This window comes from Trachypithecus francoisi, unplaced genomic scaffold, assembly GCF_009764315.1.
Source record: "Trachypithecus francoisi isolate TF-2019V2 unplaced genomic scaffold, Tfra_2.0 Lachesis_group6, whole genome shotgun sequence".
NCBI classification, from domain to species: Eukaryota; Metazoa; Chordata; class Mammalia; order Primates; family Cercopithecidae; genus Trachypithecus; species Trachypithecus francoisi.
This window is the reverse complement of record NW_022681471.1, coordinates 28,035,090-28,174,191: the sequence shown is the minus strand read 5'-3', so window position 1 is coordinate 28,174,191 and position 139,102 is coordinate 28,035,090. Positions and strand designations below refer to the sequence as shown.

Sequence of the window (139,102 nt, the reverse complement as noted above, 5' to 3'; positions counted from 1 at the left end):
AAGGACAAAGGCAAGCCGCCCCACCCGACAGACAACCCTCCCACGGCTCACTCAGCCTGCGCCACCACATTGCTGTCATTGCCAATGCTCAAATTGGGCCCAACCCTTTCCCACCTGGGGCCTTTGCACTGGCCATCCTTCTTTTTCAGAGGGCTCTTTCTGCAGCTTTTTGCATGGCCATGGCCTCTTCACTCACACCTCTGTGCAAATGTCACTTTCTCACAGTCCTCACCTGATTCCCTGTCAGTGAGCAAAGAATCCACTCTCCAATCCTCGTTGATGACAGCCTTGAGGGACAAACAGCATTGCTTTGGCGTCCTCCAGGCTACCAATCTGAGTCCCCACTTTGCAGAGGGTATGTGTTGCATGAGTGCGTGCATGTGTGTGAAGAGTGGGCTACATGGAAGGGAAGGGGAAGGAGGAAAATGGACAGGACTCCCTTCCTTGACCTTAGAATCCTGGATTGTACAACTAGAAGCGACCTTGATCGTGTCATCTAGCTTCTCTAGGCCCCTTCTGGCTCTCAGATTCTAGAACTGTCTAAGGAGCCTGTTTCCACCATACTGAGATGAGTAGACTGGGGCACTGAGGAGGGAAGCTTGTTCCTGACGTCACATGGCCAGTCTGTCCATGGCAGAACTGGGAGCCCAAAGCTCTTTCCAGCAACCCTCGGGCTGCATCCCTGGTTCCTGGAAAATCCCAACAGCCCTCCCACCCTCTGCTCCAGACACCGGGCTCAGGATTACTGTTGGCTTGGGGCCTGCCTGTCTCAGCACAAGTCCATCAGTGAGCTCTTGGGCGGGGGAGAGGGCAAGGCAGAAACTTGCTGGGAGCCTCTGGCTCTGCTGAGCCCCTGAGGCTGGCTCTGCTCCATGGGGGTTCCTTCAAGGTCTCCACAATGGCCGGGTGCCCTGGGACTGGACTGAGTGGGTGGCAGGAGTACCACTCCCCAGGGGCCCACTCGGGTCAGCCACCAGGCTCCCAACCAGGAAGAAGGGCAGGGAGGCTAGGCCTCCACAGGAGCTGGGAACCAAGAGGACCCCAGGCCTCACCCCTTCCTGCCTAGGTGGGTAGAGCAGAGTCCCTCCCTCCTCCGGGCTGGCTGTGCCAGAGAAACCTGGGAGACTTTCCCCCACCCCCACCCAGCTAATGGGAACCAGATGGCAGGATGTTTAGTCCGCGCCTGGGGAGCAGCGCAAACAGGGGAAATGGGTAGGGGCCAGGATTCCAGAATCCATCCCCAGGCGGTGGGAGGGGAGGAGCCAGGTTCCCATCACTGTCCAGTGTCCAGACCCCAGGTGCTAGGCTCACCTCAGGCAGGGACCTACCCTGTTTCTCAGGCGATGCCTGACCAGGAGGCAGGAGGCCTGGTCTCTGGTGTCGACACTTGGGTGAGCCCCATTCCTTCTCTGTTCCTTCTCTGTAAAATGGGGGGTCGATTGTGCTCTCTCTTGCAGGATCCTGCGGCAAGCTTCACTCAGTCTCGGCGGCATACTTCAAGTCTGCTGTGCCCCAGTGTTACCCTGTCCCAGCTTCGCAGCTGCCCCCAGGCAGAACACTGGCCCACGACCATCCTGTGTCACCCACAGGACGCACAAGGAGATGGTGGCCTCATCCCTGACTCCAGAGGCATTTGCTGACTCCCCAGATGGTCCCTGTCTCTAGTCTGTACGTGGCAGGGTCCAAATTCAGGTCAGAAACCAGAGCCCTGGACGGCGGAGGTGCCCTGGATATGGCAGAGGACCCCATGTGGCTCCTACAGGACTGTTAGCTGGAGTGGCAGCTCCTCGAGGAGCCCAGTGAAGACCCAGTTGCCAGGCCTCCTCCCCACCTTGACCGGCCCTGCACCCCTCTGGGTCTCACACACTTTGCCCCATTGCCCCAGGATGGGAGCTCCTGCCTGATGGCCCCTGCAAGCCCCTGCCCCTCCTCCACTGCTTCCCTTCTCCCCTCCACCCAAGCCTTGCCCACAATTAACTCATTTCTTAAGATCGCTTCCAAACCTAAGTCAACTCTGGACAGTGCTGTAGGAAAAGCTTCCTCAACCCTGGCCCTGAAGAGCTGAGTCCCCGCCTGCCTGCTCCCCCCAACCCTGGCCCTGAAGAGCTGAGCCGGCGGTGATCAGTCCTCTCTGCCAGCCCCCGCCTGCCTGCTCCCCCCAACCCTGGCTCCCACAGCAGAACCCGAGGATGGGGCTGCGGGGACACAGGGACTTCTGGCAGCCCTCTGAGGGTGGTGGGCTCTGGGAACTGGGGCTAGACATCCACTTATTTGCCCCTTACTCCACCACACGCCCCTTTGGCCCCACCCCGCAGTCCCCTCATCGAGCCCAGCCTATTTTCCACCTCATGCTATCCTGACCCCCAGGTGCCCCTCCGACCAAGAGAACGCGTGCAGCTTAGGCAGGCACATCAGAGACCCCAGACCGTTGGCCAAGAAGTCTGCGGGGGACCTGTGACATGGCTTCACCCACCCGGCAGTGCCTGGAACACCCATGCTCCTATGTATGGGGTCAGGACAGCCACAGAACATCCGGTCTGCCCCCTACCCCATTTTACAGAGGAGAAAGTAGAGACGTGGAGGGGAGCAGAGGACTAGTAGCCAGCCCAGCCCGGCACACCCATGCCCAAGCAGCGCTGGGTCTCGGGCGCGGGAGGTGTACCCTCGCTGCCTGTGCTGTGCCCGCAAATTCTATTTCCTCTGGAACCCAGAGGCCTCCACACTGCTGCCCACGGCAGAAGCCCATGGCCTTGGCACCCACCCCCTCTCCTTTCGCAGCCATGAATGCAGGGCCCAGCAGCCTGCGGTGGCCGACTGGCTCTGTGGTGGGCCTCTCAGGCCTGCCACGTGTGAGACAGAAGCCCCATTCATGGAGGCCACTGGGCCAGAGCCAGCGGAGAATCAATGCGGGCCTCACAGCAAAAGGGCAGGACCGCCTGGTCTGAGGAAAGGGCGATCTGTCTTTCTCTTCAGGTGGGAGCAGTGCACGTTGTAGGGAGTTGGGGACAAGGTCTGGGGAGGTGTTTGTTCGACAGAAAGGGGGCCTTTCCCAGGAAGGGCTGGGGTGGGTAGGGAAGGCTCTGAGTGCCGCAGCCAGGGCCAGAGCTCAGGGAGAAAGACCACCTTATGCTTATCTGCCATCGTCCTGCCGTGGTCGCCACCGTGCCTCTCCCAGCTCTCCTTCCCTCCATGGCGGCCAAGAGGAGTGTGCTGCTCCCCATCCTGGCACTGTGAGTGGGGTGATTCTCAGGAGGGACCCCACCAACCCCCATGGGCTTGGCCACCCTGCAGCTGCTGCTCAGCCCACCAGGGGCCCCCAACGGTGAGTAGCTGGCACCAGCAGGAAGAAGACTGCCGCAGGCTGCCCACCTCAGGCCCACTTTGGGTACTCAGGCAGGGCTGCAAAGGCCCATGGCCCAATGGCCCTGAGAGAGCACTCCCGGAGGGCGAGGGTGGTGCAGACTCTAGGGGTGAGGGAGGAAAGAGGCCTGCCTGGAGCAGGCGCTACAGTGAGGCTGAAAACGGGTCGGGCTGTGCTCGGGAGCAGTTGCTCTGGCTGCCCCAATGCCTCCTGAGACAGGAAGAATCTCGGGAGGCTGGAAGTATAGGGCTTGGGGGTGAAGTGGGGTCACTGGCAGAGAGGGGCTCGAGGGTCCAAGGCATGGGCTATGAGTGTAGCCTTTGTCTTATAGGCCAGAGGTTGTAGCCACACACTTGGTGGCCCTACCCCAGGCTTGAGGGTAGGCAGGAGGGGCCAGGTGGGTGGGTCTGGCCCACACCTCTGCAGACAGAGCAGTGCCCCCCATGGTTGGCCCTGGTTAAGGAGGAGGGGAGGCATTGGGGTTATCACCACTTCTCTAAAGTGGCTCCTCTAAAGGGGCCAGGTGGCGCCCGGGCTTGCCTAATCCCCAACAAACCCCCTGTAGCAGACACTGGGGCTTTCACCTCTAAAAGCAAACTGCGCCAAGTAGCTGCAACCCCTTCATCTCCCCAGAAGCTGTCCCCAGGAAGCACATGTGAGGCCCCTGCTCACCAACAGGTATGGGGCAAAGGGGATGCTGGGGCAATGCCCTACCCCCCATTCTTGGGACACACTGGGGAAGTGAGGGGAGGTGGGACCCAAGGTCCCCTGAGCAGCCCAAGGCTTTCTACCCAGGGCTGCTGAAGCCCCTCTGGGCCCAACCACCGGTCCAACCCCTGGGCCCAACCTACAGGCCCAACCCCCTAGCCCTAATGGGCCTCTAGCGCCCCCCGCCGTGAGGACCTGCATAAGTTCTGAGAGGCAGTCTGGGTGACTGGCCCCAAAGTCTCCTGGCCTGCTGCTGACGGTGGGGACACCCTGTTCTCTCGCCAGTGCTCCTCAGGAGGGAAGGGAAAGGCAGGGTGAGGCCTGAGTAAAGAGGAAGGGCGATGGGCTGGCTAGCAGCTGACAGCCCTTTGGGAAAGGAGACAAGGCCCCCAGCCCACAATGGCTCCTTCCGCAGGTCAGCTGCAGCCCATCCCTGGCATTGGCCGCCCAGACAAGCCTGAGGCTGGGCAGCTGGACCAGCTGCGGTCTCAGCCCACCCCGAAGCAGGGAGCTCAAGGAACCCCCACCAAGTCTCCCTCCACTTGCTGGAAAGCGCCTCCCCAGGCCAGGGCTGGCCCTGAGGAAGGAGTCACCCCCAGTGACCTCGGAGCAGGAGCAGGGTCAGAACAAGGGCCTGGTCACTGAGTGGGCTCAGCCCCAGGCCACAGCTGCTGGGAGGGCTGGGGCAGGGAAGCCCAGGCCCTTGAAGCTCAGGCCCTGGCAGGCCGGCAGGGACCCTCAAGCTCAAGAGGGAGCAGCGGTCACCGAGGAGGACCAGGGTCAGAAGGCAGGAGGCCGGGAAGACAAGGGAAGGGGCTTGAAACCCAGGAGGCCCCCCAAAGGTGAGAACTGGCAAGGACAAGCGGCCCTCAGGTGGTGCCTGAGGCCTGCTGGGACTGACAAGACCACGCATGATTTTGACCACCCAGACACTGCCCCATTCCCAGTGTTTCCAAGCCAAGTGCCCTCGAGTGCGGGGTAGGAGGGAAGCCCTCCAAAGTCACGTCCCCTCCCCAGGCTCAGAGCCCCATTTGGGCCTTTGCCTTTGGTGCTGAGGGGAGGGGTCCCAGCAGCCTGTCGCTCCAGCCCAGGCTGGCTGAGTAACTGGCAGGCCCTGGGAGCCCTGGGCAAACCCCTGTTCCTCAGTGGGCCCCTGTTGCTTGTGACCCAATGGGGGCTATCTCTCTTTCTCCAGGGACCTCCATCAACCTGGGCCAAGGATCCAGTGCCCACAGAAGGACCACAGCTAAGCTGGGATGCTGGCAGCGGCACCTCCAAGACCCTGGCCGTGGGTGGAAAAGACCAGGAAGCACACACGGGCACAGGCACAGGCACGCAAACCTGGGCACCACCCAGCAGGCCATGCCCTCTCTGCCGGCCTCGTGCCTCCTGGCCCAGGCAGTCATCGCCTGTGGCAACGTCAAGATGAAGCATGTCCCTGCCCTGACCGACCCTGGTCTGACCACACTCTACCTGGCAGGTGGGTGACCTCCTCCCTCCCCCCACACCCACCCCTATGGCAGAGGTGAGAAGGCCGACACCTGGGCTCCCACCCTGGCTCTCCTGAGCAGCCCCGTCTGGTGTGGGAGGTACAGAGTGGCAGCGGGCAGGGGGCAGAGAATATTGCTGCCCCATGTGCGCACAGAGAATGAAATTGCCAAGATCCCAGCCCACACGTTCCTGGGCTGCCCAGCCTGGAGTGGCTGGATCTCAGCAAAAACAAGCTGGACCCCCGAGGCCTGCACCCCCATGCCTTCAAGGTATGTTGCGGCCCATTCATCTGCTCCTGGGGGCCTGGGCTGGGGTTGGGGCTGGCAGGTCCCAGACGACCCAAGGCATCCATTCCCTGCAGGGTGGAGCTGCTTGGGGATAAGGCTTGAAGGAGGCATGGCAGAGAGCACCCAGCATGGTGGGCTTCCGCAATTTGGTGTGACATGTTCCGTCGCTGGGAGTGGGGGGGCAGCACAGGCCTGCAGGCCCTGTATAGGAGCAAACAGAAACCTTCCCAGACAGGCCTGGATTCAGTGGGAACTAGGAAGCCATGATGCCACCAACAGAGTGCCCTTGGTCAGGATGGGCCCAAAGCCATGCCCAGGAAGGCCTATGCCCTGACCAGCAGGCCCCCAACCCCAGCCCACCTGTTCCCCATGGCCCCCCCAGAATCTGATGCGGCTAAAGCAGCTGAACCTGAATGGGAGCTCTCTGACCACAGTCCCAGCCCTACCCGCCTCCCTGCAGGAGCTCAAACAATGACAACCTCCTGCAGGGCCTGCAACACAGCAGCTTCCGTAGTGCGGGCAAGTTCCAGGGGCAGGGACCCAGGGAGCCAGGCCTGGGCAGGTACCCCCCCAGGACAGGGGCTGGCAAGGGGTGGGTCTGCCCTCTGGGAGGTACACTCGGGAGAGTGCCCAGGTAGCCTGGCTGGAACACAGAGGAGACTGCCAGCCTGGGTAAGGGGCCCTGGCCTCTAGGGGCAGGCAGGGGTTCTGGAGCTACCGGGAGGAGCTCTGCAATGGCTCACCGCACCCCTCTGCCCGCCTGCAGGGCTCAGCCAGCTGGTGACACTGGAGGTGGAAGGGAACCAGCTGCGTGACAGGGACATCTCCCCTCTGGCCTTCCAGCCCCTCTGCAGCCTGCTCTATCTGAGGCTGGACCAGAACGGGCTGCGGACCATCCCACGCGGCCTGCTGGCCTCCCTGCAGGTGAGCTGGAGCCCCCACGATGGGAGGCAACATTGTTAACAGTCAAACAGCCCTGCCTCGGCTTCTGCTGAGGGGGCGTGGAGCAGCCAATGGGGCATCTGTGCGCTAAAACTCACGAGGCTTCAGGCCTCTCCTCAACTTGACCTAACCTTCCAGAAGTCCACAGTGGGACCTCCTGGATGGCTCTGCACCCTCTGGGGTCTCTGAGTAAGGCCCATACCCTCTTTCTGGACCATACAGTCCCCTGAAAATCCACCCCCTGCCATGGGCCTAAGAGTGGCAGAGACTGGCACCTGAGTTGCACAGACATGGCTGGGTGGAAGGGGGCAATGCTGGCAGAGAATGGGGACAGCCAGAGTTGGAGCCTGACGAGGTGGCCAACAACTGGCAGGTGGGCCCCTCACCCCGACTCCTGATCCCTGACCCTAGGAGCTGCACCTGGGCACAAACCTTATCCAGGAGGTGACAGAGGGCGCACTAAGCCACATCCACAGCCTCAGCGTGCTGGTGTTTAGCCACAACCGGCTTCAGGAGCACCAGCTGGTACCCCGAGCCTGGATCCATCTCCCGTGAGTGGTAGCCCCAGAGCTTCGCCCCAGTGGGCATTCAGAGGCAGAGAGCAAGGATGGCCCAGAGCAGCCCCGAGAAGGAGGTGGGGAAGGCGGAGAGGGCAATGCTGAGACACGGGACTCCGGAGAGAGCCAGGAGGCAGGGGCTCCAGGGGCGGACTTGTTCCTTGGGCCTGGTCTTCGGTGGGTCACTGGGGTCACCTCCCTCCCTGCTTAGGTTAGCCTGGGCCCTCAGTCACCACAGACTCTTCCAAGATATTGCTTGCAAGCTTGCAAGGCCTTCCTTCTGTCCCTCCCACTCAGCAGAATCCCCCTTGCCCTCTCGTGCCTAGGCCTGCCCTGTTGGCCCCCAGGAAGCTCACCTGGGAGGTGCCACGGGCCTGGCTGGGGGCACAGGAACGTGGGGAAGAGAAGTGCGTGCGTGTCCTGGGGCTGCCATCACTGAGCCACAAACTGGATGGCTTCAAACAACAGAAATAAACTCTGTCAGTTGCGGAGGCCAGAAGTCTGCAATTTAGATATTAAGGGACCGTGCTCCCTCCGGAGGCCCAGGATGGATCCTTCCTGCCTCTCCCAGCTTCACAGGGCTCCAGGTGTTCCTGGGCTTGTGGCTGCACGTGGCTGTCTCCCCTGTGTGTCTCCCTTTGTCTGTCTTCTCTCTTCTGTCTCTCAAAAGCACACCTGTCATGGGAGCGGGGCCACCCAGGGAACCCAGATGAGCTCAACTCGACATCCTGCCCTGCATCCTTACATCTGAAGATAAGACCACATTCACAAATTCTGGTGGACATAGGTTCTGGGGGCCACTCTTCACCTCATTCCAAGAAACGTCAAAGGCAATTCCCTGGATCTGGTCGGACAGCCAGGTGGGGATGCTGGCACACGGGCCACTCACGGCGACCAGATGCTGCAGGGCTGTGGAATTCAGGCTAGGGAGTCAGGACACAGTCCTGGGAACAGCGGGGAGGGCTGGGGGAGGCGGGTGACAGGCGAGAGGCTCAGGAGGGCCTGATGACCACCAAACCAGGGTGGGGCCGCAGTGGGGAGGGAGGCGGGGGTCGACAGACAGTCTGACCCGCCATTCCAGAGCCTCCCGCCCTGCATCCTCGCGTTCCAGGAAAAAGTTACCAGGACGTTTGGGTTTAATTATTCCTTTTTCCTCTCCCCCGCTTGCCAAGGGGGCAAAGGAAAGCAGACAGCAGCCTGGGAGGGGCTGCCCGCCACTATTCCACTCCCGCTGAGGGGCCTGGGCAGGGGGCTGGCGGGCAGTCAAGCCCCAGCTGCCTCAGCCTCGGCCTCTCCTGGACTCTGGAGCCGCCCATCTCTTCTCAGGCTGGTGGAAAGGGAGGGAACCAAGAGGCACAGGAGCAGCCCAAAAGGCTGACCCCAGCCACAGGGGCTGAGGGTGTTGCCAAGAGAAGCCTTCCCTGTTCCCTCTCTCCATATTCTTACCCATTCCAGAAGCCTCACCACCCTCTGCCCTTGCACACCTGCATGGCCACAGGGACCAGGGATTCCTGCTGATGGGGTCAGGGCCTCAAGGAGTAAGGTGTCCACCATGGAGCGACCGGGGGCTCCCAGCTGAAGGTGGCAACCTGAACTCCACTATCGGACAGCAAGACTCTGTGACCTCCCAGGGTCCCCCAGCCCGGTGGAGCCTGATTTTTTTCTCCCTACTCATCTAGCTTCTACACATCTGAGGATAAGACTGGGAGAGACAGGATGAGGGAAGGACAGAGGAGAGGGCTTCGAGGCTGAGGACTGGCAGGGGCAGAGAGTTCCCCCGCCCCACTTTTCCCCTAGGTTTTAGGCGTCACCCTCTGAGCTCTGTCAGGTGTCAGGATTAGGAGACAGGAGACCCTGAGACAACACCTGGAGGGAAGGAAGTGAGTGGGAGGACAGTCCCTCAGTTTCCACAATGACGGCAGGCATCGCTAGCCCTGCAGGGAGCAAGGAAGGCCCCCACCCAGATCCTCTAATCCCTAGGCCTTGGGGGACAGAGGAGGACATAACCCACACAGGGCCTGGCCTGACTCACACAGGAGTTGCGAGAGTCCCAGCTGTTGAGAGTTCGGGTTGCGGCTGCCATCTCGGAGTGAATCCCACGCTCGTCTTGGGAGTTTGGGGCTGCAGCCCCTGGAGCTCCCCTCTGGGAGTTGCCAGCTGTCAGCTCCCTCTGCCCCTGTGTACCCCGCCCCACAGGAAGCTAGAGACCCTTGACCTGTTCTACAACCGTCTGGTGCACGTGCCCTCCTTCCTGCCGCGGGGCCTGAGGCGCCTGATGCTGCACCACAACCACATCAAGCACATCCCTGGCTAAGCGTTCGCGCACATGAAGCCAGGCCTAGAGTTCCTGCACCTGCCCCGCAACAGGCTGCAGGCTGACGGCATCCAGTGTGTCCTTCCTGGGCCTGCGCACCTCACTGGCAGAGCTGCTCCTGGATCATAACCAGCTGCAGGCCATCCCACGCGGCCTCCTGGGCCTCAAGGGACTGCAGTGCTGGGCTTGAGTCACAACAGGATCGGGTAGGGCCCCCCTCCCCGTCCCCACACCTGCAGCCGTCCCCACCCCCGCACTCCTGCCAACACACAGAGGAAGAGGTACCCTGAGGCCAGGAGGCCCTGCCTTCCGGCTGGGCTAGGACAGGCTGGCCTTTGGGCTCCTTACCCGCAGGCCGCAGAGGCCAAGGGCAGGAGTCGGGGCTCATCCACCCTCCCCCAATCCAGCCATCCACCCGTCTTGGTTGCCATGATGGAGGCTGTGCCCAGTGGCTGGCAGGCCTGGAAAGCCAAGGGCAGCCGGCAGCCGGATGCTGGCACGGCTCCAGCCTGGAGTGACAAGGGCTGGGGCTGGGGACCTGACACTGAGCCTCGAGTTGGGAGGGGGCCAGAAGGCTGCAGTGGTCTCTGAAGCCCGCCATCACTCCTCCACAGTTCTGATTCTGTGGCTTGGTCTTACTGCTTCTCTTAGGGCAGGGGTCTCTGTCTTTTCTTGAATGATGCCTACCCCTTCTTTCCAGGGTCTTCTCTCCCCTGCTCTGCCCCACCCCTCCCTTGCAGACAAGTGCCCTTGAATTCCATCTGTGACATGCGCGTGGCCCAAGACTCCAACCTCATCTCCACACACCTGGAGAACAACCTCATTGACCAGCGCCGCATCCCACCCACTGCCTTCTCCTGCATCCGAGCCTATCACAGCGTGGTCCTCCAGCCCCAGCAGGGGGAGGAGGAGGGCTCCTAGTCCTGCCTGCTGCCTTCCTCCAGCACACACTCTGATTCTCGAGGGGGTGGAGGGGTGGGCCGAGCTGTGCTTGGCCATTGCACCCCTGAGAGAAAGGTCTAGAAGACCCAACTGCTTCCAGTGCACCCACTCCACATTGACTGGTGAGGCCCCTTCACTTAGCAAGTGGCCCAGGGGCGAAAGGTGGCACTGGTTTGTATTTGAACATAATAAATGCAGCTTGGGCAGGCTCACCAGCCAGCCTCCCTCCCTCCAGGAGCTATGCTGCATATCCTGGCTCTCCCATGTCCATGCAGTTCCTGGACCGCACTTAAGACTGTCAGCAAAGGGATTCAGAGGGCTTGGGTCCCATGGCTTCTCTGAGAGCCTCCCCACCCCCACCCTGCCTCACCAGGGTCCTGAAGTCCTTGCTTGGCCTCAGGCCATCAAGGGGCCAGTCTCCCCGCCCTTGCTTGGGGCAGCATCTGCCCCCGACCCCTCTCGTCCAAGAAGTATCCCTGTCCTGGGCCTGGACCCAAAGAGGTGGGCTTGGCTGGCAGAGCAGGAGGGTGTGGAGGTTCAGGGCACCTGCCATTGGTCCTAGGGCCACCCACACCTGCACTGAGGCCTGAGGCAGGGGCTAGTGAGCTCTGCACAGTGGCACCTCTCGGGAAGCCGCTTTGCCTCTCCCTTGACACCTCCCCCACATTCCTGGTCCCAGAACCCTCATCCCTGCCCCCAATATACACACCCACCTGTAAGATAGGTCCCCAGGGCCCCACCCCCAGCTCACAGATGAGTAACTTGCCCAGGGATGTATGTCTGGCTCCCTGTGAGACCAGGCTGTGCCCATCTGACCTGGTGCCAGGGAAGAGTGGGGAGTGAGCATGTGGTCTGTGCAAAGCCAAGGCCCGCCCTGAGCACTGGGCAGGGACCACCCCTGGCCAGTTTCCGACTGTCTGCCTGAGCAAGGCCAGCCCTCCATGCTGACCTCCCCATGTGCCAGGAGTCCCTGGGAAGTGACAACTCAGCCCTGCCGAGCCCTGAAGACAGACTGGCCAGATATGCTGGTGGAGACACTGGGTCTGTGGAGCCCTCGAAGGCCACTGAGGCCATTGCCCCATTGGCCTGCCTGAGTGAGGGGGTCCCTGGGAACCGGATGGGGTTCCTGGGGCAGCCACCACAGCTATCTAGGCCACCAAGCCCTGTGCCAGGAAGGGATAGGGACAAAGGGTCACAACCAGCAGGGAGCACGACAGCCACTGCCCTGGGGTGGGGCTCACAGAGACAGCCAGGCGACAGGCATGGAGGATGCTGCAGGAGAGGGCCCAGCAGAGACATAGTCCAGCTCCAAGGAGCGCATGGCTGTGTCCCTGTCCTCTGTCCCTCTAACTTGTGAGCCTCTGGCATGCCCCTCCGGCCCTCGCTATCCCACCCCATCACCTCAGCACCCCCATCTCGATCTGGGCACGACCTCCTATTCCCCGGCCTTCCTCCACCCTGGCAGGGCCGCCCCTCTGCTTCTCCTCTGCCTCCGGGCTGCTGGATGTGGGTGGAGCAGAGGAGGAAGGGCACAGGGTGTCCGCTTCAAGGACCTCGCCCCGCCATCAGATCTGCCTAGGACCAGGCCTGGGAACTGACTCTCGCCTTGCTCCCATTCCGTGGCTGATTCCCCTACCCCTGCCCCCACCCCTGAGTTCTCAGTGGAGAAAGCGCCAGACTGTGGCGGGGGCGGGAGAGGCCTGGGAAGCTGCGGGCTGTTTGCTTTGGACTCATCCCGGCATTCCTTCTCCTCCAGCTGGCCCCGCAGATATGGTACTTCCTGTTTGGGCTGGGTCAGAGGTCAGCAGACCTCGAGGCGCTGGCCCCACTCTCCCAGCTCTCATGACCCTTCCTCCCCGCCTGGCCACCCCCTTCCCTGCGCCTCTTGCTCAGGTCACCCTGCAGCCCCCACCTTCTCACAGTCCCAGAGGTCAGGCCCAGGAGGCACAGGAAGTGCAGGCTGGGTGAGCCCCCCGACATCTCCTGCTTGCTTCCCACCACTGCCCAACAGATGAGGCAAGTGGGGAGGAGAAGGCGAGGGGCCCCTCAGCTGCAAGAAGGCAGGGGCCAGACGGGCCACCCACAGGTGGTTAAGTCCACTTCTCAGAGCCTGGGTGGGAGCTAATCCTCCTATGACCTTCCCGACTGGTGAGGCAGGGGACTCGCGTTTGGGAAATGTACCTGCAGGCTCTTGGGGTCATCACCTGGCCAAGGGAGAAGCTGGGCTGCAGCCGACCCTACAGGCCCAGCCAGGCCTCAGCCAACCTGCACTCCGAGATGGGGCAAAGGGACTGGGCCTTTATTTCCCCCTCATGACTGGGACAAGGGTGCTGTTTTCAGCCCAGGGGATTCCCCAGAGGGCCAGGAGCTCAGGGCTGGGGGCTTCACTCCTTGGGGCTGTGGGAAGGCTGCTCAGAGTCTAGTTGCCACCGGAAGGGAATTTCTAGACAGAGCCCCAGCCCAAGAGCAAGGGCAGCCCAGCCGTGGCCCTGCACCTGCCCCTCCTTCAGCACGGGCCACCCTCCAACAACCACTCACTCCCACCTTCGCTGTGGTTACTGTGCTCCTCTTCGGGGTAGCTGCTGGCTCCATCTGAGGGTACAGCAGTGGGCGCAGCCCAATCGGTGACCCCAAAGTGCTGGGCATCTGAGGGGACATTGCAGTGACAATTGCAGTAGTGATGGCAACAGGGTAGGTGTGACTGGGGTCAGAAGGGAGGCGCTCATCGGTCCTCAGATGGCAATGGGGATGCTGAGGTGATGGGGTGGAACTGAGGTTAAGGACAGTGGGGACAGCTCACAATTCAGAGGGGTGGAGACTGGGGGCGGGGAGCCATGCCCTGCCTGGGCCTTGGCCTAGGCCTGTGTCTCCGGCCTGAGACCTGGGTGGGACCTTGCACCTCTGCACCGCCTCTGCCAGCTGCAGTCCCAGAAAACTGCCCATCAGCCTCCAAATTTTGCTCCAACTGCCCCTCACTGGCCCCCAACGGACCCGCACCTCGCCTTCTCCACATTCTGTTCTGAGCCTTCCCTCCAGTCTAACACAAGCATCTCACCTACTGTGCCACCGTCCACCCCCTACCCCCATAATAGCTGCCACCATGGCCACACGGGGAGATGCTAAGCTGTCTGGCCCTCAGGCCAAGTGCTATCCCACCTCATCTTCTGAGCATCTGGGCCAAAGATTGCTCCGAGCTGAAGTCAGGGTTCAGGACACGGCCCAGCCCCTCCCCACTCCCGCCAGAGCCTCCCGGTGCTGCTCCTGGGCTTTGGCCTCCCTGAGGGAAGACCACAGGGGTCCTAGAGTGCCCCTGGCCTCTGGCTCCCGGCTTCGGCTTCCAAGGCAACCCATGTTCCATCCTCTGGCCATGCCCCAGACTATGCCTCTCTAAAGATAGCTAGACGCAGGCCGGGCCTCCCCGGAGCCCCCATGCAGGCCCTGAAATTACAGCCCTGGTGGCCCGGAGGGGAGAGATGCTGTGTGATTATGTCCTCAGTGGAAGGTCAAAAAAAGCTCCTGGCATGGAGAGTGCCAGCTTTCACCAGCCACACCTCGGCGATCCAGCACTGGGAAGCTTCCAGATAGTGGAGGCTCCGCTCACTCAGCACCACCTCGGCTGATCCGGGACATGTTGACACAAGCCTCCTCCATGACTGCCCCGCCCTCTGAACCCAGAGGGCCCCGCTGAGCGTCCGCTTCATGTCGCTTCGAGGCTGCAGGTCATCCAGAGACCCTTCAGTGGTGGTGGGGCTGCCCACTGGTGTCTGCCTCCGAGGGTGCCGACACTGGGAATGGACGAAGCCTGCAGGCTGGGAGTGAGGCCCACTCAAGGCCATAAACTTGGGGCCGCTCTGGGCAGGGTCACTTGCTCAAGAGGTAACCTCGATGTGTGAGTGACAGGTCCCTGGATGGGAATTTGTCCTGGAGGCTGAGGCTCTGCAAGAGCTACTCCCCAGTGACTGAGAGGCGGGCTCAGGGCACTGCCTCCTCCTCTAGGAGCTCTCTGTGCCCCCCAGTCTTGTATGGTTGCATAGCACGTGTCACCTCCTTACTTCTTGAGGGTCTTGCTAATGGTCCAGGGGATGGGAGTGCTGCCCGTCTGCCTCGCCCACTGCAGCTCTCTGTCCCAGCTCTCTCGGCTCTTCCTCTGTCTCTCTGCCCCATCCCCAAGACAAGCATGGCCCTTCTGTTCACACCATCAGGTGGAAGGGCGGGGAAGTTCGTGTCCAGGCAGAAGGATTCGAGAAGCAGCCACCCACAGAGAAGAGGGCCCGCTGGACACACTTGGGGAGCAGGGCAGACCCTAGAGAATCACGAAACAAGCAGCCCACCTCTGTAAGGGGCCCCTGCATAAGAGACCGCCTCCCAGGCTCCTAGGCTCTGCCCTCTAGGACTCACACCAGCCGCCAGCATTTCATGCCCAAACGGGGCCAGAGGGCTCACAGCCTGCCCTCTGGGCACCCCCACTCCGCTTCTCTCCTGGGCCTCCCTGCTGTAGCTTTGAAGACAGGACACAAACAGCTGCGAGCCAGCTGTGGGGGACAGGCTGCAGCTGACTCCAGGTCCTCTTCCCACACTGGCCAAGGAGATGGCAGCTGGCTCAGATCCCTGCGCCCTGCCTCCCCTCCTCCCAGCCCCCTTCCTCCGTGGCCCTCTCCCTCCCTCAGACATGCCCTTGTCCCATCCTTCCGTCCCATGGCTGCCGCCCCACCTGCTACCTTCCAGCACCTGTCCTGGGCTCTGCCCTGGGCAGGCTGGGGTGGCAGCTGCCTGATGAGGGCTAGACGAGAGTTAGGCTCAGAGCAGGGAAACCACAGTATGACCTGGGGCCCCGTGCGGGGGCAACTGCCAGAGCAAGACAGCTTTCCCTGGAAGCCTGAGCAGGCTGCCCAGGGCTGCCCTCCCCACGCAGCTGAGGGGGCCGGGCTCCTTGTCGGGTGGAGAGAACTGAGCTCTCAGCTCCATCCGGCAGGAGACGGGGTCTCCCGGGCTGAGATGCAAGGCAAGGCTGGTGCCAGCAGGACCTTCCGGCCCTCTACAGCCTTTTGGGGGAAGCATGCCAGCTAGGGCCTAGGGGGCCTGTGCAGTGGCATCCCAGGGTCACATACAGGCCATGCTGGAAGGGGCCAGGTTCTACTTCCCCCACCTCCTGTGCCCTGTCTGCCGCTGGCTCCTGGGGAGCTAAGACAGCTGTGTGTCCGCCTCCTCCCCAGGAGCCCTGGGGACCTCAGGAAATGCCTGCTCTTCCTTCCTGCCTTGTGCCCCGGTGCCTGCCCTCCCCCTGCTTCCCCCTGCCTCCCCCTGCCTCCTCCCAGCCCTGAGAGGCCAGAAAGGCAGAAGGCTGCCCGCCTGCCCGCCTGCCCACTCTGCTCGCCAGCAAGGAAGCACTGTTCCTAGAGCACCTCAGCTGGGATCAAAGTTGCTTCTGTGCTGCAGAGGGAGCCCAGGCCTGAGGAGGGGGAGTGGGAGGGGGAGCAGAAGGGGGAGGCCCTAAGACCGAGGTACTGCCTGGCTGGTCTGGGAGTGGCCCCCAAATTAGAGGCCCAGGCCGAGTGACTCAGTGGGCCCTGGGCCGGTCATGCAGTTATGGTTTATTGCAGACTGCAAACCACAGACACAAGAACCTTCCAGACACAAGGACCGAATTTATATGCGTATTGCCCCCAGAGGCAGCCCCCAACTTCAGGTAAGAGCTGCAAGATGCATGCATAATGTGTCTCCCCCAAGCAGGGTGTCGCCTCATCGCCACTTCCAAGCCCCCTCCAGGAATATGCCTGGCTGAAACCTGAGGGTGAGCTCGGTGCAGGGCTGTGTCTCCCACGCCCCCCGCACGTGTGCTCTTCCTTCCACCGGCAACATCCCTCTTCCCTACTGGTCTGCCAGGTCACCTCCTCCAGGTAGCCCTCCTGAGCCTCTGGCACTGTGCATGGCCCTGCGCCCCCAAGGTATTTAGAGCTGTTTCACCCCCAATGGGTCTCCTAGAGGCTGAGGCCCTGAGTGACAGCTCCTGGGTTCTCAGTCCTCAAGCAGTGCAGGAAGGGACTGGGTACCAGCACCTTGGGCAGCAGGCATGCCTTGAGTGGATTTCTCCTTTGTTCTGAAACAGATTTACTGAGAGTGACTGTGCTTACCACACGATTTGCTCATTAAGCATGTACAAGGCAAGGGTTTTTATTTGGTCTGTTCACAGAACTGCAACCATCACTCAGTCGGTTGTAGAACATTTTCATTACCTCAAAAAGAAAACCCATACCTTTAGCTATCACCCCCTAGCACCCACTGCCACAAATCCACTTTCTGTCCCCACAGATGAGCTATTGTGGACATTTCAAATGAATGGAACCGAAGGTTCTGCGGCCTTTTGCGACTGGCTGCTGTCACTGAGCGCAATGTTTCCAAATGCTTTTCTCTCCACCCAGACTGCTGGTCAGGCTTCACTGCCTGTCCCGCTTTCTACCGACATATTTCTCCGTGAATGAGTTGGCAGTGGGGGAGGAAAAGAGGGCGGGACAAAGATGAGACCAGGCCGCTGTGAGTGAGTTGGACGCTGAGGCTGGGCAAAAGGTAAAACACACAAACCTGCCGAAAAACAAGCCACCCCCTTTGTCTGGAAGGGGCGTACGTCGTCCCAATCTCCTCATTCCAACCATGAAATCAAGAGGGAACCAGGGTTACCAGCCTGGCCCCTAGTTTCTTTTTTTTTTTTTTTTTGAGACGGAGTCTCGCTCTGCCGCCCAGGCTGGAGTACAGTGGCCGGGTCTCAGCTCACTGCAAGCTCCGCCTCCTGGGTTTACGCCATTCTCCTGCCTCAGCCTCCCAAGCAGCTGGGACTACAGGCGCCCGCCATGTCGCCCGCTAGTTTTTTTGTATTTTTAGTAGAGACGGGGTTTCACCATGTTAGCCAGGATGGTCTCGATCTCCTGACCTCGTGATCCGCCCGTCTCGGCCTCCCAAAGTGCTGGGATTACAGGCTTGAGCCACCGCGCCCGGCCGGCCCCTAGTTTCCCACGTCCCTCTTCTCCCTGGCCCAGCCTAGAAGCTTCTTGCAGGCAGGTACCACAGTTTGGTCAAGGTGCCATGTGTCCCAGGTCCTGGCCAGGCCTGAGCTGCCGCTGGTGAACAGGAAGAGGTTCTGGCCCTGCCATGTCCCCAGGTAGAGCTCTCCTGGAGCATCCTCCCTGGCCTGGACCTCCCAGACCCCAACCCCCAGCTGAGTGATGGCACTGCCAGGGGGGTGAAGACCCTCAGCCCTCGACATTGTCCTCTTTTCATTGGATGCCGCCTCCCTCTAGCCACCCCTCTCTCCCTCTCGGCCCCTTCGAGCTTTTTCTGTCAATATGCAATTTTCTCTTTGGGTCTTCTGCACTCCTGGCCCCCAGTTCTATTGGAGATCTTGGTTTCTCGCTCCATCTAAAGCCTTACCCTTGTGTCTTGGGAGCTGCTCTTGCTGAGGGAAGAAGGGGACACTATGGGACAAGGGGGCAGTGTCGTACTAAGGACCTGGGCTCTAGACACTGGAGGAGCTGGACTCATTTGGGCCCTCAGGAAGTGGCCGAGACTTGGTGGGGTAACCTGGTTATCCCCCATAAGTGACCGGCACAGGGTTGAGCCCAGAGGAAGTGGCCACCCACAGAGTGGTTCTCTGGGGGGACCTGCAGGGATTAAGCAAGAAGACTGACTCGCTGGATCCTCGTCTCTGAATCAGCTCACGGCAGGCAAGCTGGGGAGCCCCTTGCCCCGTCCTGCCACCACCAGACGGATTGGGTCCTGTTTTTAAGGGAAGAAAGCCTGGGGTGGAAGGGAGGGTACAGGGCGCCAGGAGCCTACATGAAGTCCTTCCGGAAATCCACAACAGCTACCTCTCTGATCCTGGAGAAACCACCTCCTTGCTTAGGCCCAAGCAGGTTCCCAGCAGGCTCAGGACCAAATTCCAGGGGCCACTCACGGGCCTAGCAGCCCAAGGCCGCCTCCCCCTCGTCTTTCTTCCATCTCGCTTTCCTCTACCTGGCGAGATGCCAGCCAGCACCTCAGTGTCCCCATCTGGGCAGTGGAAAGTTTGACTCTCTGGGTCTTGTTGAGTGAGGTGAGTGTGTCCGTTCCTTTGCTGTCTGCCCCAGGCGGGGGAAGGAGGATGGGGAGGTGGTGGGGGCGAGGGGCGGGGGCTCAGCTAGTCCAGCCGTCTACAAGAAAATTGCTCCCTTTGAAGCTGCCAGGGGGGCCGGGAAGCCTGCCCCCTCCTGCCCGCCGCCCTCTCCGCCCCACCAGCCCCCTCCCTTTTTTCCTCCCTCCCCGCCCTCTCCCGCGGTCCCCTCCCGTCGGCCCGCCTGCCCAGCCTTTAGCCTCCCTCCCGCCGCCTCTGTTCCCTCTCTCCACAAACTGCCCAGGAGTGAGTAGCTGCTTTCGGTCCACCGGACAGACCGGACAGACAGACGTGCGGACGGCCCACCACCCCAGCCCGCCAACTAGCCAGCCTGAGCCTGGTGCCTCCCCTCTCCAGGTAGGGCTCCTGAGCCAGGCCCACTCCCGCCCTGCACTGTCCGCACTGTCCCCTTGCTGGCCTCAAGCTGCCCCCTCAGCAACCCAGAGATGCCTCTGGCTCTGCTGCCTCCGCTATCCCAAGCCCTGGTCCTGCTGTCCCCAGTGCCCCGAGGGTGTCCACGGATTTCCCCAGTGCTCTCTGTAGGCTGCTGGTCCATGCCCCTTCATCGCCACCCTGCGGTCCCCTTGGTCCCTGTCAGGCTTCTGCCTCGTCTCACCACCTTCCAGGCACCTTTCCCTCACCCCTTCCTCTCCCTCTCCCTTCTGACCTTGCTCTGCTTCATCCAGCTCTTGTCTCTCTGCCTCCCACTTGGGGTCCGTCTTCTTGGTTGCCACCCTAGAGCGTGGCTGGGTGACTGGCACCCCAGCTTTGCCAACGGCCGTGTTTCATCATTGCAAGTCCAGGCGCATGCTCCACTCCCTCAGCCTTGCTCTGCCCAGGCGCCTCCTTGCTCTAGAGCTTGGCACCTGGCCTGGGTTGCGTCGGGTCAGGGAGGACTGCCCAGCACCCACTGAGCTCAGCACCCAGGAGCAGTACTCCGCTGCACTGCCCGAGGCCAGTCCTTAGCATGGGCTGAGAGACTTGGTTTCCCAGGCACGCCCCAGGCACCCTGCCCAGATATTCCTTACTCACCCCCAGGTTAATGCCCTGCCTGTACTTCCTCTGTGAGAAGTATGGGTCCTGGGAGCCCTGGCTGCAAGGGCCCTGACTGGGGCTGCCTGGGTGACTCAGCCCTGTCTGTTTTCCAGGACCCCCTTGGACGGGACTCAGAATGGATGGGGAAGGGAAGGAGAGAAAATCAGGCAACTGTGCCATGTTCCCCAGGGCGGACCTGGCTTGGGGTCCCAGAAGGGCCTGCCAAGGGACCCAGGAGAGGGAGTGCTCTGGAAGGCCCAGGGAGAGGAGCGCCCCGTCACTGCCCCGTGGGCTGGGCTGGGTGCCTGAGCGCCTGCTGAGCAGAGCAGGGGACCGAGGGACCTGCAGGCACAGGACACATCAGTCTCCAGTGGTCTGTCTTGGTAGGCAGGTCTCTCTTCTGCTGTCCTGGCCGCCAGACTGCTCAGGTCCCATCCTCAGGGGCTCCTGTTTCTGTGTCCTCGCCCCTCCGTGTCCTGCCAGCTCTCTGCCCTATAGCAACTAATTGGAACTGAGACAAGCTGGAGATGCTCAGCGCCCCCGCCCCTGTGCCAGAAAGGCTCCCGGGGACCAGCGCCCAGGGGTGCAGGTGAGCACCTCCTGGTGACACCCAGCTGCCTGTGCCAGCCGCACCCCAGGAGAGCTGGTATATGAGCAGGGGTGTCTTGGTACGGAGCATGCCCATGTATGGCCACTGTGGGCCAGCATAGTGAGTCTTTGAGGGCAAGCCCATGTGGGTGTATTGAAAGGAAGATGCAGGGCAGCCTCCAAGCCACCAGGGCTGGGTGGTGGGAGCAGGTTGTGAGCCAGGGAGCGCAGAGGGCTCCCATGGCAAGCTGGCCAGCTGTGGGTGGCAGCCCTGGCCTCCCTGGCCCACCTTCAAGCCCCAAGGACCCAGGTGGCAGTGGGCATTAACCCTACCACCGCATAGATGGGGAGTCTGGGAAAGGAAGGGGAGTGTTTCCAAGGCAAGAATGAGTTTCCTGTCTTTAGCAACATTCCAGAGTCACTCAAACAAAGCTATAGCATATCCCTTTCAGTGACAGCGCCAAGTCCCCAGAGGAGGGGTTTGTAATGAGTTCACACTTGACAGTTAGCACTCAGAGCCTTCAGCAAGGGCTTCGGAGTCCTTGCCACCCTGTATAGAGGTGGGATGGGGACCTCCCGCTCTGTTGTCTCCCGTGCTTCCCGGGCCCACCCCCCAGCATCTCCAGCCAGAATCCCCAGCACACATCCCACCCGCAGGCCTAGCCCCAGTCCTGGAGCCCCTGGAGCCCCACCTGCCAGGGCCCCTCCCCTGCCTTGCTCAACCCCCAAGACTCCTGATTGTTGGAAAGGTCTTCCCATGCCCACCACGACCTCCTCCCACTCATCTGTGGGCGGGAGAGCTTCGTCCCTGCCCCACGTTGCTCCCCTAGCGTCCAGGCCCACCACCAAGCCCCCGACAGGCCTGGGAACCGCACTGGTGGGTGGGGACACACCAGCCGGGGGTCTTGCTCACACCGAGGGGCTGGGGGTGATGGTGGCTTTCCCAGGGCACCCTGCCTTGGGCTGCAGGCCGCTGGGTGGGCACCGGCTCCCTCAGAAGGCAGCCCAACCTGGGATCCTGCCGCCGGGGCCTGGGGCGGTCAGTGCCTGTCCTCTTCTGCTCAGATGCTGGGCTGGGAGAGCCGCGGCCACAGCTCGGCCGCCAGATCATCCCTTCTGCAAGGGTTACAGGGACCAGTTGTGGGGGGCGTGCAGAGGGGCTGCGCTGTGGGGAGGGCGCGTGGCTCAGTCCTCCTGGCCTGTGGCCTGCCTGGCCTAAGTGGCCTCCAGGACCCATGGCCAGGCCCTTCTCCAGCCTTCCAGAAAGAACCAGCTTCCCAGGGTTCCCTGGGGAAGGCCTGGGGCCACCTCCTCTGGAGGGGTGGGGGCTATGCTTCATTCCTCTTTCCCTAGGTCCCCTCCCCGACCTGGAGCCCACAGCCAGAAGCCCCTTCTGGGACTCTAGACTCCCGGAAACCACCCCAGCTGCCTCCTCTGCCGTTTGCCTTCTTCCCCCGCCCCATGATGGCTCTGCGTCAGAATAGCCTCTGGGGCTCTGGGGTGGCTATGGAGGGGCCGCCAGCCTTGGCTCTTCCAAGGACTGCAGAATCCTCCCCCTCCCAGCTTCCCACCTGCGCGGCTCCGATCCCAGCCAGCCCGAGGGGCAGGGTCAGGTCCCGGCTCCCTGGCAGGCCTGGTGAAGGTGCTGCCCATTCCCATGGGGCTTACTTCTGAGGCTTAGGGGCCTGGGGCTCTAGCCAGCCTTCCCGCATGGAACTCTCCCGGTCCGCTGCATCTTAAGCCTGAGCTCCACTTAAACACTGGCCTGAGATGAGCTGGAAGACCAGGGACCCAACAGACTCTGTGGGCCTCTTGAACTTGCCTCTGCTGGGCATCCCAGTCCTGTTCGGTCCCTGAGGTGTTCAAATGGGCCAAGGGGAGCATAGTGGGCAGACCTGGGTGGCCACAAGATTAGAAGGCAGCCCTGTCCATGGAGACAGGGGAAGTCTGGGAAGCCAGTGTGACTTCTATCCTCTGGAAGTCTGAGTCCCTGCTTGGCCTTGACTGCCATCACATGGGTCTTGGAGGCTGCCCTCATGCAAGGATACACACACCCATGGGAGCCCAGCAACCCTAGGAGCCTGAGGCTAAGCAGGCTGTGGGCCGCCCTGGCTGGCTGAAGGAGGCTAATCCCAGCCCAGCCTGAGCCCCCGGCAGAGAGTGGGTTGCGGCAGGGAGGGGCTGCAGGAAACCCTCCTCTCCCCTCCTGGCCTTGGTGGGCCTGTACCAGGGAGGAGGGAGGCAGGGCCCCAGGGTCTGGGGAGCAGGCCAGGAGCATCTTCCCTGGGGCCCTGAAGTGCCGCGCCTGGGGAGAAGATGGCTTTTCCAGGAGACGCCCCTGCAGACAGAGGCAGAGGTGAGAGGCTGGGTGGGGGCTGCCCCGCTGGCTGCGTTGGGGCTGAGGACGGGCTTCTGGATCTGTGGGCCTTGAGAGCTGCTGATGGTGGCATCCAGAGAGAAGGGCCATGCTTCCAGGGGAGCTCCCTGCACAGCCCCGAGAGTGTGAGGCCTGCCAGCTTTGGGGCCTGTGGCACTGTCTGCAGTGGGCAAGGACACAGACGGACAGACAGACAGTGTGCGCAGTCCCAGCTCCGCTGTTTCCTCACTGTGTGGCCTTGGGCAAGAGTTTGGGGCCAACTCCCTGAGCATCAGTTTACCCTTTCATCAAGTCTTAAGAGTATCACTTCCTTCTTAGAGTCAACGGGGGATGGCAGGGGACTAAGTAAAGAAATCACATGAGTCCCCTGCTCTGCCTCTGACAGATGACAGCATCCTCCCTTTCCCTTGGAGACTCTAGCAAGAGGCCCAGAATCTCTTCAGGGAGTGGGGGGAAGGGGGCGGGCAGCAGTATTCCGCATGCAGAGGACCAGGAGCGCACGGCAGGAAGGGCTGAGTCCTGCACTCCGCCGACTGTGGGGACAGGTTGGACCTCGACATGGGCACCACAGGTTGCAAAGGGCTGGCACAGAGATGTGGGAAGTGGCTGGGCGCATCAAGGGAGAACTCCACCCTTGTCCCCACCCTGCCAGAAAACCTCTGGAAAGGATTTGAGCAGCAGATGAGCCGGGGTTTCCCAGCCGCTCCACACGTGGCTGCAAGGGGAGCAGACACCCAAGCGTGGCTGCCTGAAGGGCATGCTGGGGCAATGGCAGGGGCTTGGAATGTGGCTGGGGTGCACAAGGTCCGCCCCTCCCCACTCCAGCCCCCAGCCCCTCAGGCAGCCATTCCCACAGATGAACGCACACAGCAGGCTTTGGCAAGGCCATGGAGGTTGCACATCCCCTCTCTGGTTGATGCCCAAGTGCAGGCTGGAGCCATCAGTGGGGAGGGACTGGTGGACTGGGGCCTGGGAGAGTGGCAGGGGGCAGGCCAGGTGTCAGCCGGGGCACAAGCAACTGGCTGCTGATTGAAACTGGGCCCAAAAGGCTTTGGCAGCCAGAGGGGAGGGAGGAAGGGCACAGTCCCGGGGACCCTGCAGGGCTGCGTGCAAGATGGCACGTGTGTCAGAGTTCAGGTCGGGTTGCTCAGGGGGGCAGACGCCCAGGGCTGAGGCTGCGGAGACAGCGTCTGGCGTCTGCCACTTGGCAGCTGTGAGCCACACCGTCTGCAGGCGAGCTCCCAGGGCCCGCCAGACCTCAAGCCCTGCTCCCGCCGCCCTTGGCCTGGCCTGAATGCCTGGCACGGACCCTCCATGCTCTCAGAGGCTGCCAACGCATCTTGTTTGGCTGTGACCTCGAGCAATCCAGTGCAGAGGACTGCGCTGGCTTTCAGAGGGGCAGACAGGAGGGCCCTATTGGGGTGGTGGCGGAGGCTCCAGGAAGCCCAGCCTCCTCCTCACTCACACCTGCGGTCGCCCAACCTGGGGCTCATGCCATTGCCGCTCCTGTCCTTTGCTCTAAAGAGGTGGCATCCAGGGAGTTCAGGGCACACTTTGATGGGGCTTGAAACCCTCCCTGAAGTCCCTGAGGACACATCCAGGGAGGCCAATGCAGGGAAACTGAGGCCCAGAGGCCTCAGTTGTGGTGATGGAGAGTTGAGGACTGGAGGGACTTGCTGTGGGTCTCTCAGGATCTGACTATGGGGTATTCCTGCTTCCTGGCTGGGGGCCTCACGTGCCTTATCTCTGTGTGGATATATGTGTATGTAGGTGTGTGTGTATACATGTGTATATGTGAATGTGTATACATGTGTGTATAGATGTGTGCATGTATGTGTTTACATATGTGTATGTGTATACGGGTGTATGTGTGCATGTGTGTACGTGTGCATGTATGCATGTGTGTACGTGTGTATAAGTGTGTATATGTGCATATGTGTATGTGTGCATGTGTGTGTATAGGTGTGTGCATGAGTGTGTGTGTACGTGTGCATCTGTGTATGTGTGTTTATATATGTATACACGTGTGTATGTGAATGTGTATACATGGGTATGCATGTGTGTGTCTAGGTTTGTGCATGTATATGTGTGTGTACATGTGTGTATAGGAGTGTGCATGTGTCTGTGCATGTATGTGTGTGGATGTGTGCCTGTATGTGGATGTGTGTGGATGTGTGTACATGTGTGTTTTGTGTAGGTGTGTGCATGTGTGTGTTCACGTGTGTGTGTATACGAGTGTGTATGTGTATGTGTGCATCTGTGTGTATGTTTGTGTGTGTATGTGTATACGTGTGTGTGCATATCTGGCAGGAGGGAGGGGCTCGGTGTGAGGTGGTGGGGAGAAGGCAGGGGCCAGGCTTTGGGAGGACAGCTGAGCCTATCCATCTCCAGAACCTCCCAAACTGCCACCCCCAGTCTCGGGCATTCAGGCTGTCACAGGCCCAGAGACATGGCTGGAGCCCCTGTGGCTGAGGAGCACAGCTGAGAGCTCAGGGCCTAGAAGCGCCAAAGCTGAATTCCAAGTCAGGCTGAGTGATTTGGGGGAAATGAGAGCCTCTCTCTCGGCCTTAGCTTTTGTGTCCATAAAATGGGGATATTCATCGTGCCAGCTCCAGGGGATCCTTCCCCCCAGGCTCCCCTGGCTCCCTCTGGCTTCATGGGCCCCTTGCCGCCTCCTGTGGGCTCAGACACAGAGCCTGTCCCTTCCTCGGGAGCGGTCTCAGTTTTGTGCCAGTTCTTTGAGGGGAAATGAGGGATGTGCCGGGAAGCCTGCCCGGCCCCCACTCCTCCAGCCTGCCCACTGCTTGGGCACAGCCATGAGCCATAGAAAGCCAGCCAAACCTTGTCCTTCGCCTCTGTCACGGGGCCCGAGTGTGTGGGCCTCCCAGCCCTCAGCCTCCCTCCCTGCTCCGAGGGAACCTCTTCCCCTTGCCCCCTTTTCAGTCTCTTGGAGACCCCCCAGACATCCTACTATATCAGGCAGCCTGCCTTCAGAGTCCTCGTCGCCCCACGGCTGGTCCTGGGAACCCACCTGAGACCCCGATGACCAGTCTTGCCGTGACTGACAGCCCTGCGCCTGTTGCCCCCTCCCTTGGTGGAGGGCCCGATTCCCTAACAGGAGTGCCTGCAGGGAAGTCCCAGCTCCTGGGGAGACCCCTGGCCCCGGGGCAGGAGTCCCTGTAGAGTCCTCCTCCAGGCCAATGCGCGGTCCTGGGGCCTCCAAGCTGGCCATGGTCAGATGGTCCTCTGTCCCCTCAGCCTTCCCCAGCCCCTCCCCACAGCCTTCCCTAGGCCCAGCCAGACCACCCCAACCCCACCTGTCCAGGTGGACTGCCCACCCTGGAGCTTTCCAGGGCTCTGGTGGGGCGTTCCAGCCCTGACTCACTCTCGCTGGGAGGTAGCGGCTTTGGCAGGGGCATCGGTAGGGAGGGGCAGGGCAGTCTCCTACCTCCCCCACTCCATCTTGCTCTCCTGCTTCCATCCTGCCCTTCCTGTTCTCTCCCACTGCTGCTGCTGCTGCTCCTCCTCTTCCTCCTCCTCCTCCTCCTCCTGCCCCCGGGTGTCCAGTGGCACTGGGAGAGGGTCCCGCAGTGGCAGCAGGCATCAGAGGCCCTGCCCTGCCCTGTCCCGGAGGAAGGGAAACGCCATCCACGTAGGTGAGTGTTGAGCCTTCTCCCTACTTGGGGGCCAAGACCCTCCGGGGGGCTCCCCTAGGTCCTGCCGGACCGGCCTGGGGCTGGCAGGCCCTGGGTTGCAATTGGGGTCTCCAGGCTCAAAAGAATGAGGGAGGCTGGGTGCTGCCCCAGCAGGGGCCTCCTGGTGACCCCGGGGTCAGCATAAAGTCTAGCTCCACATGAGGGGGAAGCTGAGCTAAGCCTTGGGCTCTGACTCCTACTTTGCAGTATGGCCCAGGGCCTATGGGCTCAGGAGGGCTCTGGGGCCAGTTGCGGAAAGGCCACTCCACTGGCCTGGCAGCCGCTATAGCCACAGCCTCACCACAGGCCCCTCTGTCCACGGGTGTGGGAGGGGGCATGGGCGGCTTCCAGAGGGGATGCCAATGCAGAGGGGACGCCTGCCAGCAGATGCTCCCTGGAGCACCCGAGGAGCTGCAAGGGGGCGACAGGACAGGCCTCCATCCCAACCCTCTCCTGGGATTGATGGAACTGGAGGCACAGTGCTTGTGCTCAGACCCAACCTAGCCCCGAAGTGGCGTCAGGCCCCCGGCCGCTGGCAGCAAGGGACCCAAAGCGGCAGCCCCCATCAGCCAACCCAGCCCCCAGGTCAACTGGGGAAGCATCGGGCAGGGCGGGGCTGCTCAGAGAGTGCTGGCCTAGGGGGCAGAGCCCCCACCTCCCCACGGCCTCCTTAGACCCCTGCAACCAGCAGCTGGGCTTAGGGGGCTCACCTCGCCCTGCTGGAGCCCCAGACAGCCCCTTCCCAGCTAGTACTGGCCCTAAGTGAGGTCTCCTGGGCGTGTGACTGCTTCAGGTCTTCCAGAGGCCCTTGCTGCCCAGCTAGGCTCCCTGTCTCCAGATGCACCGAGCGCCACCCCAGGCTGGGTGGCGAGCAGGGCAGGCATGTTTATTCCCACTTAACAGATGGGGAAGTGAGGCTGGGGTGAGACTGGACCTTTGCCAGGCAGTCAGGGTGGATGGAGTGGTAGGAGAGCCCAGGGCTCCAGCCTCTTCTTGTAGGGCACATTCCCGGCTGCCTCTGGACGGGAGACCGTGTCTGATGAGGAGGAAGGAGGCAAGCAGAGTGGGTGCTGGCGGCAGGCTCGGGCAGGGCTGCTTCCCCTCCACTCCCACCTGCCGCCTCGGCCTGGGGGGCCTCAGGCAAGCCTGACCCTGCCCCTGCCACCCTGGCGGCAGCCTGCTCCCCTGGGGGGCCTCTCTGAGCTGCCGAGGCTGTGGGCAGGGAGGAAGGGGGGGAGCACATCTAGGAGCTCCGGGCTGTTTGAGCCAAGGCAGCGTGTGTGGGGGGCGGGGGGGCTGGGGCGGGTGGTCCAGAGGAGGAAGCCAAGGCCCAGGGGCTGTGTTGGGGGCGCCATGGCCTCCACCTCTCGGGTCTCCACTCAGTGCTGCCTCAGCCAACTTTGCTCATGGCCTCAAAGGACACCCCCTCTTTCTCCACCCTGCCTCCCTGCCTTGGCCTTAGAGGGTCTCTGAGAAACGTGGGCAGGGTGGAAGGGGGGCTCAGGAGGTAGGAAGCAACTCAGAGTTGCCAAACTCAACTAACTTCATCCACGCTGTGCCTGAGCCCAGAACTCAAAGGAAGGATTGGCCCGGGAGGAGGCCACAGTGGCGTCCAAAAAGTGGATCTTCAAAGCCCTTGAGGGCCAATGGCTAGGATTCCTCCTCCACCCCCTCCATGCAGCCCTCACGGATGCCCCTGCCCTAAAGCAGGCTTCTGGCAGACTCAGAGGTGTGGGGGCCTGCAGACTTGCTAATGAGGAGACATTTCATCGCCTGATTAAGCCAAGTCCTGTCCGGGATGGGGAGGGGGATAGTGGAAGGGGTGAGGGGAGTGGAGTGCAAGGGGCACCCTCCTTGCCAGCAGTATCCACTCCCTTCCTGCCTGGAGCCCTCTGCCCACACTCCGCCCTCTCTGCCTCCTGCCCCAGGGTCTGGCCGTCCCTGGTGAGGGATGGGAACGCAGTGCCACCACACACACGGAACACTAGCCCCTGGCATGGGGAAGACGGGCGGGTGCTGGTGCTGAGGATCCCTCTGCCTCTTCCCCCAGGCCCATCCGCCATGTGGCCCCTGTGGCTCCTTGCGTCTCTGCTGGCCCTGAGCCAGGCCCTGCCCTTTGAGCAGAGGGGCTTCTGGGACTTCACCCTGGACGATGGGCCGTTCATGATGAATGATGAGGAAGCTTCGGGCGCCGACACCTCGGGCATCCTGGACCCGGACTCTGTCACACCCACCTACAGCGCCATGTGTCCTTTTGGCTGCCACTGCCACCTGCGGGTGGTTCAGTGCTCCGATCTGGGTTTGTCCCTGAGTGATGGGGAGGGGCATGCAAGGAGGCACAGGTGCAGCCTGAGAGCCCCTTCTGAGGGAGGCACATGCCGGTCCTGTGGGCTGGTGGCGAGCATGATGTGAGTGTAGGAGGGGTCCAGCCGTCTGGCTGTGAGCTGTGCAGTTTGCGCCCACTTGTGGTGGCATCCCCGTGTGCCCGTCGGTGTCGCGTGCGTGTGTCCCTGGGCCTCCCTGCGGTGGGGCTAGTTGGCTGGATGGCTCCAAGTTCATGCTGCTGGTGGTCGTGGGGCCCCTAGGTCTGAAGTCTGTGCCCAAAGAGATCTCCCCTGACACCACGCTGCTGGACCTGCAGAACAACGACATCTCTGAGCTCCGCAAGGATGATTTCAAGGGTCTCCAGCCCTCTACGTAAGGAGCTGGGAGGAACCAGCAGGCCTACAGCAGGGGGCAGAGGTCCGGGTGGGTGCATGTGCATGGACATGTGGGTATGAGAGGAGCTCGGGGACCCGTGGCTTTCAGGGTAAAGCCTGGAGCCAGCCGTGATGGAAGCTCCCAGGCTTGCAGCTCACCCATGTGGGGTTGAGCAACCGCAGCTGCAGGACTGGATCACTCAGCTCAGCTCCCTTCGTGACTGAAAACGTTTCATCACATCCATTCCTCCCAGCAACAGAGGAGAACGGATTTCATTGTAGCCAGTGTATGTGTGAGGAAACTGAGGCTTGGAGCGGCAAGGCAGTGGTGGCACTGCTGAGGCTCAGGGCTGGGCCTGGGTGCTGTCTCCTGCCCTGCACTCTGCTCACAAGCACGGACTGACCTCCTCGAGGCCCAGTGGACTGGGGAGGCACAGGAAGGCAGGAGGGAGAGGCAGGTGGGGCAGGGAGTCCGCACCTTCACCTCCTCCTTCCGCCCTGCTTCAGGCCCTCGTCCTGGTGAACAACAAGATCTCCAAGATCCACGAGAAGGCCTTCAGCCCCCTACGGAAGCTGCAGAAGCTCTACATCTCCAAGAACCACCTGGTGGAGATCCCGCCCAACCTGCCCAGCTCCCTGGTGGAGCTCCGCATCCACGACAACCGCATCCGCAAGGTGCCCAAGGGCGTGTTCAGTGGGCTCCGGAACATGAACTGCATCGGTGAGCTGAAAGCCTCCCAGAACATTCCAGAGCCTTGTCTCGGGGCATGGGGAAGGGAAACCAAGGGACACCTTTAGAGGCTCGGTTCAAGAAAGAGTATGGTGAGAACGGTCAAAAGATAATCCATGAATTTCTTGGCAAATCCTCTATGCAGGCTATCACCATGGCTAAAGAGAAGACTGGGCCAGAGGGGCCGGGTGGCTTCCGGGTGGCTTCTGGGAGCCCTGTCTGCATCTCTGGCACTCCTCCCTTTCCTCTTGCTGCCCCTGGAGCTAGCAGTCCTGGGGCTAGCAGTCCTGAACAGCTAGGAGTTTACAATTAGCCCGGTAAATTAGCAGAACTGCTTTCAGGAGATGGGAGCAGCTGGCAGTTAGCAGGGCTCACCACACTAGCCTGGAAATGACAGGACCCAGGGCTGTGCAGGACCACCAGGCTCCCGGGCTAATGAGGTCTCTCACCTAGAGATGGGCGGGAACCCACTGGAGAACAGTGGCTTTGAACCTGGAGCCTTCGATGGCCTGAAGCTCAACTACCTGCGCATCTCAGAGGCCAAGCTGACTGGCATCCCCAAAGGTAGGAAGCCCACTCTTCCTGCGCACCTGCCTGCCTCAGCCCCAACGGCACAGATGGCCAGGGTGGGGGCTCTGGATAGGCCTGGTCGACTCAGGGAAAGGCTCAACAGTCCCCTCCCACCACCTGGGGCAGAGCTAGGGCCCCTGCCCTCAGCACCTGCATTCTCCCCCGTGCCCTCTTCTCCTGGCAGACCTCCCTGAGACCCTGAATGAACTCCACCTGGACCACAACAAAATCCAGGCTATCGAACTGGAGGACCTGCTCCGCTACTCCAAGCTGTACAGGTGAGGCCAGCCCGTACTGCCCGAGGGTGATGCCAGAGTCCCTCAGTGCTGTGTGGCCCCTCGCGCCCAGCCCACCATCCTTCTCTCCAGCCTTTGAGTCCCTGTCATTCTCCCACTCACAGGCTGGGCCTGGGCCACAACCAGATCCGGACGATCGAGAACGGGAGCCTGAGCTTCCTGCCAACCCTTCGGGAGCTCCACTTGGACAACAACAAGCTGGCCAGGGTGCCCTCGGGGCTCCCAGACCTCAAGCTCCTCCAGGTGAGAGCTGGGCGTGTATAGCCAGGTTCCCTAAGGCTGGGCTGGGGGAGGCGTGCATGTCCCCAAGCAGTCCCTCAGCCCCTTGGCCCTCCTTCCCGGCCAACTCTGGGCATCTGCAAAGGAGCGGTCTTGATGCTCCCAGCTGGTGCTGAGGAGGCAGGGAGCAGGGGCTCCATGGTAGATACAGAGCAAGGCAGCCCGGTAGATCTTGGACCTGAGGGTCTCCAGGAGGGTCGGACACCAGAAAGATGTGGCAGAGTCCAGGGAGTCAAGAAACTGTGGGTGTGGGGGTGTACTGATCCGTGCCAAGATAGCGACAGCCCAGGGCAGGAAGTAGGCTGAAGAGGGGGATCACGGTCTTGCCTGGGATTCTGTAGGGAGCTTCCATCCCTGGCCTGGCCCCCAACCAGATGGGTGATCTTGGTCTTGCCCAGCCCTGCTCCATCCACACGTGTTTGGAGCACCCCCATCTGCACCAGCTGTGAGCCAGCACCACGCAGGCCATGCCCATGATGGGCCGAGAGCGCCCTCTAGTGGTCATTGTCATGTTCACTAGCACTGGGCTCCCAGCCCAACTCAGCAGACGCCTTGCCTGCCCTCCTCTGCTCCTCTCCGAGACAGCAAGACAGTGACTCCAGAGAGTTGGAGGGGCTGCTAGAGGGCGAGCTCCTCTGCTGACTGCCCCATGGAGTGTGAGGGTGCTCCCCCGAGGGTCAGGCCACCTTTCCTTCACCTCACACCACCAAACACACCCCTACCCCAGCCCCACCCCCACCCCCACATGTCCTCAACCTGCCCCACCTGAGACCCTCATCCTGGTCCCTGGTCACATCCAGTGCCTTAATCCTGGCTGACACCCACACAAAGAACACGCCCATGCCTTGGTTGTTCCTCCCAACAACAGGGAGCCTCTGGTGTGGCCCTTGAAGTAGGGTGCAGAGGTAACAGCAAAATGCCTCCTGGAGGCAGCGGGCTTGGCATGGAGGGAGGGAGGCCTGCAGTGACCCGGCCCCTCTGCCTTCAGGTGGTCTATCTGCACTCCAACAACATCACCAAAGTGGGTGTCAACGACTTCTGTCCCGTGGGCTTCGGGGTGAAGCGGGCCTACTACAACGGCATCAGCCTCTTCAACAACCCCGTGCCCTACTGGGAGGTGCAGCCAGCCACCTTCGCTGCGTCACGGACCGCCTGGCCATCCAGTTTGGCAACTACAAAAAGTAGAGGCAGCTGCAGCCACCGCGGGGCCTCGGTGGGGGTCTCTGGGGAACACAGCCAGACATCCTGATGGGGAGGCAGAGCCAGGAAGCTAAGCCAGGACCCAGCTGCGTCCAACCCAGCCCCCCACCTCAGGTCCCTGACCCCAGCTCGCCAAGGGTGCAGGTGGGCTCAAGGTCTGGCCCCCATCACATGCTCCCTCCGCCTCAGAGCTGCCCCTGCTCTCCCACCACAGCCACCCAGAGGCACCCCATGAAGCTTTTTTCTCATTCACTCCCAAACCCAAGTGTCCAAGGCTCCAGTCCTAGGAGAACGGTCCCTGGGTCAGCAGCCAGGAGGTGTTCCATAAGAATGGGGACAGTGAACTCTGCCAGGGCTGTTGCACCTGTCCAGACACGCATGTTCTGCTCCTCCTCCTCATGCATTTCCAGCCTTTCAACTCTCCCCACTGTCGCGGCTCCCCTCCGCCCCCTTGCAAGTTCATGGCCTGTCCCTCCCAGACCCCTGCTCCACTGGCCCTTCGACCAGTCCTCCCTTCTGTTCTCTCTTTCCCCTTCTTTCTCCTCTCTCTCTCTCTCTCTCTTTCTCTCCGTGTGTGTCTTGTGCTTCCTCAGACCTTTCTCGCTTCTGAGCTTGGTGGCCTGTCCCCTCCATCTCTCCACACCTGGCTTTGCCTGTCCCTTTCTCTCCACACCCTCTGGACTTCTGCGTTGAGCTGGGTCTGCTTTCTGTCTGTCCGGCCTGCACCCAGCCCCTGCCCACGAAACCCCAGGGACAGCGGTCTCCCCAGCCTGCCCTGCCCAGCCCTTGCCACAAACCTGTACAGTCCCAGAGGAGGCTGGAAGTTGGAGGCCCAGCATCCTTCCAGATGACACCATCAAGGAGGGGAGCCTTAGGCCGGTCAGGCCCTGGCCCTTCTGCCCCAAAGAAACAAGAGGCCCCACATTCCGCCAGAGTCCCAGACACCGTTTTCATGGAACCCCCTCACCGCCACTGGCGGCTAGGTCTCCCCTTTCTTCTGGTTCAGTGCAAGGAGGGGCTGCTTCTGAGGTCGGTGGCTGTCTTTCCATTAAAGAAACACTGTGCAACATGGCTCCGTGCGCTGCTCCTGTGGCGGCCTGGCTTCTCCATGCCCCTCCTGGCCCTTGGGCTCCTCACCCTCAGAAGAGGGGCCCCGTCATCCTCAGGTCTGGGCTAGCCGGTTTCCCCTCCCTCCTAGACACTCATGGCCCCAGCTGTCCTGAGACAGGGCTCCAGAATCCAAACAGGCCTGAATGGCACCTGCCCTCTCAGCGTGGAGCATTTGCCAAGAGCACACAGACTGCAGGCACCAGGCTAGAGCCTGGAAATCTAAGCGGGACCCGGGCTGCCCAGCTCCATGGAGTCTAGGGTTCACAACGAGGCACCATCAACACCCAAGGGGTAACACAGGAGGGACGGGGCCCCATGGAGCCAGGGCAGGGTGCTGTGTGCACCCACTTGCTCTGGCCTGGCCTTGGCTCCCCAGCCAGCCCCCTAGCAAGTCACACTGTGCGCCAGGAAGCCGAGTTCGGGCTGTGAGGCATTGGCACCGCTCCAGAGAGAGGATCCAGGTCAGCTGCATGCTGGGGACACAGTCGTCCTGGAAAGGACAGATTGGAGGGGGACAGTCTCCAGAGCAACACCTACCACCTGTGATTTTCCTTCGGTCCTGCACGGAGAGCCTCAGAGCAGGTGGCGGAACCTGGGGCTTCCCTGGGCAGCTCCAGGCTCCCAACAGCAATAGAGTGGGCAGGGCCCGCGTGAGTCACAGCCTGGCACTGTGTGTTGGCTCCTCGCACATAACTGTGTCTTTAAGCCTGGACTGGCACTGGGGCACTGGCGTTCCCAGGTTTCTCCTTCCTGGGATAGGAGTTGCCACGCAGTGTGGTGGCCCAGTGATAGAATGTCACCATCAGCGTCATAGCACTATTCTGGGCCATGTGCTCCACGGCCTGGCAATGTCTGCTGAGTTGGGCAGGCGTGGTGCAAGGGAACTGGCCAGGGGCCAGGAGTCAAGGCTTCAGGCAAGTCCCCTCACTGGCTGGGAGGAGGAGCAGCCAGCACCACGGCCTGGCAGACATGGAAAGATGGGGCTTCCGCCCATTCATCTGTGAGTGAGTCTTGGGGCACTGGCTCTGTGTTCAGTGGGTCCAGCACATCCCCCATGAATCTCTGTCCACTCTTCCTGCCTCCCTCCCATCCCTCCTGTGCCTCGTTTCCTCTCTGTCTCCCTCTCATTTCATACACCTTCATCACACCCGTCCTCTGCATGTCCCAGCTCGGGGCTGCAGTGTGGGTGGAGGACAAGCTAGCGGGACGAGTATGATATAGGTGGTCAGTGCAGAGGAAGGCATCCTGTGGGCTGCGTGCTTAGTCCACACAGCAGGGAGTGCCCTGCAGGCAGCACACACTCTGCCTGGACGGGGTGCCAAGTCCCCCAGGCAGGAGCCCAGAGCTGGACAGGGTCACAGCCTGCAAGGGCTTCTGGGTCATGGTGGAAGGTGAGCTCCATCCTCAAAGCAGTTGGTCCTGACCACAGTGTGAAGATGAATCACGTAGCCTCACTCCACCGCCAAGTGTGGTAAAAACTGTTAAATAATCCTAGCCAAGGTGAGACTGATTTGGGCTTAAAAAAGAAAATGGCTGGGCGTGGTGGCTCACGGCTGTCATCTCAGCACTTTGGGAGGCCAAGGTAGGAAGACTGCTTGAGGCCAGGAGTCCAAGACCAGCCTGGGCAACACAGTGAGACCCCATCTCTAAAAAAACAAAAAACTAAAAAATTAGCTAGACATTGGGGCACACACCGGTGGTCCCAGCTACTCAGGGGACTGAGGAGGGAGGATCACTTGTGCTGAGAAGGTTCTCCCTGCAAACTGCCAATCTCCCACATTTATTTGCAAGTGGCTTGGAAAGTAGGACTGTGCTCAGGGCCCCAGCTGTGGCACAGAAGGCCCAGGGTGGACAACAGGTGGGCTGCAGGTTCCAGTCCATCTTTGCTTGAGTAAGATCCCCTGAACTTGGGGACAGATTGGTGTAGTGTGAGAACGGGGTTGGTTGTGATGCTCCCTGGCCTGGAGAGGGGAAGAGGGCCCTGAGGACCCCCGACTGAGGGCCAGAAGCATCCCGGAGCTGTTGGAAGGCAGCAGGCGTGGGCTTACACACGTATGCACGCACAAACACACGTGCACACGCACACAAATGCATACACAAACACGCACGCACACATGCACACTTGAACACACAAACACAAGCACACAGAAACACAAACATGCCGCACAAACACATGTGCATACAAGCACGCACAGCAATGAAGGTCACAAAGCCGCTTCCTTGGGGAGTGGCTGTGGAAGGCGCGGGGCCGCAGTGGGGCCATTTCCCAGCATTTGCTGCAGGTCAGGTGCCTTCTGGGCACAGCAGGGCCCAGCCGGAGCCTAAGCCGAATCCACTGCTAGGGTTTAGACGAGTCTGGGCTTGCCAAAGGGACAGCAAGCCAGACCTTGGCAGACTGGGCCCACAATGTGGGCAAGACCCCTGAGGGACACGACCCCTCCTTGGAGGGCTGCAGGGGCAGGTGGCAGGCCTGGGAGCCAAGTCAGAGGGGCTGCCCTGAGGAGTTGGCAGTGGCCTGGTCTCCAGGCTCTGCTCCCACAGGCTCCAGCTCTAGTCTCGGGAGGCACGGACCACAGGAGGAGGCCAAGCCCCTGCCTGCCACTCTGGACAGCCAGGGCAGGGCAACATCGCCAGCAGAGAGACCTTGTCTCCCTCAGCTTCTGGGAGGGCACAGCCTCTTTGGCGCCCTGGAGAACCCTGGGCACTGGGTGCTGAAAGGCCCTGATGCCTGCTGCACATGGGCAGCCAGGGCCCAGGCAAGAGTGCCCAGGGGACTATGCTGGACCTGCACTGGCAGGAGTCATGCCCAAAGAACCATCTGTCTCTCTTACACACACACTGACACACTCACACAGTCACACTCACACACTCTCACACAAGGGACACACAAACTCACACTCACAGACACACACACTCACTCACTCACACTCACACACTCTCAATCACACTGACACACACAAACTCACACACACACTGACGCACTCACACCCACACACACTCACACACTCTCACACACTGTCACACACAATCACACACTCACAAACTCACACACACACTGACGCACTCACACCCACACACACTCACACACTCACACACTCTCACACAATCTCACACCGACACACACAAACTCACACACACACGCACTCACACCCACACACACTCACACACTCTCACACAATCTCACACCGACACACACTCACAAACTCACACACACACGCACTCACACCCACACACACTCTCACACACTGTCACACACAATCACACACTCACAAACTCACACTCACACACACTCGCACACACACACTCACACACACACACTCTGCATTGCCAGAGCCTTCCAGAACCACCAGGCGTGGATGTACTCAAGCCAAGCAGCCCAAGAAGCCTGTGTTGTGCTGTGGGCAGGGCTCTGCCAAGCTGGAGCTCCTCAGTGGCCCAGCTGGGACTTGGATGAGTGGCCCGAGGCCACTGTCATGAATAACCACAAGCCGGGTGGCTCACCACAGAGGACATAGACCCTCTCCCAGTCCTGGAGGCCAGAAGTCCGAAATCCAGGTGTCTCAGGGCCACACTCCCCCAAGAAGCTCTAGGGAAGGCTTCTTCCTGCCTCTCCCAGCTCCGGAAGGCTCCAAGTGTCCTGGGCTTGTGGCCACCTCACTCCACTTTGCCACTGCAATCACATGGCTTCTTGTGGGGGGGTGCATGTGAGTGTATGTGTGTGCATGAGTGTGCCATATGTGTGTGCGTGCATGTGAGCATGTTTGTGTGTATGTTTGTGTGTGTGACTGTGCATGTGTGGGGAGTCTGCATGTGTGTTTATGTGTGCAATGTGTGTGTATGTGTTTCTGTGTCTGTATGTGTGTGTGTATGCATGTGTATGAGTGTGTGCATATGTGTGTGTGTGTGTGACTGTGCATGTGTATTTTGGGGGAGTGGGTGCATATGTGTGCATGTGTGTGTATGTGTGTGTATGTGCGTGTATGTGTGTCTCTGTGCATGGGTGTGGGTGGGAGCATGTGTGTGCATGTGTGAGAGTGTGTGTGTGTAATCTCCCCCTTATAAGGACACTTGTCACTGCATGCAGGGCTTGCCTGGATAACCCAGGATAACCCCACACCTCAAGATTCTTCACTTGATCACATCTGCAAAGACCCTATTTCCGAATAAGGTTGCATTCCGGTTCTGGGGGTTGGGACAAGGACACCTGCGTGGGGGCATTTTTAGCCTGCCCCTGGGCTGCAAGTGGATGTGGGCTTGGTCTCTGAGGACTTGGGGAAGGGCCTGGGACCTCAGCCAGGGAGACAGTGGGCATGAGAAGACGGGATGGGCGGCCCGGGCCCAGCCAAAGGGGCCCTCACTTCAGAGCTAGCCAAGGCATTGCTGTCCCAACAGTGGCAGGAGGGACCTGCACAAGGAGGGGGCATGGACTAGAGGCCCAGGAGAGAAGGGGCCTGGTGACCGGGTAGAGGCCAAGGAGCCAAGAGAGAAAGCAGTTGTGGGAGGGGAGCGGGGACTGAAGGGGCTGGAGGCAGGTGGAGAGAGAGAGGGGTGAGAGTGGGGATGAGGCGGCCAGGAGGGGCGGTGGGGGCAGCTGCTGAGAGTGGGGTGCTCTCTGTGGCTTTTGTTTCCCAGGCAATCATCGGCAATGTGGAAGAGTGTGGTGGGGACAGAGGCCTGGTGTGCCCTAAGGAGGCAGGTCCAGGGCATGGTGGGACAGGCTGGCTTGGGACCTGGGAGGGAGCTGGAAAGCAGAGTGGTCTGGGCCTCCCTGGGTTTGGCTCCCTAAGTACTTCCAGTGCAGAGGACAGGACTTGGTGTGTGGGAGAACTTTCTAGTAAAGCTCCCACCTCTTTACTGATGGAGGACCCAAGAGGGGCTGGCCAGTGAGCAAGGATCACCAGTGACACTGGCAGCATTTGCCTGGCACTCAGGTGTCCTCATTCCCAGGCCTGGGCCCTCCCTCCCAGCTTCAGGGCTCTGGGCTGGGAACCAACAGACACAAACCACAGAGAAAGGACCATCACCTTACCTGGCCATTAGCTGTCTAGGGGCCACAGTTTGCTGAGGACAGGGGACTTCCATGAAACTTTGTTCCTTGGCCATCTGACCTTGGCCCCAGTGGGCTCATCACAAAGGTATGCACCATGGCCAACTCTTGACTGGATTAGCCATGAGCAGTGCCCTGGGGGCCCAGGGACAGAGGCAAAGTGGTGGGGCAGGTACCCCTGCCTCAGATTTTCTCCCCCAAACTTGCTTCTTCCCCTGACCAGAGAGGGCCTGTGCAGAGTCTAGGGTCAGAGAGTAGGGAGGGGAGATGCATAAACATCCAGCCCAGACAGCAGCTGCTCCAAGCTCAGGGAGATTCCGCCATGTGGATAGCAGCCATCAGTTAAATGAACAACCTCCATCCCCAGGGGTGCTCAGTATGTTCCCTGGTCCCCGAGGGAAGACAGTGACGCAGCCCAAAGGGAGTCTTCTCTTCTTGTCAGCTCTCACAGCCACTCCTAAGCCTTTAAGTGTGGGTCTCCCCAGCCCCACACCTGCCCTCCCAGAGCTGCCCACACATGTCTGCTAAGAGGTGTTTGTCTTCAGCCAGGACCCACTCCTTGCCTAAGGGATGCTCCTGCTGGGGGCCACCAAAGGAGGCCGGCTCAGCAGACTGCCTCTGCCTTTGCTCACTCCAGAGCAGGGCCCTGGGGCCTGGGATGGAACGACATGACCCCAGGAAGCCTGCCACAGTGTGGGAGGCCAAGAAGGAACACGGCCTGAATGTGCCGGGAAAGGGAGACCACGGGCCCTCAGGAGGCACTCCTGTGCTCACAGCTCCCCTGCCCTCCTGTGGTGTCTGGGGGCATGGGGGGCAGCTGGCCTCCCGGCCGGGGGCCAAAATCCAGTTTACAACCTGCTCGGGGTGGGATCCTGACCTCTGGGCCTCCACTTCCCCATCTGGAATGTGGGGTAGTAAGAGGAGCGACTCCAAGATGGCAGGGCTCTCGCGAAATGGCCAGAACTTAGCTCATGATAACTTTCCAGCATGATTGGGGCTTGCTTTAGTCTTGATTTTTCCCATTTGGGGCAATAGGAAGTCACAGACTGTGTATGTGTGACAGGGGGATGTCCCCATGGCAGCTCTGGGCCCTGAGGAGCACATGCCCCAGGCTCAGGAAAAGCTGCCTCAGAGTTGGCGTGGAAGGGGGACTGCATGAGTGTGGAAATGAATATGTGTGAGAGTGAGTGTGGGTGCAAACCGAGTGGGGAGTGTGTGTGTGAGTGTGACTGTGAGCAACTGTGTGTGTGTGCATGTATGTGCCCGTGTGTGCTCACTGGATGAGTGTGTGAGTTGTGTAGGTGTGAGACCATGTAACTATGTGTGAATCGTTGTGTAACTGTGTGGGCCACCGAGCTGGTGTGGGTGAGGGTGTGTGAGTGAGCACATGTGACTGTGAGGATGTGTGTGCGTGAGATTGTGTGTGCATGAGTGTGTGAGTGCGTGTTTGTGTTGGTAGGTGAGCGAGCATGAGTTCGTGCATATGAGCAGGTGTATGTGTGCATGCATGTGAGTGGGTGTGAGTAAGCATGTGTGAGCGCACATGTGAGCAGGTGTCTGAGTGTGTGTGTGCGCGAACCTCAGCCCACACTGAGAGGTGCCAGGGGCTTGGCCCTGGCTCTGGGATGCCAGATCTCACTGGCTTTCCACAGAACCAGCTGCTTCCTGTGGAAGGGAGGAGCAGTCTGTGGGGTTTGTGACAGTTCCCTGGTAGCAGGGGCGGCAGAACCTTCCTGTCCTTTTGGTCCCTAGCACAATGGTGCCTCCTCAAAGAGGCCTTCCCTGAGCCGCCAGCAGCCTCTTTCATGGCTCCCCATCAATGGGGTTCCATAACCCCGACCTCAGCGGTGTGAGCACATTTGCCATCTACCGGCCACTCCCTGCTTTGTGGTCCCTGCTGTGTCCCCGGTGTTCAGCTCTGGTCTGGCACACAGCATGACCAGGGCCTTCTTTGTCCAAGGCAAGAAAGAATTCAAGGCTGCATCCAGCCTCTTGCACCTGCCTCAGGCTCCCGCCCAGAGCCTCTACCTGTGCCCCCGCGAGCATTCTCTGCTGGCTGCTCAGAATGCTGGCAAAGGCCGGACCTGGGGTCAGAGGCCTCCACTGCCCCTGGAGCTGGGAAGCCTGGGGGTCCACCGGCAGGCACGGGGGTCTCTGTCCAGGTAGGTGGGAACGCGTGCTTGTGGGCTTGGACAGGTGTCTGCACTGGGGTTTGTCTGTGTGTCTGTCTCCACTCACACCGGGGATGTATGTGCCCCTGCGTGTCTGTCTCTGGTGCCCACCTGTGTGCAGTCTCTGTGTTCTGCCTAACCGGTTCCCGTGATAAGCAACGGTGAGTATCTGTGGTAAGCGCCCTTCCTCTGGGTAGACGCATTTGGGCACCTGTACTCTCAACAGGTAGTGTGAGTTTGCAGGAGATCACCAAGGCCTTGGAGCCCACCGAGGCAAGACCCAAGGACCCCACGCTACACATCAGCCACCCGGCTCTGTGCCCCATTTTACTGTTGGGCAGTGGTCTGGAGAGGTAGTGGCAGCCTGGTGCCCCAACCGCAAGCTCAGGGTGCTCTCTCTGCACTCACAGGTGCCATGGTCCCTCAGTTTCCATCCCCACCCACCCTCACTCGGCCAGTGCCCTTTGGGGGCAATGCCAGGCCTGGAAGGGCAGGCACCCCCGCGCGTCCTGGGAACAGAAGGGCACGCACCAGGTGCGTAGCACCAGAGCCCCGAGGCCCCTGCGCCGCGCACCGCCCCCCGCGCCCGCTCCCTCCTCCCTCCCTTCTCCTCACCCAGCTCCCTCCCCCTCCCCCCTCCCTCCCTCCGCGCTCAGAGCTGCGGAGCCGAGCGCGCCGCGTCGCCCGCCGCCGGTGCAGAGCGTGGGGAGCACTCGGCCGGCCGCAGCCCTCGCCCGCCGCGGAGGGTCGCGTCCCGCGCCTCTGGCCAGGCCGCCCCGTGCCCGGGCCTTTCCGTCCTTGGAGCAGATCGTTGCCCGCCTGGCGCCCGCCCGCAGTGACAGCGCCCGCCGGAGCCGAGGCCGCGGCGGCGGCCGTGCCCATGCCCGGGTAAGTGGTGTTCGGGGCGCGCGGGCGCCGCCGGGGTGGGCGCGGGCGCGGCGCGGGCACAGACGCGGGCGGGGATGGGAGGATGACCCGGCAGGTGGTGCGGCGGCAGGTAGAGGGACCCGGGTCCCCGCCCGAGGCACCTGAGCCCCGCGCCGGGCCTGCGTGTCCTTGCGGCACCGCGGCCGCGCGTCACCCCGGGGCCCCAGGCCGGCGGGCAGCGCCCCGCACCCTGCACCCTGCGCCCCGTGTCGCGAGCGCACGCGCATCCGTGTCTGAGAAACAAGGCCTTTGGGGGCTGCGGGCCGGGGCTCAGGGTGGGCACAGCCGGGGGCGCGGGATCTGGGCCGGGAGCCCGCCGGTGCGCACGCACCTTCTCAGAGCCTCGGGCACCCCCTCCCCCCCGCGCCCCCACATTGTACCTCCTTCCCCTCTCGCGTTCCCACATCGTTCCCCGCACGCCCACGCGGCTGCCCAGCAGACCCCACCGCGGTCATGGGCAGTGCCCATGAGGAGCCGCCCGGGGCCGCACTTAGGTAACTTCTCCATCCCTCCAGGAACGGCTGTCTCCCCCTCCTCGCCTCTGTGACCTTGGCCAGCTTTTCCTGTGGCCACCTCCGTTTTCTCACGGGTGAAAGCTCTGGCTTTAAGATTCTGGAATGTGGAATGGCAGGTGCCGCGTCTCCCAGAGCCTGAGACGATGGGCTTCTCTCTCTATGACCTGGTCTCCTATCTTCTGCTGGCCCTTCTGGGGGTTGGTGGCTCAGCCAGCCGGCTGAGGAGAGGTGGGAGGCAGGGCAGGGGCATGGCGCGCCGGCAGGTCAGAACTGGAGGGAGTCTTGGAGATCCCCCGGGGTGACGGCTCCATGAGGCTTTAGGAGAGACTGTGGAAATGCTCCTTCGCTCACTCAAGGGGCAGGGAAGGGACCAGAATTCTTCAACTAGATGCTCGCCATTTCCTGGTGAGGCCATATAACTTTCAAAGATGAAGCCCCGAGGCTTCTGACCTCAAGGGAGTCCCTACCTGCTGAAGGATCAAGTCCAGCCTGTCCCCAGCTGGCCCCCATCGTGAATTCCGCTGGCACCCTAAAAGTCAGCCAACTTCCCCTGGCTGACTTGGCACCAGTCTGGCAGGCATCCCCTGCACTTCCTCCCCTCTTTTGCCCACTAGGCTCTGTGCCCTCGCCCCTGCCATCACCCCTTACCAGTCAGTGACCATCTTAAGGCAGGACTGGCTCTTCATTTGCACAGGCCTGGCACAGAGTGGGCACCTGGTTTCTGCATGGCAGATTCATGACCTTGACCTCACTGAATCTGCAGACTCACTGAACAGGAGAGGAAAGGCCTGGACTTTTGTCCCCATTTTTCAGATGGGATCATTGAGGCCCCCAAGAGGAGAAGGGACTCAGCCCTGAATTGAGGCCACTTCCTTCATGAGCAGATGGCTGGGGACTTCCTATGGACCTGGCGGGGCAGGGAGGCGGGGAGAGGTTATCATACTAATCAAGGCCAGCCCCACTTCCTGAGCTCCATCTGAGTCTCACATCAACCACACGAGTGAATGACTGTTTTCATCCCCAACCCCCACCCCCCCGCCGCCTCTTTTCACAGATTAAGAAACCAAAGCCATGTGGCTCATGAAGGGGAGCTGGGATGCCGAGGAGAGGGCTGGGGATGCCTGGGCCCCTATGGGACACAGCTGAGACCCAGCAGAGGGTCCCAGGGTGAGGTCAGCCCTCAAGTCTGCGCCATCGGAAGGGGCTGGGAACTTGTGGTCCCAGGCCATTGATCATCTCTGCTGCAGGCCCCAAGGCAGGGGAGGGCCAAGGACACAACCAGTCTCCATCAGCTCCACCTGGGCCATGCCCAGCACGGCCAGGTGGTTTGAGTGCAGGGGCACGCTCTCACACAGCAGGGGGCAACAGGCAGATGGATGTGGGGCGAGCGCGGGAGGGGGCTTGCACAGAGCCAGAAGGAGAGCCAGTCCCTTGAGGAAGGAAGCCCCTAAGGCTAAGAGCATGCCAGGGGACAGCCACAGTGCCAGGTGATGGAGATGCCCCAATCGGCCCCCAAGGGGCAAGAAGGGGCCAGAGGAGGCTCCTGTGGACGCCTAGGGCTTCAGCGACAGCAGCGCCATACCTGATGGTCTTTGTGACCTTGGCCAAGTCCCTTCTCCATTCCAGATCCAGGGAGGGTGGGGGTGGGCCTGGGAGAGCTGGGACTTCAGAGGTTGAATCATTCACTAGCGGGAGAAGCCAAGCCTGTGAGTCAGTGAGTGCTCTCCATCCCAGAACATCTGCTCCCAGCCCAGGGATGCAGCCATGGAGTGCCGGGGTCAGCTGTGGAGGACCCTCTGAGAATGTCTTGTGGAAAGGGGCGCCTTGCCTGCCCAGTAGACAGGATAAGGGTGCCCCAGAGCCCCAGGGGCTTCTGAGAGCTGAGTACCCTCTGGGCCTCTTGCAACCAGCAGAGCCAGGCAGAGCTTCCTCTGGCCTTTGCACCTCCTCCCCCACCTCACAGAGCAAGTCATCAGCACATATGAACTCCCTCCTGATTTTAAATTGATGGCTTGTGTATTTCACCAGTGGCCACTGTCTCCATCAGTGGTCAGTAGCACATCAAGTAATGTCAACAATGGTAATAGTTATAATGGCAGTCACTTTATGTCAGACACTGAGTGCTGTACAGACATTTCCTTGCCCACTTAATTGAAACAACAAATGATTGCAAGTGCTGTTATCCCCATTTTGCATTGAGGCTGAGGCCCAGAGAGGCTAGGTAACTTGCCCAAGGTCACACAGCCGGTAGGTAGCAAATCCAGGGCTCAAATGCAGTCCATCAGGCTCCGGAGTCTGGTCTGTGCTTGTAGTCATTAGTTCCTATATCTCCAGAAGTGTGTGCAGAAGTCTGCAGAATAGAGTGTGGTTTGTGTGAACTCACTGTCTCGGGTACTCCCAGCCCTGTGGGCTAAAGTCAAGGATTCTTGGGAAGACCTTGCAGCTCAGAAGCTGAGCCACCTGCACCTCTGCCCCATGTACCCATTGAGAGAAATGAACAACAGGTGGATTTATATCAATCTCCAGCAACTCAGAGACCCGTTTGCTTTGCATTCATGGCCCCTTCAGGGCACCCCGAAGCACTGGTAGTGCACGTAAATGGCAGCTGATAGATGGGGACCTGTGCCATGGCACTGAAGGCAAGCACTTCCATCTAAGCAAGTGCGAGCCTCACCAGTTCCATCTCTGAGATAGGCCGAGGCACTGGGCTCTCGCTGTGACTTTGCAGCAAGCTCCCCAGCAGCGCCCCGGGCTGGGTATGCCAGGCAGGGACCTGGAGCATGCACAGGGCTCCTCCCTTCCCCACCCTGGCTAAGCTGGCAGAAGCCAGGCCAAGCAGCGCCTAGCTGGAAAGCCCTCCCCTGCCTGGGCTCCTTCTGTTGGGTGGGTGGTGCTGGCAGTGGGCCTGGAAGCCTGCAGAGAAGGATCAGAGCCGCGCATCACCGGGACAGAGGGAAGCAGGCTCTCAAATGCAGGGGAATTCGGGCATCCTGGACTGCCCAAGGTTGGGAAGAGGACAAGTCCAAGGTCACATGGCTGAGTAGGTGGCAGAACTTGAATCAGAGCAACAGGGCAAGGATGGAAATGCCAATGGTTGGGGAATCTTGGAACTGGCAGGACTCTTTTAGAGCACAAGGAGGTTTTCGGAGTCTTGGTTCCAAATCAAAGTTGTGCAAAGCGGGTATGTCCATGTCCTTGGAGAGCACCTTATTTAAAGGGGTCCTGAGCCAGCCTCTCATGTTCTGTAGGTGGGTCTCTCAGTAAGTGAGCAACCATTTTATTCCAATGAGAAGTCCTGCCCTGAGGCCACAGGCTCTAGCACTTTCTCCAGCTGCGCTGTTCAAGCAGCGATTTTATTAGAATGCACTTCCTCAGGTGCACCAGCCACACTTCAAGGGCTCAGGAGCCACCCAAGGCTGGTGGCTACTGTCACAGACAGTGCAGAGAGAGAACAGTTCCATCACCCCCGAATGTTCTGTCACACAGAGTTGCTTTACAGGAAGTGGAAACCGAGTCCTCACACGGACCCTGAAGCCACCTCCCACACCCACTCCCTGGTGGCACAAGGCCACTAATGCAGCAGCTTTGCTCCCCAGAGAACCATCCTGAAGAGAAGCCCCAGAGAGGGCTGACTGCTCACAGATATTTGGAGAGGTGTTCTGTGATGGGCTAGGCTCCAGTCTGAGAGCTTGACAGGTAGGGACAGAAAGTGCCAGGCTGGGCTTGAGCAGGTCATTCCTCAGAATGGATGAGTGCATACCATTGTCAGAATGGCGCCAGCTATGCCAAGGGCCACATCTTATTGATGTGATGGGCGTGAGGGACACTGCCCTGGTTCATTGTGTGCCAGGCTCTGTGTTTGCTTCAGGGGTGATGACAGAAAGCAAAAAGCAAACGCAGTGCCCTTCCTGCCCTCCTGGAGCCTTTGCACTTTGCTATGTATTCACCAAAGTAAGTGCAAACCTGGCTGGGACCAGGAGGATGGACTGAGGCCACCAGGCCAGCCAGTATCTCCTAGGGCTCGGGTCCACAACCTGAGTCCCCGCCCATCCTGCCCTGACTCCGCCTCCTCAGCAGCCACACATGGCTGGTGGCTACCACCATATGGGCCAGTGCAGAGACTCTGGAAGGTTCTGTCACACAGAGCTGCTTTAGAGCAAATAGAGACCCAAGTCCTCACACAGACCTAAACACCCCCAGCCAAGCCCACTGCCCCATGGCTCCTTGGAAGGGAGTGGCCAAGCACGTACTCTCCAGGGGCTGCACAGTTACCTGGACAAACACAGACCAGGGAGGAAGGAAAGGGCCTCTGTCCCAGCAGCTCACCGTGCCATGGGGGATGCCCAGACCTCGCTTCATGCTGACTCCAGTGGCCCTAGCACACCCAGCATGGGGCAGAAACCAGATCCGGCCACCGCCTGGTCCTTATTGGGCCCTGCCATATGCCCAGCGTGCCGCATGTGTTCAGGAAACAGCAGGGAGGAGTCGTGGGTTGTTTTTATTTAAATTGATTTCTTCCTATTTAAAAACAATACTCGTAACATGCTCTCTATAGGAAACGTATAAAAAATAGAGAAGTCAAAGATGTAGTAAAGCCATCCTATCACGCAGATGCAAATCCAACACCTCCATTTGATTCATTTCACATTGCTGTCATCATACCATGGGCTCAATTGTGTAATCTGATTTTTACTTCACATAAGCATTTTCTTTATTAATATAATCCCTCCTAAATGAATGTTTTTTCAGAATGGTTATAGTTTAATTTTTTTAAGATTATAAAAGCAGTAAATGCTTATTGCAAAAATAAAGAATGATCTTGAACCGTGCAAAGAAGAAATTTGATCATTCAACAGTTATTTACCAAGCACCCAGGATGTATCAGGCGGCCTTCAGTAACTACAATTTTTAATGGCTGAATAATATTCTCCCAAGAGATTGTAATTCGCTTAATTATTTGGCTATTTTTGGAAACCCAGGCAGTCAGATTTATTTTGCTCTTATACGTGAGCTCTGCTGAGGAGTCTCTGTCCTGAGGAGAGGACCCAGACAGAGGTATCTTCTGCCAAATTGTTCTCCAAAAGGGCTTTTTCATCGCACTGGATGGTCTCGCTCACTGCAACCTTGCCAGCATTAGATATTTTAATCAAACAAGTTGTCATAAGTATCTAGGTCAAAAATGTACTTTAGTTTATATGTCTTGAATTGCTGGTGAGGGGGAACGTTTTTCCTCATAAGTTGTCTTTTCCTTGTGAATTATCTGTTCCTCCCTTCATTTTTTTTTTTTTTCCCCTGAGACAGTCTCACTCTGTTACCCAGGCTGGAGCGCAGTGGGGTGATCTCGGCTCACTGCAACCTCCACCTGCAGAGTTCGGGTCATTCTCTTGCCTCAGCCTCCTGAGTAGCTGGGATTACAGGCACCCACCACCACACCTGGCTAATTTTTGTATTTTTAATAGACACAGGGTTTTATCATGTTGGCCAAGCTGGTCTCAAACTCCTCACCTCAGGTGATCCACCAACCTCGGCCTCCCAAAGTGCTGGAATGAAAGGCGTTTATTGAAGTCTTAGTGTTTCTTCTGTGGGCTTGAATAAACTGTATGCATGAAAAAACAGTGACAATTTAACAGATTTGTTGCCAATACTTTTTAACACCTTTGTTCTCTGCCATTTTTTTTCATGCAAAGGTAAACATTTTGCTGCTCACGATTATTTGTGATTTTTTCCATTGCTTCTAGGCTTAGAAAATCCTTTTAGGAATTTGAGAGCTGTTCATTTCTGAGTTTTCCATGTGTCTTCGTGTGTGTGTGTGTGTGTGTGTGTGTGTGTGTGTGTATTGGGGTGGTGTAGCTGCATTTTTAAGATATTTAGCTCTTTAATTGAGGGATTGACAAAGCTTTTTCTGCAAAAGGCCAGATGGTAAATAGGTTTCCAGTTTGCAGGCCACATAATCTCTGTCCCGGCTACTCAACTCTGCATGGTAGCCTGCAACTAGCCACAGACAATGCAAAATGAGTGGGCGAGGCTGTGCCCCAATAAAACTTTATTCACAAGAACACTGGGCTGCCAGATTTGGCACTTAAGCTGTAATTTGCCAAACCTGTTGAATCCAAAGGAAATGTGTCTTAGGTAATAGTTTGAGGTGAGGATCTAAGGTGCATCCTTTGCAGATTGCTAACCAGTTGTCCCCACCTCTAGTAGCAAATCGGTTGTTCCCTGGCTCATTTGCATGCACTGACACTGGTCTGCAGTCAGACCTGGTGCTGGCTGCCTGTCCTGACCCATTAGCCCATCTGTGTGCTGTTGTGCCGGTGATGTGTTTTTGCCTCTTGTACCTGGTATTGTTTAATACCTGCCCTGCCAGCCCCACCTCAGCAATCCTAAAGCTTGCTTCTCCTTCCGGTGGACTTTAGAACCACTTTGTCAAGTCCCCCTTCCTCCCTCCCCGCCAAGGTAAAGCACTGGATGATACATTCTCTGGACATCCTCAGAGTTCTGAAGCCGCAGATGAGTCCGGTCCCCATGGGGTAGGGTGGTGGCTGGCCCTGTGCAGACGCTGCAGGTTTCACTCTCCACAGACGGCAGCGGGTGTGGGCAGGAGAGCGCCATCCTGAGTGAAGGCCCCCAGCTGAGGACAGCCAGACGGCCCTGGGAATGCCAGAGCCTCCTGACTGAGAAACACGAAAACAAAGCTGGCAGCACAAGAGAGCGCGGGAGATTGGGAAGCCACTGTGGGCTGGCAGAAGATGACCTCAGATGACAGGACTTTAGCCTTTCTGCTGATCTTTTGGAAATCACTGTCCTTACACTCAGAATTTCCTGCACTCTGGCATTTCAAATCAAACCCTGAACTGAGTTAAGGCACATGGAGTGGCCGGTTCGAAACTGAACCTACATTCCCACAGACTGCGGGCCAGGGGTGTGACAGTGGCACAGGGCATGACCAAGTCGGGAGGGGCCCTTTCTCTAGATTGGACCAGCCCTGTGCTGACTGCTTGGCTCCCTCAGAGAGCAGCAGGGGCAGAAGAGTGTGTCCAGCCCCAATTCCCGGGCAGAGCAATGGCTCACCAGGCACAAGGGTCCATTCCACCCCCCTCCATGTTCCTCAGCTCCATTTCTCCTGGAAGCATCCAGGACCAGACACTGCCCCATCTTGGCTTGGAGCCACAGGCCCAGGAGAGATGGGCTCAGGAGTAGCTGGTCCTGGCTCCTCTGGCTCCTGGGGTCTCCGGGTGCTCTCCTGTAGTCAGAGGGCGGCTGCCAGCTAATGATCCCATGCCTGGTGCAGGAGAAGAGGGAGGGCTGTGGACAGGCAGGGCATGTCTCCCACCTAGTCTCGTCTCTCCCTCCTGGTCTGTGGTTCATCTGCCCACAACCCTGTGACCAGCAGCTAGGCTTGGAAATCTCTGTCCTGGGGAGTGGAGCAAGAGTCCCCCCTTGTGACCATCCATGGGGCCAGAGGGTAAGAAAGGGGTGGCCTGGGGGCCACTGCTCCAGACCCCTGCCCTGGTAGCCCCTAGGGAGGCACTCGTGGCTGTGTCTGTAGGTGGGATGGGGTGGTCAGGGCTCCCAGCCCACTGCCTGGCCCTCTGTGCCCCATCCACGCAATTGTGGGAGGGGGCCTGGGATGGAGATGGGCAAGGTTGGGGTCTCCCAACCTAGGGAGGAGGGGAGGGGTGAGCACTCAGAGCAGAAATCCACCCCTCCAGGTCCTATCCCCAGCCCAGTTGTGCTCTCCCGGTGCCTTCCCAGTGGGGAGAGCAGGCATCTGTCCATGAGCACAGAGGGGGCGGGAGGAATGGTGCTGATGACAGATGACGATAAGAGGGCCAGGAACTGGAGAAGCAGCTGGTGGTGGGAGGGTGGGGGGACCTGATGGGCTGTGAGGCGCGCCGAGAGAGACTCGGAGCCCTGCGTTGGTGTTGGGTCCCGGCCTGAGAGGGGCCCTCTGCCTCTGCACCTCCCTTCAGGCACTCCTGGAGCGCTGCAGGAGCTTTGTGGTGCTTCCTCTGGGCTTTGTTGGAAAAGCTTTGGGCTCATATGCCGAGTTCCTCGGTCAGAAATAGTGTCTTAGGCAATTCAAAAATGAACCAGCAATGCTCAGTTCATGCGATTCAGACAGCAGCCAAGCCCTTGATGACCTTCAGGTCCTGCTGTCACAGCCTTGGCTGCAGCTTCTGAGGTACCCTCTCTCTGGGCACCCTAGCCACTGGCTCTTCCTCCGTCACCACATTTGGCAGCAGCATCCTGACCCCTCAGCCGGGAGAGTGGCACGGATACTTTGGTGTGCTTGTTCCTTGGGTTTTGGGTCACAGAAGGGCAGGCTTGACTCCCATCTTCAGTTGGAGCCCCTGTTTGGAGGTCTGCCTTCCAGATCCTTTTATTGGCCTCTGACCTTGACACCAATGCATCCCCCAGCCTGTCCTCCCAAGGACTTTGGCCTGCTTCCAGAAACCAGGGCGCCCCCTCTACTGCCCCTGCCAGAATGCCTAATGGGGCCCCATGGACTCGTTCCCTGGGAGGACACGTGTATGTGTCCTGGTAACTCCTTATTTAGTCACTGCCTGTCCGAGCTGGAAGGACTTAGCCCAGGGCCCACAGCCCCATGGCCTCCAGCTGCCTGTAATTTCCTTAATTACCTATTTAGGCCTTGATGGCTTCCGGTCCTCAGAGCTGGCTCCGAGATTGGAAGCGGGATGGGACGGGCACCGAGGTACCACAGCAGAGCTAGGGCGACTTGGGGCACCTCTCCTCCCATCCACATGTTCTCTGGCTATGAAGGGCTGGGAGGACAGGGTCCCAGCTTCCTACTGAACCCCAAACACAAGGTCTCCGTCCCTTTGCAGGCTAGAGTCCTCCACGCTGGCCACAGCCACAGCGTTCCTAGGTGCCCATGCTGTCCGTGCCTTCGGGGCTGCTGGGCAGGCCCGGGTTGGCAGAAGGGGCGTGGGGAGCGCATGGGGGCAGGGTAGTGGCTAGCCAGGCTCACGCTGCAATGCAGCTCGCACACCCGCTGTAATTGGATAATTAGTGTCATTATGCTTCCTGCTCCCTCACTGTCTCCTTCTGTAGCTCTTGCCTTCTCTGGCAGGAAACAAATGACTGTCCCCCAACCCTCAGTGTAGACTTCTGGCCCCAATCACAAAGGGGTTTCCAACCTCCCTGTGGGACCCAGGGACACCCAGCATTGTGAGGGCTGCCTGTGTGGGAGACAGGAGCACTGCGGGAGTCCGGGCAAGCTTGGGGAAGCATCCAGAGAGGCACATGGGCTCAGCCCCCGGCCGAACGGAATGTTCTGGCTTCACCGGTCGAGCTTGGTCCTGACCTGTGAACTCTGGGGTCCAGCTGGAGTCCAGCTGAGGACTTCAGGACAAGCCTTGGGAGGGGCGCGTGTGGCGGGAGGGGCTGACTCAGCAAAGAGCATTGCCCTGCTGGGCTTCCTGGTGACCTCATGGGCTTGAAGGAACCTCCGGGGAAAATGGGCCCAGTACACTGGAGACCAGCCTTAGGGTGTGTGGGTAGGTGAGCCCTGCCTTCTCACCAACCCAGCGAAAAGGACCGAGGACCATTTCGCAGATTAAAAAGTGAAGGCCCAGAGAGCTTGAGTGAGCAAAGCCAGCTGGCATGGCCAGGCTTCTCCAACTCCAGCACCTGCAGTCTGGAGCCCTGAGGTTTACGAGGACAGATTTCCTGTCCAGTCACTTTGTTGAACTCTTTTAATTGGTTCTAATCACTTGCTCGTTGCTTTTCTTGGGTTTTCAGGGCAGTAACTTGGCAGAGGAGCATGTAGAATCCTCTGGAGCTAGACCACTTGAGGTCATGTTGGCCTCTGCTCCTGGCTTGCCGTGTGACCTTGAGTAAGCTCTCTAACCACTCTGTGCCTGAGCCGCATGTGCCTTTTGGTGGGGATGGCCACCCCATGCTATAGAGGCTTCTGGCAGAGTGATAGTCATTCTGCCTCTCGTCTGTGGCTCTATCCTCTCCCTTCTGCCTTAGCTAGAACTTTTAGGACAATATCACCCCCAGCGAGCTCAGGGGAAGTGGGGATTTGGTAGTCTTGGAGACCTCAGGGAGGCCTCCTGGCTCTCCCAGAACCAGGCTGGATTTGAGTTAGGAGTGACGATTTACTCAGGCTATGGGCTTGGCCTATGTAACAGAGACCCAGCCTAACAGTGGCTTCAGCGCGACGCCTACTTAGCCCTCGGAATCTGAGCTCCTTTCATTGTGTCATACATGGATTCCATGGGCAAGATGGCAACAGAGAGACAGCTGCGGCAGTAGCAGCACCCACCGGCAGGAGGAGGGAAGGACAGAGGAGAGCACGTTCCTTCTCTTTAAGGACATGGCCCTTGAAGTCATCCCTCACTTTTGCTCATACCCAATTGGCCGGACACAGTCAGATGGTCATGGTTAGCTGCAAGGGAGTTGGGGAATGTATCATTAGCTGAATGACGAGATACTTAGCTGAAAATTAAAACATGACCTAGGAAGGGGGAGAGTAGCTAGCAAGTTTCTGCCACACGCCTCTGGGGATTAATTAACACCTCCTCAAGACACATTTGAGAAATGGAAGGTACCCATGTTGAGGCCAGGCTTTCCCCAGGCTGACTTTTCCCCTGGCCAGCCCTCCTGGGGCTGTACCTCTGAAGAACTGCAGCAAAAAGACGGGGCCATTTGTGAGCAAGAGGGCACCCACCTGGCTGGGCAGGGCATGGGTGGTGTTAGAAGTCACAGAGGCTGTAGGGTGGGGTAGGATGTGTGGGGAAGGTCTGCTTGGGTTTCCATATCCAGTAGGGGGGTTTCCTGGAAGTTAAAATCCATACAAGCGAACTGCTGGCTGACTGACCGGTGAAACTCCTGCAATCGCAGTGTGTGCTTGGGCAGCACAGAGGCCATTCAGGCCCAGTGTCCGCCACCCTGGATACAGGGCGAAGTGGCTGGTGGGGGCTGCTTGCGTGTTCTATTGTGGTGACATAGACTCACATCAAATGTACCACGTTCACCATTTTTTTTTTTTTTTTTTTTTTGAGACGGAGTCTTGCTCTGTCGCCCGGCTGGAGTGCAGTGGCCGGATCTCAGCTCACTGCAAGCTCCGCCTCCCGGGTTTACGCCATTCTCCTGCCTCAGCCTCCTGAGTAGCTGGGACTACAGGCGCCCGCCACCTCACCATTTTTAGTGTGCGGCCCAGGGGCACAAGCACATTCACGGTGCTGTGCAGCCACACCACCATCTAGCCGCAGAACTTGTTCATCTTCCTAAACTGAAGCTCTGGCCCCATTCAACCCCAACTCCCCACCCCCCGGCCCCTGGCACCCACCCTTCCACTGTCCATCCCCTTGATTTCACAGCTCTCCTATGAGGCACTCACAGGAGTGGAATCATATATTGTTGGCCTCTCTGTTACTGGCTCCTTCTACTGAGTCCAACGTCCTCAAGGGTCAGCCTTTTGAAGCCCACCTCAGAACGGCCTTACTTTTTAAGGCTGAGTCCTATTCTACAACCTGGATGGGCCGCATTGTGTTTACCCAGCTGCCTATCCCTGGACATTGGGTTGCATCCACCTTTTGGCTATTGTGAGTAATGTTGCTATGAACTTGAGTGGACAAATAGTTTTGTGTCCCTGCTTTCAATTCTTTGGGGCCCACCCCAGCAGTGGGGTGGATGGGTCCTATGGGAATTCTACTGCTTTCCACAGTGGCTGCACCAAATCTTCCATTCTATGGTGGTGCTTGTTTGAATGAGAGAATCTGGCCAGCCCTGGAGCCTCTGAAGGCAGGCAAATGTGTGGTCTCAAGCTTGGCTAGACACCCATATCCCCCAGGGTTGGGGTGCTTTATATCGTTCTGGTCCTCCCGCTTCTGAATGGGAAGCTCTGGACCCAAGACTCTGTATTTGTGAAGTTCCCTGAGTGGTGAGGGTTGCCCACCCAGGTCTGGCATGGGCTGCTGTAGATTAGACTAGAGCGCTGGGCCACCTAGGGGCCAAGAGTGCTGCAGAAGTGCATCCACCCAAAGGCGCAGGCTGAATCGGGCCACCTCCTGGGCTCCTGCCACCTCCAGGGTGTTTCTCTGGGTTCCAGAATCCTCCTTGGCTGGGCCCTTGTTAACAAGGACTTCCAATGCCTGTGTCTTTCTGTGGCACCCAGCGCCGGACAGGCGGTTGCTTTGGCTTTGCACGCAACTGCCAGTGGATCCCCAAGGTGGCCCCTCCAGCCTGCCCTGCAGGGCAAGCTTCAGGCAGGTGGGTGCATGCAGGCTGGGGAGGGGGCACCATGGTGACGGTTATTGTTTTGCCCAAAGCTGTTCCAGGCATGAGAACCACTTGGCATGTGCACAGATTGTACCAGGAACAGGGGGAGGAAGGAACGGAGCACTGGGGGCCAGTGGGGGGTGGGGGGGCCTGTCCCTTTAAATCTGTTTTCTCGGGTTTTATTTCCTTCTCTTTTCCCATCCTCCTCCCTCCACCAGCACAAGTGGAACCGTGAGGGCCAGGAGCTGCAGCGAAGGTGCCTCTGAAATATTAATGAGGCTGTTCCCTGCCTTAGCTCCTTTCCTCCCCCCTCCCTGCTGCATGCAGTCTCGTCCTTGGAACCCTCCTTTCCCCTCCCAGGTGGTCGCCAGGTGCATCAGCAGAGGGGAGGGGCAGGGGCGTGCAGGAAGTAGAGGGCCTGGAGCAAGGGCAGGAAGATGTGGGGAATTAGGGATAAAAGGGCCTCCCAGGTGCACACCGGCCACCAGCATCTCGACCTGCCTAGGATCATGCCAGGCCCAGGAGAGGCAGGGTGGCTGCCAGACTGGCCCCTCCTTCCATGCCCTCTCCCCACCTGCTCCCCAGCTGGTCCAGGAGCCCACCCTGGGCCCGATCAGTGAGGCCTGGGCCGCGCCTCTCGCTGTTGCCTTGGCTTGCTCTTCCTCTCTGGGTTCTGCTGGGCCTGGCCTGTGTTCTAGGAGCCTAGAGGTGGAGAGAGATGGGGACTATTGTTTTAAGGAATCCCTGTAGTGAGTCAAGTCGCTGAGTGATGGGCCATTCTGAAAGGCAGGCCCTTGCTTTGTGGGTCTGTACTGTAGGGAGCAGGTGATAGACAGTCTGCCTCCAGGAGGGCCCACGTGGAGGGCATGTGCCCAGGTAGGCCCCCAGGCCTCCATCTCCTGCCCTTTGCCCCTGAGTTCTGCTTCCTTCTTGCTTCGGGGCCACAGCATCCTAGGCCTGGCTCTGGCATCCAGATGGTCTGAACCCCCAGGGGCACATGTTCTCATCACTGAGGGTCCGGTGACTACGGAGTGACTTGGGAGCTGGGACTTCCTAGCAGTACATGCCCCACCATCCCTGTGGGGATATATGTCCACACAGACCCCAGAGACTGAAGGGGTGCTCGGCTGGGGTGCAGTGGGGCTGTTTTCAGGAAGAGAACAGGGTGAATCCCGATGTGTGCATCACCTGAGATCTGGAGGACTGTGGTGGGATCTCGCCCTCCATCCGTCCTCTCCTCCATAAAGGCAGAGCAGGTGGCCAAGTGGAGTGCAGCCTGGGCCTGCTGGGGAGGCTTTGAGAGGTGCCATCAAGTGCCCCAGCAAGGGCGGCCGTGACCCACCTCAAGTCACATGGAAGGCAGGACTGGGAGAACCAGGGCAAGAGCAGGAGCCTTCCTGAGCCTCAGTTTCCCCCTCTGTAAGGCGGGGAGAGTTCTCCTGGTCCTTGTAGTGTGTTTCCAAGGGTGCAATGAAAGAAACATGTCTGTCAAGAGCTGGTATGCAGATGTGGGCTCAAAACTCAGTGTGTGCCACGGGGTTCTGAGAGGGGCCCCATGGGAGCAGGGGTGCCCCCTACTTAGAAAGTGCCGAGCCTTCTCGAGGATGCTGGGCTGCCCAGGGTCTGGAGGAAGTCCATGGGGGATTAAGCTGGAGGTGCCGGGAGAGCCCCCAAAGCCAGAGAGGGACAACACAGGGGAAAGAGGACCCTGGGTCTCTGGTCGGGTGGGTTTGAGTCATTGGGTGGGGAGCAGGCACTCTGTTTGAGCCTACTGGGGAGGCAAGGGTGTCTGGGCCCTGCTGGAGGGAAGAGTCCAGAAGGTGGTTGAGTAATGGGCCTGGACTTGGGCCATCCCCTCCAGCAGCCCCTGGAGGCAGCAGCCAGGACCTCCCTGGCTGTCTCCCACCACGAGGCCAGCCAGTCTGTGCGGGGATGGGGCAATGCCAGAAGGTGCGAGGCCCCCTCTGTGGAGGTTCTCATTTCAATTAAGCCAGTTAAGGTCAGAAAGATGAAAGAGCACAGAAATGGTATGTTCCCTGCCCTTTTGGTGCCTACAGACCGTTCTCGGCAGCCAGCCCAGGCAGGAAACTCTGTCAGGCCTGCAGAACTGATAGGCCTAGTCACTTCAGTTCTTGGCCATTTCGGCGATGACTGCTGTCTTTATTGGGACTCAGGGAGGCCATCACCCAGGCTTATATAGAACCCAGGAAAGCAGAGTATGCCATTTGGTCTCTACAGCAGCCAACAGTCACTCTAAACGGCCTTACTTTAACTGATGGATCCTGTCTGCCCTATAGCCTACTGCATTCATGAAGACGATGAGGGTTCGCAGAGCACTCTGACCCCACCCTGTCCTCCAGGATGGAGACTCTGCCTCCCAGGACTCCAAGCTCCTCCTCTGTGGGCCAGGCCCCCATTCACTCATTCCTCCAGGCCCCCAGCCACATGCAGGACTGACCACGCGGTAGACTTCCTGCCGACTCCATACCACGTGTCTCAAAGAGATTAGGACCCAGCTCGTGGGAGACATGCTCACAGATCATTGCAATGCCAAGCAGAGTGAAATAGGAACGGGTCGTGGGATTATAGACTCAGGCGCAATCAGTTTTGGCTGGGGAACTGGCAGAGACTCCTGGAGAATGTTCCACTTGAATTGTGACTAAGAGGATTCATCGGAGGTCAGCAGGTGGAGCTGGAACAGAGGGCGTGCGGTCAGGGCTCAGAGCTGGCAGGGCTGTGCGGCTGGGGCGGGAGTGGGGCTGGGAGGTGCTCAGAAGGAATCTGGCCTTTTGCTTGATGAGGATGGGAGACTGAAACAGGGGCTCACCGGAGCGATGGTGCCTGAACCAGGAAAAGTGGTGACTCACAGCAGGGTTGTCACGAATTGCTGGACTGAAGGGAGACCTATGAGGTGGTCCACAGGACACGGAGCTTGCTTCTTGAGGGATGGGGATCCTGCGGTGGGGAGGGCCAGCAGGGCCAGCCGAGGAGAAGGAACTTGGCCCCAGGACCATGGCAGAGGGGAGGACTGCCTCCTTGCCCACTGCCCTCCCCATGAGTCACTGCGGGTCCACTCAGACACAGCCATGGCTGCACCAGTCAGGAGCAGCTGTAGGACCTGCTATGGTTCTGTCTGGGCCACTGCTGTGGCGTCAGGGGCAGGGACCGGTTGGGGAGGACAGAGCTGGCCTTGAGTATGCCCTGGTCAGAGGAGGAAGGATGAGCACGTGCCAGGGGAGGGCCACCAGGCCTCAGTGGCCGTGCCACAGGGAACCCCTGCTCTGAGGAACAAGCATTTCTGTCATGGCCGTGTGCCACCCAAGAGCCTACCACACAAGCCATGAAGCCATTCACTCTGTCACCTGCTGGGGGCGCAGAGCCTGAACCTGACAGTGGCACCAAGTTGCTACATGGTGGGATTGTTAAGGCACGAGGTGACTGGAGCTCAGGGAGTCAGGGGGAAGACGCCCTGGCAGGCGCACCGTCCTAAGCAAAGGTCCTGGGGTGGGAGGGGAGGCTGTCTCGAGAAGATGAGGAGTCCAGGTGACAGCCGAAAGCTGCCATTGCTGCCTTGAGGGGTCAGAAGCGGGACACCCAGCTGTCCTCTGGCTCTGCCACTTCCCCAAGCCAGCCTCAGTTTCCCGCGTCACAAAAGCAAGGGCAATTCATCCACACGGCACCTCCAGAACGAGCCCGCCCCACCCGGACAGCTTCGCTTGCTGTCCTGGCCCCTCTCCTCGGCTCTCGCTCCTTCCAGTCTTTTTCCCCCAGGCCTGTCCCCAGGCACCTTGCCTCACCTTTGCCCCAGCTGCAACTCCGCAGCTCTTGGCCCTTGGGCCTGCCGTTTTCCCTGTCCCAGCTAGAGAGGGACGGGGTTAGTTGAGACTTGTTGAGCACCTGTCCCAGCACATCAAGCCAGTGTCAGGCATGTAGTAGCTGCTCGGTAAATATGTGTCAGGTGACCAACTGCAAGACAGGGCAGGGAGAGGTGGGGAGAGAGGATGGCACAGTCACATGGCCATCATTTTGTCCCCACATCTCCAGAAGTGAAGGCTGCTTCATGTGCAAAGTGTCGTGAGAGGAAACACACAGGTGTGCATGCTTTTTAAACATGGGTCACTGTGGATGGATGTTTCATGAAGTATCCACCAGGCCTCTCCTGAAAATAAGGCCATGGACTTGGCCGTGTCTGCTTTGGCTGCCTGAGGGCTTTCTCCCCCTTCTTCAGGGCTCTGGGCCACTAGTTTCCAACAGATGCTTCTGAGCCAGGAGCTTCCCCAGAGACAAGGGGTCAGAGCCCTGCTGAGCCGCCAGGAGGGCTCTTGGCTGATGTCAAGGCCAGGCCATGTACACTGAGGCCATTTCAGTTCCATGAGGATGTGGCAGGCTTAGCTTGGGCTGGGAAGAAGCAGAGAGAGAGGAGCTGCAGTGGGCCCCGCCAAACACTGTAATGGCTGCAGGAGGGGCAGCCTGGGCACCAGCGGATCCTTGGATCCTTGCCCCGGGGCCAAGGAGAGGGATGACAACTTTGCAATGCTTGGCAAAGGGGGAAGGCAGTGTGGCCAGGGCCGTGGCCTGGATGCTTTCAGTGTGGGGAGACCTTAGCTCCTTCCTTTGTCACCTGGAGGGAAGAAGGGCCTGGAGGGGAGTGGGTGGCACCATGCTGTGGGCCGGGACATTGGCAGACTCGCCAGCGACCTGTGGCTGCTTTGGCTTTCTCCGGTGTGCCCGCTCCTCCTCTCCTCCTCAGCCACTCCCTTTATCCCCTCCCTCTCCTCCCTCCCTCCATCCCCCTTTCCCTCCCTCTCTTTGCCCTTCCCTCTTGACCCTCTCTCCCCTCCCCTGTCTCCCACCCTTCCTCCAGGCCTCTTCCTTTCCTCACCCCTGGCCCCCCAGGTAATCTCAGGGCCACAGAAACCGTGAGCCACTAAGGCCACACCAGAAGACCACCAGGGACTCACAGCATGCCTGCTGCACAGGGCGCATCTTAACAAGGCAAGAGCAGGGAGTGAACCGGAGTGGACAAGCCCAGGACTGGTGGTGGGGCACGGGCAAGACCAGCCACTGATCAATCCCAGCACACTGCCCTCACTTCAGCGTGGGTTCCCGAATGAATTTGGGGGGGGCAGTGAGAGCCTCTGCCTCCAGCTATAGCTAGTGTTAGTCACTGCAGGGCCCCGGCAGGGGGCATCGACACTTCCCCTTCCCCATCTGGGCAAGCCCTCCAGTTTCTGGGCACCCATGGTGGGCAAGACCCCGGAGTGACCTGGCTTGTGGGGCCTGGCAGAGCATGAGGGCCACTGGCCCAGCCTGGGAGGTGATTTTTGCACTTCGAGGGTCATGGCACAGACTGAGTGAAGATTTGCAGAAAATATTCTGGAAGATGGGATCTCAGTTGTGTCTCAACCACTCCCCTGGCTTCTTCTCGCCTCCGTCTCCCCAGGTGTCCACGCTTAGCAGCTTTCTCACCACTGCCAAACCTTGCCTGGGCACTGGGACCGTAGGTGGCCGCCTGTCCCCAGCTGTGGCTGAGCCAAGATTGCACTTGTGAGAAGGCCTGACAGGCAGCATGGGCGACATGGCCAATAGTTCCATCGAGTTCCACCCCAAGCCCCAGCAGCAGCGGGATGCCCCCCACGCTGGAGGCTTTGGGTGCACGCTGGCAGAGCTGCGTGCCCTCATGGAGCTGCGAGGGGCCGAGGCACTGCAGAAGATCGAGGAGGCCTACGGGGATGTCAGCGGGCTCTGCCGGAGGCTGAAGACCTCACCCACAGAGGGTAAGTCCCTCTCAGGCTGCGTGCCACCCAGTCCTGCTCCCAGCCTTCAGAGGAGCATCCTGAAGGTGTCATTACCCCCAGGGCTGGCCAGGGTCAAGGGCCACCTGTGCCCCTCCGCTCAGCCATTTCCCTTGAGGAGGAGATGCCCCAGGTAACCTGGGTCCTCAAGGGGGTGTGACCTGACCCCCTTGTCCCCGCACCTCCATAATCAGGAGTTCTCTGCTCTATAGGGCGAGGTTGGGGAGGAGGAGATGGGTACCTCATGGGATGCACACACAGGCAGAATGGGCCCCAAACAGAAATCCTTCCAAGGAACAGGGCAGGGTGGGGAGGAGGAAGACAGCCCCATCTCTATATTTGGAGATTCCCGTGTGCTCAACCCTGTGTTCAGTTAAGGGGGATCATAACAGAAGGAAGGGGTGCAGGGTGCAAGCCTTCGGAGTTGCGGGTGACCAGGGCCACTCCTGGGAAGAGAGAGGATGGCCTGGGATGGCACAGAGCCATTTGGCTCTGGCGGGAAGGGGTGGCTGAAGCTGAGGCACAGGAGGCCCAGAGTGCTGATCAGAGGTGGCACTGACTGGCCACAGGCTGTCCCAAAGAGGCACCAGCCCAGGGCAGTATCGGTCTCACTGCTGAGGGAGGCTCTAGAAAGCCTGGTGAGCACTGTCTAGAAAGATCTGGGGTGGAGGCCTGACTGTCCCTGTGGGAGGCAATGCTCCACCCGGCTTTGTGAGGCCTGCCCAGCCCTGGTTGCTGGGGTCTGCCATGAAGCGGGGACCCCCAGGAGCCAGGCCCAGCCCCAGATTCCAGGAGCCACAGTATTCTCTGGCCCTGCATGCCTGGCAGGGCTGCTGGGGCTATCCCAGCCTAGTGCCAGGCCTGTGCCCCAGCCAGTGCGGGCTGATTTGATCTGCTACCCGTCTGGACAACGCCTGGGCCCACCCATCTCCTCTGCTCCCAGCCGCGAGGCTCCTTGGCACCTCCAGCCTCCCACTCTGCCCTCACCCTCAACCCAGAGACTGTTCTCCTGTGGCTCTGGCCTCGGCCCCATCTGTCTGCAGGTGGCACTCAGGCTGCAGGGAGGAGTGGAGATGGAGGACGGGGGCTGCGGGCCAGGTCAGGAACTCTGGGGTCTGCCTGGGTCTCCCTAGCTTTGTTCCCTGGAGCTGATGCGCCTGTGACATCCTGCCTCGCCGCCGCACACACCCTCACGGTGCAGCTGCTGCTGGGGCCGATGTCTTTGGCTCCACTCCCAAGCATCTCTTGCCTTCCCTCCTCCTTGCCCAGCCCCCGAGGAGGCTGGGTGGAGGGCCATTTATCCACAAGGGCTCTGGCCTCTCCCAGATCAAAGGAAGCAGATGGGCCTCAGCTGTCTGCTCTTCCCCCTGTCTGCCAGGCCTTGTTAAATATTTAAAATGTCAAGGCCCCTGGAACCTGCCGGATTCTGCCATGGAGCTCAGGAGCTCTTGCGTGCCTGTGGAGGCAGGGCACGGAGAAGGGCAGTCACACAGGTGGGTGGCTTGGCCTCTGACAGGCTTCCAAGCACCTGGGTCCCCAAGGCCACAGTGCAGGGAGCCGGCCAGGCCTGGATCTGCTGCCCACAGAACGAGCAGCAGAGGACCGGCCCCTCCCCTCTTCAACCCTCAAGGTCCTCGGGCTTGAGCTGTCAGTGCCAGGAGCGGGTGACTCTCTCCCCGCATCCCCTAGCCCAGCCGTGCACCCAGACCTGGTGCTCAGACCCGCCTGCCCCTCAGTCCACCTCAGACACAAGGGTCTGAGCCATGGGGACAGCTGGCTTCGTTGTGCCCCAAGCCCCATGCCAATCCCCTGACAAGGTGGGCAGACTTGGGGCTGCCCAGGAGGCAGGCACTCCCCGTGGGGCAGGTGTTTTATGGCGCATGGTGCCTTGCGGGAAGGGAATTTTATCTTCTGGCGGCACACTCGTCAATCCACTGCCCTCCCTGCCTTGGGAGCACTCCAAGAGGATTCCAGAACCCATCCTGGAAACCGCGCTGCTGTTGTCAGGAACCTGGGTCTCAGGCTGAACTCAGAGTTGAGTTCGCCTGGGAACCTGGCCCCACCCGGTCCCCCTCTGGGCTCCACAGGCAGTACTGGAAAGGAGGGGCGGATTAGCTGGGAGCCGACACGATATGCTCCTAATCCAATTCCGATGGCATCTGGCCTCTGCTCCAGGCAGGCAGCCCATCTGTGTCCATGCCAACTGGCCAGCCCCTGTCCCCATGCCCTGGACCTAGACTGCCCTTGGGCCTGCTGGGGAAGCATGTGTTCCTCTTCCCTGTCAATGGGTGCTGTGGTGGGGCAGCCATCAGGACCCCAAACCCACAGGAAGGCTAAGGCCACAGGGCCGGGCCGAGGGCAGCTGCCTGTGTAGGCCAAGGAGAAACCAGCAAGGCTGCAGCTGCAAGGGCAGATCAAGGCCAAGGGAGAGGCTGATTAGGGTGAGGGAGCTCCTGGGGAATGGGCCAGGGGTCCCGTCTGCTCTCAGGGACAAACTAGGCATGTGAGGTGGGGCAGGCAGGAGGCAGACTTGCATGGAGGCTCCAGGCTAAGGGCAGTGGAGACCCCAGGTGTTTGGGGAGCCTCCTCTGTCCCTCTCCCTCCCCAGAAGCCCCGCGATTAGCATGTGCGTGCTCTCAAGTCACTTGGGGGGTCTTGTACTCCCTAGTACTGTCTCCACCTGGCTTAGCTCCTATAATTCCAGGAGACAGTCCCAGTCTGGAGCGAGGTGCACACCCCTCAGTTGGGTCCCTGGTCCCCAGCCCCCTCCCCACCACCCGGGAACTGAGGTCGTGAGTTACCCCCAGGCTCCCAATTGGGGCAGGCTCGGGCCTCAGCAAGAGGCCTTTGGCTCCTGGAGAAACCTGATCCAGGGGGAGAGAGGCAGGGACAGCTGCGGCTCTTCTGGGTGAGGAGGATGCCATGTGGCCATCACCTAGCTGGGGCGAATGAGCTGTGGCTTTGCAGGCAACAGCTTCTGTTCCACTGCGGCCAGGGCTACCCCTACCCCTATCCCTCCTCAGAAGCCCCAAGGTTAGCATGGGCCTGTTCTCCAGTCATCTGGGGAGTCTTGTGTGCCTTCCCAGACCCACTGTGAGTGCCCCATGGGCTGGGGCTGGGCTCTCTGGTCATCCCGTCCCTGCAGCAGATGGCAGGCGTAAGCCCAGCTGCCCAGGGCTGGGAGCTGCAAGCTGCTTTCTGTCCACTAGGTGTCAGTGTGGGTCTGGTCATGGCCGCCACAGCACCGGGCGCTGGGTGAGCCCCCGGGAGGGCTCCTCCGCATCAGCCCGGGCTGAGAATCCTGGCGCCAAGGGTGAGGCCAGAGGATGGTGTCATGCCACATGCCTACCCTGGTAGAAGGTGACTGAGTGGGTGTCTAGGCCTGGATGCCAGTCACACATGTAAGCTTCCAGTACCTTCAGGCCAAGGAAGACTGAGAAGTGAGCATCCTCAAGGATGACAAGTGACAGAATTGGATAGGGACAAGTGGCTCTGATTGTGAAGGCAAAGCCCATTTGGGGCTTCTGAGTGGCTCTGGGTGTCATTCAAGTCGCCATGTGGACAAGCTGTGAGCCCTGGCTGAGGGCTCAAAGTTGGCACTGGAGCTATATTAGAACCAAGGCGGCTGGGTCCTGAGGGCCCCGTGCTCGCCGGGTCCTGTCGGGCAGCGTAGGTTCTGTCCTGACCTGGGCCACAGGCCAGAGCTCTGACTCATGGTTACAGGCCCTCTCCACCTCCAGCCTCAGTCGCCTTGTCTGCGCCCTGCAGAGAGCAGCTGATGAGCAGCCCAGGGTGGGCAGTGTCTCCCTGACCCCTGCGAGGCCATGCAGCCCAGAAAAGGCTTGAAGACTGCCCAGTCTCCTCCCTCAGCACCGTGACTCCGGTTTGGCTTCTCCCTGCCTGTTCCCCACCGGGAACCCACTCCCATGCCTCTCTTTCCTCGCGCGACACCATTCTTCCTCTTTGGGTCTCCGGACCCAAGAACTTGCATCTCCCACTAACTCTCATGCTCCCTCCCCACTGCTTCTTCCCTGAGAAACTTCTGGAAAGTAGGCCTCCATTCCCTGTTGCCAGCAGCCGCAGGCACCCTGGAGACTCCCGATCCCTTGGCACTGGCCATGCTCATGCCCCAGTCCCTCGGGCCCTGCCCACCCTCTTTGCAGGCTGTTCCTATCCTCACATGTTGGGGTGTGTGACACTGCCAGTCTTTGGGACCGGCTGGCCCTATCTTACAGAGCTGGGGAGCAGGGTGTTGGTGACAAGTCTGCTCAGGGAATTCATAGGCTAGGAGCGAGAGAGGTGTTTCCCGACAGGCACAGAGCCTTGGCCTAGTCTTTGGCATCTGGTGCCATCCCTGCCTCCCCTGATTGGTGGCCCTCCCCATGTCTCCACTAAAGTGCCCTGGACACTTGCTCTCCTCCCCAGGGGACGGTTGGCTGTTCTCTTCTGTCCTGTCTCCTAGCAACCCTTGGCTGTACCTGGCAATACCCTGCTGGGTCCCCTCTGTGCCCCTTGTTGGGTCCTGTCCCCTGCCTTCCAGTGCCCCCTCAGGGGTAGTGTGGAGGTGGCCAGGATAGCACAGGGACCTGGGACCTGCTGGGGTCCGGGAGCCTCCTGGACTGTTTTGTCATCCGTGTGTCAGGAGGAGGATGGCTAGGGACCCCCTGTGACAGCAGCCAGAGGGCCGCATGCTCACTCCCACGTGCACACCCCCAGTGGTCTGCAGAAAGGCTCCTGTCTAGAGGGAGAGCCAGGCACTGGCCAGATGGCCCCAGAGGGCTGCTGCCACCCGAGGAGCAGTCAAGCAGGGCCATGTAGGAGGCCTGGGACACACAAGGCCGGCCCGTCCCATCCCATCCTCTCGTTCTGTGCTTCCCGGGCACCATGCAGGCCTGGCAGACAACACCAATGACCTGGAGAAGCGCAGGCAGATCTACGGGCAGAACTTCATCCCCCCCAAACAACCCAAGACCTTCCTGCAGCTGGTGTGGGAGGCCCTGCAGGACGTGACCCTCATCATCCTGGAGGTGGCTGCCATCGTCTCTCTGGGCCTCTCGTTCTATGCGCCGCCGGGAGAGGAGAGTGAAGGTAAAGCCCGGGGTCTGGGCTGGAAGGAGGGGGAGGAATGGGGCTTGAGATGAGAGAGAGTCACAGGATGGTGACGTCTCCTCCACTGCTTCCCTTTTGTCCTTGGCACAGCCTGCGGGAATGTGTCAGGAGGCACAGAAGATGAGGGTGAGGCCGAGGCTGGCTGGATAGAGGGGGCTGCCATCCTGCTGTCTGTCATCTGTGTGGTGCTGGTCACAGCCTTCAATGACTGGAGCAAGGAGAAGCAGTTTCGAGGCCTGCAGAGCCGAATTGAGCAGGAGCAGAAGTTCACAGTCATCCGGAACGGGCAGCTCCTCCAGGTCCCCGTGGCTGCGCTGGTGGTGGGGGACATTGCCCAGGTCAAGTACGGTGAGTGCCCTGGTCTTCACCTACCCTGTCAAGGAAGCTCGGCTCCTGCTTCTGGGGAGGGTAAGCCAGAGGAGACCTCCAGCACAGGTTCTCCCTGGCGGCATGGGTGCCGTCACCTGCAGGAGGCCGGAGGTGGGGGAGGTGGGGGAGCACCGGGCAGGGCAGAGTGGGAGAGTTTCAGACACAGCAGGCGCCCCAGGAATCAGCTGTCCCCACAGCCTCTGTGGAGGGCTTCCCCCCCCTACAAAGGATGCAAATGTCCTCGTTCCCCAGAAGGAGGAGGGCTCCCAAGTCCCTTTCCCAGGCAGCCCACGGCACCTAACGGGACCTCCGCTGGGGCAGCCAGGAGGAGGTGGTGAGGAGAAAGGCCTCTGCTTCCTGATGTTCTAGGTGACTTGCTGCCAGCTGACGGCGTGCTCATCCAGGCCAATGACCTCAAGATTGACGAGAGCTCCCTGACGGGCGAGTCTGACCATGTGCGCAAGTCAGCCGACAAAGATCCCATGCTGCTGTCAGGTGAGGGCCACCCTCCTGGCCAGCCTGGCACCAAGGGGCGTCAGCAGCCATGTAGCCCAGCAGGCGGCCTGGACAGGATAATGTCCACCAGGGCCTTCCAGCATAATCATCAGGTTGGGACTCTGAGGACTCCGTCCACCATGAGGCCTGATCGTGGCAGCTCCAGCCACAGGGCGAGGCAATTGGCCCTCCAGGCCCAGGAGAGTGCTTTGTGTCCTGAATGGGAAGCCCCAAGCAGAGAGGCTTGTGGGGGTCAGCACAGCACTGTGCTTCTCCCAAATCCAGCCCCTCGACAATATCCAGTGGGGGTAGTGCTCCCTTTCCAGAAGCTTTCAACGTAGCCCAGTGTTTAGCCCAGTTGGAAATGTAGTGTGAAATGGGACAGGAAGGCTGAAGGCCCTAAGTGGGCCCTGTGGGCCTCAGGGTCCCCTCCAAGCCAGGCAGGAGGCTTCAGCCTAGTTTTAAGGTGGACACAACCTCTAGCGGCCTGGACGCTGCATCCCTGCTTCCGGGAGACCCTGGGAGACAAGTTGTGGGCACTGAATATGTCTCCCACTGGGTGGTGCAAATTCCTGTCTCAGTCTCTGTGTTGCTGTTCCAGGCACTCATGTCATGGAAGGTTCTGGAAGAATGGTGGTGACCGCCGTTGGCGTGAACTCACAGACAGGCATCATCTTCACGCTACTTGGAGCTGGCGGAGAGGAGGAAGAGAAGAAAGATAAGAAAGGTAGCGCAGCAGTGCCACCAGTCCCTGGCGCTGGTGGGAGCTCCTTCGGTGCAGCCCATTCTCTCTTTGCGGGCTGGTGCCATTGGGGACTCAGGGAGAGCCAGCCCAAGTGGGTGGGAGGCTGGGCCCTCTCTTTTGATTCTCCTTGGAGACTTCTCTTCTGAGGATTTTCCCCCTGAGGGCCGGCAGGCCAAGAGCCCCTCCAGTGCTGTGGACAGGGAGCTTCCCTGAGACCACCATCCCCAAAGGCTACGGGATCCCATACCTATCTAGGCAGGAAAGGGGTCAGAGGGACAGAGGCCACGAGGTAGCCAGGGAGGTGGGGGTCAGAAGTCAGAGGAGGCTGGGACAGGTGAGGGCAGGGCGCCCACCTGTGGGTGGTGGCCCTGCCCTGGAGCTTACAAAGCTAGGCAAGCTTGAGCCAGGAAGGCCCATTCCTTGCCGTATGGCTGGAGCTGTCACCATCAGGCCCTGCAGTGGGTGGAGTCCTCAGATCCTCTAACCTGAGGACTATTCAGAGAGGCGCTGATGGACAAGATCAAATTGCTGTCACAGCCCCTTCTGACTGGGTGGCCTTGGTCTGGCCTGGGCTTGCCTTCTGGCCACTCCTGCAGCCAAACCACAGTAGGGAGCTGCACCTGCATGGGAAAGCTCTGTTTCCTGCCAGGGACCTCCAGCCAGGGCCCTGGGGCCAGTGCGCGGGGCGTGGGGACGTGGGGCAGGCAGTCAGGGCCCGGGGAAAAGTCAGCTCTGACCCCGGGAGGCAGCAAGGGAGTACCTGGATGACCCTCTGTGGCCTGGAAGCTTCCATGAGCCCTGCCTTCTGGCAGCCTGGGCCTGTGTCTCCCTGTACCGGCTCTTCTTTGTGGCACCAAGTCCTGTAGGGCTCAGTGCAGTGTCACCCTGCAGAGTGCCCTGGGGGTGCACAGGCAGATGGGCGGCCCTGGGCCTCATCTGGGCTGGGCTGGAGTCCCTAGGCCTCTGTCCTGTGAAGCCCAACTGCCCCTGCCTGGGCTGCTTTCTCATGCCTTGCACACATGGCCCTCTCCCATCGTCCACGGGAACCCACGCTCCTCTGGAGTCTCCGGCCACCCTTCCCAGGCTGCTCACCTTCTCTCTGTACCTTAAATGAGAGTGTCCTCCCTAACTGTTCCAGGCTTCTCCTTTTTTTTTTTTTTTTTTGAAATTGACAAGACCACTCAGCCCCTCCCAGGCCCCACCCGCCCCTCCTCTCTAGCACCCTCAGGCTGTGCTACTTGGGAGTAAGAGCTAGAGGGCTTCCTGGAGGAAGGGAACCCTGAGGGGGCCCTGGAGGGAGAGCAGCAGCTGACCAGTTGGGGAAAGGGTAGCAGCAAGACCAGGGGCCTCCCTGCTCACCCTCCCCGTCTCTCCCGCCCCATCCCCATTGTTTGGTGCAGCCTGCCCAGTACATGCCTAGGATACTTGCCTTCTACCCGCACCCAACCCCCTATTTCTTGTCTCTTGACCTTGACTCCTAAGCACCTTTCTCCAAGTGTGCTTCTCCTCCTCACCTTCCCCCCAGTCCTGCCTCTTCGGCAGGGCCCAGCCCTCCTCTTCCAGCAATACTCATCCCAGGCCTCCCCCTGCCTCCCTCCTCCAGAGGCCTCCCAGGGCCTGTGTGCAGGCTGGGTCTGGAGTCCATGCTTCCTTCAGGCCCCCACGGCCCCAAGGCTCTGCTGTGTCCCCTGCTGTGCTGTGCGGTCATCACACTGCCATCTTGTGTCCATGGGGGTCTCCCCTCCCTGCAAGAAGGCCCTCTATGCCCACAGGAACCCTGGGCGAAGAAGGCCTGATCAATGCCCCACCCCTGGCTGAGGGAACGGGGGGGGCTCTCCCTGCTCCCTGGGGACCCCAGATCCCAACCCCAACTGCCTGGGAGCCACCTGGCACCATCTGTGTCCCTGGATGCCCAGTGACATGAGCCATTGGATGGGTGACTGGCCACAAGCCCCTCCTGCCCTAGTCGGTTGGATTCCAGAGCTAGGGCTGGTGCAGATGGGCCCCCCAGGAAGTTCCTCTAACTGCAGCTCTCAGAAGGGGGGCTGTGCCACCACCTGAGCCCCTGGAGAGGGCCACTTGGGGCCAGCCTGGCCTTCCAGGGCTGCTGGGTGCTGGTGCTCAGGCTGGCACTCCTGTGCAGTAGCCCTGGGTTGACCAATGAATGACCTAAAAGTGCCCAGCAGAGTCCTAGAGTCTCATTCCTTTGTCCCTTTAAAACACACACTGGGGCCGGGGCAGTGGCTCACGCCTGTAATCCCAACACTTTGAGAGGTCAAGGCGGGTGAATCACTTGAGGTCAGGAGCTCGAGCCCAGCCTGGCCAACATGGTGAAACCCCGTCTCTATTAAAAATACAAAAATTAGCTGGGCGTGGTGGTGTATGCTTGTAGTCCCAGCTACTTGGGAGGCTGAGGCAGGAGGATCGCTTAAACCTGGGAGGTAGAGGTTGCAGTGCTCACACACACACACACACACACACACACACTGAGCTAACTGCTGGAGGTGACTGCAGGGAAAACCGATCCCTAGGCAAGGAGAGCTGGGTGCTGTCTGCCTGGCTTCCAGGGCTTAGGGGCCATCTAAGTGACTCCCTTGAGCTGGTTTGCAAGGAGCAGACATCCTGACCTGGGGAGGTTCCAGCTTCCAGGAGCCTCCCACGGCCAGCTATGTGTGACCCAGGGACTTTCCAAGGCTGGCTTTAGGGGTTCACTGTAGGGCTGAGCTTAAGGCCCAAGGGGGAGCCCTGGGCAGAGGTCTGGCTCAGGAATGCCAGTGTTCATGGTGACCGTGTGCTGGGAAGTGGTGACGGGGTGAGCCTGGAGAGGACGGGGCATGAAGAAGGTGCTGCGGTGGGCAGTGCTTAGGGTCACCAGCAATCAGGCCCCTCCTCCCCACCCCCTCTGCCACGCGGCCCCCAGGCTGTGCTGTGCATGTGCATGTATGTGCATGTATGTGCATGTGTGTGCTGTGCATGTGCATGTATGTGCATGTATGTGCTGTGCATGTGCATGTATGTGCCACACAGTGTCCTGAAGCCTTCGTGTCTGTCATTCCTCTTCCATTGTAGGCAAGCAGCAGGATGGGGCCATGGAGAGTAGCCAGACCAAAGGTAACGGGCGCCGCTGCTTGGGTACCACTAGCTTGGAGCCCTGGGGGTGGGGCTGGTGGAGGGCACAGTGTGGGGGGAGGGTCACCTGCCTCAGTGGCAGGAGCAGCACTTGGAGACCAGGTGAGTGGGCTGCACAGTCCCGTCCCGGTGCAGAGGAAGGAGAGAGCACACCCCTGGGGCTGCACAGGGCATCCTGGCCACGGACCCTGCTGGCAGCTCAGCCCAGCCACGTAGAGGAGACCTTAGCCCAGCATGAGTGGGCGCCCCGAGTCCACTCTGGCCAGATGAGAAAACTGAGGCCCAGAAGGGCTGACTCGCCTGAAGCTCTGGGTCCCAGTCAGTGTTTCCCAGGCCAGCTTCCTTTCAGCCAAGCCTGTGGACCTGGGAGACAGAGTGGTCCGCTGAGGGCCAGAGGCCCGGCTCTCCTCTCAGCCCCAGACGCCTGGCAGGTGCCGACACCCTGGGGCCAGCGTGCGCCTGGCTGTGAGACGCAGGAAGCAGGAGACAGGGTGGGGGGACGGGGGAGGAGGCTGGCCGTGGCCCACGGAAGAGAGGAGATATCGGCCAATGCAGCAGCCAGCTCTAGGTGCTGGGAGGCCATGGGGGACAAGGCAGGTCCTGACCCTCAGGAAGGTCACGGGCAGAGATGACCCAGGCAATGCCCAGTGTGGAACTGGGTTTGGGAGGGCAGTGGGGGACAGTCCAATGGCTGGAGCCCTGGGTCGAGGAGGTGGCAGCAGGTGGGGCACAAAGCTAGAGGGGACCAGCTGGGTGGGGCAATTGTGTCCTGACGCCACTCGGAAGAGGAGCCATGGCGAATGGCCTCAGGCTGGCAGGTGAGGAGGAGCAGGAGGAGACAGAGGTGATGGTGGTAGTGCCAAGAGCCCCAGTGGATCGGGGACCAGAGTAGTGAGGGAGAAAGACGAGTCTGCTCTCCCAGGTTGCTGCGTCGGTCCCGGGGCACAAGAGGGAGGTGGGGTGGCCAGGATTACTCTGGGCCACGGAGTGGGTGCGACCAGAGCTTGGCAGGGAGGGAGATGAGGAAGTGACAGAAGCAGAGGAGTGGGTAGAGGAGGGAGCCAGAGTGGAGGACACACTCCCACCATGTCGAGGGCGGCAAGGATGAGGAGCACAGGACCCACCAGAGAAGAAGGGAGAGGAGCCGTCTGCTCCAGGGGAGAGACAGGGAGGGTGCTGGAGGGACAGATGGAGCCTGAACAGGCTCAGGGCTGGCTGGTGGGAGGAGAGTGCATGGGGCTCCTGGGCCTCCCTAAGGGAGGTAGGAGGTGGCTCGGACACCAGTAGGCAGATGAGTCAGCTCAGGGTTCTGGAACTTCCTTGGGCCAGAGGCCTCTGCTCGCAGGTATTATTTGGGGCATTCCAGGACTGGTCATCCTGTCTGTGTGCCCAAATTCCTTGTGCTGTGTCTGTCCTCCCTTCTCCCGAGAGAACCATCTCTGTCCCACCTAGAACAGTGCTGGAGCCACCCCACCCACCCCAAGAGGGCTTGGGCTTAGGAGGCGAGAGATGGGAAGTTGATAGACTTGAAATAGGAGAGCTCCACTGAGTCCCGTCTCCTCTCTATGGTGTGGCATGTCTTACCCTACAAAAGCCCCTTGTAACCCCTTCTCCCCAGCCAGGCACTGACCTTGGCCATGGGGTTCCTCTGTGTGCAGCTAAGAAGCAGGATGGCGCAGTGGCCATGGAGATGCAGCCCCTGAAGAGCGCGGAGGGTGGGGAGATGGAGGAGCGGGAGAAGAAGAAAGCCAACGCACCCAAGAAGGAGAAGTCTGTCCTTCAGGGGAAGCTCACAAAGCTAGCGGTGCAGATCGGGAAAGCAGGTAGGGACAGCAAGAGGTGGCGGGCCCAGGCCATCGACTGGGCATGGAGGACACTGGGCTCCTGGAGATGAGCCCAGGCTGTGCAGAGCAAGTGGGAAGGAATGTGGCAGGTGAAGTGTGGGCCAGCAGCCAGGGGCACAGGCCAGGGCCGGCAGTGGCCATCGGGGTCTGGTGCAGCCCTTCCCTAGCGAGCATAATCCCAACCCTCGACGAACACCCCAGGTCACACACTGAGCCACTGCACATGAAGTGCCCCTACCCAAGGCTCAAAAAGCAGCTGGGGGCATGCAGGGCTGGTACCCCAACTTCTTGGGGGCAGTGCAGGATAGACGCTTGCTAGTCCTCCCCAGCGGTGCCTCTTTTGCCATCAGGCCACAAAGTCCACTCCCCAACCCCAGCAGGACTCCAGAAGAGGCCACGCAGAACCCCCTTGCAAACAGGCCCCAGCTCACCTGCTGAGCCAAGCCCGGGCTGTTTATCCTGAAACGCAATGCAAATCTACAAGGCCTTCACAAATGCCTCCAAGACCATGCCCATACCTCCTCTTCTCTCTTCCTGTCCCTTCCTTCCCTCACCCGCGGCAACCCCTTTCCTCTCCTCCCTCCTCTGTGGCAGGGCTGGTGATGTCTGCCATCACCGTCATCATCCTGGTCCTCTACTTTGTCATCGAGACGTTTGTTTTGGAAGGCCGGACATGGCTGGCAGAGTGCACACCAGTCTATGTGCAATACTTCGTGAAGTTCTTCATCATTGGTGTCACTGTGCTGGTCGTGGCTGTCCCAGAGGGCCTGCCGCTTGCTGTCACCATCTCCTTAGCTTACTCTGTCAAGGTAATCATAAAACTTACAGTTGATACCGTTTATAGACTAGGAAACTGGGGTAAGAAGTCACTGGGCACCTTGGCAGCAGTATAAACTGGGGGACGTTTGGGATGGCTCAAGGGAGGAGAGGAGGTGCCGAGCAGGGACCCAGGGGGCAGCTTTGCTGATCTGTCAGCTCAAGTCCCTGGGCATGAGATGCGCCAGAAAGCAGGCAGGCAGTGGAATACCCAGGGGTCAGCATCTGCACAATGTGGGCAGTAGGACGGAGGGGCCGGGAAGCAGTGGGGAGGCGGGGAATCAGCAGAGGGCCTGGGACACTGGGAGGCAGTGGGAGGAGTGGAGGGAGCCAGGAGTGGGGTGGTGGGGTGGGAGAGCTGCAGGGCTGGTGGGTAATTGAGAGGGGGCTTGGGCAGGGAAGGTCCCGGGTGCTCATCCCACCCCCACCGTTGCATGAGGTTTCTGATGCCTTATAGCCTTGCTATTGGCTCAGGGCTGACCGAGGTCCCCAGTGTTCTTAGTGCCACACGTGGAACTAACTGAGCAGAACAGAGTCGCGTGGTGTTTGTGTTGTTATCTCTCACTCCCCCACCCCAACAAGCACCTGGGCCAAATGCCCATACCCTTGCCCTTTGCAGAAAATGATGAAAGACAACAACCTGGTGCGCCACCTGGATGCCTGCGAGACCATGGGCAATGCCACAGCCATCTGCTCTGACAAGACGGGCACGCTTACCACCAACCGTATGACCGTGGTCCAGTCCTACCTAGGGGACACCCACTACAAAGAGATTCCGGCCCCCAGCGCCCTGACCCCTAAGATCCTCGACCTCCTGGTCCATGCCATTTCCATCAACAGTGCCTATACCACCAAAATACTAGTGAGCTGGGGCAGGAGCGGGCGGGCAGGGCCGGGGGTGGGAGCAGGGGAGGGACCTGGCCAGGGTGCCAGGTGAGCTGTTGCAAGGTGCTCATTAGGCCCCCCCTTGAGAACTTTTGCCCAGAGCCACAGTGGTTTCTGGGGTGCTGCTTACCCTCCTGCCCATCCCTGGCCTCACAGGTGGCTCTGGCTGTAGCTAAGGCAGACCTTCCTCTGCTCCCTGCCTGCCACACCCTAACAATATGGTGACCACAAGGGGGCAGAGCTGGGGCTCCAGAGGCAGCATGGAGGGTGGTCTCAGGCCCCCAGTGCCATGCTAGCGCTCCTCATCTTGCAGCCTCCTGAGAAGGAAGGCGCCCTCCCACGCCAGGTGGGCAATAAGACAGAGTGCGCCCTGCTGGGCTTCATCTTGGACCTGAAGCGGACTTCCAGCCCGTGCGCGAGCAGATCCCAGAAGACAAGCTTTACAAAGTATACACCTTCAACTCGGTCCGCAAGTCCATGAGCACAGTCATCCGCATGTCCGACGGTGGCTTCCGCCTCTTCAGCAAGGGGGCCTCAGAGATCCTGCTGAAAAAGTGAGTGAGCAGCAGGGAGGCGCCGGGGTATGTGCAGAGTTTCTGATGCTACTGTTGTGGTAAAAGAGGCCAGTTGAATGGCATTAAGTACACTCACAATATCATGCAACCATCACCACTAACCAGTTCCAACACCTCCATCACCCTGGAAAGAAACCCCAGACCCAGCAGCAGCCCTGCCCACTCCCCTCCCCAGCCCTGGCACCTACTCATGTGCTTCCTGTCTGGATGGATTCGCCTGTCTGGACATTTCCTATAAAGGGACTCATACAGTGTGTGGCCTTTTGTGTCTGGCTTCTTTCCTTAGTGTAAAGTTTTTCAGTTTCACCCAGGTATTGGACCTTCCTTTTTTGTTTTGTTTTGTTGCTCAAGCCATCCTTTTACCTCAGTGTTCCGAGTAGCTGAGATTACATGTGCATGCCACCACGCCCAGCTAATTTTTTTTTTTTTTTTTTTTTTTTGAGACGGAGTCTCGCTCTGCCGCCCAGGCTGGAGTGCAGTGGCCGGATCTCAGCTCACTGCAAGCTCCGCCTCCCGGGTTCACGCCATTCTCCTGCCTCAGCCTCCCGAGTAGCTGGGACTACAGGTGCCCGCCACCTCGCCCGGCTAGTTTTTTGTATTTTAGTAGAGACGGGGTTTCACCGTGTTAGCCAGGATGGTCTCGATCCCCTGACCTCGCGATCCGCCCGTCTCGGCCTCCCAAAGTGCTGGGATTACAGGCTTGAGCCACCGCGCCCGGCCCAGCTAATTTTTAAATTGTTTGTAGAGCTGGGGTCTCATCATTTGCCCAGGGTGGTCTTGAAGTCTTGGGCTCAAGCGATCCACCCATCCCATCCTCCCTAAGTGCTAGGATTACAGGAATGAGCCACTGCGCCCAGTCCGAACTTCCATTCTTTCTAAGGCTGAGTAATAGCCATTGTATGGTAAAGCACATTTTGTTGGTCCATTCATTCATTCATCCGTGTACCAGTACGTGAGTCGTTTCCACCTTTTGGCTGTCGCGAGTCATGCTGCTGTGAACATTCATGTCCAAGTTTTTGTTTGAACCCATGTTTTCAATTCTTTTGCGTGGACATCTAGGAGAGGAATGACTGGTTCGTGGTGCAGCAGCATTTCACAGTCCCACCAGTGACATAGGAGGGTTCCACCTTCTCCCCATCTTCAACAGCACTTATTTTCTGGTGTGTCAGTGCTGATGCGGGGCCATCCTTGTGGGTGTGAGGCAATATCTCCTGGTGGGTTTGATCTCTTTTGATGTGCTGAGTGGCCATTTGCCTGTCTTCCTTGGGGAAATGTCTGTCCCTGCCCTTGGCTTGGTGCTGAGTTGGGTTGTGCGTCTTTTTACTGGTGGGCTGTAGCATTCTTTATGTATTCCAGATCCTAGATCCTTATCAGCTCTGCGATTTCTACACATTCTGTCCCATTCTGTGGCCTGTCTTCACTCTCTTGATAGTGTCTTTAGATGCACAAATGTTTTAAATTGTGATGACGTCCAGTTGATCTATTTTCTTGTTGTTGCTTAGAGATGATGAAAATTTTCTTAGAGATGATGAAAATTTTCTGGAATTGGAGACTGGTGATGGTTGTGCAACTCTGTGACTATACTAAAAACCATTGAATTATCTACTTTAAATGGGGGGACTGTGTGGTGGGTGAATTATATCCCAATAAAGCTATTAGAACAAAGTAAGGGAGAACACACAGCGTCACCTCCAAGTGCTCTGGCTTCCCCACTCCCACTCAGCCTTCCCGCACTCCACACCCTTGGCCTTGGCGTCTCTGTCCCCCATGCACCTGGCTCCTCATGACTGCCATCCCAGGGCCCTCAGGGCAGGGTCCTCTGCAGAACGCCCAGGGCTCCCCAAAGGCCCAGGCCCAGCCCTCCTTCCTGCGTTCAGCGGACTGGACCACCAAGTGCACCCTGCCTGACCCACAGCGCTCTCCCGAGAACTCTGCCAGGTGCAGCGTTCACCGCCAGGGCCAGGACCACCTCCTCCCTGGAGCCATCCCTGCTGGTGTGGGGGCCTCAGCCCTCCTTCTGTGCTGCTTTTTTGGTGGGCACTGGGGGACACTGAGGCACTGAGGATAAAAGGCCCAGCCCAGCTTCACTCTGCTGGCTGTGCATACATGAGCAAGTGACTCCCCCTACTCCCATGCCTCAGCTTCCCCGGCAGCATGGAGATCACAGAATACTTATCTCTGGGGAGGGGTGTGAGGACTCTGTGGGTGAATCCACATCCGTAGGAGGCCCTCCGTCTGCACAGCTTCTGTCATGATAATTTCCTTCATCACCAGCCTCCTGTTGAGTGGCAGCACCTGGCACTCACAGCCCCACTGGCTTCTTCCACTGTGCCCACCTCTGTGGCCCTCAGCTCCTTTGCTCCCTCCTCTCCCCACCTGAATCCTCCTAGTTCTGTCCCTTTTGAGAAACTCCTGGAGTTATGAGTGCTCTACTGAGGCTGTGGCTGCCTGAATGTGGTTATAGCGATTGTCCACAGACTTCAGTTTTTGCCCATGTTCCACCCCCTTGCCCCATGAAGTCTCTGGTGGAGCTGCCATGAGCCGCATACTCCTGCCTCCCTCTCTCCTGGTCTCTCAGCCTGCAGCAGTGCATGAGTGTCCTGGTGCCTTCAAGCAACAGAAATGGATTCTCCCCCGGTTCTGGAGGCCAGAAGTCCAAATCAGGGCATGGGCAGGGCTGAAGCCCTCCAGAACATCTCAGGCAGGACACATCCTGCCTCCTCCAGCTTCTGGTGGTGGCCGCCAGTCCTTGCATTCCTCGGCTTGCAGCTGCCCCTCTCTAATCTCTGCCTGTTGTCACACAGCCTTCTCCCTGTGTGTCTGTGTTCTCACATGGGGCTCTCCTCTCTGATAAGGACCCCAGTCCTTGGCTAAGCCCCCAATCCAGTGTGACCAGAGCTGTTTCCTGTTGTTCTCTCCCCACCTCATCTCTGCCCACCCCCTGCCTAGGTGCACCAACATCTTAAACAGCAATGGCGAACTCCGAGGCTTTCGGCCTCGGGACCGGGACGACATGGTGAGGAAGATCATTGAGCCGATGGCTTGCGATGGCCTCCGTACCATCTGCATCGCCTACCGGGACTTCTCTGCAGGCCAGGAGCCCGACTGGGACAACGAGAACGAGGTCGTGGGTGACCTTACCTGCATAGCTGTCGTGGGCATTGAGGACCCCGTGCGGCCCGAGGTACCCCCTGCCTTCTCTGTGAGCTGCCCTGGTAACTGTGCCCTCTGCCCGAGCTTGTCCGGACCGGTAGGGGCAGCCTTCCTTCACACATAGTTGCTGCGGTCCCTCCGTAGTACACTTGAGCCCTGTCCTGGGTGCTCTCGCCCTGGCACCCACACAAAGGCTCTGTCTTGCCTGCTGGAAGGCCTCCCCTGCTTGGCCTATGGGCCCAACTCAGGCACCACCTTCTACCAGGTGAGAAGGTGGCAGTGGCAGAGAAACCGTTGACATTTGGGATCTGATCCACCCAGGACTGATGGACTGGAGGTGGTGCTGAAGCCTGAGGGGACACAGGTTTGGGGGACAGGGTGGGCATTTATTGGTTGAGAGTTTGGCTGGGGCTACTCAACAGTCAGGACATCCTGTGGGGAGCTCACAGCAAAGGTCCTGGCGGGAGAGGGAGCCCAGAAGCATATCTCCATACGGATGATGCCACCAGGGGAGTCCAGACGAGGGAGACCTTGAGGGCTGTGTGGCAGATGCCACAGCCTTGACTGTGGGAAGTCACTTTGTTGTTGAAAGATCCCAGACCCTGGAGAGTGTGGCGGATGGCTGGCCCCGGAGGGAGAGTGCAAGGTATGGGGTACCCCTCTGCCTCCCCAGGGCCTCTGCATGGCACCCGCCTCTGTCAGAAGCAGGGCCACTTTGATCCCGCCTATCACCCTGAGAACTTGTATTTGTAGGAGCCACCCTGGGGGTGCAGGTGCAACCCGGGAGGAGAAGCCTCTGGGCTCTCCTTTGGGAGACAGGTATTCATGTATTGGATCACGTAGCAAAGACACTTGATTCAAAGACAGTGCATCTAAACGCCAGCCATGGGGTCATGTCAACAGAGCAGCCCTGCGCCCCAAGGAGAACATGGTCACTACGCCCGGAGAGGGAGCACCTCAAACGTGCCCTGGGAGAAAATGGGTGGTAGCGGAGGACAGGGGAGAGAAGTCCAGCGAGGGCAATGGGCCACAATGGTGGGCAGTGGCGTGAGTCCCGGACCCCGCTGAACCTGGGAGAGCAGAAGGAGAGGGTGCTGGTGAGGTGAAGCAAGGCCACACTTGGGGACAGGCTTAGAGGCCTTTCCCTTCAGGAGCCATCGAGTCCCTCTGTTGGACCAGGGAGCAAATGAAGCACGGAGCAGAGGAAGGAATCTTGCCAGAGGGTCCTGGGGAATAGGGACAGCTCCTTCCCAGCTTGAGAGTGGCTGAGAGAGAGTCCAAGTGGTAGACTACAGTGCCAGGGCCAGGCTGTGGAGGCTGGGCAGACCCCACAAAGCCTGGCCAGCCTGGTGGCTGAGGCCACACAGAGGGCCCAGTGAAGTCCTGGTGGCCAACAGCAGGCAGTAGGCACAAGGGCCCCACTGACACCTGCCAGGGTGCTTGGAGATGTGGCACGGCTGCAACCAGAGGAGGGCCCGTGGGGCTGGGCCCTGGGGGACCACAGGAAGCTCGTGGTGGGGTGGTGTTGATGCTGGAGCTGGGCCAGCGGAGGGCACTGGCAACTTCTCCAGACACCTGGCTGGCTGCTGTGTGGGGTGGGGCTGGGGAGAAGGCAGGGAGCAGGGCTGAGCAGGTGAGGAAGGACAGCCTGGCCTGGCCCTTTGGGGCCATGGGGAAGAAAACGGGCTACCACACTGGGCCTGAGGAGGCAGGAGGCCTGGGTTCACAACTGCTGGTTTTCAGGCTCGTCATGGCCACTTGGTGGCAGCAGAGGGGTGGCTTCCAGACGTTTCAGGGACAGGCATTCACTGGCTCAAAGGAGAATTGTCTTCCTGTGGCTCATGATCTTGTTATCCAGCACCCCAAGATCCTCAGAGAGTAGAAAGTGTCCCCGAGGCTGGCAGCGAGGCCACTTGGTGGTATTTGCTGCAGGGACCATTGGATCACTCTGCCACAGCCTGAAGGGGGCCCCAGCTGTCTCCCTGGCAAAGATCACAGCCCCCCTGCCATGGCCTCAGGGGCTGCCAGCATGCAGGGACTCCCAGGTCAATGTCCTCCCCTGGCCTCTCCCGGCTGCCCCACCCCTGGCTCCCGCTCTTGCGTGTCTACTCCACCCACCCCAGGCTCCCTAGGCCTGGGGGCTTGGCCACACCGAGGCTTCTGCACTCACCCGACAGTGCTCACAAGCCCCACTGCCTAGGCCTGACCTCCTCATTCAGGTTCCCAAACTCTGAACCTGGCTCCTCTTCTCCTCTCCCCTTGCCCCTCTACCTCAGTGGCATCAGCTGCCTGACCCTGTCTCTCTGTCTCTGAGCCTGAAGAGCCACTCCCTGTCCCCCAACCACTGGGACAATGCCACTACCTCGCGGCCGGTCTCCTGGCTTCCTGCTCTCAACCCCGTGCAGTGCTTTCCACTCAGCACTGGGAACCTCCTTCTCTTTCTCCAGAATCTAATATGATGCAGGTGGCCCCCAACTTTTAACAATTTTTAACTTGGTGCAAAGGTGATGCGCATTCAGCAGAAACTTTACTTTGAGTCCCATACAACCATTCTGTTTTTCCCTTTCAGTGCAGTGTTCAGTGAGTTACATGAGATAATCAGCACTGTGTTCCACAGTAGGCTTTGTGTTCAATGCTTTTGCCCAACTGTAGCTAACGTAAGTGTTCTGAGCACGTGTAAGGTGAGCTGAGCTAAGCCATGATGTTTAGCAGCTTAGGTGTATTAGATGCATCTCTGACATTATGGTATTTTCAGCTTATCATGGGTTTATCGGGACCTAACCCATCGTAAACTGAGGAGCATCTGTGTTTGAAAAAGCAAATAGGCACTACACAACCAAAGCTATGTTCTGCTTCCCCTGGAGAGGAGAGAGATATGTTGTCCTGCAAAACTACACTAGGAAAAAGATAACTCCTGAGAAAAATGTCTTAGGTTTTATATTGTTTTACAATGTCATAATAGCTACAGAGGCAAGTGAGAGAGGAGTCCAGGTGCCCCCTAGCCATGGTGGACCCTTCTGGCTACCTGGGAGCCCTCGAGGTGGCTGAGGGTGCGAGGCCCCCTCCTCCTTTTCTTTAGAGCTATTCCCCTGCCAGCCTGTCTGGAACCCAGGCTGACCCTGGCTCAGCAGCCCCGTGTCTGTTTTCCAGCTGGAAAATGAGGTTGACAGAGCTGGGTGATTTCTATGGTCACCCAGGTGACCTTTCCAGACACGAATCTGATGGTGCCCCTGAACAGCGTAAGCTTCCAGTGGCTTTTCCCTGCCATGCCTCTGCCATCAGGGCCTAGATCTGTGTCATCACTGGTCCCCAGGGCCTGGCACTCCCAGGGCCTGCCACAGTGAAGGAGGCAAGCACCTGCTCATTGCGGCTTGGCTGGGGCAGGACAGCCCTGCCCCCCTCTGGGCCTCCTCTGGGCCCTGCATGGGGACCCATGGTTTGGCTTTACTGTCATCTCTGCTGGACTTTGGGCCGCCTGCAGATCTGATGGAGGAAGGGGTACTGCCTCAACCCAAAGTACGTCTTGCCTCGATGACCCCACCCACCTCTCTCGTCTCTTCTAGGTCCCTGAAGCTATCCGGAAATGCCAGCGCGCTGGCATCACAGTCCGCATGGTGACTGGAGACAACATCAACACGGCCCGGCCATCGCAGCCAAATGGGGCATCATCCAGCCCGGGGAGGACTTCCTGTGCCTGGAAGGGAAGGAGTTCAACCGGCGGATCCGCAACGAGAAAGGCGAGGTAGCACCCAGCTGTCTGCCACCCCAGACCCTCTTCTCCTCCCCCCAGCCCCCTGTGTGCCCGCCCTAGCTCTGCAGCGTCCTTGTGCTTCCCTCCCCAGATAGAACAGGAGCGGCTGGACAAGGTGTGGCCCAAGCTGAGGGTGCTGGCCCGGTCGTCTCCCACCGACAAGCACACGCTGGTCAAAGGTAGCCGAGGTCCCACACCCCTTTCTGGGGTGGCCAACTGAGGTTGTCTGCTTCCTGACACCAAAAGCCAGGTTCCCAAACAGGTCCCCAGGGCCTGCCTAGGAAGCTGGGTCCATTTGTCCCATTAGCCCAGAGCAGCAGGGCAGGGGCCCATGAGGGAACCAGGGTTCGGGGAGGGCCAGTGACTCACTCCAGGTCACACAGCGAGTCTCTAGAAGCAGTGGTCTAGAGCCAGGGACCCAGGGTCGTGTCCCCAGGCCCTAAGCAGATCCCTACCCTCCCACCCTGGCCCTGTCACTCAGTGAGACTTGCTTACTTATTTGGGGATAGGAGATGATCCAGGTGACAGGGAGCACATATGACTGGGACAGTCAGGACGGGGCAATCCTGAAGGGTTTTCACAGCCAACCTACCCCCATAGCTCCCTGGGCTACACAGGGTTGTGGTGACAGATGGCTCCAGCCTGCCCTGCCCTGATTTGTCTTGCAGGGATTATCGACAGCACCACTGGCGAGCAGCGGCAGGTGGTGGCTGTGACAGGGGATGGCACCAACGATGGGCCGGCCCTCAAGAAGGCGGATGGGGGCTTCGCCATGGTAAGCCACCTGGTGCCAGCCCAACTCACCATGGCAGATGGGGCCTGCGTCTGTCCCACGGACATTAGCTTTGTACCAGGAAGTGGGAGCCAGTGTTGGGGCAGGTTCCAGAGTGCCTGAAGGTTCTTTCTCTCACATCCTGGCCACTTGGGCCGGCGTGGGCTTGGCCAGTCAGGGGACATATGGTTAAAGGCATTTGCTGTGATGCCCAAGGTGACAGAGGGCCCCAGACATACTGTGGAGAGGAAGGGGAATGGGGGGCGGGGGCTCATCACTGATGGCATTGCCCACCCCCAGTCCTCTCTAAATGGACTGTCATCCCCAGATGAGGTGAGCAGAGTCCCCAGATGTGCTCTTCCTCTGCACTTCCTTCCTGTTGCTCACTCACTGAGTAGGGTGGCCCTGCAGACGCCACCCGCGTGGCAGGTTGCAGCCCCACAGTGGCCCCACAGCCACTGAACACAGCCGCTGAACGCAGCAACCTGGCGAGCCCCTCTCCCTGCCCTACCGAAAAGGAGTGCCACCCGGGGAACCCAGCCCAGTCCTTCCCAGCACCCGTAGCCCAGAAGGGAGCTCCAGCCCAAGCTTCAAGAGGTGGCAGCTGTCACAGGGCCAGGCTTGGGGCAGAGGAGAGGGCTGAGCAGCTTGGCACAGCTGCAGCTGCGCCTGCAATGGGCAAAGACCCACCCACCCAGGGTGTCCGCATGCAGGATTTCCCATGGCTCCTTAGCCAGCAAGCGTCTCTGGAGTGCTAAGAACAGACCACACTGCTTGGTGGCCACGTGGTGGCAGCTGGGCTTTATGTGTTTATGAGCAAAGCCCCCCTCACTGTGACATGTGACAATTAGTGTTCATAGTACTAGAATGTGTTGCATAAAAACAACAACACCACAACAACAATGCTGTTCTTGGCTTTGGGAGGCGGGGTGGGATGTTATTCAGAAGGGGAGGGCAGGGAGTCAGCCCAGGTAGGCCAGGTGATCAGGGGGGCTGGGGAAGGGGCCCCCACAAACACTCTGTGTGTGTGAGTGTGTGTCACCCCCCAGGGCATCGCAGGGACCGACGTGGCCAAGGAGGCCTCCGACATCATCCTGACAGATGACAACTTCACCAGCATCGTCAAGGCTGTCATGTGGGGCCGTAACGTCTATGACAGCATCTCCAAGTTCCTGCAGTTTCAACTGACGGTCAATGTGGTGGCCGTGATCGTGGCCTTCACAGGCGCCTGCATTACTCAGGTGGGTACTGGGGGCTGCCGTGCCCCTGCTGTAGGACACCTGGGCTGAGGCCTGAGGGCCAGATTGTGAGAGTGAGGGTTTTGTTTTCTTTGCTGCAGATTATTTTAGTTGACATCAAATTCACATGCCAAAAATTCCACCATTTTCAAGTATACAATTCAGCACTCAAATTTTGAGAACATTCACCATGCTGTGCAACCATCGGCTCTATCTAGTTCCAGAAGATTCTCATCATCTTAAAAAGAAACCCTGTGCTCTTGAGCAGTCATCTCCCCATTTCTCCCCCAAACATCCCAGCCCCCAGCAACCACTCGCGGGCTTCCTGGGTCTATGGATTTGCCTGTTCCGAATATTTAATTCCTGTGGGATCAAATCATATGTGGCCTCTTGTGTCTGGCATCTCGCTTAGCACCGCGTTTCAGGCTCACACACACAGAGGGCAGAACTTTCTGCCTTTTCATGGCTTCATAACACTCCATGGCACAGATTGCCACGTTATGTATGGCTGTCCTGATGGACACATAGCTTGTTCCCACTTTTTGGCTCCTGGAATGGTGCTGCCAGGAGCATCTGTGTATGAGTTTCTGCGTGGGCTGTGCATCCCATGGGAACCCTTTCTCATATCCCATTTTCCCCATTGGTGAGTGTCCCAGATTTTCTTCGCCCCCCCTTAGAAAAGGGGGGGCAAATAAATACCTATTTGTTGCTGACAGGGATTTAAATTGCCTGCTGATCAACTTGGTCTTTTCAAAACAAATTTTTTAATTGAGATAAAAATCACCTAACAAACTTCACCAGAACCATTTGAACCTTATGAAAGTAGCTAACTCAGAGGTTTATATTCCTCCTCAGTGTCGAGCAAGCATTGCCACTATTCCCAGAACACTCTCATCACCACCCCAAAGGACACCAAACCCCGTGAGCAGTCACTCTACTCCCCGAACCCCAGCCCCTGGCACCCACTCATCTGCTTTCTCTCTCTATGGATTTGTCAGTTCTGAAGTTTCCTATGAATGGAATCAGACAGTACGTGGCCTTGTGTGTCTGGCTTCTGTGAGGCTGATTTTTACCAACAACTCAGAGGAGCTGAGAAGGAAGGTCCAGTTCAGAGTTTCTGCCTCCTCCTGCCCCTGAGGTGCAGGAGACAAGGAGAGCACCCTCACTCTGTTCCCCCAGTGGCAGACCCCATCGTCGGCTGTTTTGTGGTCTGGGTTTTTCACCTCCTGCGAGGGATTTGGAGCACACCTGCTGCCAGGAGAGAAGGGGAGGCGGGCACATGACAGCCCAAGAAACGCCCTGCTAGCGTAAAGGCAATGTAGGGATGGAGATGTCTGTTTTCATGGGCATGAAATCCTGGTGATGTGGACCCCATGAGGAGCCCCCAGGAGCTACTGGGTTTCCACCCCCAACCTTCCCGGGCAGGCGGCCCATGGAAAGGTGACTGCCTCCTCTCCGTAGGACTCTCCTCTCAAGCCGTGCAGATGTTATGGGTGAACTTGATCATGGACACGTTTGCCTCTCTGGCCCTGGCGACAGACCACCCACGAGTCGCTGCTGCTGCGGAAGCCGTACGGCCGTGACAGCCCCTCATCTCCCGCACCATGATGAAGAACATTCTGGGCCATGCCGTGTACCAGCTCGCCATCATCTTCACCCTACTGTTTGTCGGTAGGCTGGCCAGGGGCACACGGGAGGCCTTCGGGACACTGTCGCCACCACCTCGGGCTCAGATTTCTGTCTGTGCCTCCACTTGTGTCTCCGGGCCCAGTACGGGGTGAGACGCTGCAGTTCTTGACTGGACGGCACACAGGGGAAGGAGCAGATGGGCCAGGCTAGCAACCCTGCAGCCAGGCCTGCTGGTAGCCTATAGCTCTTTCTCAGCCTCTCCTCCCAGGCCCCTGAGCAGCTGAGAAACAGTTCATGTCTTGACATCCTGCCGACAGCTGTGTAGAGTAGGCAGCCTCTACCCAGCCCCAGAGTGGCCATGGTAACCCTAGGAGCAGAACAGCCCACATTTGCCCTGTGAAGATTGCTCCTGCGGAGTGACTGGGGTGTCGCGCTGGAAGCTGTGAGGGAGGGGGGCTTGCAAGAGACAGGAAGAGAAGGAGGGCATCTGAGGATAGCCAGCATTAAGAATCCCTTCTTAACCTCTTCCTTCCTGCCCTCAGGCTCAGGGTCTGGCCCCTGCCCAGTGTGTCTCAGGACTTTGGTTGGTTGAGCCTGGGGTAGGTGTGGCTGCCTTAGGCCTTGGCTGTGAGCTGGAGTGGCCGTCCCCTGAGACAAGGGACCCATCTCGGGAGCTACACACCACAGTCTCCATCCTGTCATGCCTCTGAGTGGTGACTGTCTGAGTGGGGAATGTTGCTTTCCAGGGGAGCTCTTCTTTGACATCGACAGCGGGAGGAACGCGCCCTTGCATTCGCCACCCTCAGAGCACTACACCATCATCTTCAACACCTTCGTCATGATGCAGCTCTTCAACGAGATCAATGCCCGCAAGATCCATGGCGAGAGGAACGTGTTCGACGGCATCTTCAGCACCCCATCTTCTGCACCATCGTTTTGGGCACTTTCGGGATTCAGGTAGGAGGGGCGGCTCTACTCTTGGCATCTGCCACTGCAAAAGGTGGAGGTGGTGGGCTTCAAGGCCTCATGTCCACCCCTAGTACTGGCCTCCCCACCTCCACTCCCAGAAGGAGCCCCACCCCACCTGGCTTTCTTGTAGCCCCCTGTCCTCTCTGCATGTCGGAGCGGGCCTTCATCTTCCAAACATTGCTGGCCTTGCCCTGGGTTAGCGCACTGGTTTCCAGAAGGGTTTCGTGAGCCTTCATCAGAACTAAGTTTTCTCACAGATGCTGAAAGGAGTCCTCCCTGGCTCCCTCTAGGTCTGCCGTTCCCATTTCTAGCACTTAATTCCTTGGCAGAAGCTGCCATAGCTCCAGAAGTTTCTTTTGGAGATGCCCTCTGTGCCCAATGTTGACACACTAACCTCTGCTTCTCACAGTGCTGTGGACAGGCTGGTCAGCCCCACTGTCTAGGAGGGGCTAAGTGTTCTAAAATATAGTGTATTTGTAGAACAAATGAGGTATAGTAAGTCCACAGCCTTTGCTGTGCTTCCCTCCGGGAGGAGCAGGTGAGGCAGGGCTGGTAGGCTCAGGACTGGCTAGGTTGCATCATTGAAGCAGTTCTAGGGCATGGGGTGCTCCCTGGCTGTCTGGTACCTGGTCTTGGGTAATGAGCACAAGGGGATAGTGGCCCGGACTGTGACAGTCCAACAGAGGACAGGGCCAGTTTACGTTTGGAAAGCTCACCCCTGGGAATTGGATGCCTCCTGAGGAGGCAGGAGGCCAAGGCAAGGTGACCCCAGCAGGTTCTAGGGTCCTCCAGAATGAGGCGCATCCAGCGTGCCCACAGGGTGGGTGTCACAGCCTGTCCTGCTAAAAAGGAGCATGGTCAGTGGAGCTGGGCCCGATTCCGAGGCTGGAGTCAGTAGTTGCCTGGCACCCCGGGCGGTGGAGGCCATGTGCTGCTCTGTCATGGCACCCCCGGCCTTGTGGTCCTCTCGCAGGGAGCAGCCTGTGCACCTGGGCGAACCGACCAGGGTGGCTGGGCCTTCAAGGGGCTGGAGAACAAGGGTGCCTCAGGAGCCGCAGCTGGACCTGCCTCTCTCCCACTTGCCCTTCGCAATTGTCATTGTCCAGTTCGGCGGGAAGCCCTTCAGCTGCTCCCCCACTATCCACGGAACAGTGGCTCTGGTGCCTGTTTGTTGGTGTTGGGAGCTGGTCTGGGGACAGGTGAGTGACAGCCCTGCCCCTCATTCCAGACTGCCCTGCAGACAGCTTCTGTGACGGACCCACTTGCCCTAACCCTGCTTCAGAGTCTTGGGGCCCACACCCCAGGAAGCACACTGCTGGCTCTGGCCTGTGAGACATCAGCACCCAGGGACAGGCCACAAGGGAAGGTGTCAGCAAAATAATGCAAAGGAACATGGCTGGGATATGACAGGGCCCAGGAAAACTGCCCACAGCTCCCCTTTCTATGATAAGAGCCAAAAATTGCCCCTTCAAAATGGGTAGGTAGTTTGGGAAATCCCCACTTATTTAAATCAATCAAACGGCACCCTGATCAATATCCATGGGTGAAAGGAAAGTCCCAAGAAATTAGAAATATTTTGACCTGATGGAAAGGACAGAAAGCCCCACATCGAGTTCTGTGGGCTGCAGCTGAAGTCGCACACCGGGAAGTGCTAGGACCCCACAATTAGATCAGGAAGAAACAGCCTGGGTATTCAGGATTCGCTTATCTCTGTCTTCATCCGCTCCGACTGCCACAGCAAAATACCATAGACTGGGAGGCTTAGACAACAGACACTTACTTTCTCAAAGTCCCAGAGGCTGGACATCCGAGGCCAAGGAGCCAGCGGGGCCAGTTCCTGGTGAGGGCTTCTTCCTTGCTTGCAGACAGCCGCCTCCTCACTCTGTGCTCACATGGTAGACAGAGGGAGCAAGGTCTCTAGTGTCCTCCTCTCCTAGGAGCATTAATCCAGTAGGATCAGGGCCCCACCTTGGTGACCTCATTTAACCTTGATCACTTCCTTACTCCAAATCCCACGCTGGGCACTAGGACTTCAACACATGAACTGGAGAGCACCGTTCAGTCCATAGCATTCTGGCTTTGTTTCTTTTTTTTTTTTTTTTTTTTTTTTGGATAGGGTCTTGTTCTGTTGCCCAGGGTGGAGTGCAGTGTATGATCACAGCTCACTGTAGCCTTGAACTCCCAGGCTCAAGTGATCCTCCTACCTCAGCCTCCCAAGCAGCTGGAACCACAGGCACATGTCACCACACCAGGCTAATTTTTGTATTTTTTGTAGAGATGTGTTTTGCCATGTTGGCCGGCTAGTATTGAACTCCTGACCTCAAGTGATCTGCCCCCGCATTAGTGTCCTTGGGGACAGCCCACCCAGTTCCCGTTCCTCTGTTTCATGTTCAGAATTCTCAGAATTCTTCTTTCCCTCTGCTACTGCACCCCACCTCCCAATCACGCTTTAACCTGGTTGCTCCATGGAGTCCCTTCACTTCCCAAAACCTGGACTCTAACCACAGCCCAGAGGGATGCCAGGCCCTCTTCTTGCTCTTCAAGCTCCCAGGCCACTGGTCTTCTGGTCCCCCCGCCAGGAACGTGGTACCAGCCTGTAGCTTGGCCTCTCAGGGCTACTGGGTTGTCCTTTTCATTTTTAACCTTGTTCAGTTACAAAGATAAAATATGTTTAAGTGAAAAATGAATAGAAGGGAATCTCTGTGAACCAGTCCTCAAGTCCCCTCCTGGCCACAATTTGACAAAGACACTGGCATAGACACACAAGACAGACGAGACATCTTGTTCTAGAACTCCATGCCCATCATCCCTTTCTGTGGCTTCCCTGCGTCCTTCTATACTGTTCCCCCCACTTCCCAGTGGCCTGCAATACACAAAGCCATGCCCTCTCTTCACTCCTGCCAGGCTCCTTATCCGGTCACCCTTTCCAGCTGTCACCCTCCTTGTCACGTCCCACCCTCCCTAGCCCCCAATGCATAGGTCTTCTCTAGGCTGGTCTTCCCCCAGGAGATGCCCTCTCTAGGAGAGACTAGGCCAGAGCTCCAGCTGTCCTCTCCCAGAGGAGTTGCGCAAACAGCACCTGTGTCTCCCAGCAACAGTGTGGAGCGACATGCAGGGAGTATTGTCAACCAAGGCAGCTCACCCGGGCCCCAGTGTCCAGAGCTTTTCTTGGGGTGGTTCGCAGAGCCATGCCGTGGTCACATGGCTAACCTCCGTCTCCAGCCCTCTGGAGGTCCAGCTGTTAGTGTAGACTATGGGGCACAGTACCCAGCCCCCAGCCCCAGTGAGCCATGCTGCTGTCAGGCAGGATGTTCCAGGGGCTTAGCGATCCCTCCCAGGAGGCCTTGCTGCACAGCGCTCCACTCCGGTCACTCCCCGGACCCTTTGGCTATATGGAACTCCATGGAGGAGGGGCAGGCCCAGAGTTCCACGTACTCCTGAATAATGCATCTCAGCCCCCCGGGGGGAACACTACACCGGTTCTCCAGGGGCTGCCAGTTCCCGGGGGGCTGCTCTAGCTTTACTCCCTTTGCTTAGTCACACACAAAAAAAATGACATCCTTTGGAGGAAGGAGGCCGGCGTCTCCCTCTGGAGGGGGACCTTACGCCAGGCAGAGTTGCTCAGCCCGGCTCTCACGGCCACTTCCGTGTCGCTCTCCCAGGTCATTGCCACCATCCCACCAGTCAGCTCAAGTGCCTGAAGGAAGCTGGGCATGGGCCGGGAAGGACGAGATGACCGACGAGGAGCTGGCCGAAGGCGAGAAGAGATCGACACAGCCGAGCGGGAGCTCCGCAGGGGCCAGATCCTCTGGTTCCGGGGCCTGAACCGGATTCAGACACAGGTAAGCCCCGCCTCGCTCTCACCCTGGCACTTCCCCCCGAGAGGTAGAGGCAAGCTGGCCATCAGCAGCCCAGAGCTGGCCGTCTGCACCCAACACCCACAGGGAAACCCTCTGGTCTTGCTGCCAAGGTCACAAAAATAGCTGCCAGTGGTCCCCTTTGCCATTCTGGGGTGTGTCCGCTGATGGCTGTGGCACTGAGGTTACCTCTCCCTGACACCTCTTCAGAGCCCAGGCATCCCCCATAGTAAAGGTTTGTGTGGGTGACAATGGCTCTCTCAGAGGCACAGGCCAGCACTGTCCTCATCACTGCTGGGGCTCCCTTTACTTGGCGGGAACAGCCCCAGGTCATAGGCAAGTGACATTCTCGGGAAGACAGGCCCATTTCAAACAAACAGCCACCAGTGAGCTCAAGGTTCACTGGATGACACTGTAAATGCGATGGGGAGACTTCATTTGGGAAGTGGACTCTGGCCACCGAGTTTGGTCCTTTCTGCTCATCCAAATCACCAAGGGTTAGGGCTGGCCAAGACCAGGGGGTTAGCTGGTTCTCTCTGAAGTCAGATAGCCACCATGCCACCAGTATCAGGCGCTTGCCAGAGCTACCCTGCTCCCTTGTTCCCATCCCACTCCTCCCGGCCAACATTTTTGCCAGAATGCTCCAGACTCGCTGTGTCTCCACACCCCTCCCTGGAACTCTCTTGTGATCCCACTACAGCCTGGCCTCTGCCCACCACTCCCCAGAAACGGCGCTCGCCTAGGTCTACAAGGCTCCCTTCCGGCTCCTGGGGTCGGGCTATCCCTGCATCGTTCCTGCCTGCTGTGGGCACTGCCTGGAGACTTGCTGTCCTCACCCGCCTGGCACCCCCACCTCCTGCTCAGCCCTCGCCCCACCCTGCTGTGGCCCTTGAGTGCTGAAAATCCTGGCCCGGGAGGAAGAAAGAGCCCATGGGGACCCCACCTGCGCCCTGGCCCCTCTCCCACTGCAGCCCCTGCAGCCTCTCCTTCATGGCCTGCCCCTCCCCCAGCAGCCTCCAGAGGGCCACCCAGCATGCTTCACACTCCACCTCCTTCTGCAAGGCCTGGGCCACCGTCTCTCGGTCACAGCCATCACTCCCTGCCCCTCCAGGCCCTGTCCAGGATCCCCAGTTGCAAAGCCCCTGACATGGAGCGACTGATTCTCCTCCCTGAGGTCCTGCCAGAGTAAGGACACCACTGCACACTTGGCTGCAGAGCCAGGGCCCGCCTAAGCCACCAGCCCCAGCTCAAGCTGAAATAGGCAGGGACTGAGGCCACACCCCTTCCCAGGGTCTGTCACACATCACCAAGGGCTTGTCCCAAGGAATCATCCATGCAACTTGCACAAAGCTGTTCTCGGTGCCCTGGGTCCTGTATTCCCTCCCAGTGGTCTCAAGGGCCTAGTCTCAAGGGACCCAGCCTCAGGGCAGCCCCACTCCCCGGGCCTCAGCCTCCTTTGCTTGCCTTGGCTCAGTTCAGCCCCTCCAACGCCGCCCTCTGCAGTGGGACTGGTGGAGCCTCTCTCCATTGTCCTAAGGATGAAGTCCACGCTCCTGACCATGACCTTCAAGCCCCTGCCTCTCGGTGTCACCCCAACCTTCCTGCACCCCTGCACCCCTGGCTGCCTTTCCAATCATGCCCTCTGCCCGCCTGTGCCACTGGCACCTCCCCAACTCCCGCTGCATCCCCTGAGGCCCTCATGCTTACAAACCCTCTCCGACTCCTCTCACTCACACGGGCTCCTTGCAAAACTTTCCAAGCTACAGAGTCCCCGAAGCCACAATCATGCAAAGTTGGTCAAGGGGCACCAAAGAACTCTACATTTAAAGAGCCCCCCAGGAGTCCAAGGGGCCTCTCCAACTGAGAACTGGGAGATGAGGCTGGCATCCTAGGCACCCAACACAGCGTAGCCTGGAAGATGTCTTAGGTCTGGACTCCGAACACTGTTACCTATGGCCTGGCCTGGTCAGAACACAGAGAGCCCTGGTGATGAAGGAGAGCAGGCTTTGTCGCCAGATGTCCTGTGTCTCTCCTCCCGTTGCAGGGGCTAATGCCTCAAGCACAATGCCTGGACAGGCCATGGTGCAGCACAGATAGTCCTTCTCGATCCCTGCAATGTATTTCTGTGCTAAATCTTAAACACATCAATGTTAGAAGCAGCACTCCATCTGCCCCAGTGCCCTCCTAGAGGCCCAACTGTGCCTTCTACGAGACCATGCCTATGAGCCTCCAGCTGCCCCCACATGGGCTGTTGTGCTACAGAGCCCAGAGCCCAGAGCTGCCCAAGCCTGGAGTTGGGGGTGAGGACAGCAGGACCTTGCCCCTCGGCGGCCCACTTCACTCCTGCCGCTGCAGCCAAAGGCAACGTTAGCTTTTCCAGCAGCTGAGACAACAGCCCTGCCCTGACCTGAAGCATCAGTGGTGTCAGTGGTACCCTGACCACCTGTGTGTCTCCTGTCCTCTGTATGTGGGGGCCACTGCAGCCTGGCTAGTAGAAGCGGGTCCCATCGGTTGAGTCTTAGAGTTCCAGCTGTTTCAATTGTCGGTGCTCACAGAGACACGGGCTGGTGAGTCCCCTGCTTTACCTACGAGGAACAGGGTGCACTCCTTCCCCTCAGCACAGCCATCTGACTCTTCCATGGGTTCCTGACCCCCATGGTTTTTCGCTTTGATTTTGTCACATCATCCAACTCACCATGTTTCTCAGGAATGCTGAACCAGTCGGTTCTTTTGCCAGCTATGTAAGAGCATCTGCTCTCTTTGATTCGAAATACCTGCTTGAAAAATGGAGGTAAAGCTTGGGAGAAGCCCGTCAGGTTGTGCGTATGCCCCAAGCCAAGAAAAACATTTCCTAGGCAGCTGGCCCCAGGTTTCTGTGTTTGGGAACCACAAAAATCGCTCCCCAGATTTTGGAGGCCCACACGCTTTTCTGTTGCTAAGTGAAGGGATTTTGTAATCTGCTCGCACCATGGTTCCATGCTAACATATCAAAGCACCAGATGGACAGGGTGTCATTCCAGAATAAAAGAGTCCTTCAAACCCAGAACATGTAGCTTTTTGAAGCGCTCATGACTCGGTCTGTCTTTTTTGCATCCCATAATAACCCAAAAAGAAGCTTCATTAGCGACTGGGCCTTGCTCCTGGCTCAGCTCTTGGGCTTCCAGGTATGGGGTGGTGGCGACTGTGGTATTGTCACTGATGTGGCTCTCCCACTGGGACACCGTCTGTAGCCAGGCCAGACCAATGCAAATCCGAGGCAGGAAAGGCATCTTTCCTATCCCTCATCACTTTTGCCACAGCAAGAGTCCTCTCCTGAATCTAGACAGGAGATCCCCCTGCAAGCCACCATGACGCCATCACGTCAACCATCCTCCTTCCGTGTGCTGATATACTCAATATGCTTCCTCACGGTCGCAGCCAGTGCCACGAGGTTCCCCTTGTGACAAGCGAGTGAGTGGGATGTGCTGGGCAGAAGGGGACTGGGCAGGCTGAGAAAAAGGAGTCCTTTCCACAGCGTGTCAAGGGTTGAACTGGCGTACATCCTCATTTTGGCTGGTGCAGGGGGAGTCTGAACACTCAAGCTGCCTTTTCCACGAAGCCCTGGCCCGTGTCAAGACACCCAGATGAACCTGGTAGCCACCACATAGCACTGCAGGGCTCGGGCTGGAGCAGGTAGCTTTGGGCTCCAGATAACGCACACTGGCTTTGCTCTTCACATCATCTCCAGCAAGTGGACATGAGTCCCCATGCCAGCCAAGGGCAGGTCAGGAAATCCAAAGACACTGGGTTAAGGCCCTCCTGCAGGCCTCAGTTTCCCCAGCCTCGCTTCCCCTTCAAGTTGTAGGAAGCTGTAAGAGTGGGGACAAAGCGAAGCCATGGCTGCCAGTCGGTGGGAGAATCCCCTCCTCCGCTAGGTCCATTCTTCTGCTGAGGTTTCGAGCGGGGGGCGCCCCCCGCCCAGTCACTCGGATGAGCCACAGAAGCTGGCGGAGATGGGCAGGGGGACAGAGCATGGGGCGCAAGTCCTCCGGGTTAGAGGAAGCAGGGCGGGTTCTAATAGGAGCCTGTCATGTCCCTCAGGTGTGTTGGGGAGGAAAAAAAAGGTTGAGAACTATGAAGTACTTCCTGACAAGTGGCTTGCAAGGGGCATTTCTGACATGTTTGCAGTGTGCCCTGACTTGTGACCCCCTTCCTTCCCAATCTCATGACCACTAAGCATCTGCTCAGCAAACCCTCTCTTGGTGGGTGGCACAGAGGCTGGCCTCAGTCAGGGCCCTGTCTAAACATTGCCAGCTCCCAGTGAGCAGGGTGACCTGGTGAGGCTTTGCTGTCACCCTATGTGCCCAGTGGTGGCCCCTATCCTCGCCCAGCCCTCCCCTCCGCGATAGCCTGGACAACAGTGCAAGCCAAACTTTATCTCATTTTCTCTCCCACAGATGAGGTAGTGAGTACCTTCAAGAGAAGCGGTTCAGTTCAGGGTGCTGTGCGCCGGCGGTCTTCGGTCCTCAGCCAGCTTCATGACGTAACCAATCTTTCTACCCCTACTCACGCAATTCTCTCTGCTGCCAATCCCACCAGTGCTGCTGGGAGTGAGTCTTGACTTCCCTTTTCTCTCATAAATGGCATCTCTGGGGAAGAATAAGCCTCCCCAGCTCGGCCTTCTCTCTTTTCCAGTCTTGCATTCCGCTCACCGTGGCTTTTCTGTTCTTTCTTTACCGCCCTGTCCAGTCCTTCCCACCCAGACGGTGTCTCTCGAAAGCCATATTCTTTTATGAAACGTACTCAACCCATGGCACTTCCGGACCTCCCGTTCTTTGCTTTGTTTGGTTTTTGGGTTTATGTTTAGTGCTCCTTGTGCCATTGGTTCTCTTTTCTTGAACTTGTCTGCCTTTGCCGATGGTTCTTCATGAACTTGGGCCACTTCTGGGGGTGTCTGGTGTTAGGCTGGGGCCTTGCTCAGTGTTTAGTGGTGCAGCGTCAGGGCAGCACGCGGGCTCAAGGCCACCTTTCCGGGGCTGGAGGGGTGGTGGGTGCCTTTCCCACACTGTTTGCCACAGAAGAATGCAGCCTGCGTACCCAGGAACTGGAGCGGCGCTTCCAGCGTCCTCCTTAAAGTGGTTTCCTAAGGATGCTGCTGTCGCCTGTCCCCAGGTGGGCTCAGTGCTGGCCAATCACTACTGCACAGGTGGCGCCTGCCCTGCAGGCCTTGCCCCAAGCCACTGGGTGTTAGAGGTGTCCCTAGAACTGGCGCTCAGAGGCCGGGCATGTGGCCAGGTGTTCCTGAAGCGCCTTCACTCTTTCCAAACGAGCCTCAGGATCAGGCCTTAACCCGATCCTTAACCCACACTCTCTCCCCTCCTTCCTCCGAGAAGCTGAGAGAAACCACTTTTCTTCAAGACGTTGCCACAAAAAGTTCCCACCACGTTGGTCACAGTTTAAACAGAACCCAGGGGCTATCCTAAGGAGGTAGAAACTTCCATAATTGCTCACATCTTTTTACAAAGACAAAGGGAAAGCCACTCTATCGCTGACCCCACCGCCCTGATGGGAGAGAATGCAGGGAACCCAGTGGGTCCAGCCAGGCAGCCTGCTTTTTCCAACAAACTCAAGACAGTTTATACACCAAATAGTAAACCTTCACGCGTGGGCCCAGAGCCCTTGTCAGGATGGTTCTGTGCTACCTCTTTCCTTTCCTTCTAGCAAGCCCCCGAAGCGCTCCCCTCTGCCAACATGAACACGCCACTCCCCTGCAGATGGGAGTCCTTAACCACGCCTTTTTCCATCACAGGACTCTCCGGCTTGATTTCTTTCTTTCTTTTTTTTTTTTTTTTTTTAGGAACTGGTGGAGAGGTCCCTGGTGGGGGTCACCCCTCCTCTTGAATAAGCTGTCGTTTTGGGCCACTCTGTCCTTTAGGAAGGAGGAGGGCCATCCTGTCCCCCTTGGGAACAGAGCACTGTGCTGCTCACACACGCGCGCGCGCACCCACACACACACCAGTCACACACTCCTTCTGCAAACCACAGGCCATGCACACCTCCAGCTTGCTGCACACTCATCATGGTGCCACCACCCTGGTCACAAATATTGACCAACACTGTGGCGGTTGGGCTGAAAACAGCTGGCGCCTCCAGTGCCCTAGACGTGGGCCCAGAGGGGCCTCGCCGTCACTCCACCCAGAGAGGCCGACAGGAGGCTCTGCCAAGTCAGTTAAGGCCAAAAATGGTTCGTGGCCTCCCAGCACCTTCCTTCCTGGGAGCTGAGGGGCAACAAGGGGCATGGCTGTGCCTCAGCCTCCCTCCCTCTTGACTTCCTCCGTATGTCTCTTTGCCATCTCTCTCTGTGCTTCCTGTCTGTCTGTCCATCTGCCCATTTGTTGAGTTAAGGGGAAGGCAGCCACCACGGCCCCGCTCCACGCTTCCTCGAGCCTTCTCCACAGCTCTGGCCTCATCCCACCCCAGGACCAGCTCCTTGTCCCTCTCCAGGTCCAGCCCAGCCTCAGTGGGGCCTGCTGTCTCTTCTCCCTCTGGATTCCTCCCACTTCCTCCCTGGGGGCGGCTCTTGCTCCTCTCTTCCTTGGCTCCTAGCACTTCCTTCCTGCCTTCATTCCGTGGCCATCTGTCCCCCTCCTCCCCACCTCCGGAGCCTGGCAGTGCCGGGTAAGTAGAGTGGGAGAGACGCCACCCCTCCTGCTGTTCACGAGCTATTCCATGGGGGCCCTAAGTGGCGGATAGCCAGAAGGAGAGCAGCTGTCCCTTGCACACTATGTGCTCCAGCAGAAGGTGGGTGGCAGGGCCCTCTGAAGAGGCCCATCCCAGCTGAACATCAGCATCCCAGAAAGGACTCTGCCGTGGAGGAAGATGCTGGCTGGGGACCTGGCAACACCAAGGACGTGCCCACTTCTGGAAGCCACCTGCCAGAACCACCTCCTGCCATCATCACAGTGCAGCAGATTGGTTTAGAACTCAGAACCCAACCCCCACTCCACGCTTCAAGGACCCTAAGCAATCACCAAGCCCAGCACCCTCATCCTAGAGATCAGGGGAAGGAGGTTGTCCCCAAGGGCCAGGACCTGCCCTGGGTCCCATAAGCAGCCAGGCCTGGCAGAGTGGGGACTAGCACCAGTGCCCACCCTCTACTTGGAACTTTCTGGTGGATGAGAGATGCTCTGAAATCTGCAACAGAGCTCCCCTAGACAAGAGGGCTGCCCCGACTAGGCCTGCAGGGGCGTCAAGTCACATGGTTTCCTAAGGCAAACTCAGTTTCCCATCCTCTTTGCCTGCTCCAAGCCAGCCTGCCTTTCAGCCCACCAGGAGTCTGGGGCTTTTCTGGGCACTGGAGCTGCCTTTGTCCCAAGCCTTTACCAATGAGGACCTCAGGCCCTCCAGGGAGAAGGGCCAGGGGTTGGTACCATGACATCCCCTCACCTGTGCCCCTGGGGCCAATGCAGGAAGTAGCAAGGGGGTGACTAGGAGGGGTCTAGAGATTCGGGATCGCTGGGGCTCAGTGCTCACACACTTGAGCCCTCCCCACCCTGTCTAACCTCCCATGCCTTTGCTGCTTCTGGACTCAGGAGTCCCAACATAGGCCCCGTCCCTCCTCTGTAGCATTGTCAGACTGTGCCGGCCACAACTTCTGATCCCCAGCTCCAGGCAGCCTCCACTGCCCCTCCCTTGCCCAGTCTGGTGACTACCCCGCACCATGCCTCAACTACACACCCACACACCGAGGCCACAGAATCACTATCCCTATTGGATGTCCATATTCTGGAGAGCTGCCAGGGATAGCTGGTTCAGTTGCTCAGGTCTACCAAGGGTAGCAGGCCCAGGGGGCTACGGGTCTGCCCCTAGGAGGGACAGGAGGGTGCGCGATCATTTGGAAAGCCCCCCCAAAGCCACTCGAGAGGACTTTTATGTCTGTTTTCCACTAGGACACACAGACACACCCCAGCCACTCATCCAAAGTCTATCCTTCCGGCAGCGCCAACACCAGGCCTGTGTGAGATGCTTACTATTGGAGTCGTTCCTGAGATGCCACCTGACCTGGCCCAGCAAAGGGCAGGGGTTGGGCAGCAGGCCATGAGTCTGGTCCCATGTGGCCACTGGGGGTCCCTCAGGGCCATTTAGTTCTGGTTAATCATTAGCTGGAAACAGATCACAGCAGTTGCTTGGTTTTATTGGCTTTGGCAACATGAAAACCGTGTGGTCAAAGGGGCCGAACCGGGCCACATGAGTCCCAGGCTTTCCCTGGACACTCCTTTCCAGGGCCCAGGGCGACATGCTCACCACACTCACAGCCCCATGGTGGAAGGAGTCTTGTTTTCTGGAGTTTGCATTCTCAGAAAGATCATGTGCTTTGAGCCAAGCCTCCCTACCTGGTTTCTGGGAACAGTGTATTGGCATTTTTTTCTCAGATCTTTGACAGTCTGCACCCTGCCTCCATGCTGGAAGCAGTAGTAGCCCTCCCCCAAGAGCCCTGCCCTGCCCTAGGCTTTCCTGGAAACCTGGGCCCTACCACAGGGGAATGCCCTTCCAGGCAATTCCTAAAGTAGACACCAGAACGCAGCCTAGGGCAGCCCGGAACCCCTGGTCCAAGGCCCTCCCCATCAGGCACTCCGAGTGTGGACTCCCAAGCTGGGAGCCAGGGCCAGAGACCTCCCAAGTTTAATTGGAGGTCCCACACCTGGATTCAGCCAGTACAGAGGCAAGGGCTCAGCTGGGCCTTCCTCCTGGGTCCTCTTTAGTTCGAGCACCCAACAGGCCTGGGACTCGCCGCGCCCAGGTCAGTTTAGCTGCTCAGTGCTGATGTCAGGAGCACAGGCCTAGGCTCACACGGTCCTGGGCATGAGTGTGCACACAAGGTGGGAGGCAATTTTCATGAAACTTGCCAGCTGCAAGCAGTTCTGGCTTGCCAACACACACAGAACCATGTCTGTCATTTCCGTTCTTTGGTTCGATTCCTTGGGGAAAGAGCCAGCTGTGGAGTTTGCATTTTCATGTTTCCTAATTCAAGCATGTGACATCCCCATGGGGTAGAAAAGGGCCTTCCCCTTGCTCTTCCCCCACACAGGGAAGTGAGACCGAAGTCATCTTCTCCTCCGTGTTCAGGCTATCTGAGCTTGGCTTCTCATTGCCTGAGTTGACTGATGGTTCATATTGCCACAGGCTCTTGAGACACCTTTGTCGCTTTGAAAGCGGGGTTGTTTTGGGCCTGGAAACCCTAAAGTTCTTGGCGAGAAGTTCCCCATGGGTCTCCCTGGCTGCTGTGTTCAGAATCTGCTCTAAATGCAAAGCTCAGATGCCTGGGGAGCTGACAGGTTCCTGCCTCCAGTGGAAGGTTCTGGACCGGTGGTTGGTGCTGAGCAATGGATAGGCAGGGAGGAAATCGACCAGAAGCATCGGAGCTCTGTGAACCGTAGTGACTGAGACTGAGCAGAGAGCTTGGAGCCCCCTAGGCCAGCTGGTGCCCAGCACAGAGGCAGCAGGATAGGGCTTGTTTCTGCTTGAGGAATTAGAAAGAAGAGTGAGAAGGTATCAGGCACAGCTTCTGTCGTTGCCGTTGTCACTGCGGCTCAGGAGCCTTTGATTGTTCTCTTTTCCTTTCCTTTTTCTACTCTTCTCGATCCTTCGCTTGTCTCCCTGCTTCTGCGGCCCTTCTTCACCCTCATCCTCCTCCCCAGCCCTGCACTGCAACTCCAGCACTTGAAGGCTAAGCAGGGGCATGTCTCCCCATGTCCCCATGCACATGGTGGGCACCTCCACTCCAGCTGGCTGGCAGTGGCATCGCACATGGCACTCCATACCTGCACCCCTTCTGCTTTGGCTCAGTGTGGCCAAGGATGGGCCTTGTCAGTCTGTGGAGTCACCGGCCCTGTGTAAGGCTCAGAACTGCTCATCCACACAGGTCAGGAGCCCGGGCCAAGCCCACAGCACCCAGCGTGTCTCCTCTGGGCAGCTGGTAACAAACTGCCAGGGACAGCCTCTCTAAGGATGCGTACTTGAGCTAAGTTCAGAGGAAGGAGAAAGGCCAGCCAGGCAGCAGAAAGGGCAGGGGTCACGGCTCCGGGGAGCCCCTGCATGGGGCGTTCGGAAACAGCTCCAGCCAGCTGGGCATCGCAAAGTGGGCAAAGAGCCACGGTGATGGCCAAAGCCAGCACAGGAGACTGATGCCAGGCCGTGTAGGCCCCAGGCATTCAGCCCCGTCCACTCAGCCCCTGCTGGGTGCAGTGAGCCAGACAGACAGACCCCTGCCCCAGGGAGATACCTTCCAGTGAAAGGCGGATGGAGGGGGCACTTGAAGGAAGAAGCAGAAGTGGGCACCGTGCTGCTGGGGGAGATAAGAGTGAGGGGAGCCTTCCCGCTGTGGGGTGTGGCCAGAGCAAAGGCCCCCAGGTGGGATGTGCTGGAGGCTGAGGGGTAAAAGAGGGCAGAGTGAGAGAGACCGGGGCAGGCTCTGAGGGCCACAGCCAGTGGAGGGCTTGTAGCCGGGGAGACCAAGACACGCTCTGGTTTTTGGGCTGCCATGCTAAGGGCATGGAGGGGTGGGGACGAAGGGCAGGTTCTGGATGGCGTTTGAAGGGAGCCACGGGGCTGGGGCCAGGGGGTTGGGCCTGCTAAGTTTGAGACCCAGCTTAGACGCCTAAGTCTGGAGCCGGAGCCGAGAGGCTGTTAGCCGGCAGATGGAATGGAAGGCTGAGGGCCAGAAGAGAGTACCTAGACCCAGAGGAAAGGCCGTCGGGTGTCAGGGATGGAAGAGGAGGAGGGGCTGGAGCAGTGTCAGACAGCGCTGGGGGACTGTGAGGTGTAAAGGACTGTGGCCTCTCAGGGCCATCAGCCGTGATGGGGACACAAGGAGGTGGGGACACACAGTGTGGAGCCACGTCGCCTCACCCGGATGAGATGGGGAATCCCCCAGCCCAACCTGACCGTCCTAGGGGCATCTCTCCCTGAAGAATGCTTTCTTTTCCTTTCTTTTTAAATTCTCCTACAGTGAAATGGGCTTTTGGGGGTACAGTTCAATGAATTTCCACACAGTCAGGACGCGGGCCAGTTCCATCGTCTACTGGAAGGTTTGGAGCCAGATGGGGAACCAAGAGTCTGACTCGGCAGCCAGAGAGAGCTCCGAAACTCCACCTGGAGAAGGGACAGGAAGGATAGAGGGCTTTGCTGGTGGGGGTTGGGGTCCCAAGGGGACCCCAGGACCCCAGGCAGGACATAGCAGCAGCAATGGCGGTGGGGAGAGGCTCAGATGTGGAAGATGCTTTTGAGTTAGGGTAGTGACCACAGGACACGCGGATGTCTGGTGCATAGGGTCAGGGCGTCAAAGTGCCTCTGAGGTTTGGCCAGAGCCCTGCACTGGGAAGGCTGCTGGTGGGCAGAGTTCAGCTGGAGCACTGATAAGAGTCCTCCTTGGGCCTCCTGCAATTTGAGAGGTCCTTTAGGCATCGAAGGGGGGACACCTGGGAGGCAGCCAGGGCAGAAGTCTGGCAGTCCAGGAAAAGGTGGACGTGGTGCAGCTGGTATCTGCAGTATTACGGTGACCTGATGGTCTATAAACAGCATTGACAGCCTTGGGGGCCATGAGATTCCTTTGGGAGCAGTAGAGGGGGGCGCGCCCTGGGTTGGGAGTAGAACAGGAGGTGGTGCAGGAGCCTGAGATGAGGACAGAGTGAACCCAGGCTGCTGGAAGGAGGGCATCCTCGAGCACCCAGGTAGGAGTGCAGCCCTCTGGGATGGGCCTCTCTTAGAAATGTTTGCTGCTTTCCATTGAATCAATCTCCCGGGAATTGACTGCATCCTTCAGGTTGGGTGGGCTGAAAACACCCTACCCTAAGACCAACACCAAAACATTGTTTAATGGCCCAGGATTAGAATGCAGGGAAAATAGAGCCTGGAGAAAGCTGAGTCACTGTCAGCTGTAACAGACTCACCAGGACTCCAGCCAAGCTTAGCACCCCCGAACAGCAGAATGTTGAGGGGCAGCCCTTCCATCCTGCAGTGGTTCACTCAGTCACTTGTGCATTCCCCAAGTGTCTGCTGAGCAGCTGCTCTGGGCCAGGCTCTGGTGTTAAGCCACAAACAAGGCAGATGCCATCCGGGAGGGGCACGCTGGAGCAGCCGGTGGGACCGGAGTAGCAGTAGCAGCAGAAACCCAGCCTGGAAGGAAGGACTGGCTCCGTGGCCTGGCTGTCCTTTGTGGAGGTCTTTGGAGTTGAGCCAGGTGCTGTGAGACCTGTGCATAGGTTTGAGCAGGGGCCTGGCCTGATCACATGCCCCAGGTCTGAATGAGGCCACCAGCTCAGCGAGGAGAAGGGTGTGGCCAAGGTCACCTGGTGTACTCACCCCACACGGCCCTGGGGTCAAGGCCTGCAGCGTTCTGTCCTTTTTGTGACTTGACGGGCATGGGCAACAGCTGGAGTAGGCGATGTCCCAGGCAGCTTCCATACCACAATCCTGTACCAGAAAAGGCCTAAATAATGAGGCAACATCTGCATTGGCTACAAAAAGTGAATTCTGTTTCTTTTCATTAAAAATGTTAAAAATTCTCAATTTCTGTGTTACCCCTAATTCAGAAACCAGTCTGGAGATAAAGGCCTGAGTGAGAATAGCTGGCCATCTGCTGAATCCAGAGAAAATCCTAACCAAATTTCAGATAGGGTGCTAGAAAATTCCAATGTGGAGTTTTTTGGCTCACTTTTATTATTATTATTATTTTAAATAGGAACAGGGAGTATCACTCTGTTGCCCAGGATGGTCTCGAACACTGGTCTCAAGCGATCAGCCCACCTCAGCCTCCCAAAGTGCTGAAATTGCAGCCGTGGACCACCAAACCTGGCCCTGGCTCACTTTTTGTACTGGAGAGGTGATGAGGTTGGCATCATTTCAACTGTTCAGGAGCACTGTGCTTTGCCTAGCTGAGCCCCTGCAGGGCTGAAAGAAAGTCACTGAAAAAAGGTGATTCATTGTCTAAACTAGGGGGCGGCTAGCTTTTCCTATACAGAGCCAGAGAGGAAATATTTTTAGCTTTCCAGGCCTGGTCTCTGCTACCGTGACACAACTGTGCCCTTAAACCAGTAGAACTTTATTAACCAAAACTAGCAGAGAGCTGGGGTTAGCCCTTGAGTGAGCCCTGACACCTTGTCTAAATCCAGAAAACCAAATCCTAAATAGAACCTTGGCCCTGGGAATGCTTCAGAACTCTGAATGTGTCCACCTGCTCACATAGGGAGGGGTGGACAGGTGTTGGATGAACCCCAGGGTCTGCCTGGAAGCTCAGCGCTCTGTCTGCTGCCCCCTATAGGGACGGCAGTACAAGGTGGGCCAGCTACCATTGGTGGCTGTGCTGACGCTGGCCTGTGCAAGGCCAGGCAGAGGTCTCCCCATCAACTCCTGGCTTCTAGAAGCAGGAAGGAGCCCGGGCTGAGGGGCCAGGGAGCAAAGAGAGGCAGCAAGGACTTGAGTGCGTGAGGCAAGGTGGAGAAGCCAGAGGAGGGAAGAACTCATTCTTGGAGCAGTGCCCTGCTGGAGGGTCAGGGGGCTTCAGAGGTGCCATGAGCTCAGTTGGGGGGCAGAGGGCCACTGTGCTGGGGGAATCTGGGGCACAACGGGAGCTCTTTCCTGCAGGGAGTTCTGCTCATCTGAGGTCTGCTAACTCCAGTGAGGAGGGACTGCCAGGGAACAACACAGAGCGAAGCCCTGGGGGCGGTGGAGACACAAGTTTCGGAATGTCTGACTGGAAGATGGAGGAGGAGACAGGAGAGAGGACGGGGGAGTGAGGCCAGAGGAGCAGGGGCACCAGATTGAACCAGACCCAGTCGGACTCGGGGGCTATGAGGAGGCCACAGGGGCATCTGAGCAGAGACAGGCTTTAGTGGGTGCAAATCAAAAGTGTGGCTGTTTTCGTCTCAAATACCTCCAGCTGGGGACTGCTGGGCTCTCTGGCCTGGAGCTCTGAGTACAGGCCTGGGCCACAGCTCCTGGTTATAGCCAGATGGGCCCCAGCACTGTGGCCAGGGCGGAGAGGTATGGACAGAGAGGAGGAGGGACAGAGCCAATCCAGAGCTCTGGGGCACACAGGGACAGAAGAGAGGGCAGTGGAGGAGACGGGGCCAGAGCAGCTAGTGAGGTGGAAGAGGGCCAGGCAGGGGCAATGTCAGGAAGCCATGAGAAGTTTCCAGAAAGAGGGATGATCATCTGTGTTGAGTGCCCTGAGGAATCAAATAAGACGAAGATGCAGAAGTGGACAGCGCAGTTAGCTGCAGGGAGACTCTGGGCATGGCAGGTCCCGGCTCCAGCCATGGAAGCTGGGGGATGGAGGGAGACCCATGAGAGAAAGGCCGGCAGTGCCCATAGGCTGGGAACTTGCTTATACTAGCAGGTACTTCGGACTTTCTGGTAAGATCGAGAAGAGAGCCCACTCACCAGCATTCTCTCCTTTTCAAATCGTCTTTCTTTTCTACCAAATTGGAATTCAGATTGGGCAGAGACCCCGGAGGTCACCGAAGCCAGTCGTCCCCCCGGGAGGGAATTGGGAGGTCGCAGCCACGAGCCTAGTGCAGCACTCTGGAGTTCCAAAATACCTGCCCAGCTCAGCCTAGAGAAAGACACTGCCATCTTTTCCTGCATGCAGATCGGTTGACGAGACCAAGGCCCACACCTGAATACCCTTTCCAAAGGCAGGCAGAGCCACCCCATTCCGTAGCAGCCTCCAACAAATGGGTGAACATTTCTCATGCCATGACCCCCAGCCATTGATGTGGGTGGAACTTACCAGCACCAGCTGGCCACTGACTGTCTCCTTCCTTCTTTCCTACCTTCCTTCCACCGTTCCTTTCCTTTCCCTTCCTTTCTCCCTCCCTGCTCCCATGTCGGGCCCTGTCCCTCCATCTCCCACTCCAGATCGGGTGGTGAAAGCGTTCCGTAGCTCGCTCTATGAAGGCCTGGAGAAACCAGAATCCAAGACCTCCATTCACAACTTCATGGCCACGCCCGAGTTTCTGATCAATGACTACACCCACAACATCCCTCTCATCGACGACACGGACGTGGACGAGAACGAGGAGCGCCTCCGGGCCCCCCAGCTCCCGTCCCCCAACCAGAACAACAACGCCATAGACAGCGGCATCTACCTGACCACGCATGTCACCAAATCAGCTACCTCTTCAGTGTTTTCCTCCAGTCCCGGGAGCCCGCTCCACAGCGTGGAGACATCCCTCTAACAAGAACTTGTCTCAGCACATGCGCACACATACACTCGGACTCACACGAAGTCACATGCACACATGCACGCACACACACATAGGGACCTGCACACCTGCAAAACGGGGGAACAACTAAGGTGGCTGAAGACCTTTCTGGCAGGGCATTTGCAAGAAGCCAAATCCATTCAACAAGGGTGCAGCCTGCCACAGGCTCCTCATCCGGACTGAGGAAGACGAGGACGGGGAGGAGGAAAAGGAGGAAGAGGAGGACAAAAAGGGGGAGGAGAAGGTTCTTCGTCCAAAGAGGAAGGAGAAGAAGTAGAAAGTGTGAAGAGCTGAGTTCCCCACCTTTTTTTCTATTGATGCTTCTTTTTTAACGAACTACAGTTTTACCGCGTGTTTGCTTTTGGGCTGTGCGGTGGGCAGGGGGCTGCTTTGGGTTTATTGGGAGCTTTTGTTGCACCCATGAAGGAGCAATCAGGTCAGCATATTCATGCAAAAAAAAAAAAAAGGTTGAGTGCTCTGCAGGGCTGTGAAGGGTGCCACCTGAGGGAGCCGCCTGCAAGCAGCCTGCAGCCACAAAGCAATCCGCCCCCAGCAAAAACTAGGCACATCTGCAGTGTGCATGTGTGTGCATGTGTGCACATGTATGTATGTGTGTGGATCTGTACACATGCACATATATATGGCCAGATGCATATTTCAATAAGGAACTATTTACTGGCATGATATTTGCATTCCTCTTATCAGGCATTTTCATTTGGAAATTTCATTATTGAATGTAGCAAAGGTTTTTTTTGCTGTTGTTGTTTTTTGTTCTTTTTTGTTTTGTTTTGTTTTGTTTTCAGGGAACTACTCTGCAAGAATATCTTTCTGGTCAATCCATTTTTGTTCCTCATCTCCCTGCCCCCACCCTTCGTTCCTGCCCTCTGCCCGGTCCTATTGAGATTCCCAAGAAGGCGGAGAGGGGATGCTCCAGGTCTGGAGCATGTATAATTGGAGCATTTGCACTGAGACCCCTGCCAGAGAGGAGAAAACCCTTTCAATTGAAATTTTAATCTAAAAGGAAAAAAACAAAACATTGATGAGAAAGAGTCCTCCAGTTAGTGCAACGGGAGTTTCGTTTTCAGCTTTCTTTGGTTTCTGCTCCAATTCCACATCCTTCATCCTGGCCATGCCCCCAACTTCAAGAGCATGAAGCACTCTTGGAGTTGTGGGTCCTGCCCAGAGTCCAGGGAGCAGCGCCAGCTGAGCACAGGTCCGAGGGGGCGGGGGCAGGGCCAAGAGTTCAAAAGAAGCCGATGGAGAGAGAGGGAGCGTCAGAAGCCCAGAGGAGCTGGCGGTGGGAGAATGACGGCAGGGAGGCAGCCACAGTTCAGACCCTGTCCCCTCAGCACCTGGATGGACTCCCACTGTTTGCTTCGGCAAATGTCGAGGAGTCCTCAGTAGACCACCTCGATGTCTGCTGTGACACCAGAGATGCTATCACCAAAGCACTCTTCCCACCCTAGTCTTTGTGTCCAGAGGCCAAGCTTAAGCCATGAAGGCATGGATTTGTGGCTGAGCACCAGGTACTGAGGGGAGCCTATCCTGGCAGTGTGGGCACCTGGTGGCCAAGCCTCAGTTTCCCCCAAATGAGCAGAGGGGATAAAGAGGGGCCTGACTTTTGCCACCCTCCTGAGGAAGCCCCTAGGTCCACACAGTGATGCCATGGGGGACCCTTGCCTTCTGCACTTGCAGGTGTCACATTTTGCAGGGAGGTGGTTGGGCCTGGGGCTCAGCCGCTGGGAGACAGCTGGGACCTGAGGGACAGAGGATTGGAATGGAAGCCACCAATGTGGACTGGCACCCTCAGGAGGCTTGTCACACCTCCACTGGCATCCACACAAACCAAACAGGAGCAGGCACCATCCCCACTATTACCATTAATGCCATGTCACCCCTCAGCAGGAGTAGTTAAATCTCGGGCAAAAGAATTTTGGCTAGAAAAGAAAATCCCATTTTAAAATGCCAGCTGCAGATAACTCAAAGCCATCCCTTTTTTCTAAAGGGCACATTGAGAATGTTACCCATTTGTAAACTGTTCCCTGATGTCCTTGTTTAGACGATAATAAGAAAATGGGCAACTCCATTTGTTGAGGGTCTTTGTGTTCTTCAACGAGAAATCAAATGTGAGACATTGAAATTGCAGAAGATGAGCTGCGTGCTGCTGCAATCACCGGCTTCTTCTCACTCTGTCGTAGACACACCGATAGGACCAATGGCCAATAGCTATTAAAAGCAAACCCTCACTGCTGCTGTATAAAGTTGCCTGATGTCAATGTCAATCGTCTAGTCCCGAGGTCACCTTTGTGCTGTGGTGTGGAGTTCAGAAACGGGGCACCATGACCTGGAATGTTTTGCTCTTGTTTTTGCAATTTTCAGGCAGGGGGCCCTGTCTCACTGGGAAGCCCCTCTTTATAAAGCATTATATTACCTGGAATGGCTTGGTCAACTGTGTTCAGTTCACAAATATGTTTTACATTTTTATCTGCCTGTTACAAAGATGAACAAAAAAACTTAATGAGAAAGATCACAGATGCATAATAATTAAAGTCTGTAGTTGAATTTCTTAACTTATAGACCAAAATTTCTGTGTATAAAAAAAATGAAAGGCTCCTTACATCCTGGTCTGGGTAACGTGTGTGATTTATTATTTGGTGAATTGACGTGCGGAACAAAACAAAGGTGCCTTCACGCCGCTTTAACAGAGCTGGAGAAGCCATGGGCAGGAGGGGGTTTCCCCTGGGTGTGCAGCAGCCTGGCCGGATGTGTAAGCAGAAGAGGAACTAATGCTGGGATGTCAGGCCCGGTGGGGAGGGGCTCCAGCTGCTGCAGGAGCCATGGCTGCCTTGACTTGAAAGGGCCTGTAGTACATGACCCAGTGGCTCAGGCCCGTAATCCCAGCGCTTTGGGAAGCTGAGGCGGGAGGATCCCTTGGGCCCAGGAATTTGAGGCTCCCTGACACACATGCAAACTCCTCACTTCTTTTATTGTGGTAAAACACAGATCACAAGCACATTCACGGGGCTGTGCAGCCATCACCACCATCCAGCCGCGGAACTTGTTCATCTTCCCAAACTGAAGCTCTGGCCCCGTTCAACCCCAACTCCCCACCCCCCAGGCCCCTGGCACCCACCCTTCTACTTTCTGTCTCTATGGATTTGACCACTCTAGGCCCCTCATACCCTCATAGAAGTGGAATCCTACAGTATTTGCCCTTCTGTGACTAGCATGATGTCCTCAAGGGTCACCCATGTTGAAGCATGTGTCAGAATTCCCTTTTTAAGGGGAATCATACTCCATTGTCTGGATATGCTGCATTTTGTTTATGCAATCAGCCATCCATGGACATTTAGGTTGCTTCCACATTTCAGCTACTGTGGATCATGCTGCAGTGAACATGCGCATGCAAACTGCCCTTCCAGACCCTGCCTTCCATTCCTTTGGGCCTATACCCAGCAGTGGAATTACTGGATCCTATGGGAACTGTAGGTTGAACCTTTTGAGAAACCGCCATTTTCCACTCTCATCAGCAGTGCAGGAGGGTTCCAATCACAGACGCCTTTGCTAATCCAAAGCCACAGGAAGAAAGCCCGCCATTTCATTCATTCCCTTAATCCACATGCTGCATCCCTAAACACCTGTGCCTGTGCACGCCCATGCTCCATGGTCCCACTCTTGCTTGAGCCCGGAAGAGCCAGGAAGGCAATCCTGTGGCCAAGACTTGCCAGTGACCACCCTGGCGATGGCGCTAAGACCACACTCCCCTCACTTCATTGGATTTCTCTTTCCCTTTTCGACTTGGCAGCATCGGAAGACGCATTTTCCAGGAAGGCTGCCAAGAGAGGAGAAAAATGGCTTCAAAGTCATTCAAAGTATCAGAGTCCATGCTTCTAAAACCAGCGAAAAGACCAATTGGGCCGGGTGCAGTGGCTCACGCCTGTAATCCCAGCATTTTGGGAGGCCAAGGCGGGGGATCACTTGAGGTCAGGAGCTCGAGACCAGCCTGGCCAAAATGATGAAACCCTCTCTCTACTAAAAATACAAAAATTATCCTGGCATGGTGGTGCACGCCTGTAATCCCAGCTACTTGGAAGGCTGATGCAGGAGAATCACTTGAACCCAAGAGGTGGAGGTTGCAGTGAGCTGAGATCGCACCACTGCACTCCAGCCTGAGTGACAGAGTGAGATACTGTCTCAAAAAAGGAAAAGAAAGGAAAGGAAAAGGAAAGGAAAGGAAAAAGGAAAGGAAAGGAAAAAGGAAAGGAAAGGAAAAAAAAAGGAAAGGAAAGGAAAAAGGAAAGGAAAGGAAAAAAAAAGGAAAGGAAAGGAAAGGAAAGGAAAGGGGAAAGGGGAAACGGGAAAGGGGAAAGGGGAAGGGGAAAGGGGAAAGGGAAAATGGAAAGGGAAAATGGAAAGGGAAAAGGAAAAAGGAAAGGAAAAGAGAAAAGAAGACAAATTGAAAACAGCAGGCAGAAGAATCGCACCATGCCCTTGCTGCACTGGTGTCCAAGTGCATCCTGAACCATAAGGATGAGTAAGTCCAGATTGAGCCAAAGTCCACACCAAGACAGCTGGCCCTTCATGGAGAGACATCATGCTACCCTAAAAGAATCGCAAATTTGTGTCTGTGAATCCCCTGTCCACAAGCTTCTGCTTCAGACATGACACAGGTGCCACGGGGGAAAATTGGTCCTCAGTGAAACAGCTGAGTCCTGGGAGTAAAGGCTCGTGCAGGGGCCTGGGGGAGACCCGTGTGTGAGTGGCCCGTGGCTGCTCACAACAGAAACTTCTCTCACAGTTCTGAAGGCCAAAAGTCCAAAATCAAGGCATGCGCAGGCCATGCTCCCTCTGAAGGCTCCAGGGCAGAATCTGTTCCAGGACCTCCTCTTAGCTTTGGGCATTGCCAGCCGTCCTCGGAATTCCTTGGCTTATAGATGCTTCACTCCAACCTCTGCCTCTGTTGTAGTGTGGCTTTTCTCCCGTGTCTGTGTCTCTCCTCCTTTTTTCTTACGGCTTTTTTTTCTCACCCACAGCACAGTTCAATGCACGTGGGAGGCTGTGTTAGGCTCCAGAAGAAATATAGGCACGGAAGCTGTTTCCGGCTTGCAATTCCTTTCTGGAAGTTCAGATGAGAAAATAGATGGTGTTTACACCTTTGCTCTTAAGTGCTTACAGTGACACCTATAGAGTCCCCTGGACTTCCAGAGATGAACATGAAGCACATGACCCTATCTAGAATTGGTGGACACTAACTTTCCCCACCACAATGACTGCCTATTATTTCAAGCAACTAGTATGTTCTTATTGGTTTACATTTTAACATACCAGGCCAGGCATGGTGGCTCACACCTGTAATCCCAACACTTTAGGAGGCCAACGTTAGAGGATCACTTGAGTCCAGGAGTTTGAGACCAGCCTGGGCAACATAGCAAGGCCTCATCTCTACCAAAAGTAAAAATAAAATTTAAAAAAGAGCCAGGCATGGTGGTGCACACCTATAGTTCCAGCTACTCAGGAGGCTGAGGTGGGAGGATCGAATGAGCCCAGGAGGTCAAGGCTGTAGTGAGTCATGATTGCAAAACAAAACAAAACAAAACAAAACAAAAAAAGAAAGAAGAGGGGAGGGAGGGAGGGAGGGAAGGAGAAAAGAAGAAAGGGAGGGAGGGAGGGAAGGAAGGAAGGAGAAAAGAAAAAAGAAAAAAGAAAGGAAAAGAAAAGAGGGGGTGGATCAATTAGCCCAAGATACACGGGTGATGAAACCAGCCTTCACAGCCAAGCGGTCTAACTCCAGAACCCACTCTTTCGTTTGTTGGAATGTTAAAATATATTGAATGCTAACATGTTTTTTCTTTTCTTTTCCGGTCTCGAACTGCTGGGCTCAAGCCATCCTCCTGCCTCAGCCTCCCAAAGTGCTGGGAATACAGGCATGAGCCATTGTGCCTGGTGTAATTTTTTTTTTTTTTAATAGACAAGAGGTCTTCATATGTTGCCCAAGCTGGTCTTGAACTCCTGGGTTCAAATGATCCTCCCGCTTCCACTTCCCGAAGTGCTGGGATGACAGGCCTGAGCCACCATCCCCTGCCTATTTTTAAAATGTTTTCTTTAGTTTGATAGTAGCCATTCTAATTGGAGTAAGGTGATATCCTCAATATGGTTTTCATTTGCATTTCCCTCATTACTGACATTGAGCAATTTTTTCATATACCTGTTGGGCATTTGTATGTCTTCTTTGGAGAAATGTCTATTTGGGTCTATTGCCCATTTTTAAATTGGGTTGTTATTCTGTTGTCTAAATTCCTATATATTCTGGATATTAACCCCTTGTCAGACAGAGAGTTTGTGAATATTTTCTCCCTTTTTTTAAAAAAAAGAAGATACAGTCTCCGTCTGTTGCCCAGGCTAGAGTGCAGCGGCGTGATCTCGGCTCGCTGCAACCTCCACCTCCCAGGTTCAAGCCCTTCTCCTGCCTCAGTTTCCCAAGTAGCTGAGATTATAGGCACCCACCACCACGTCTGGCTAATTTTTGTATTTTTAGTAAAGACGGGGTTTTGCCATGTTGGCCAGGCTGGTCTACGACCTCCCGACCTCAGGTGATCGCCCGCCTTGGCCTCCCAAAACGCTGAGATTACAGGCATGAGCCACCACACCCAGCCATCAGGGCCATTTTTACCATAATTCCTCTGAGCCCTGGCCACCTTCTCTTCCCCTGAGCACTTTTCACTTCCATGCTACACATTGTGTTTCCCATCTCTCCCTCCACATAAGCAAGGAGTTTCAGCAGGTTGCCAGAGCATAGGCAAGGACTGGGCACACGGTAGCTGCTTCATAAATGTGGTTCTTTGACTGATTAGTCTTAAAAAGCTTACACCAGGTAAAGCAGGAGCCCACATTTAGGAGAAGTTAATCATCAAAACCCACAGGGGAGTCCTACAAAAGGAAGGGCAGGTCAGCCGGGGCAAGCCTGCCCACCAGGGAGGCCTGTGACATCTGCTCTGATACTGCACCTGAGGACACTGAACATAGTCGCTCTGTAAAGTCAAGCAAGACTCTGCCCTGACCTGCATCACCCCTGCCCCCACACCTGCAGGAGCTGGAGCCCAGCCTCCTGTGTAAACCTACCAGTCCCTTGCCCTATGCCACGTGCTGAACGTATGTCTAGCCTGTAAGGGGACCCAGAGAGCATCTCCTGGACTACTTCTTACCCACTGGCTTTTGAGCAGGGAGTCTATGAAAAACGCATTACTTTTAGTTACTTTTGATCAGGTCTCACTTTTCTGAATACAAGCGATCCTCCGTAAGCCCAGGCCTGCCGCCTGGTGGCTGTGTGTGGGACGCGCTCTACCTGAGGGCACTCGGAGGGAAGCAGCCTGTGGCAGCCCCTCACAACCCCATGTGCAGCATGCACTGCAGAGCAAAGCCAAGGGTCCCTACTGACTTGCATCACCTTTTATTACACAAAATAGATTTCAGCCATGTTGCACATTCATTCTCGCTACGAATCTGGCTTCAAAAAATCCCTCGGGATCCAGTCTCATCATTTCATGGTTTTCCTTTCATTGATGTCATGCCTCTGTGGTAGTCAGAGTCCTCTCAAAGGACAAAAGCAGACGTGGCTGCCTTGGGTCAGCTCACACAGTGTACTCCCGGCCTGCCCACGGGAGGTGCAGCTCCCATCATCGTCGGGACCGCAACTGCTAGGGACTGTCAAAGCAGCCACATGCCATCGCCTTCTCCAGTCCTTCTCCAGCAGCACAACCAGTCCTCCCAGCCAGTCCTCTGGGGACCAGCCGTCATGGCGACGTGGTGGCAATGTCCCCAGGCAGCCAACCATCCTGGGCTTCTCTTTGGGCAGGCCTGGGCCAGGGCCTTAGGGGATTTCTGTGTCCATGGTATAAATCTGAATGAGATCAGACACAATATTATCAATGATTGGCTTGGTAAGGTCGTCACTAAACACCTAGAAAGAAGGAAAACAGGCTCCAGTTAGACGCCCTCTGTGTTAAATAAGGCACCTGTCACTAAGCACAGAATCACATTTCATGGGCAGGGGAGGGGCACAGGGACTTGGCTATCCAGGAAGATGGTAGCTCTCCTGCAAAGCCAGTTCAGTTCCAGCTTGTGGAGGCCAATGAAACGCTTCACAAAGCCGAGGACATTCCAGATGGAACAGGCCTTGGTGATCCTCTGAGCCAGACAGGAGGGGAGCTGTTCAAGGTCATGCAGGGAATCGTTAACACAGCTGGGTCCAGAGCACCGGCTCCTGCCTCCTGTCTGGGACTCCCTCAGGTCTAGGGTCTCTGGGGACACCGGCAAGAGGAGAGGGTGGCAGTCCCTGTGCAGCCACAGGCAGACTAAGTACCCGGACCCCATCATGCCCACCCTAACCCAGCCCCTGGGGAGCATGTGGACCCACTCCACAGCCCGGACCACCACATGCAGGAGCACTTGCAAGACGGCAAAGGACATCCTCAGGGCCCATGGCAGGAAGGTTGCAGCCCAGGGCCATGCCACAGGGGGGGGTCTACACCCTGTACCTTCCAAAGGCAGGTCTGGTCTCTGCCCAGCTCCTGGAGAATAACCTCTAGGCCCCTAGAAAATCCCGCCCCGTGTAAGCGTCTTGGTTTACTGGACTGCCAGGCGGTCTGTGTTAACCACATCATTTATGGTGAGGGCCTTGGCCAGAGTCCCAGCTAGACCTCTGGTGGCTGCAGCCCAAGTAACCAGGGTTGGCCACGCAGGCGCTCCGTGCCTATGCGATCCACCCCCCATGGAAACCCTGGCCGCCACGGCTGGGGTGAGCTTCCCTAGTTCTGACTCCGTGCACACTGTCCCACACTGTTGCTGAAAGAAACAGGTGCTGTCTGCACAACTCCCCTGGGCGAGGAGCCACTGAAGCTCACGCCTGGTCTCTCCTGGAGCCTGTCCTGTGCGCCCTGAGCCTTTGCTCACCATGACCTGTGTCCTTTCCTTGTAATAAACCGGAACTCAGAGTGTGACAGCTTTTCTGAGTTTTCAGCCCAGCACAGCACTGAGCCCCAGGGCGCTTCGGGATCCCCAGTGATAAGGGAAATAGTAAGCAAAGCAGCAAGACCTTGGTTAGATGCTGCGTCTGTAGCCACCCTGTGCCCAAGCTTGCTGCCTGGGGAACCAATGTACCAATAAGATCAAGGCCTTGGGCCAAGTTAAGGCAAGAACTGGACCTAAGTTCACCCCTGCTGAATGCTCCCGAAGAACCATAGGTTCCTCTGTGGCCTACAACCTCAGGTAGGAGATGATAACCTGGACACCCTCCAAGTCCTGACTCAGGAAGCATAGCTGTTTTACCCTGGGCTCTGGGTGAAAAACAAATACTTCAGAAATGCACACTTGTTTGCTGGGTCCGTCACCTGTGTGCTCCTGGAGACCCCAAGCTCAGAAGCAATCATGAAAAAGCATTCAGGGGCTGGGCATGGTGGCTCATGCTTACAATCCCAGCACTTTGGGAGGCCGAGGCGGGTGGATCACTGGAGGTCAGGAGTTCCTTGAACCCCGTCTCTACTAAAAATACAAAAATTAGCCGGGTGTGGTGGCAGGCACTTGTAATCCCAGTTACTTGGGAGACTGAGGCAGGAGAATCACTTGAACCAATGAGGCGGAGGCTGTAGTGAGCCGAGATCTCACCACTGCACTCCAGCCTGGGCAACAGAGTGAGACTCTTGTCACTTAAAAAAAAAAAAAAAGCAGGGCCAAAACGTGGAAGCAGCCTGCGTCCATCGATGGATGAATATGTTAATATCATACAGTCCATGCAGGCCATGAAATATGATTCAGCCATCAAAAGAAAGGACATTCTGAGACAAGGGCTCCAACATCGTGCTCAGTAAAAGGAGCCAGTCACAGAAAGGCCCGCACTGTAGGATTCCACTCCCGTGAGGGGCCTCAAATGAGCGCCGTGAACTCTGTAGATGGACAGTGGAAGGGTGGGTGCCAGGGGCTGGGGGCTGGGGAGTTTGGGAAGATGAACAAGTTCCACGGCTGGATGGTGGTGATGGCTGCACAGCCCCGTGAATGTGCTTCTGCCCCTGGGCCGCACACTTAAAAATGCTGAACGTGGTACAATTGAGGTGATGTGTATGTCACCACAATTAAATATAACAGTCCTGGGACACCTGACAGCAGAAAGGACACAGCAGACCCGAGTCCTAGTAGGAGACACTGCTGGCCTCTGGGGACTTTGCCTTTTTGTGGGCGGTCCATCTGTTTATAAGACAAAGAGCAGCAGTGGCTGGAAAGAGGCAGGTTCTCCTGCTAAGGAACGAGGGGATGGAGGGCACTCAGTGTGGCTCTGGACGTGGAAGCTTCAGCAGCATTGTGTGACGACCTGCATCATTTCTGACACCGCCACCATCCCTGCTCATCTGGCAAGTCAGAGTGCAGGCAAGCTTCTCCAGGGAAGCACATCAAGCTGCCATGCCGAGCCCATGGCAGACAAGTGACAGGAGTCGCTATAAGAAGTGGCGGCCGAGAGCACACAAGGAAGAAAGGGTTTCAAAAGCCAGGCCATGCGCTCCGCAGCACCCGGGTGGGTGAGGCCTCCCAGGACCCCACTCATCACGAGGGATCAGGCCCTTGCACCCTACCAGCCCATAGGATGCACCCGGATTCCGGAAGCTTCTGTTGCACAGCCCCAAGCTGGGAAGCAAAGGTCAGGTCAAGTTTAGCAACCTTTAAGAAGAGCTGGGCGAACATAAGCTCGCCACCCCACAAAGGGTAACTTCTTCGCAGTCTAAACAACAACTGGGTGAGCTGGGCCGCCAGCAAACAACTTGCTGGTGGAGCTGCTTCCCGGCTGTGCAGGTTCACCTGGGCTCGCACTCCTCTGGGAGGGGTTAAGCATGGGACGCAGGTGGTACCAGCACACCAGGTGAGGTTTATGAGCAAGCGCAGAAGACAGAGCAGAAAGGAAGAGAGATGCAGGATAGCCAGGCAGCCCAGGGCCAGGGCCACACCCACCAGATGTCCCCAGAGGGTGTCTGCCCTCACCAGAGTCCAACCCTGAGCACAAGGCAGCCATGCTATCTGAAAGTCCCTGAGCAGCCCGAGCATGGAGCAATACTGTCTGTCCACACAGATGGCCCTGCACCACCTGCACACTGCCTCGGGGACAGGGTGCTTCCAGCCCGAGACTAGGAACACGGGGGCATGGGTTCAAAGACACATGGGCATGTGCTATAGTGCCAGGGTGGCGCGGTACATGTGGCGGCATGGGGCAGACGAGCTGCCTGGCCTCAGGCGCTCACAGCTGACTGGGGATAAGAGATTAGACAATAAACATGCAAAAATCAGCAAGTGCTGTGGTCGTCCACAAGGCACACGGGCCAGGGAAGAGAGGCAGGGGCGCCTCTATGCAGAGCAGCAGCGGCCACCTGGCAAGCTGTCCGATGGGCAGGCCTACAGAGTTCTACCATCTATCCCTCCAGGATCTACCTATTAATACCTATCAGTCACCCGCCACCTGGCCCATCAGCTCTCTCACCCATCCACCTAGGTGTCTGTCAACTAGCCAGCTAGCTGTCACCTACCTAGTCACCCAGCCCTCTCCGTAAAGCACCCCAGATGTTTCCGATGGGAAGCCAGGTTTAGTAACCTGTGACCACACTCAAGTTCCCACTCAATTCAGTAAAAGTGGTTCTCCGCTGGGGCAACCCGCCTCCCGGGACACCGGCGACGTCTCGGTGGAGGCTAGCACTCCTGTTTGACATCCGGGATCCCTAAATGGCAACTGTGCTGAGGGAGAGCCTGGCCCAGGCCATCAACAGGGCGCTCTGAAGCGTCCATGCTCCCCAGCAGCCCGTATCTTTCTTCATGGATAATTAACAGAAAGAATTTGGTGAGCACTGCAATACAGATGTCCAGAGAGAAAGGGGGCACGTCCAGTATGCCAAGTAGCCGCCTCACCTGCCACCATGGCTTCTCAGCCTCGACTTCAGCGGGCACTTCCACTCCGTAGACCTGCAGGGCCAGGTAGAGCACCGCCGCGGCGATGTGCTGGGCCTGGAAGCGGAGGCACAGCCCTCCGTGGTAGCTGTCCCGCAGCAGGGCCCAGGCAGTGGCGGCGACAGGGGTCCGCTGCCAGCTGTGGCGGTTCAGCCAGTTCTTGAGGGAAACCAGGTAGTGGAGCAGATACTGCAAAGACACATCCATCAGCCTTTGGTCCCACCAGCTGCTCTCCTCATGCTGACATAATCGTATCAGCACCTGCACCAACCCTCCAGCGGCTTCCATGTCCCTTAGGAAGAAGCCCCAAGGCCTTCCGCTGGCCCCATCTCCTGCCCCTCCCACCCCGCCTTCCAGCGCACCCTGTCTAGGCCTTCACACTCATGGAGCTGTCTGCCTGAAACCAGCTCACCAGATGCACCTGCCCACTCTCATCCTCCAGACCAGCTCTAGGTATGAGGGCCACCCCCACCGCAGTCCCTCTCAACCACAGGGCCCGCTCTGGCCACCATGAAATTCCTCGGGGCCTGGTGCTCCGGAGAGCACCCTTTTCATGGGCAGAACAGAGGGTGCCGCTCCCCGTGCATCTGGCCTGCTGCCAAGGGCACATGCTGTCCTCAGCCACAACATCCAAATGACCTCCCAGCCCAGCTGCCAGCTCCTGCTCTCAGAACAGACATTTTGCCGGAACCTCACACAATAAGACAGATGCTGCAAGCTCTCTGGACAGTCTGGAACACACGTGTGTGTGACCCCAGCACACCATGCAGGAGGGATACATAGGTTACTTTCCGTCCCAGCCTTGACTGGAAGGAGGGGAAGGGGCTGGCAGGCTCTCAGCCACACCAAGCTATCGGTTTCCCATCTGGGCACAGATCACACACCCCCCGAGGTCTGAGTGCTGCTCTTTTCTAAGCTTTGTCACCTTGACAGCTCCACCCTGCAGCCACCAGGGCATCTCCCACCTTCCCCCAGGATGCTCACCAAGCATTCTGCCCACTAAGACACTACTGTGCAGAAATTCCAGACCAGGGCTTTCCAGATACTAAGGTGGGAGTGTGGAAGGCTGGAGGCAAGATTATAAAGGCAACACGAAGGGCTTGTGCAGCTGGAACTGTCTCTCACCTTGGCTGTGGTGGTAGGTCTGTGAACGGAGACATGATAAAATGGAACAAAAAAAAAATACACACAGGAATACACGTGGAAGTAAGGATGCCAGTGGACTGTGTCGGTGTTGACATCCTGGCTATGTTCCCCTCGGGGGAGACTGGGCCAAGGGTACATGTCACAACTGCGTGGGAAGCTACAATAATCTCAGTAAGAGTTTTGATGAAACAGAATGAAACTCCAGCCCAGAGCCCCAAACCACAACTCCACCATCTCTGTCTCCAGCCAGCCTTCTGAGCTGCCCACGCGTGGGGCTACGGTGCCCAGAGCATCGTGTGCCAGTTGCCTTAGCGTTCCACTTTTCCCTTTCGCTGCTGTTTGAAATGGTTCTTCTGTTGAGATTCACACGTTCCTAGATGGCTTCCTAAGCACAGCTGAGCTGGATGCATGCTCCAAGGCATCACAGCATCTCCTGGGGACGGGGACTCTGGCTGCTCACGAAACCAGCCTGCTTCCCCAAGGCCCAGCGTGCATACCATCTATATGGGCCACAGGAGCTGCCACAGCTTCAGCGGGCCACATGGACCCCGCCCACAGGTGAGCAGGCAGAAAGGCAGAAGCTGAAACGAGATTTGGCTGAGAAAACCCACAGGAGTGGGACAGGAGAGGCCAGGCGGCCAACCCGGCCACAAACACGGAGCGGGGAGACCCAGTTCCCAGCCGCAGCCCTGCTCTCCTTCTGTGCTGTGCTCTCGAGTATGAGATGGGATGCACTTTTGGGATAAAGAACAAAGACCATGGCTTGAGCCTCTCCAAACAGGCACCAATTCCCTAGCATGTACCTTGTGTGGATGCTGGAAGGAGACCTGGAAGCGCAGAACTCTCAGCATGAGGAGCTCACACTGCACAATGCTGTCCCGGAGCTCCCAGAAGCGGGAGTCCAATTCCAGGGGCTCACCGCTTGGGTTAAAGTACCTGCACAGAGAAATGGCAATGCTTCAGTAGCCAGTGCAGTCTCCCCTGAGCACTGGATGGTTCAAATTGCTTAAGTCACACAATGTCCGGATGCAAACTACATTGTCCATCTGCAGATTAATGTAGAGTCATTTTATTTGTGTTTTTATACAAAAATTCTTCATCTCCATATCTAGTGTACAGAATGAAAACAGTAACCAACACAGGAAAGAAGCCAGGTCCTAGTTTTAGCCAGATGGGCTGTCTGCTATCATTCAGCAAAATGTCAAGTGCAAAGACTGGCTGTTGCCAATGGCTCCAGAGGAACCGGAAGCTTGAGCATGCCAAGTCGGTTGTGCTTCTTGTTATATTCAGCCTGGCAGTAGGGAGTCTGCATCACCTGAGGTGGCAATGCCCAGGGCTCTCGCTCTGGGCCCAGGGAACGTATTTTTTTTAATCTTATTTTTATTTTTTATTTATTTATTTATTTATTTTTGAAACGGAGTCTCGCTCAGTCGCCCAGGCTGGAGTGCAGTGGCGCGATCTCGGCTCACTGCAAGCTCCGCCTGCCGGGTTCACGCCATTCTCCTGCCTCAGCCTCCTGAGTAGCTGGGACTACAGGCACCCGCCACCACTTTTTTGCATTTTAGTAGAGACGGGGTTTCCCCGTATTAGCCAGAATGGTCTCGATCTCCTGACCTCGTGATCCACCCGCCTTGGCCTCCCAAAGTGCTGGGATTACAGGCATGAGCCACCGCGCCCGGCCTTATTTTTTATTTTTGAGACAGGGTCTTGCTCTGTCTTTCAGGCTAGAGTACAGTGGTGCAGTCACAGCTCACTGCAGCCTTGACCTCCCGGGCTCAAGCGATCCTCCTGCCTCAGCTACCCGAGCAACTGGAACCACAGGCATGCGCCACCACACCCGGCTAATTTTTGTATTTTTGGTAGAGACAAGGTTTCACCATGTTGGCCAGGCTGGTCTTGAACTCCTGGACTCAAGCGATCCACCCGCCTCGGCCTCCCAAAGTGCTGGGATTATAGGCGTGAGCCACCATGTCCAGCCATCCAAGAAAGATATTTAAGCCTCTCATGAGAATGAGGTACTCCAAAAACTGAACATTTCTCAGTTTTATATTTCCCAGACCGTTTTTCCTTTGCCTTGGCGAAGACCCTGCATCCTGCCCCAGCAGGAACACACCTGCTTGGGCCGGCTGTGCCATGCCCACGCCCACACCCACAGCAGGGCGAGGCCCCTAAGCAACTGGGACCCACCACCTGGCTGGGTCTGCACCCTCCTGAGGCAGGCAAGCTCTTCTGCATGCAGCCATCCCTGTCTAAGACTTCAACAGAATCTTCTTTGACATGCCTCTCCAAGCTCCCTCTGCTCAAGCCCCACCTCTACCCTCCATCCAGCTTTCCAGGTTCCCCATAATCTGGCCCAGCTTTTCTCTCACAGACCCCACTGGCGTCTGACATCAGGCTCCTTCCCACGTTTGCTGCTAGTGTTTCTGGCCCTGGTTCAAGGCCATCCAGGTACTTCCTTCCAAGCTCCATTGCTGGCACCTGGTGGGCAGGGCCCCGTAGGAGCCTTCCCTACCCTTCCCCCCCACCGCGTGGACACCAGGAGCCCATCCAAATGCCATTACCTGTTGGACACATTGATGATGTCACGAGTCCGCAGGTGCTGCTCTTCCACTTTGCCAGCCAAGTACATGGAAGACATGGCAATCAGGTAAGGGTCATAGGCATCCAGGTTGGTCTCACAGAAGAACTTATGGTAAATGGTGCAAGCAGTGGCAATGGGAATGGACCGCATCCCTAGCTTGACACCTGCAGAGAGAAAGCAGGCAAGAGAGGACTTCAATCCAGCGCTGGCTCACTGCTCCAGTAAGGAAAGCCATTGGAATGGGCCCTAGCAGGTACAACCCTTCTTGGACAAGGCTAAGAGCTTCCAGCAGAGCCAGTGGCTCCTGCTGGGTCTCTCACTGGGCTCTTAGACTCCAGTGGATGACCCAAGCCCCTAAGGACGGTGTTCAAATGCAGACTTCCCCTTCTGTAGGTCTGCAGCTCTGAGATTCTGCACTTCTGACAAGCCCCAGGTCATGCCCATGTCAGGGGTGTGTAGACCACGCTCTGGGAAACAAGGGTTCCAAGTACTGCTCAGTTAGCAACTGGCATAGCAGCTTCTGCAAAACCTTGGGAAAGGACCATACGCTGTTGTGTGTCTGGGTTCACCTTAGCAAGCCGCTAGCTAGAAGTCGCCCAACACACAGCTACGACGACAGAAGAGAAACGGCCTCGTGGGTACCACAAGTCCTGAAGTCACAGTGAAAGATTATACTGGGCACTGGTTTCCTCGTTCACGGGTTAGAAGAGGTGAGCAAAGCAAGCAGCGTGACTGCCAAGAGTAACCACTCGCACTGCAGAGAAAAGGCAATGTTTATGGCCACCGCCAGGCACGGGGGAAGGACACCAACACGTTGAAAAGTGGGCTGGGCATGCTGATTTACGCCTGTAATCCCAGCAGGAGGATTGCTTGAGCCCAGGAATTCGAGATCAGCCTGGGCAACAGAGTGAGACTCTGTCTCTACAAAAAAAAAAAAAAGAAAGAAAAAAAATTTTAAAGTTAACAAAACTCAAAACACCAGAACACAACTCAGTGGATTCACTTGGGGGTTAAAGCCCATCCCCAGCCCATTCCTGAATGGCTCCTAAGAAAATCACTGCCCTGGTGCACAGAACCAAAACAAATTCACAAGAACCAGGGTTCACAAGAGGTTAAATGACATCCACTAGGCCAAAACAGGAAGGTGGAGAACAACCCACAATCAACCATGAAACGACAGCCAGCGTCCTCTGCCTAAGTAGATCAGTTCCCTAGGGCTACTGCAACAAATCACCACAAATTCAGTCACTTAAACAACACACATTTATACTCTCTGATCCTGGAGGTCAGAAGTCCAAAACAAGCCTAGAAGGCTAAGATCAACGTCTTAGCAGGGCTGGCTCCTTCTGGAGGCTCCATGGGAGAAATCTGTTTCCTTGCCTTTTCTAGCTTCTAGAGGAGGGCTGCATTTCTTGGTTGCTGGCCCTTCCTCCATCTTCAAAGCTTCTAACTCTGCTTCTGTCCTCATGTGGCCTTCTCTGATGGTAACTCCTCCTGCCTTTCCCTTATAAGGATGGTTACATCCAAATAATCTAGGATGATCTCCCATCTTAGGGTCTTTAACCACATCTTCAAAGTCTCTTTTGCTATATAAGATGACATTCACAGGTTCCAGGGATTAGGACAGGGACATCTTTGGGAAATCAATATTTAGCCTCCTACAAAGAACAAAGGTTTATGTAATACATTTTATAAAGAAGTCCCTCAGAAGGTCTAAACTTGTTATATAGAGACAATTCCTACCTGGGACCCCTCATTCCAGGAGATGCCAGATAAGATGCTGTTACTGACATGACCTTCCAAGCCTTGTTTTACAGAGCAAAGCGCAGTTGACATGGACCCTCCGAGAAGATGGTAGATGAGGAGTCACTGCTATCCTTCCCTAATAATAACATTGCAACTCTTCTTGCAAATTACAGTACATTTACATATCACTGGGATGAACAGTCCTGCAGCATTCCTCAGACTCTCTGTCCCCTTTGAGTAGAAAGCACATCTGCCCAACCCTTCTCCCCCAAGCAGTAAAGGTAGGAAATAACTATCCGCCAACTAACAGTATCTCCTATCAAGACACTGTTGATGGGCCGGACGAGGTAGCTCACGCCTGTCATCCCAGCACTTTGGGAGGCCGAGGCAGGTGGATCACCTGAGGCCAGGAGTTCAAGAGCAGCCTGGCCAACATGGTGAAACCCCATCTCTACTAAAACTACAAACATTAGCCGGGCGCGGTGGCACATACCTGTAATTCCAGCTACTCGGAGGCTGAGGAAGGAGAACTGCTTAGTCCAGGAGACGGAGGTTGCAGTGAGCCGAGATCACGCCACTGCACTCCAACCTGGCCAACAGAGCGAGACTCCGTCTCAAAAAAAAAAAAAAAAAAAAAACACTGTTGATGGCCGGATGGAAACGCGGAGCCCAACACTATTGTGGATATCCTGGCAGGGTTCGGAACAGGAGCTGCATGCACCCTAGGTCCTCGGAGTGACAGGAACCCCCGGACAGCCTTCTCCAAAATGCTCCGCGAGACCAGGCGCCAGTGCAGGCCCGCGGGTGCGGCAGAAGGCGTGGCGCACTGCGCAGAGCTGCAGGTGCCCGGGCTGGTCCCCGCCTCGCTGGAGGCCCGACCCGGCCACGTCCTCTCCTAGGGCCTGCACACCGGTTCACGCAATGGGGACACATCGCGGCTCACTGCTCAGCACACCGGGCGCGGCGCAAAGGCGGAGGTCCTCAGCCCCGAGCCGGGCTTCCCGGCCTCTGTAAGGTGAGCACTCCGAAAAGCCGGCCTGGGCAGCCGCGCCCGCTCCGCGAAGCGGGCCCCGGCGCCGCCTGCCCCGGCCTGCCCCCGGCCGCGGTTACCTGCCTCCATGATGAACCTCGCCACTCGGAAGTGCACTCTGGCTTCGGGCGCCGGCTGCCCCTCGGGGCCCCGCGCTTCGGGATCCCCTCCGCCGCCCTCCGGGGATTCCATGAGGCCCCGCGGCCCCGGCGGAAGGAGAGGCGGCCCGGGCGCGCAGACGCCGGCAAAGCCGGAGGGTGCTCGCGGCGGGCACGGCCCCCCCACCCGTCTGCGTCCCGCCCCGCCGCTCCTCCGCCCCGCCCCGCAGGGCCCGCACCCAAGAGTGAGCGCGCGCCTGCGCCACAGAGGCTGCCTGGCCGCGCGCGCGCGCAGGCGCAGGCGCAGGCGCAGGCGCAGAGGCCGACACCACCGGGCGGCTAGCGAGTGGTGACCCCCTAGACGCCTCGAGCCCCGCCTCTGGGAGACGCAGGCTCCTCCCCGCGGAGCGAGAGTCCGCGGAGCTACTCTCAGACCCGCGGGAGGGCACCTCCGGTCACCCGAGCTGCAAATCCCCGCCGTCCGAAGAAGGTGTAGCCCCGGGGTGGCGGCCCAGCGTGGCTTAGGCCAGAACAGCCGGCAGCGCCCGCCAAGCCCTGGGCTAGAGACGCCTGCGGGAGTTGACGTGGAGGCGCCGGTGTCTGAGGTCTGAGAAGGCAGCGGCCACCGGAAAAGGTGCTAGTGTTTGCAAACCCCGATGCACCGACACCCCAAGGAAATGCTGTGCACAAAATTCCAAGGGGGCCTTTTCCAATAGACGCATGAACGGTGTTTGTGTCTGGATCGTCCAGCCTCCTGGGATCGATTGGGAATCTAGCTTCTGCTTGCCTTTCCAGCGCTACGCACAGTAGGAGCCTAATAAATGTTTGCTGAATAAATGTTGAATATCGAACTCATGTATTTACCATCCCATTTTTCATTCGTGCCTTCCACAAGCAGGAAATGACGCATCAGGCTTTAGGGACTTAGAACCCCAAAAGGACTCCCAAGCTAGTGACAGTCACTTGAGCCATTCTGATACATTCAGATCATTGCTACAATTTCAGACAGCTGGCAATATGGAGAGGCAACAGCCACTGCTCCCTAAACCCTTCTACCCAGGCGCCTTGATCTCCGGATGATGTGGAAGTCTCCACCTCTTACCCCCACCCCCACACCCAGTCCGGCCTGGGTCTCCTTCCTCAGCACCTCCTGCCTCCACCAGGCTCCCCAAGTCCTCTCTCCATCGCAGCTGGGTTAGTTTCCTGGGACTACTGTAACAAACGACCACACATGGGGTTGCTAAAAACACCAGAAGTATATCTTCTCTCAATTCTGGAGGCCAGACACCTGAAATGGAGGTGACGCCAGGGCTTTGCTCCCTCAAAGGCGCTGGCAGAGGATCAGTTCTTCCTTGCTCTCCCAGCTTCTGCAGCCTGAGTTCTGCCTGGGCTTGTGGCCCCATCACTCCAATCTCTGCCTCCATCTTTACATGGCCTTCTCCCTGTCTTCTCTTATAAGTACATCTGTCACTGGGTTAGGGCCCACCTAGATAATCCAGGAGGAGCTCATCTTGACATCCTTATCTTCATTACATCTTGCAAAGGTCCTTCTAAATAAGGTTACAGTCACAGGGATTAGGACATGGACACACCTTTCGGGGGCTGCCATTCAGCCCACGATAGCAGCCGCCAGAGCCAGCTTTCTAAACGGCGAGGCTCAACAGGTCCTGCCCTGCCTGACACCCTCCGGGGTCCCTTCACCCTCAGGAGAAAATGTGGGGCCTTGGCCTCACATTCTGGTCCTTGCAGAGTCATCCTGTCAACTGCCCGGCCTCAGATCTCACCACTTTGCCTCATGGCAGAGACCTTTGGCAGGTCCCCTAAAGGTTATGGCCTCCCAGCTGAACGTCTCTGCACATTTTCTGCCTGGTGAAGGAATTACTGCTCCACTTCCATCACCCAGCTTGCTTTTGTCTGTATGTGCACAGGTGTGCACGTGTGTGTGCATATGTGTGCGTGTGTGAACTGACTCAGGGTCCCCAGCTCCCTGTGCTGCTGACACCTGCCACACCTTGAGCACTGTGTCTGTCCCCAAGCTGTGAGCAGCCCCACCCTCTCCCCAGCCCAAGGCTGAGACCTGGCAATGCCCAGAGGGCCCACCTCCCCTCAGCGCCGCTGGTGGAGGCCAGGTCCTGTGTTCCTCCAGACAGTGCCCTGGGCTGGACCAGCCACAGCTAGATCTAGAAGGCTCAAGCCCATGTTCCCTAAAGCAGCTATGGGCCTTGGAGAATCAGGCTGCTGCCTCTCAGCTTCCCCCTACCACCACATCTGTGCACACTACACACACACCCCCATGCACATGCATCACACATTCCCCCCACATACACACATGCACACGTGCACATATGCGACCACCCCAAGTCATACAGTGCTTCCCTCTGGCCCCTGGTGGCCCGCCCATCCTCTAGGCGCAGCTCGAACTCCTTCTTCTGCTCTGGCCTTATGTGCTGAGAAAGTCCCAGCTCAGCTAGTAAAAGGTGCCTGGGAATGTGAGCCGAGGGAATGACTCAATAAACACGTGAAGTTTAAAGCCCTGGGTCACCTCGGCGCAGTGGTTGATAAATGAATAATTCACTAGCCACCAACTGGAGCCAGCAAACCTTTAGGCAGCACCTCCTCTCCCACTGGCAAGCCTGTCCCCATTGTCCCAAATGTGGCATACCCCGTCTCATCTCCCCTGGCTCAGATGGTGAGTTCCTTGAGGGCTGAAGCCTGGTTCTCAACCCCAGACTTGGCCCTGGGGTTGCCAGTCACCATCAGAAACACGATTCTGTCATATTTGCCAGTGCTTCCTTAGCTAATCCTCACAATGCCCATACATTGATTAACTCACAGCCTTTCCCTCACAATAGCACTATTATGGAAAAGAGTAAGTGACTCGTTTCAAGGAATAGGACTCGGTCCGAAGATCAAAGGATGAGGCAGAGAAAGAGGGAAGAGGCATTTGGGGTCCAGAAGAGAGGCTGTGCACAGGCAGGGCCACGGGAAAGCCTGGGTGGTCTTCAAAAAGCAGAGGCAATTTCCAAAGCACCTAACCTGCCCAGGTCTTCATCCTGGCAGCCTCATCAAAGTCCAGGCCTGCCACTTGTCTTTAGAAACTCCTCACTGGCTGGGAACCTCCTGCCATAGTCACCTATCCACTGTGCCTTCCGAGCCAGCTCCCTCTCACCATCAGCAAGATCCACAGCCTCCATCTCTGTTCTCCCTCCCTGCTCCCCACTGCCTACCCACCCTTCATCTTTTTATTTATTGATTGATTGAGACAGAATCTCGCTCTGCCACCCAAGCTGGAGTGCAGTAGCATGATCTTGGCTCACTGCAACCTCCACCTCCCGGGTTCAAGTGATACTCCTGCCTCAGCCTTCTGAGAAGCTGGCATTACAGGCCACGTGCGCCAGCACACCCAGCTAATTTTTTGTATTTTTAGCAGAGACGAGGTTTCACCGTGTTGGCCAGGCTGGTCTCGAACTCCTGACCTCAGGTGATTTGGCTACCTCGGCCTCCCAAAGTGCTGGGATTACAGGTGTGAGCCACAAAGCCTAGTCAGATTATAACTTTTTGGTGAATCTACTGCCTGGTATTATTTTCTTTTTCAGAGACTCGAGTAACCAGGAGCTCAATAGAGTAATTGAGCAAGCTCTAAGCACGCACGGGATCTTGGGTGTGACCAAGTTGGACCTAGGGAGAAGTGCTGCCAGTCAGGCGTGAGGGCTGGAAAATCTACCCCAGCAATAGATGTGCGGGAGACTAAAACCAGATGAGTGGGTGCCAGGGCCAGGGAGGGATCACAGGGAGTGACTGCTGATGGAGACAGGGGTGGCAAGGATGTTCTGGAATTAGATAGTGGTGATAGTGGCACACCTCTGTGAATACATTAAAAGGCCATTGAATTGTATGCTTTAAATGGGTGAATTTTATGGTACGTGAATTATATCTGAGTAAATCCATTATTTTTTAAAACTACCACATGCAATCGTGCCACTGAGGACAAAATCTTATGGGGAGAAGGGTTTCACACGGAAGAGCTGGGAGACTGGCCAGCAAAGAAAGTCGGAGGGCAGAGCAGCTGGAAGAAGTAGGCAACGTTACGGAGCCAGGAAGCTCTCAGAAGGGCCAAGTGAATGCAAGGACCTGAGAAACCCAGGGTGTCAGCAGGACAGCCACAGCGAGGGTGGGTGGCCGGGCTGTCCCGGGACTCCTGATGGCCCAGGGATGACTCCTGATAGCAAGGAGGTGGTGCGGGAGGGGACCAGAGCGGGGTGTACCCTCAGAGTCCTGCAACAAGGTCAGCAAAGTCACCTCTGAAACAAGACCCCACTACGATGGTTGGAGATGGAGGATCCTGGCTGTGGGCGCACAGCAGCCAGTGTGGGAGCTGATGGAAAGACCTCGGCCTGAGATCTGTCTCCTACGCAGCCCCTGAGCCCCTCCTGTGATGAACAGCTGGCTCCCTGGCTCAGGTGAGTGAAGGCTCCTGCAGCAGGAGGCACCTTGTGGAAGCTCCTGTCCCGCAACCCCATGGGTACTCCACTCACAGCCACTGGTCCCACTGTGACCCTCTCGCTGGAGCAAAGCAGGAAAGTCACTGGCAAATGATTTGCAGTTCCATTCTCATACACAGAGAACTCTAGAAGTTTCCGCCTGCCCCAAAGAGCAACATTATGCTTTTACTATCCTCCCCTAGGACACTTCAGCTCTCCGGCTCCATGCCACAGTCTGTCTCCAGGGACCTTGATCTCGCTCTCCCTCGCATGTCACCCAGGTCCACTCTATCCATGACAACACGCTGACAGGATCTGGGGATCAGGAGCAAGTGGCTGAGGAAGGGCGGGAGGGGTAAACATCAAGGTATCAGGGAGAGAGGAGGGAGGCCTGTCTATGAGTTACTCAATTGTCATGCATTAATGGGGCCCTAAATGTGTTATTTTCCTAGGGGGTATTTGTACAAAAGCATGAAAGTGAAGATGTATTTGTTTCCCATTCACGGTCCCCCCACCACCACCTCATTTCCTGTGGCTGCCGTAACAAAGTAACACAACAGAAATGCGCTCTCTTGCAGCTCTGGAGGCCAGAAGCCTAAGATCCTGGTGTCTGCAGGACCCTGTTCCCTCCTCTGGAGGCTCTGGGGGAGGCTCCTCCTTGCCTCTCCCAGTTCCTTGGGGAATCTGGGTGTCCCTTGGCTTGTGATGACACCACTCTATTCTCTGTGAATCCACGTGGCCTTCTCATCTGTGTTTGTGACTTCTTTTCTCTTATAAGGACACCTGTCATTGGATTTAGGGCCCTAATCCAGATGATCTCATCTCAAGATCCTTAACTTAATCACATCTGCCCAGACCCTTTTTCCAAAAGTTTCCATTCACTGAGTTCAGAGGGTTTGTTTGTTTGTTTTTGAAATGGAGTCTCACTCTGTCACTGCATGGTGACCACTCTGGTGGTGTCCTCAATCTGCTGGGACCAGTACTTGTCCAGTTCCTCTTGTTTCTTCCAAGCCAGCTTGTCATATTGGGCCCAGATGTCTGCCATGATCTTGGCAAGGTCCTGAGATTTGGGGATCTATCTCCACGGTCAACTCAGAGTGGCAATCTGGGTTTGTAGGCCTTTTACTTCCTCTTCGTGATTCTTCTTCATGAAAAGCAGCTCCTCCTTGAGGGCCTCGATCTCTGTCTCCAGCTGCAGCCAAGTGACATTGGTGTCATCAATGACCTTGCAAAGCCATGGATGTCGTTCTCCACAGACTGGCGCATGGCCAGCTCTGTCTCCTACTTGACTGTAAAGTCATCAGCAGCAAGACGGGCACTGTCGATCTGCAGAACAACACGGGTATTGTCCACAGTATTCGCAGAGATCTGAGCCCTCAGGTCCTCCATGGTCTTGAAGTAATGGCTCCAGCCTCTGTCCTGGGGTCCCTTCTTCTCCAGGTGCTTCCGGATTTTGCTCTCCAGCTTCTGGTTCTCAGTCTCCAGTCTCCTCACTCTGCCCAGGTAGGAGGCCAGGCGGTCGTTCAGACTTTGCATGGTATCCTTCTTGTTCTGGATGCCTCCCATTCCTGTCGACCCCTGGCCATCCCCGTGGCCAGGCCCCAGACCCCATGCCGCCCTGGAAGCTGGTGGAGCAGGACACGGAGATCGGGAACCAGAGGCCCCAGCACCTGCATAGATGCTAGCCACACTGCTGACTAGTCAGGCACCATAGCTAGGCACCTGGACAGAGCCCAAGGACTGGTAGTTAGTGGAGAAGGTGGAGCAAGTGGTGAAGCTCATGCTGTCCATGGGGGAGAGCAAGACGACAGGACTCGAGCTTTGCCGGCAACCAAGATGACAATACTCTCTAAATTGATCTACAAGTTCAATGGAATCCTTATCAAAATCCCAGCTGGCTTAAATTAAGAAAGAAAGAAAGAAAGAAAGAAAGAAAGAAAGAGAAAATCCTAGCTGACTTTTGTGCAGAAATTGACAAGCTGACCCTAAAATGTGTGTGAAAATGCAAGAAACTCAGAATAGTCAAAACAATCTTGAAAAAGAATGAAGTTATTTTTCCTAATTTTCCAAGACTCACATTTCCTAATTTCAAAACTTACCACAAAGCTACAGGACTCAAGTCTGTGTGGTACTAGCACAAAGATACTTATAGATCAATTGAACAGAATTAAGAATTCAGAAATAAACCCTTGCATCTATGGTCAACTGATTTTTGCCAAGGGTGCCAAGACCATCATCAATGGCAGAGAGAATAGTCTGTTTAGCAAAAAGTGTTGGGACAATTAGACATCCACAAGCCAAGAATGAACTTGGACCCCTAGCTCAGTCCATATACAAAAATTAACTCAAAATGGATCATAAATCTAAATGTAAGAGCTAAAAACTATAAAACTCTTGGAAGAAAACGCAAGAGTAAATCTTGATGACCTTGGCTTAGGCAATGGTTTCTTAGAAAGGATGTCCAAAGTATCAAACAAGCAAAGCAAAAAATAAATTGGAAAATGAAAAACTATTGTGCTTCAAAGGCACCATCAAGAAAGTGAAAAGACAACCCACAAAATAACAGAACCCATTTGCAAATTACATAGTAGCTGATAATTAACTTGTATCTAGATCATATACAGAACCAATGCAACTCAATAACAAAAAGAAATAACCCGATTAAAATTAGGTAAAGGGATTTTGTTCACACGCTGCTCTGCTCACGTTGCTACTGCGGTTCTGAGGCAGCAGGAAGAGATGCGGCCCCTGGACCGTCGTCGAGCTGTCAGAACCGAGGAATTGGAGGTGCTGGAGGTGGAGGAGGATTTTGAGCAGTTTCTGCTCCCGGTCATCCATGAGATGCGAAAGGACATCGCGTCGCTGACAAGCACTGGCCAGCGTACCTGTGGAAGCAGAGCATGCTGTGGAAGATGGGCAATATGCTCATCCAGATCAAAACCCAGGTGGAAGCTTCAGAGGAGCATCCTCAACCACCTCAACAACCCGGGCAACGCAATGGAGGGCAGGGTGGCCAAGAGGTGCCAGAAGGCCGAGGAGAAGGCCAAGGAAATGGTGAAGATGGCAGAGATGCTGGTGGAGCTGGCCCGGAGGATAGCGACGAACGAGTTGAGAGCACGGTCGGTGGTTTACAGCCAATGGATTCTGGTCATCTGGTGGCGACTGGCTGACACCCAGGAGAAGCTGAAACCAGAGAGCCTTTGGTTTTCTCTGTTTTCGTCTGTCCACGCTCTGTCCTCACTCACACTCAGTTCTCTGCTATGGTCCTGTGGTTGATGAACTCAATGTGAGTTTTGATTGTTAGCGTTTTTGTCTGGGGAAGTAAGTTTGTTTGGAAAATGCTCTCTCATACAGGAATGAGGACCTAGACCACACTCTTGCAGCAGTCACATTTGTTCCTGGGCTTTGGTTGTTATTTCTAGATGTTTGAGGTTTGGCTCTTTCTTGTGTGATCTGATAGCTCCATGGAACTTTGGGTCTGTGTGTGACACATGAGCCTCACGTTGGAGTTCTCCAGCTCTGGAGGGGCTGAAGGAGCCGCAATAATTCTAGAAGATGACTCCATACAGCACTACTAGAAGAAGGACCAGACTTCAACTGGGAATGTGGATGGGCGACCTGGCTTGGACCCATGAATCTGGAGAAGAGCTGGAGAATGGAGAGTATTATCTGTATTTGAGGACTTTAATTTCTGTGTGAGACCAAAGGAGGAGAGATATATTTTGTTCAAAATTTAATTTTATGTGGTACACTATCTGATCTAACCTGTCTGGTGAGTTTGTTTGGACAACCTAATTCAGCTTTATCTGACATGGAACCTAAAATAGAGGATGAGATCTTGATATTCTGTACAAGTTGATGTAGTACCCTGATGCATTTCAGGGACTTAGCATAAAATGAAAGAGATCTGCAAAGACCCTTGAGGAGCTGGGGGATAAGAGTGTGGAATTGTGCGTTGGACCCTAAACTGGAGTGGAAGAGGCATCTTCAAGGTTCATACATTGTCCAGCTATAAGTTCATTTGAGTAGCAGACCTGATAAATATTTGGGGTCAAAACCCTACCATTTTTTTAAAACTTACCATATTAATCAAAGTATTCATTTGCTTGAAAAGAAAAAAAAAATTGGGCAAATGATCTAAACGGACATTTCTCAGAAGACTATGTATAATGTGCCATGAGCACATGAAAAAATGGTCAACATCACTAGTCATTAGTGATGCAGATCACTAGAAAACGCAAATCAAAACTAGAATGAGGCCAGGTGCAGTGGCTCATGCCTATAATCCCAGCACTTTGGGAGGCTGAGGCAGGTGGATCACCTTAGGTCAGGCATTCGACACCAGCCTGACCAACATGGTGAAACCCCATGTCTCCTAAAAATACAAAAATTAGCCGGACATGGTGGTAGGTGCCTGTAATCCTAGCTATTCAGGAGGCTGAAGCAGGAGAATCGCTTGAACCCAGGAGGCAGAGGTTGCAGTGAGCTGAGATCGTGCCACTGCACTCCAGCCGGGCGACAGAGTGAGAGTCTGTCTCAAACAAGAAAAAAAAAAAAAAAAACCCTCAAATAAGATACAATTCACACCTGTTAGGATGACTAATAAAATTAAAATGGAAAATAACAAGTGTCTGTTTGGAGAGGATATGAAGAAATCAGAACCCTCATACATTGCTAGTAAGATGTTCAATGGTTATAGCCATTTGGGAAACTAGTCTGGCAGTTCCTCCAAAGGTTAAACATAGAGTAACCATGTGACCTAGCAATTCCACTCCTAGCTGTACAGCCAAGAGAAGTGAAAGCATATGCCCACACCAGATAATTTGCACGAATGTTCATAGCAGATTTATTCATAATAGCCAAAAAGCAGAAACAACTCAAATGTCCATCAATAGATGAATAAACAAAATGTGGCATATCCAGGCAATGAACATTATTCAGCCCCCAAAAGCAATGAAACACTGGTCCATGCTGCAGTGTTGGTGAACCTTGGAAACATTATGCCAAGCCAAAGAAGCCAGACACAAAAGGCACACAAAATTATATGAGTCCATTTCTATGCCAGATTGGAACAGGCAAATCCATAGAAAGGAAGACAAATGGTTGCCAGGACTTAGGGGGAGAGGAGAATGAGGAGTTAGTGCTTAGGTGATACAGGGTTCCTGGTGGGGGTGATAAAAACGTTCTGGAATGAGATCGTGGTAATGGTTACTTAACTCTATGAATATTTTTTAAAGTACTGCATTGTACACTTTAAAATTTTTTGTAAAGGCAGAGTTTGCCATGTTGTCCAGGCTGGTCTCGAACTCCTGGACTCAAGTGATCCACCCATCACTTGGCCTCTCAAAGTGCTGGGATTACAGGCATGAGGCACCATGCCTGGTGTGTATACTTTAAATTGGGAAACAGGGTGAAGGGTACGTGGGACCTCCCTGCACTGTCTTTAGAACTTCCTGTGAATCTATCATAACTCAAAATAAAAACAAGCCAACAACAAAAGGTGTCAGATGAACTGGGCTCATTCAGGGTTGGCAGAATTCAGTTCCTGGAGCTAGGCCCTCCTTTCACCTTCCGGCCATCAATGATGCCAAGAGCTCTTTCCATCATCTCTGCATCTTTCTGACTTCGGCTTCTGGCCTCGGCCAGTGAAGCTCTGCTTGTATGAGCTCATCTCCCTATGTTAAGGTCAACTGATGAGTAGCCCGAATCACATCTGCAAAGTCCCTTTGGCCATGTAATGTAACATACTCACGGGCGTGACACGGGAATGAAGGTCATGGGGGCCGAAATTCTGCCTACCAGAAGTTGATTATTTCAAAGCTATTTGGGATGGAGAATCCCCAGGATCAGTGAGGAGGTGGATGTTGGGGAGGAGGAAGAGGAGATATCAAGGAGCTTTCCCAAGTTTGGGCCAACCGGGTGGGTGAAGGTGCCAGTCTCCGAGATGAGGGACGGGTGTGGGAAGAAGACGCGCTCCATTGTGACACGTGGAGTTTGAGGGGCCTGTGTCTTCCTGGGGATTGTCCCCTAAGGGAAAGGTCTGGACAGCCACAAGAGGGACTGAGGTCACCCAGGACGAGGGTGGCGGGTGAAAAGGAGCTGCCGGGGCAGCGGGCCGCCGCGAGCCCCTCCTGGGATCTTCCACCCCAAGCTCAGCCTGCGATTCTCTTCCTGGACCCTTTCTCCTTCCTCTCCAAAGCCCTCCCTGGAAGGAGCCCCGCATGCTGATCGCAGCTGCCACTAGGGGGCAGAGCCGTCTACATCAAAAGCCACCCTGCTCCAGCGTGCGCGTGCGGGGAGGTGCGCGAGCCCGTGTGCACGCACGGCGGGGCCTCGCTTGACGCTGAGTCCCGCGAGCTAGGCTCGCCACCCCACCCCATCCCCCTGCTGCTGGGAGCCCCAGGCAGTCCCCGCCAAGGGGTTCCAAAAGGTCCCCTCTGTTGGGGACTGGGAAGCAGGCCCTGCCCCAGTGCCCCCCAAAGCGCCCGCCCTCCCCTGGTGTGGCTGGAGAGGGGTCTGATCCGGTGGGGCTGAGCCCGGAACTGGGTCTCCTCCTCCGGGCCCGGGGTTGCGGCTGGGGGCGGTTACTGCCCCTCCCCACCTCAGCCCCGCACCCTCCACGCCGTGTCTCCGGCATCGAAATTCACAGCAAAATACACAACTAGTGAAGAACTGGGCTCGGGTCCCAGAAATAGGCTGCCCTTTCCAGAGGGTGACGGGAATATCCTCCCTGCTTCCCGTTGCCATGGTTTCCGCTCAGCCACCAGGCAGCCTGTTGCGCGGCAGCCATTTGCCGCGACGGGATGCTGCTGCCGCTGGTGTGCAGCAGGCCGCCACGCGAGGACGGGGACAGACTGCCCCGGAGACCCGCCCGCCACGGAGAAAAGGCCACGGATCTAAAGACATCGAAGGGCGGCTACGTGGGCCAGATGGACAAATGCTAGCGTTAGCACCTGTCTGCAGGGACGCCTTGGCCTGGGCGCTGGACCTAGGCCATCAGGACTGGAGAGCCTTCTTCTCTTCTGGCCAGAGAAGAGCAAGGGGTGGCTTCCTGGCAGGTTCGGAGCTGGCACAGCACAACAGAGCCTAGAAAATCACTAGCAGGGCTGAGCTCAGGGTTCCACGGCTGCAGGCTTCCTGTTGGACCCAGTCTGCTCAAGGACTCCCTCACAGCCCAGTGCTTTCTGTTCACCCCAGGGTGCTCCCCGCCCAACCTCCTAGCCTCAGTGAGTGGGAAATGTCTGTGCTGCCCACTTGTCCTCAAATGCCTGTCCTTGCTCAGCTGCTCCCTGCTCTGCCCCATTTGGAGGGGACAGGGTGAGGAGGCGCCCTGGAGGCCTGACCCCAGCTTGGGCAACACAGCCTAGTGGGGTAATCACACCTGGGCCTGCAGCCCCTCCAGCACTTCCTGGGGCTGTGCCGGCCATTCCAGACCATTCCTGTTGGTGGAACTCATGACAGGGCTTGTTTACGCCAGTCACTGTGTTCTGGCACCTCCCCCACCCCGATCATTAACTTTTCTGGTCCTTTTCAGTTATTAAAATTCAGCCCAGACTCACATCCCATGGGCCTCCCCTCCCCATCCTTGGGGCTGGAATGGACTGGAATGGAGAGGAGGTGGCCTGACCTCCCTTCCCTCCCTTCCCACCCTCCGCCCCCCCAGGCCGAGGCAGGCAGAACTTGTGCCAAGGTGAGGGGGTGAGAGGGGCCCCATCTTTGCCTGGACTTTTTGATGCCTGCCAATGGGGTCACCCTTTTCCGAGGGCGGACTCAGCCCCCTCCTTGCTAAGGCTAAAGACCCTTTGGGATTGGGAAGCCCTGTCCTCTCTGGGCCCCACCAGTGTCTACGGGACCCCCTCAGACCTCTGGCTCCCACACCTTGTGCCCCCGGGGCAGAAGGCAGCTAGGGTAAGAGTGCCTTCAGTCCTGCCAGGTTCAGCAAATGTCCTGCCTTCAGAAACCTCAGCGGGCAGACAGGCAGGTGCCTGCTCAGGAATACGGCATGCCCCCCATCCCCAGGGGGACATACCCAGCTCTCCCCACAGCCTCCGGGGACTGCGGGCTGTGTCCACAGCACTGGCAGGGCCTTATTTTCTCCCAACATTTTGGCATTTTATGGTTTAAAAACAAAGCATTCCCCTAAGGGCAGCCTGTTTCCGCACCGGGCTTCTGTGGGAGTGAGTGAGGCTGGTCTCCTGAGGAAGTGATTCTCACCCGGGTCAAGAGCCCAAGACGAGCCAGGAGGGCACTTACCCCTTTGGGACATCTTGCCCTTGTCCTTTCTGTTTTCTCTACTCAGGCCTCTCCCCTGAGCTGAGGAAACCAAGAGAATTCTTGTCCTTTTGGATAAAGACCTTTTCCTAAGATTGTTTTTTCCTAGAAATAAGCATGCCTTATTAAGATACTTTGGCCGGGCGCAGTGGCTCACACCTGTAATCCCAGCACTCTGGGAGGCCAAGGCGGGGTGATCACGAGGTCAGGAGTTCGAGAGCAGCCTGGCCAACATAGTGAAACCCCATCTCTACCAAAAATACAAAAAAACTAGCCGGGTGCGGTTGGGCATGCCTGTAATCCTAGCTACTCAGGAGGCTGAGGCAGGAGAATTGATTGAACCCGGGAGGTGGAGGTTGCAGTGAGCTGAGATCGTGCCACTGCACTCCAGCCTGGGTGACAGAGCGAGACTTCGTCTAAGGAAAAAAAAAAAAAAACACATATTTTGGACTGATTTTGTGTGTCCTGATGCAGTTTTTCTTTGTGCATTAGACATAGTTAAACACACAGTGCAGCCAAGTGCAGGGCCACACCGCCTCGCCGCTCTCTTCCCTCACAGAGCCAGGCACGACAGCTGCAGGCACAGGGAGCAATGGCCTGAAGCCAGAGGGGGCAACACTAGCCCAAGGGCAAATGGGCAACCCTGTGTGAAAGGCTTCGGCAGCCAGACCATCTACTTTAGAAGAAAGGTGAAGAAAAAGCCCCAGGAGAGGAAGCAGCGCCTAACCCAACTGACAAGCAATCCTTTCGCGGAGACAGAAGGGCCTTCAGTGAATTGGTTTCAAAGTGCTTGATTTCTTTAAATCAGAACAATTGATCATTAGAGAACTGATTAAGCTACAGCCGCTGTTGAATAAAAGGTAAAAATAAACTCCTTCATTTGAATTCCAAATTCAGGCTTGGAGGTGACCTAGCCATGAGGCAAACTGGCTGTGGGTGGACAGGGCTGCACACAGAGCCGGTGGGTGGACGTCACCTGAAGTCTTCTCTCCTCCCAAAGTGTGGGTGCTGGGACCCCAAGGGCGCAGTGTGAATTTTCCAGCACTTAACACCACGATAGCCCAGGTACAGAGGCTGCTGAGGGGCTGGTGCAGGTTCTCCAAGGGCCACTGCTGTGCCCAGAATGAGCCGCTAGTTCTGGATCAGGAGGAGCAGGGGCTGAGGGGGGGTCCCAAAGGAGAGACTGGTTCAGGGGCAGCTGCAGTTTACCAATGGGTGCAGAGGTACTTTGACATTTTAGCCACAGGCACAGCCCTATGAGTGAGTACCAGCTGTTGTGACCAGAGATGGCAGGGGTCAGAGCCAGTCCTGGGACCCAATTTCTCCCCTCATCTGTTACCTGGAGGGGTCACCAGGGCCTAATGAAGACTTTTGAGGTTTCTTAGACACGAAAGAATTACGGTGCCTCTCCATATGGAATTCAGCAGAACTCTCACCTTTTAAAATGGTCTAGTAGACACTGAGTAGACACAAAAGGACATTTACAAAATATGTGTAAGTGTAAAAAACAATACAGCGAACTTCTGTGTACTCACCACCAGCTTAGAAGAAAGGTAACGTTCCCTTTGAAGGACCTTGAGTGACCCTTCTCTTCGCCCCGTGTCCCCCACCCCCACTTCAGAGGTGACCACCCTCTCGAATTTTACATTTACCACTCGTGTGTTTCTTTATAGTTTCACCACCTTTGCATCCCCAAACAATATATTGTTTAGTTTTGCCTGTTTTGAATTTTATATAATGGAATCATACTGTCTGTATTATTCTATAACCTGCCTTTCCACTGAATGTGGTATTCACCAGACTAAGAGCTATAATCCATTTTTCCCGCAAGCATTCTGTTCTGTTGTGGGATTAAACTACAGCTGATCTCTGTATCATCTGCTTGGTGGATGGGGGAATTGTTTCCACTTTTTGGGCTGTTACCAGAGTCCTGATGCCCAGCACAAGTTTCACTAGTGGGTATATCCAGGGGAAAATCCCTGGGCCACCAGAAATGTACACTTGCAACTTTGCTGGGCAATGACAAATTGTTTCCTCAAGTGGTTGTACCAGTCCATATGCCCCCTGTAGCATACAAGCTTTCTAACGGTTCACAGCCTTGCCAACACTTGATGTTGTCGGACCTTATTTTCCATATGGATAACCAGCATAATTATTGAACATCTCCTTCCTCACTGGCCAGCAATGCCAACTTTGTCATACATTAAGGTTTTTGTGTTGTTGTTGTTTGTTTGTTTGTTTGTTTTGAGACAGGGTGTCACTCTGTCACCCAAGCTAGAGTGCAGTGGTGTGATCTCAGCTCACCACAGCCTCGACCTCCCGGGCTCAGGTGATCCTCCCACCTTAGTCCCCCGAGTAGCTGGGACTACAGGCACCCGCCACCATGCTCAGCCAATTTTTTTTAAGTTTTGTAGACACAGGGTCTCACCGTGTGTTGCCCAGGCTAGTCTCAAACTCCTGGGCTCAAGTGATCCTCCTGCCTCAGCCTCGCAAAGTGCTGGGATTCCAGGCATGAGCCACTGTGCCCGGCCCGCACTATCTTAAATATGGCACCTTTATAATAATTTTTAGAATCTGCTGAGGCGACTCCACCACCTCCTCCTTCTCTATGAGTGTCTTAGCTATGCCATTTGTTCTTCCATATAGATGTAAGAACCACCTTGTCGGCCGGCGCGCGGCTCAAGCCTGTAATCCCAGCACTTGGGAGGCCGAGACGGGCGGATCACGAGGTCAGGAGATCGAGACCATCCTGGCGAACACGGTGAAACCCCGTCTCTACTAAAAATACAAAAACTAGCCGGGCGACGTGGCGGGCGCCTGTAGTCCCAGCTACTCGGGAGGCTGAGGCAGGAGAATGGCATAAACCCGGGAGGCGGAGCTTGCAGTGAGCTGAGATCCGGCCACTGCACTCCAGCCTGGGCGACAGAGCGAGACTCCGCCTCAAAAAAAAAAAAAAAAGAACCACCTTGTCAAGCTCCATTTACAAATGGCATTTAGATTACAATTACGTTCAATCTAAAACTTAAATTGGGAAGAACTGGCATGCTCAAAACCTTGATATTTCAGAAAATCCTGGATAGCCAAGGTAATGGCAGCCCCGTAAATCTGAAACTCTCAACAGAGCTTCCGAACCAAAATCATTTTTAAAAAGCAAGCACAAATAAAACCAC

General features: G+C 57.3%; 3 protein-coding genes and 2 pseudogenes across 5 annotated transcripts; 3 read left to right on the top strand and 2 right to left on the bottom strand.

Annotated features, from left to right (window-relative positions):
• Positions 1–18,800: 18,800 nt before the first annotated feature.
• BGN (biglycan) lies at positions 18,801–33,282 on the top strand. Its single transcript, XM_033201680.1, is given in 9 exon segments — positions 18,801–19,099; positions 28,488–28,736; positions 29,023–29,125; positions 29,634–29,857; positions 30,320–30,430; positions 30,621–30,714; positions 30,837–30,975; positions 32,000–32,144; positions 32,147–33,282. Coding segments are annotated over 8 exon segments (1,104 nt in total). The 5' UTR covers positions 18,801–19,099; positions 28,488–28,498; the 3' UTR covers positions 32,197–33,282.
• Positions 33,283–41,189: 7,907 nt separating this feature from the next.
• ATP2B3 (ATPase plasma membrane Ca2+ transporting 3) lies at positions 41,190–107,237 on the top strand. Its single transcript, XM_033202015.1, is given in 30 exon segments — positions 41,190–41,427; positions 59,674–60,007; positions 64,916–65,113; positions 65,225–65,482; positions 65,873–65,998; positions 66,600–66,725; positions 69,813–69,854; positions 71,531–71,695; positions 72,311–72,525; positions 73,152–73,394; positions 73,731–73,812; positions 73,815–73,971; positions 76,942–77,176; positions 80,709–80,787; positions 80,790–80,887; positions 80,988–81,075; positions 81,565–81,671; positions 82,718–82,913; positions 84,368–84,452; positions 84,454–84,485; positions 84,488–84,577; positions 85,282–85,449; positions 85,452–85,492; positions 89,167–89,176; positions 89,179–89,223; positions 89,226–89,261; positions 89,264–89,346; positions 91,550–91,661; positions 93,798–93,950; positions 104,257–107,237. Coding segments are annotated over 29 exon segments (3,798 nt in total). The 5' UTR covers positions 41,190–41,427; positions 59,674–59,799; the 3' UTR covers positions 104,577–107,237.
• Positions 107,238–109,015: 1,778 nt separating this feature from the next.
• Positions 109,016–123,409, bottom strand: CCNQ (cyclin Q). 3 transcript variants are annotated; one of them, XR_004434944.1, is made up of 6 exons: positions 123,163–123,408; positions 120,287–120,470; positions 118,529–118,661; positions 116,541–116,768; positions 112,048–112,560; positions 109,016–109,719 (listed from the first exon to the last, which is right to left on the bottom strand). XR_004434944.1 is itself a non-coding variant. In XM_033201679.1 (5 exons), exons 1-5 carry the CDS (start codon positions 123,272–123,274, stop codon positions 112,471–112,473), a joined length of 687 nt encoding a protein of 228 aa, XP_033057570.1. In that variant the 5' UTR covers positions 123,275–123,409; the 3' UTR covers positions 112,035–112,470. The 3 variants fall into 3 exon arrangements, 2 of the variants coding, with proteins under 2 accessions (XP_033057570.1, XP_033057569.1); XM_033201679.1 differs by lacking the exon at positions 109,016–109,719 and having other exon boundaries at positions 112,035–112,500; positions 123,163–123,409; XM_033201678.1 differs by lacking the exon at positions 109,016–109,719 and having other exon boundaries at positions 112,035–112,560.
• Positions 123,410–128,748: 5,339 nt separating this feature from the next.
• LOC117078476 lies at positions 128,749–129,197 on the bottom strand (annotated as a pseudogene).
• Positions 129,198–130,400: 1,203 nt separating this feature from the next.
• Positions 130,401–134,605, top strand: LOC117078475 (annotated as a pseudogene).
• The last annotated feature ends 4,497 nt before the right edge of the window (positions 134,606–139,102 follow it).

What these genes read in the sequence shown, in the direction of transcription:
- CCNQ (XM_033201678.1), bottom strand. Translation starts at nt 123,274, where the DNA reads ATGGAATCCCCGGAGGGCGGCGGAGGGGATCCCGAAGCGCGGGGCCCC. An exon ending in GAGGTTCATCATGGAGGCAG is followed by an intron (nt 120,471 to 123,162) that starts GTAACCGCGGCC and finishes TTCTCTCTGCAG; the next exon opens with GTGTCAAGCTAGGGATGCGG. An exon ending in CTGAGAAGCCATGGTGGCAG is followed by an intron (nt 112,561 to 116,540) that starts GTGAGGCGGCTA and finishes CCTTCTTTCTAG; the next exon opens with GTGTTTAGTGACGACCTTAC.